The sequence below is a fragment of the Coregonus clupeaformis genome, unplaced genomic scaffold, assembly GCF_020615455.1.
Source record: "Coregonus clupeaformis isolate EN_2021a unplaced genomic scaffold, ASM2061545v1 scaf0066, whole genome shotgun sequence".
In the NCBI taxonomy this organism is placed as follows: domain Eukaryota; kingdom Metazoa; phylum Chordata; class Actinopteri; order Salmoniformes; family Salmonidae; genus Coregonus; species Coregonus clupeaformis.
Genome location: NW_025533521.1, coordinates 735,333 through 869,849, shown reverse-complemented (window position 1 = coordinate 869,849; position 134,517 = coordinate 735,333). Strand labels below are relative to the sequence as shown.

Genomic DNA, 134,517 nt, shown 5'->3' with positions numbered 1-134,517 from the left:
GCTGGTCCTGGGGCTCTGTTCATAAGGACAAATAGACCCCACAGAGCTCCAGGACAGCAACACAATTAGACCCAACCAAATCATGAGAAAACAAAAAGATAACTACTTGGCACATTGGAAAGAATTAACAAAAAAACTGAGCAGAATGCTATTTGGCCCTAAACAGAGAGTACACAGTGGCAGAATACCTGACCACTATGATTGACCAAAACGAAGGAAATCTTTGAATATGTACAGACTAAGTGAGCATAGCCTTGCTATTGAGAAAGGCCACCGAAGGCAGACCTGGCTCTCAAGAGAAGACAGGCTATGTGCACACTGCCCACAAAATGAGGTGGAAACTGAGCTGCACTTCCTAACTTCCTGCCAAATGTATGACCATATTAGAGACACATATTTCCATCAGATTACACAGACCCACAAAGAATTAGAAAACAAATCCAATTTTGATAAACTCCCATATCTATTGGGTGAAATATCACAGTGTGCAATCACAGCTGCAAGATGTGTGACCAGTTGCCACAAGAAAAGGGCAACCAGTGAAGAACAAACACCATTGTAAATACAACCTATATTTATGTTTATTTATTTTCCCTTTTGTACTTTAACTATTTGCACATCATTACAACACTGTATATATACATAATATGACACTTGAAATGTCGTTATTCTTTTGGAAATTTTGTGAGTGTAATGTTTAATGTACATTTTTTATTGTTTATTTCACTTTTGTTTATGATCTATTTCACTTGCTTTGGCAATGTAAACATATGTTTCCCATGCCAATAAAGCCCCTTAAATTGAAATTGAATTGAGAGAGAGAGACAGAGAGAGAGACAGAGAGAGAGAGGACCTGGAGTGTAGATGAGAGAGAAAAATTTGAAATGTAGCTGTACAGAGAGAGAGAGAGCAGAGAGAGAGAGAGAGAGAGAGAGAGAGAGAGAGAGAGAGAGAGAGAGAGAGAGAGAAGCAAAGAGAGAGAGAGAGAAGCAGAGAGAGAGAGAGATAGAGAGAAGCAGAGAGAGAGAGAGAAGCAGAGAGAGAGAGAGAGAGAGAGCAGAGAGAGAGAGAGAGAGAAGCAGAGAGAGAGAGAGAGAGAGAAGCAGAGAGAGAGAGAGAGCGAGAAGCAGAGAGAGAGAAAGAGAGAGCGAAAGATCAAGCCTTAATTTCTTGTACAGCACATAGCAGCAGGAGCCATGGCACAGTACCAAAGGAAACGAACGGCAAGAGTCAAAATGAGAGAGCGTTTCTTTCCGACGTGTTTTGGTCTGTAATGACTGAAGTGAAGAGCACATGTTCAAGTTGTAGTTATGAGTTATGAGTGGGTTGTTTTCAATTAGAGCCACGGTTTCACTCCCATGTTTAAATATGCAATGCTTGGCTGTGAAACCATTTCCTTTGATAGACTGTGCTGCGAAATGAGAGGAAACCAGTCTAGAAAAAAGGCACAGGAGGCATGGGGGAGCGTGCAGACACACTGAAATAAATCTGGAGTGATTGCAAGTGACATGCCTGCAGCTCCGACATCCAAACTCTATCAATTAAACATCAAATCCTGATCCTACACAATAGTTTCCCCTGCCAAACCCATTCTTCATTGCTTTAATCCTCAATGCTGAAACCCAGCCCAGTTCACAAGCTAGCGTGGGGAAATAAAAACATCTAACCATTTTAAACTAGCCCTATGGAGCAGGGGTGTTGGGTGGAAGACAGCATGCGTGTGTGAGTGGGGGGAGTGGGGCGCAGGCAGTGTGTGTCTGTGTGTGAGGCATGGTGTGTGTGTGTGTGTGTGTGTGTGTGTGTGTGTGTGTGTGTGTGTGTGTGTATATGTGTGAGCGAGGGAGACAGTGTGTGTGAGAGGCATGGGGGATAGGGTGTGTGTACTGTGGCCAAACCGCCTCCTCCTCCTCTCCCCTCCATGGCAGGGTCTTGGCTGCATTCACAGTGCAGGCATGTCACTGTCTTTAATGAACTCCGACATCACACAAATCACTGGAGTGGTTTCTCGGCAACTGGAGGGGATTTTGGACCCTGGTGGAGCCAAAACCGTCTTCCAGAGGGAAATTGATTTAGTGGAAGTCTTCACGAAAAAACAACCAAGTCAATAATCACCACAAGAGCTAAAGGAGGACATTGATTCAGTCTTCTGTTTTCCTGCCAGTAGATGGATATCAGAGAAGTCAACCCTGACATATGGCCAGAGAATTGCCTGCCCAGTCTGCCACATGCACATAAAATAGGAAAGACATGCTGTTTTCACATTGTGGTGAAATCCCAAAATCTATTTCCCACTCACTCTTAATCTTCCCTCTTCCCTCTCTCACCATCTTTTTTTTTTCAACCACTCCCATAAACGGTTATTCATTTATTTCTGCCTCCCCCGTGTGGCAGTTGACATTTATAGGCAGGAATGCAGTCAATGCAGCGAAACCCAAATCAACGTTTGACAGTTTAGTTTTAATTTGAGGCTAAATTTGAAAGTGGTGAAAACTAATAACTCCCAGCTCCAAAGTTATGAGTATGATGTCATATCGCATGTTTATCTTGTGAGAAACCACATAAAATGTTATTTATATTCCAGAGGTAATGGTCATGAGGTCTGTCAATTGTAAAATACTTAAATTGACTATTTTATATCATTACAAAGTCATTTAGCACACATCTAAAATATTTTGGTAGAAAAACGAACGAACGGCGGTAAGGTTCGAGCGGTTCTGCATGCATCTCCAATTTTAGGCTGCAGGTGTCGGAGCTTAATTTGAGAGTATTCTACAGCAGGAAAATAATCCTGCAGCGAAAGTATTATTATGTGGATAATAATTAATGTACATTTCTGTAGGGGTTTCAAAATTTTTCGTAAGTGAAAGTAAAGTCTGACATTTCTAAGTGGATATTACAAACTTCAGAAGCCTTTTTAAACCCCACATACACTACAAGTTTTACATTTCCTGCATTGCAGGATGGTTCCCCTGCAACAGGGCGATCAAATTAAGATCATACACATGTACCCACCTTGAGCGAAAGAGTGAATGGTAGGCATCAAAGGCTATGTTCACACAGGCAGCCAATTCTGATATTTCTTTAAACTAATTGGTCGTTTGACCAAGCACATCAGGGCCCGTATCTCTAAAGAATTTTTGTGCAAAAAGTGGCTCCTAGCGGCCAAATTCTAAGAAAATTCTCAGAGGCATGACGTTTTCTTAGAATTTCCCCTAAAAGTGACACGAAAATCCCAGTTAATATAAAAGCTATTCCTCAAGAGTCCTAGCGCTTAAAAGGGCTCCTAAGGCGAGATCTGCTAAGAGCAGGGAAGAGGACTTTTAGTGGCTTAGGAGTTACCCCTAAGCAGCTGCACAAATGGCCAACAGAGGAGGCAGGAGAGATGTCCTGCAAACACTGGATGACAGGGAATTATTGAGACGCTACAGATTGGATCGTGCAGGAATCATGTTTGTGGTGGATCTCCTTAGAGATGCAATTACTTCACCAACTCGACGCCACAACGCTATTACACCGGAGAAGAAAGTAATCACAACCCTGAGGTATTTGGCAACAGGGAAAATGCAACAATGCAGCAGTGATGACTTGGGTCTGTCCCAATCCTCCGTCAGCAGAGTCATCACCCAAACACTGACAGCTTTGTCACAACCTAATATTGTGACACAATTTGTTTCATTCCCGCTGGATGCCCGCACTTTACACACACATAAAAGGGCATTTATGGACATTGCAGGATTCCCTGGCGTTGTGGGTGTAATTGATGGAACACATGTGAGAATAATTGCGCCATCAGAGGACGAGGCTGTCTTTGTTAACAGGAAGAATTTCCACAGCATCAATGTGCAAATAGTGTTCAATGCGGCCTGGAAGATTTTGGACATTGTGGCTAAATGGCCAGGCTCCACACATGATGCGAGAATGCTCTCCGAGAGTGGCATCAGACAGCTTTTTGAGAGACGCTATGTGCCAGCTAATTGCCACTTATTAGGGGACAGTGGCTACCCATGCAAACCATGGCTCCTTACACCTTACCTCCAGCCACGCCAAGGGCCCCAACTAAACTATAACAGGTAAGCCAAACAATACAAAAATCATGGAAATGAAATGCAAGCAATATGTTAGAGCATCCAAGTAGTGCAATATTTCCATCAAATAATTAAAGGTCTGTATTCTATTGTAGGGCCCACAAGACAACAAGAGCGGTGGTGGAGCATGGCATAGGCCAGCTTAAGAGGCGCTTTCATGTTCTCCACGGAGAGGTGCGGCTGAGGCCTGAAAAAGTCAGCAAACTCATCATAGCCTGTGCAATATTACACAATATTTGCAAGGTTAGACAGATTGCAGAACCTCTGGAGGATGGCGATGAGGATGAGGATGGAGACAACGATGAGGATGGTGGTGAAGAAGATATTCACATTCCACAGGGGAACCTAGCCCAGAGTGGACTGCCTTACAGGGCAAACTTCACAAATTTACATTTCAGGCAAGCTGTAGCCCCATGTCATTTGAGAACTTGTGATGGTATTAAGAACTACCACAGTTTTACTGCACATCACCTGCAACTGTTAAATGCAAGACACAGAACACAATCTCTAAATGGTTTATTTTTTAGGTGTTCAATTTTAAGGCGGTAGTACTCCTCCTGAAGGGAAAGGACTTTTTTTTGTTGTTGAAACACATCAATTGTGAGTTGGAATCTTCTCTCCTGCAGGGATGCTGACGGAGCAGGTGCTGCGGATGGGAATGGTGTTTGATCCGCCGGGCTATCCTGAGTAGCAGCTGCAGATGGTTCAGGCGGCAAACTTGATGGGCCCGGTTCTTGTGATGGCTCCATGCTACAGAAATACATAGGCCTAGTTTAATTATTGTTTTGATTAAATTAATTTAATACAATGAGCATGGATAACACATGAAATGGCTTCTGCAATGAATAAACACTGTTGATATGAATAACCCTGTGTCCTACCTTTGCTGCATTTCAAGGGCCTGCATCATTGACGTGTCAATGCCTGTTGGCAGCCCGGTGACACTGACCTCAGAGTGTCCCAGGACTTGAAAGACAGTGTCGGCCACCTGGGACAGCCGCTTTGCAGGTGGTCCACCCCCTAGAAAGAAACAGTCAATGAACACAGTACTTAGGCATGTAAATTAACTTTGCCAGCAGGAGCAAATTGCCAGATTATGTGGTAGGCCATAGTATTTTGCTCACCTGTGAGTGAGGATTCCCGCTTGTGTGCTGCAATCTCATCTTTTGCCTTGGACTGCAGCACATACCACCTTTTCTCACAATCGTCGCCTGTCCGCACCACCAGTGGAAAAGAGGCATTGATTGTTTGGGATATTGTGTCCCAGGCGCGCCTCTTGCCTTGGCTAGTGACAGTTGGGCCAAATTTTCCTCGTAACATACCTTTATGTTCGTTCACCAACTGGGCCAGCAACAAACCTTGCTCCTCAGTCCAGTTCGGCTTGCGATTCCTTTTTTTCTCCATTTTCTGTGTTTGTAGGATATTTGTTAACAAGCCTTCATAAATAGACCAGCCAGCAATCACAGACATTGTTAAAAGCTGAGCTGTGTTACCCTCGTTAAGTTCACACTGAGTTGTAACGTTGCAATTTCTACTTCATTAAGGACAGCCCCTTGAGATAGGCCATCTTGTTTTTAATGGGGTCCATATGGAAGTGAAAGTACAAAATATGCCAGCTAGGATATTAATATGAGCAAATGAGACACAAATCATTATTTGAACAGGGTGTAATGAGCTTAAGTTTTCACATATTTTAGATTCTAATGTTAGGCTATAACCCCTACAGCTTACTATTCATTTTCCAGATATTTTCTTGAATGTGAAATATTATTTACAATTATAGTCTGCATAAGATTAGAGTGTATAATTATGTTTATTGATTTGAGGGTACATCCTTTGCTCATTATCACCAAAAGTTCATTTTCATCAAACTTGTAGGATCAACCAATCACGGCTTTTGAAATGATGACTCATACCTAGCAACGGGGTCAACCACACCTCCTCACTAAGATAGGATTTTTCATCCATTCCTGGCTCAGAGTTCACTGAAAATGTTCTGGAATCACTTCTAAGCTAAAACTCCTGGCAAGGAATTTTTAGGTTAAGTTAGGAGCTCTCTGAGAGGATTCTCAGAATCTTTAAGGATACGGGCCCAGATCTTTTAACATCAGATTTATTTTCAGAGCTGATCGATACAAATCTTGCTATCAACGTCCATGTTGTTGGTGTTTAATGTGTCTATTGCTATGACATAGTTTTAAAATACCGGTACAGTAATTTGCTTGTTAATAACATAACTAGCTAGCTTACCTGTGTTTTCAGGCACAGGTAGTAACGTTGTCAACAATTCCTAAATACGCTAACTATCTAAACTCCCACGTTGAGCTTAATTGTTGCTTTACCTAAACGTTGGATAAGTAATACGCTATAACATAATTTACAAAACACAATATGTTTGACAAATTGGAGAAACAGAAATGTTGTGTGTAGCCTACGTTCACCTTTTAATCTTGCTCCCTCTGCTGGTTACATTGGAGCATCAACCGTTAAAATGTACCTGGTGCATGCACACGCACACTTCAAGCTTAAAGGCTAATTAATGACATGTGTTACCAAAATTAATGATGACATTTGGAAGAAACCAAACCAAATATTCTTCTTGAGGACTTTGCTTTGACATACATGTGCAAATACTAAAGGAATAACATAATAAAATGTATTTAGTTACAAAGTTATTATATATTTTATATAATAGTATTTCCTTACAGTGTCCAAAAGATTGTAATGCATCTGTAAACACATTTTGCAACAATCGTATGGCAAGACAAACACATCATAAAACAATTTCAATTACACAAAATAAAAAATGTATTGCCGTAACTCTAATCCACCACCATCTGTTGATTAATTTCATAGCCTATATCTATGATGACAATTATCGTAAACATTCTTACCAAAAATGATGGCAAAACTGATAACACAATAAGCAGGTTTTAGACAGCTGGCTCAGGGACAGTGCCGAATACCTGGTGGTTATTTAGGAGGGCATGGAAAGATCATAATGAGAGGATGTTGGTGGAAGAGAGAGGGAGGAGTTGGACATAAATCAAGTTGGCTAAACCCGTCGCACAAGAGAAAACCCCTGCTTGACAATGCTTCATTCTCATTCCTAGAGTGCGTGACTGAGGGTCAATGATACCTGAGCTCTGTGTACAGTCATCATATACATAATAAAATATGAGTTAACGTCATACAGGTAATACCAGTTACTTTGTCACCCTTTAAAAAAGTGGTATTCAAAAATGTCTGGGGACCCCATTCCCCCCCCCCCCAATCATTTCTCGCGACCCCACCCCACCCCAAATCTATTGACACAACCTTAAAATCTGTAAATTAAAATGTTTACATCAACAAATAACCTTAAATTAATTGCATTTTAATCTCTTATCAAAATGAAAATAAATCAATAAATACCTTTACTCAATACATTTTTTTTTTTCAAATGATCTTTCTCAAAAAACCTTTGTATATTGTCCCATAAAATAATCTGTACTCTTTGTATATATTATTATACATTTTATTTTGGCGACCCAACTGCAGTTCCCCCGCGAGCCCAATAGGGGTCCAGACCCAGACTTTGAATACCACTGCTTTAAAAACATGTTCCAACATAAATCCATATAATGCCTACTATCATTACACTTCAACCCTACTTTGAGTTGCACACTTCAGTATAGGCAATTAAATCCCTCATTGTATGTAAACTTTAACTGTCAGAAATCTTGTCAACATAGTCTGACTGAAATGTCTACATTACATTTCAGGTGTGACTTGGGTAAGACTATGGTTTCACAGGTTTGTTGAAATCCTGTATATAATACAGTACATTATATATACTGTATATAATACAATACAATTCACAGTATATAACAACATCATATCTTTATGATAATAAAGATATTTGAAAAACTGTTCCCAAAAACAATACAAGTAAATATAGGTTGGAAAAAACAACAATAACTTAATGAAGCTAAACCAAATGATACAGATGAATATGCCTTGTCTCATAATGGCCAGGTATGTAATGGCTATTGCAACCCTTCTCAGTTTTATCCATTTACAAATATTAAAAATAATTTATTTTACAAATATTGAATTCAAAGACATCCAATTTGGCCACCAGTGCCCCCTCAACAAACTTCACATTGATCCCTCTGATGCCCTAAAATCACCACAAATCAGGCTCCACCCACACAATCTTCTTCTGCTCCTCCCAGATGATGGAGCGCAGGGTGGTGAGCAGGGCGGTGCTGTCTCCCCACGAGCCAGGGCTGATGCTGCGGTAGAGGCAGGGCAGCTTGTCCAGCAGGGGCTCCTCGCTGCGAGAACACTCAAGCAGCTGCTCCTCGGACCAGCCCTGACGCTGCACCTTAGACCTGGGAGAGAGGGGGAGGAGGCAGGAGGAGAGATGGAGGGGGGGAAAAACAGGAGTGATGAGTAGAGAGAGAGAGAGAGAGAGAAAATCCAGAGGTAGAAAAAGACAAATAGGGTAAAAGGAGAGATGGAGGGAGAGAGAAGAGAAATTAACACAAAGATACATCATGTAGAAGGGGCAATGGAACAATATTGCTACCATTCATATTTCTTATCAAAAGTCACACAATGGCCTACTTGAGTTTGCGTGCGCTGCACTTGGACTGGGCGATGAAGATGATGATGGGGAAGATCTCTGCCCTGTGGAGGCGGCGTACACAGTCCAGGCCTAGAGGCAGCACACAGTGGGTACCCTGAGAGCAGAGGAGATGAGGAAGAGGAGAGGAGTTTCGGTACGGTCAATACTGCAGCTGCACAAATAACAGGGCCACTGAAAAAAAGGGAGGTATTATAGTTTGTGGAAAATGGTTCAAGTAAGTCATAAACCATTAAAAATATATATATCTAATATCAGTATGTCAAATACAGTGTTGTGGCATTTTGACTATCCCACCTGCTTTATGACCCTCTCAACACTCTGCAGGGTGTAACACCGCTGACCCCCTTGTTCACACTCCTCCAGCACCTCAGACCTCTGCAGCCTGGCAGCGTGCTCGCTGGAACTCAATAACTCTGGGGATAGGGGAGGGAGGGAGGGAGAGAGGGGAAGAGATAGTTAAAGGAGATGGTGAGACAGCAGGTATGAGGAAAACAAACATTTCATCTTTATTATCGTCACCTTCAGCTACTGTGCTAATAATAGATAATCTCATTGGAATTCCCCTCTGGGTTTGGGGGCGGGGGGATATGCAGTTATTGGATGAAATAAAAAATAAAAAGAGAGAAGGCGAGAGAGAGAAAGAACGTCAGAAAAAAAAAGAAAAAAATAGAAAGAATCCTTCCTAACCTGGCTCACACAACTGAAAGCCCTGCCACTCGGCCAGCTTCTTATCCAGGACACGGCCGAGGATTGTGGGTAGCAGGAGGACTGGACGGCAGACGGGTGGGTAGTGGGGCGTGACCAGGGTGTAGGGCATGAGGGTCACACAGCCTCTGGGCGCAGAGGCATCCCCTAGAGGAGAGGACAATATTAGGACACACCAGGTTCAGGTCAATAACTAAGGCGACATTATTACTACGCATTATAGGTGTTAGAGCTGTGACGATACCAGTTTCGCAATATTTTTTCCTTCGCAAAAATGAAAACAAGATACTTGCCGTGATACCTGTATCATCCCAGCCCTAATAGGTATGGTAATATCATAGCGCTGGAGTTAATCAAACCTGCCATAGCAATGTTTATGCACTGTTTAGCAAACTTGGTTTGATGCAGAATTTCAATGGCCGCCATGTTGTTTGGCTCCAACATGGAGGATAGTCTGTTATTTACATTTAAATTTTAGTCATTTAGCAGACGCTCTTATCCAGAGCGACTTACAGGAGCAATTAGGCTTAAGTGCCTTGCTCAAGGGCACATCGACAGATTTTTTACCTAATCCAGGCTCTGTCGCAGCCGGCCGCGACCGGGAGACTCATGGGCAGCGCACAATTGGCCTAGCGTTGTCCAGGGTAGGGGAGGGAATGGCCGGCAGGGATGTAGCTCAGTTGATAGAGCATGGCGTTTGCAACGCCAGGGTTGTGGGTTCAATTCCCATGGGGGACCAGTATGAAAAAAAAAAATATATATATATATATGTATTCACTAACTGTAAGTCGCTCTGGATAAGAGCGTCTGCTAAATGACTAAAATGTAAAATGTAAATGTAGTCGGCTCGGGGATTAGAACCAGCAACCTTTCGGTTACTGGCACAACGCTCTTAACCACTAAGCTACCTGCGATATGACGTCTATGGTTCTGGCTCTGTTATGTTTTGTATATTCTTGTGTACAAAAATGACTTCCTATCCAGCCTTGACTGTATCTGATATATACCTGGCCCAGTGCTCTTGTCCTTGCTGTCTTCTACACAGACCCACAGAGGATTCCTTCCCTGTCTCCCAGTACTGACAATCCTCACCGTCTTCTGCTTCTCCTGGGCCTGAGGACCCAGCAAACAATGTGGTAACACGAACGTTTGACAGCGGTTCTGAGGGATATTCACATGACATGACTACAACATTTTCTTCATGAATGTTCGGTTAACACATTCTAGAAACGTCAAAAACAAACATTTTTGGAACACACACATTCGCGGGAAAGGAGTGTCACTTGACCGTAACTCAGAACCCTAAAGCGAGTTGGATTTTGGTTAGAGTAGTTCTGCAAACTATGAAACTAGTGAATGATTTTACCTTTCTAAGTGTCATGGGTTGGAAGCTCATGTCCTCAATAGCTCTGATCAGCAGGCGTTGGGCCCTGCAATGACAATGAACATATCTTCACTAATATCATTTATACAGTATGTAATTTATGTATTGGCCAATTAAATCCTACAGTAATTCTTAACAGTATGTCCTTGTATCAAACATAGATTACATGTACCACATGTTAGTTCTCCAGAGGGGGATAGATATAGCCTAGTCCCAGATCTGTCTGTGCTATAGTGGTCATAGGAGTTGGTAAGATAGCACAAACAGATCTGGAATCAGGCTAGGAGAGAAAGAGTCCATGTCAACAATCCAAGCCCCCATGGTGGGTACTGGGCCCAGTACCTGTAGTAGTTAGGCATGTTGCCAGTCTTGAGGTCCAGCAGTTGGCAAGGATGGACGTGGCTGGCCCTCCAGGAGCAGTCGATGCCCGCTGGGCGGGTGCTTGTGACGTGGAGGATGTCGTTACAGGAAACGGTCAGAGCGTCCTGCGAGCCCCCGGGTAACGACATGTTGACACGCACGTAGAAGGAGTCACCCGACATGGTCTCGCCACTCTGCAGCTGGAGCAGGAGCTTCTCATAGGCTGAGAGAGAGAAAAGGGGAGGGACCATAGAGGATTATGATTATGACTGTGACAGATCTGGGTCACGGCACCAATGTACAGGTGTTATATATATACACAACCAACCAATATGAATAAAGAAACATTAAAATAGCATATTTATGAAATGTCAAGTGGAAGCATAACTTTGTGTTCATTCTTAGTGATACACATTACACAGAGAATGGTACTTACGCAATGCTATCGTAGCATGCCAATAGCTTTCCAGTGAGACCAGTGAAAAAAAAGAGAACACTCTTTTTTGTTGTTCTGAATATTAGCCAGGTGCTGAAATGGACTACTTTGAAGTGTCCCCCAGTATGTCACTCTGTTTTTCACCCCTATGTTGCTATGTTACCTCAAAACAAACAGTCATCCTAAATACCTATAAATAAATACCTATAAAACATGACAGATGTTGGTATTACTGACTGAGTCTGTAAGACCACCATAGTCCCCGTGCCCAAGAACTCTAAGATAACCTGCCTAAATGACTACCGACCCGTAGCACTGACGTCTGTAGCCATGAAGTGCTTTGAAAGACTGGTCATGGCTCACATCAACAGCATAATCCCAGAAACGCTAGACCCACTCCAATTTGCATACCGCCCCAACAGATCCACAGATGATGCAATCTCTATCGCACTCCACACTGCCCTTTCCCACCTGGACAAGAGGAACACCTACGTGAGAATGCTATTCATTGACTACAGCTCAGCATTCAACACCATAGTGCCCTCTAAGCTCATCACTAAGCTAAGGATCCTGGGACTAAAAACCTCCCTCTGCAACTGGATCCTGGACTTCCTGACGGGCCGCCCCCAGGTAGTAAGGGTAGGTAACAACACATCTGCCACACTGATCCTCAACACGGGGGCCCCTCAGGGGTGCGTGCTCAGTCCCCTCCTGTACTCTCTGTTCACCCATGACTGCATGGCCAGGCACGACTCCAACACCATCATTAAGTTTGCCGACGACACAACAGTGGTAGGCCTGATCACCGACAACGATGAGACAGCCTATAGGGAGGAGGTCAGAGATCTGGCCGTGTGGTGCCAGGACAACAACCTCTCCCTCAACGTGACCAAGACAAAGGAGATGATTGTGGACTACAGGAAAAAAAAGAGGACTGAGCACGCCCCCATTCTCATCAACGGGGCTGTAGTGGAACAGGTTGAGAGCTTCAAGTTCCTTGGTGTCCACATCACCAACGAACTATCATGGTCCAAACACACCAAGACAGTCGTGAAGAGGGCACGACAAAGCCTATTCCCCCTCAGGAGACTAAAAAGATTTGGCATGGGTCCTCAGATCCTCAAAAATTCTACAGCTGCACCATCGAGAGCATCCTGACTGGTTGCATCACCGCCTGGTATGGCAACTGCTTGGCCTCTGACCGCAAGGCACTACAGAGGGTAGTGCGTACGGCCCAGTACATCACTGGGGCAAAGCTTCCTGCCATCCAGGACCTCTATACCAGGCGGTGTCAGAGGAAGGCCCTCAAAATTGTCAAAGACTCCAGCCACCCTAGTCATAGACTGTTCTCTCTGCTACCGCACGGCAAGCGGTACCGGAGTGCCAAGTCTAGGTCCAAAGACTTCTCAACAGCTTCTACCCCCAAGCCATAAGACTCCTGAACAGCTAATCATGGCTACCCGGACTATTTGCACTGCCCCCCCCACCCCATCCTTTTTACGCTGCTGCTACTCTGTTAAGTATTTATGCATAGTCACTTTAACTCTACCCACATGTACATATTACCTCAACTACCTCAACTAGCCGGTGCCCCCGCACATTGACTCTGCAACGGTACCCCCCTGTATATATAGCCTCCCTACTGTCACTTTATTTTACTTCTGCTCTTTTTTTCTCAACACTTTTTTTGTTGTTGTTTTATTCTTACTTTTTTTGTTTAAAATAAATGCACTGTTGGATAAGGGCTGTAAGTAAGCATTTCACTGTAATGTCTGCACCTGTTGTATTTGGCGCATGTGACCAATAAAATTTGATTTGATTTGATTTGAAAGATAATCATTGATCTTCAACCTAATCATGAGTATGAGGAACTCCTGCACTTGTTTTTGTGACGAAATCCACAGAGTGCTAATCAGCTAAGAACACATATTTTTATCTTTCTAGTGCCGATCCGAGCGATTTGACACACTCCATCAAAGTCACGTTAACATTTTGAAGAACATCCTTGCTTTTACAATTGTGTCACATCAGAAGGATAATGTCAAGCAAGGGAGAAAGAAAGGATGCATTTTACAAGTATTTGCACTGGGCAGGGTATTTGAATGTGATGACGTATAAAGTATTTTAACCAGACTGTATTTAAACTTAATGATGACATATTCATATATTTTAACAGGGCCAGGGTCTCACCATCTTGATTGGGCCTCAGGGAGAGGTGGCAGAAGCCTCGGACCTGCCCCAGAGCCCACATGGCTTCCTCCAGGGTGGAGTCCTCCAGAACCATCCTTAGAGCCTGCTGAGCCTGCTCATACTTCACCTGGAACCCAGTAGCACAAACACCCATTGGAATTATAGTGCCTTCACAGAAACTGTGACACAAAATGGCTGCCATGAATCGATCTGTCAGGTGCTGCTGGATAGGAGACTGGAGTTGTGGACACACACACACACACACACACACACACACACACACCTCCAATATTTGTGCCCCCGAACTGATGCCCACGTTGTTGGCGGCGGAGCCTTCAGTGACCTTGTGGACGAACACGCCTGTCTTGTTACCACCCACCACCTGCAGCTGGCTCAGCAGCGCCTCCCCCTGGAAGGAGATGGTCAGGACTCGGCCCGTGATGCGCATGGCCCGGGGCCGGGAGCGCAGCAGGAACGGAGGGGCTGATGCCCTGAAGAGGCTGGGGTTGAGATAGAGAGGAGATGAGAGTATTTCATTGTTAGATGACTACGGAAAGTTCGTAAACAATCGAGCATCTGACCAAATTGCACGTGATTTTAGTTTCAGGTTAACAAAGATTATTGTTAAATGCATACGATGTATGTAAGGTACTTTGAGTTTGTTAATGGCGTCTTATAGGAGTAAATCATTTTCATGTGTTGTCATCATAATACCCTCTCCTTGCAATATGCAGGCTAAATGGCTTTGTTCCTCTGTACTTATACTTGCAATTCAAGGTAGTGAATGTGTGCACATCCCATAGATTTCAGTACATCAAGGTAAATTGACGTTCCTCACCCATCACTGTTGTTGCCTTGGCAGGAAGGCATGGGTGACATAACAGATTGCTCAACCTCATTTTCTGTAAATCGAATAAAACAAAAAAGAGAGACTGTTCAAGAATGTGTCCACAGACAGAAAGCGCCACAGTTAATGTGTTACCTAGACTACCAGGCTCCAAACTTCACCCAAGGCTAATTTCATCTCTAAGTAGCCAACCAAAACATTTCCATTTGTTTTCAGGAAGTCTCATCTGGGTGTTTCCCCACAAAGATATAAGCGTGTGCTTACGTGTTTATCCATGTATGCGAGCACGCAAGTGCACACACAAACACACTTGTAAGTACACACGCATGCACGCACACACATACACACAGGAATTTACTGTAAGCTGGTGAGTCCCAGTAAGGTGAGAGGTTGTTAAAGGTGGGAGTTCATTCAGTTACGTACCACTGGGGATGAACACAAAGTCATTGTCCAGTAAGGAGTCACATTCAGCCGTCTCCGAGCTAGGGACAAGAAGACGGAATAACACTTGTTTACAAAACGTCTTCTTCTTTCCTCCTTATTTTTGCTCTCACTCGCTCTCTCTCTCTAACCTCTCCTTCCCTCTCTCATGGTATCATGTATGCTGTGGCAGATAAACTGGTTGGGGGAGTTGGACTGCAGAAATCCAGAGTTGCTCTCATGGCAGCTAGACTGACTTTTGTCTTCGCTGTAAACACAAAACTACGACAACAAACATGAACATGGGCAGCTGTTCATCTGTGAAAACAACCTATAATTAGTTCCAAAAATATCACCTGAATCCTCGATCAAATATCACCAGAAAGGGTACGTTTCCAATGGCACCCTAATCCCTATATAGTGCACTACTTTTGACCAGGACCCATAGGACTCTGGTCAAAACTACTGTGCTATATAGGGACTAGGGTGCCATTTGGGACACAGCCATAGAGACTCCACATAGTTTATAGGAGGATCAAATCTACCTCTACACAGTTCTAATAATAAAATGGCTCTGTTGTAGAATTATCTAATGTTACTAGAACAGAAAGAAGGGCTGCTGGGAAAAGCCTTGAAATGAAGCTCTTCCCGGCAACACACAGAGTAAACACATTGCCTTCCTGTTAAAAAAGCAGACTTTGGATGGTGACATCACATCACTCAGAATATAGAAGGAAGCATGCCAACTGTGCTACTGTGTAAAATGTCCAACTGGTTCTGAATGAGGAGTCCCCCCCCCCTTACCTGTCTCGATTGTACCATAGGGTCTCTTCTCGTCTCCGCAGTGACTCTGGGCATGGAGGCTCCACATTTTGGGACCGCACACTACTTGGACTGATATCGCCACTCTACACACAGACACACAATTACCAGAAGGAAGGAGAAGAAAAGTTTATGATGCAAATCATTAAAGCCAAATCAGATGATATAAATCCAGCACACACCCACACCTTTATACTGCATCCACTCATGGAATCGGGGCATATTGCATGCATGCGGCGGAGGCGGGCACGTTGTCGGGGGCTGGCGGGGAGGCTGTCACTGCTGGAGCCCTGGCTCTCCCAGCTGAACTTCCTCTCCTGGAGACAGACAGACAGACACACACACGTTAGTCTTAAGTACCTCATTTAGGATCTGCTCTGTATGTAAATCTGTATACAATGTGAATGTGTGTATAGACATGTACACATGTACGTCCATACAAGTGTGTGTGCGAGTGTGCATACAACGTGTATGTGTGTATATGTATACAGTGTGTGTGTGTGTTACCCTTGGTGTGTCGGGGCCCCCTCGGCAGGCACCCCAGGCCCTGAGGGTGAAGACCTTCTCCTGGAGCTCCACCAGTTGGCTGCGCAGCATGTCCTTCTCAGCCAGGCTCCTGGCTATCTGGGCCTGGGCCTCGTCTCTGGACAGGTACGCCTGGAGGGATGGACAGACAGACAGATAGGGCGGCAATAAGACAGATATACATACAATGAGTGTACAAAACATTAAGGACACCTTCCTGATATTGAGTTGCGCATTCACCCTCTGAATGGCACACATACGCATGCGACAAGTGACATCAATAAGGGATTATAGCTGTTACCTGGATTCACTTGGTCAATTTATGTCATGGAAAGAGCAGGTGTCCTTAATGTTTTGTACACTCAGTGTATGTGGAGTGACAAGCAAAGACATACATGCAGCAGGTCAGTATGCAGATAGGTGGATACAGATAGGTGGATACAGACAGACAGACAGACAGACAGACAGACAGACAGGCAGGCAGGCAGACAGACAGATAGGTAGGTAGTCAGACACACAGGCAGGCAGACAGGTATGGCATTCCAATAATTGATTTCAGGATGAGTAATGATGCCATAAGCTATAAGGTAATAGCTCCTTACGTGGTCTCTCTCTGCCTGTAGCTCCCTCAGTTGGTTCTGTATGACAGTAGTCTTCTGCTGGTACATCTCACAGTCCAGAGACAGCTTCTGAACCTGCAGCGCCAGACACTCCTTCTGTTCTACAATCTAAGAGCAAACATACCCACACAGTATTTAGACTTTGGCCACTCTAAAATGTACTGTGTAACACAAAGCAGATTGCCTTTCAGCAGATATTTGCTGTTGAATGAAATGGCCAACTGAAAAGGGTTGTTCACAATCTCATAGACACACACACCTCCTGCCTCTCGCGGGCCAGCTGCTCATTATCCTCTCTGTAGCACCTGAGCTGCTCAGCAAGCTCTATACCGCCATCCCTCGCGTCAGCCAGGTCTTGGGCCAGGATATCCTCACGCGCCTGGAGAGGGAGGGAGGGAGGGGGAGAGAGAGAGAGAGAGAGCGAGAGAGAGAGAGAGAGAGAGAGCGAGAGAGAGAGAGAGAGAGAGAGAGAGAGAGAGAGAGAGAGAGAGAGAGAGAGAGAGAGAGAGAGAGAGAGAGAGAGAGGTGTAGGGATACAGAGAATGGGGGATAGAAAATTAGAGAAACATATAGGGTAAAGAGGGATAGTGAGAGAAACAGAGAGAAAGATGAGGAAGAGACAATAGTCAGAACCACAGTGTGTCTCAGCAATTCTACAGTTTGTTTGTAGAAGTCTGAGCTTGTGTCCTCCTCACTCACTGGGGTGAATTTCTCAGCCTCCAGTAGCTGCCTGCGCAGAGTGCTAATCTCGTCCCGCAGATGCTGCATCTCGCTGGGGGTGGTGCACTTGAGCGAGCGCTGCCTCTCAAAATCCGTCTCTGTCTGGGCTTTGCGCAGCTCAAACTGAAGCTGATATACCTGCCCATCATAGAAAAACAAAAGACTACTGTCACAAATTCTTTGACCGCAGTATTTTTTTAATTTATTTTTTTCATTCTTTTATTTTTTTTATTATTATTATTATTATTTTTTTTTTTTTTTTTTACTTATTATGGACACAGTATGCTTACATTATTAGCTATCTTTGTTATTATTTGTTGTTATTTGTTATTAGTCCCATCCTTCAACTCTATTCAATACCTCCCATCTATCTCTTAACACCATCCATATAGGATTTCTATTTGCCATATATATTTCAACCGTACTGTGATGTTTTACAAAAGTTCTGAACCTTTCTATTCTCATTGCTTCTACAGATTGTGAATTAAAAATAAACATTTTTGCTAAAAGTATTATTATATTATTGATTGATTGACTATGACTTTTCAGATCACCCAGTAATGCTATGACCGCAGTATTTGACCACAGTTGCTTCAACATGTTTCCTATTGTCTCTTGTTGTTTCTTACAGTAAATGAAATGTATCTCTTGAAGATGGAATCCGCAGTAGGGGAAACAGCACCACTGTCCGCCCCACGGCTGTTGTTATTGTTTTTGTTTTGATGACGAAACAGAGCTGGGGAGCGTCGTGCATTGTAAAAATATATATATTTGCAGTACATATGCTGCTGTTCTATCGCGTGTGCAATGATGTCAGAGGGGAAAAAAACAGTGTTCGTTGTTTGCATTAATTTCTTTGTTGTTGTAATATCGCAAACGGACGTGGCAGTTTCACCATTAAGGATTCCAGCTTTAACACGTTTCAACACCAAAATAATGCTGGTATTAGTTCAATCCACTTTACAATACTTTTGGTCAACTCCGTAACAACACTGTCAATACCGTAACAACACTGTCAATACCGTAACTTATCACTTCATGTAATGTAGTGCAGTCATCACCACTCCTGAATATCACACAGCTAACCCTTTTACCCTTACCTGCAGGTTGAGGTCGCTACAGTGGATGTTGGCGGTCGACCTCTCCTCGATGGCGGCCGTGTACCGTACATACAGGTCACACTTCTCGTCCTTCAGCTTCAAGATGTCATGGTGCGCGGCAGCCAACTGCTTCCTCATGCGGCCGTGGTCGGCCTTAAGACGGCGAAACTCCTCCCCCTGCTCCAGAGTCTGACCTAGCTCCGCCTCCAGGGAGGTGCAGCGCGTCCCCAGCCGACTGGCCTCCTGCCGAGCCTCCTGCAGCTCCTTCTGCATCCCTGTCACGGCTCTGACCAGGTACTCCGTCAAGTCTGAGTACTTAATCAGGCCTGGGAGGAAATCAGGTTACGATGGACACACTACACCCTGTTGCTAACCCAGGGCTACTGATTGGACTATGTATAATTTCCCACCAAATATTTTTACCAAATTATTTACTCCAAAGATTATGTGAATCATTTATAGTTAGAATACTGTTTACTGATGAATAGAATGAACACATTGTACTGTTTTCAAGCCGACAGGTCAACTTAAAAAAAGAGCCATCATCCTTCAAACAAGGTAACACGCCCCTCTCCTTAACACATGGCCTATATGTCCCACATGGGAAACAGGTCATGTGTTGTGTGCTACTCACCACTGAAGCCAGAGGGCTGGGCGCTGGGCTTACGGCCTGTGACCTGGGTGTAGAGGGTGGGGTAGTGGATCATCAGGCTCTCCAGCAGGGCCATTGCTCCGTCCCTTCCCTGGATACGCAGCAGGTCCAGCATGTGACCTAAAAAAGACAAAGGGTTAAGTAGGACACAGGCCTTGGTCACAACGTAAACCAAACACATAGACGGACTGTTTTATGGACTGTTATTCATAAAAATGTACTGTTGTATTTCATCATTAATTTAGTAGTTTTATAGGGAAAGACACTATTAAAATATGGACATGTTGAGTTATAAACATTTATGAATTGCAAAACTAATTTTCACCACCAGTTATAAGACATGCTCAAGAGTGTAGATATACACTAAGTACACAAAACATTAGGAACACCTTCCTAATATTGAGTTGCACCCCCTTTTGCCTCAATTCGTTGAGGCATGGACTCTAGAAGGTGTCAAAAGCGTTCCACAGGGATGCTGCCCCATGTTGACTCCAATGCTTCCCACAGTTGTGTCAAGTTGGCTGGATGTCCTTTGGGTGGTGGACCATTCTTGATACACACTGTTGAGCGTGAAAAACCCAGCAGCGGTGCAGTTCTTGACACACTCAAACCAGTGCGCCTGGCACCTACTACCATACCCGTTCAAAGGTACTTTAATATTTTGTCTTACCCATTCACCCTTTGAATGACACACATACACAATCCGTTTAAACATTTTTGGAGTTCTTCCCCTGTAGGATGGCCAGAGTTAGGGTGACTAAATTAATGGAGGCCAGAGAAAAAATGTGGTCAAAAATCTTGAATATTGCATCATGTCAGCTAGGCTGGATTCTGTGCAAGAATAAAGGCTACTTGGCTACCACTTTCCCGTTGAACTCGTCACCGTTCTTCTTGAATCCGTAGGTCATAAATATAGAGGTAAGATGGATATCGACTTTGAGACATGACAGTATTTTCATATTTGAGTTTACGCTTTTCATATTAATTCGAAATTCCTGTCCTTTACCGAAGATTTCTCACAAAAACAAGCGTATCTCTGTGAAATGTTAACGGAGCACTGAGCGTATAACAACCTTTTCATTTTCAAATCCTTTTACATTTAATTCAGCTCGTGTCATGGTAATTTTGATTTTTGCCACCAGCGGAAACAACTTTGAAGACAACGACCACAAAATGTAAAATCCTCAAAAGTTGTTACGAGAAGCTTGCACGGCTATGTCAACAAAGTTGTTACGAGAAGCTTGCACGACTATGTCAACAGAGCTCAGCGCTAATTAACATTTACATTTTAGCAGACGCTCTTATCCAGAGCGACTTACAGTTAGTGATTACATATATATATTTTTTATACTGGCCCCCCGTGGGAATCGAACCCACAACCCTGGCGTTGCAAACGCCATGCTCTATCAACTGAGCTACATCCCTGCCGGCCATTCCCTCCCCTACCCTGGACCAATTGTGCGCCGCCCATGAGTCTCCCGGTCGCGGCCGGCTGCGACAGAGCCTGGATTCGAACCAGGATCTCTAGTGGCACAGTTAGCACTGCGATGCAGTGCCTTAGACCACTGCGCCACTCAGGAGTGTATTAGGTTACGATATCCAACTTTTTAAAAGAATGCTACTGATATGTTAGAACAAGACCCCACTGAATGATTCAGAACATGAATAATCATATTTGTCTTGGTAAAATGTATTTTAAAACATAAGGAAGTTAAATGTAATCACCAAAGCTGGTTAGAGTTGGTAGACATCCTACAGTATCTCTTACTCATCCAAATTCCTCCCAACTCAGTGGCCTTGTGGTTAAAGTGTCCATCATGAGATTGCAAGGTCGGTTCCTGGTCGAGTCATACCAAAGACTAAAAATGGGACCTGATGCCTCTCTGCTTGGGACTCAGCATTAAGGAGGTGGATTGGGGTTCAGGCCCTGTGACATACTAGCGTCCTGCCCGGTGTACTCAAGCTGCCTCACTCTACCGAAACAGGGCATAGGCTCCTACTCGTATGGGCCGTTCTGGCTGGCACAAGGCTTACTACTAACTCCTTTAAAGAAATGTTTTCACAAAACCAAGTGAAAAAATCAACACCAATAGAATCAAATTGATTTGAATAGAATACAACAGAATAGAAAAACGATAGAATAGAAAAAATACAAATAGCATACAACAGAATAAATCTAAAGTAATACAATAGAAAATAATATAATCTAATAGAAATGAATAGAATATATGTCTTACTGGTCCTCATGGAGCGGTTGGTGAGCTTGAGGCAGGAGAGGATCTCGTCTTCATCCATCTCTGTGAGGACCCTGGCCTGGCGCAGGTAGGGGATCAACATACATGGTTTCACACCCAGGGAGATACGATGACGGTTGTCGTTGATCAGCTCCCATACATCCTCCTCACCCATCTCCTTAAGGTCGGACCCCTCCGGAACACACTCCGCTGCCATGGTGAGTGTGGGCGTGTGTGAGGCGACACACTTCGAGTGAGTGTCACAGTCAATGGTGGTCGCAGGCAGATGCAGTCCCTGCAGACAAAGATAAGACACACACACTCAATCACACACACCTAGTATCATCGCTGTCCGATGCTGGGTGAAAAGCAAACTTGCAGAAACACAGGGACTCCAGCTCTGTATGAGAGAGATTTATTTTCCACGCCCAGTTGGTGTAGGCGTCAATGCACGCAAGGGTGTGTGTGTGTGGGAAAACCTGAAAGACAAGAAACATACTCCCCACTGAATCAGTGCCCACGCACACACCGAAGGACTGCTCACGCACACATACAATAACCTGAAGATGTGTACATTTCACAGTTGTAAACATCATATTGTCCCGTACCTCCTGTGCTTCACTGATCTAGGCCTATTGTACCTTTTCTTTGCACCACATGGCACTGATTCAATATCCGCAGCTAGAACACAAAGCTACTTGCCTTCCTCCATGTTCTTTATTACTGAAGCCATATTGCACTGTTTGTTTAATGGGGCCACGTCACATTAACGAAATAATTAATAATTCTGTATCTTAACGACAGTGGTTGTGATTCACAACCACTGTCGTTAGGATACAGAATTAACCTATCTCATTCATTCATTCGTTCATTAATTCATTCATGCCAATTACTATAGCTACAGCCTTAGGCCAATCAGTGTAATTTTGTAAATGCAGGATCTCTATAGCAAGACGAATAATTCACCCAAGTTTCGTCAAATATTATCTTCTTCAGTACGGTCTGAGAAATCGCGTGTGACTAAACGGACGGACGGACGGACACAGATCCATAGTCCCCTCCTCGATTTCATCTTGGGGAAAAACAATAGCTCAAGAGATAGGGGATCTTCGCTGGAAATATACCACCTGTATATACATGCTTCATATTGTGTTGTTACCATATGTGACTCATATTACCACGTGTAGCCTAGTAAACTAATACTATGCCAAAGTTTGGCTATGATAACAAAACCTTAGATACAAAAAGGTAGGCTACACCTTATTTGCCTTTGGTCTCTACACGATAGCATTTATTCAAGTAGGCTACAAAACTGGCAAATGAAGGGAGGAAATACTGAGAAACAAGAATACACAGAGATGTTACTGAATAACCATGAGGAATTTCAGGAATTGAGTACAATTCAAACACTTCTATTTAAAGTAAAATACATATAGACCTACTTTAAAAATCGTAAAATGACTTCTTATAATATTTACAAAACATAACTAAAATTGATTAGTGCCATATACCTTTTCTTGGGAGTCGCAGGTGTAGCCTATATTTAATCACCATGAACGACCCTACGCGTGCGAGCAGCGCTCCTCCCGCCAATGACAGCGCATGGGCGAGGAGGACAACAACTAAACTGACTAATCGTACAAAGTTACTAATCATCCAATCAAAAAAGAAATAGTCTGGGTTAATACTGATGGACTATAGCCTAATAAAAGAACAAACAAAGACATTAAGCTATTTCCTGGTAACATTCCTAGGGCAATTGGGTTATTCCTTGGGAAATTGAATATTAAAAGGCTGTGGGCATTAATATGGAGTTGGTCCCCCATTTGCTGCTATAACAGCCTCCACTCTTCTGGGAAGGCTTTCCACTAGATGTTGGAACATTGCTGCAGGGACTTGCTTCCATTCAGCCACAAGAGCATTAGTGAGGACAGGCACTGATGTTGGGCGATTAGGCCTGGCTCGCGGTAGGCTTTCCAATTCATCCCAAAGGTGTTTGATGGGGTTGAGGTCAGGGCTCTGTGAAGCCAGTGAAGTTCTTCCACACCAATCTCGACAAACCATTTCTGTATGGACCTCGCTTTGTGCACGGAGGCATTGCCATGCTGGAACAGGAAAGGGCCTTCCCTAAACTGTTGCCACAAAGTTGGAATCACAGAATCGTCTAGAATGTCATTGTATGCTGTAGTGTTAAGATTTCCCTTCACTGGAACTAAGGGGCCTAGCCCGAACCATGAAAAACAGCCCCAGACCATTATTCTTCAAACACCAAACTTTACAGTTGGCACTATGCATTTGGGCAGGTAGCATTCTCCTGGCATCCGCCAAACCCAGATTCATCCTTCGGACTGCCAGATGGTAAAGAGTGATTAATCATTCCAGAGAACGCGTTTCCACTGCTCTGGAGTCCAATGGTGGCGAGCTTTACACCACTCCAGCCGATGCTTGGCATTGTGCACAGTGATCTTAGGATTGTGCGCGGCTGCTCGGCCATGGAAACCCATTTCATGAAGCTCCCAACTAACAGTTATTGTGCTGAAGTTGCTTCCAGAGGCAGTTCGGAAGTTGGTAGTGAGTGTTGCAACCGAGGACAGATTTTTACGCGCTACGCACTTCAGCACTCTGCGGTCCCTTCTGTGAGCTTGTGGGGCCTACCATATCACGGCTGAGCCGTTGTTTCTCCTAGACGTTTCCACTTCCGCTTCACACTTTACAATTACAGCAATTACAGTTGACCAGGGCAGCTCTAGCAGGGCAGAAATTTGAAGAACTGATTTGTTGGAAAGGTGGCATCCTATGACGGTGCCACATTGAAAGTCACTGAGCTCTTCAGTAAGGCCATTCTACTGCCAATGTTTGTCTATGGCGATGGTATGGGTGTGTGCTCGATGTTATACAGCAACGGGTGTGGCGTAAATAGCAGAATCCACTAATTTGAAGGGGTGTCCACATACTTTTGTATATATAGTGTATCAATTTTTAGCTCATGAGATGTCACATGGCAAATACATTTGAATAATGTGGAATCCTGGTTGCTATTGAAATATGACATTTGCAATGGTGTCAGAACTTAACTGGAAAATGTATCATTGAGATGACACATCGGTGGTTGCACCTCCAAAACCACATTCATTCCATTGAGTTACTTCCTTACTGCCTATGTAGGCTATTTACTTGGAGCGGCTTTGAATTATAGCCTGTGATATGAAAGGTCTTTATGAAAAGTAGCCTAGACACTGTGTGTGCAATACATGGGTGTAGTAGTCAAAAGACCAATGGAACTCGGTTGTTGTTTTTGTGACAACCAACGAAACCATCAACAACAAGCAGTTTTCTCAAGTTTAAGGTATGAGAAACAATATGAATCCACCCCACTGTGACTGATTTCTCAATCAACACTGACAGATGCCCATATATGAGACTGGCTAGACTGGTATACAGTCATTTGGTGTCACAGTGGAAAAGTGCAGAGCATACCAACTACCGGTACATATAAAAAAAAAAAAAATGTAACTTCGGTATGTGTCCCTTCATTCGTCAACACGGACACCAAGGCTGCGTTTACACAGGCAGCCAAATTCGGATGTTTTTTTTTCTTCCCTAATTGGTCTTTTGACCAATCAGATCAGCTCTGAAAAAGATTGGTTGTGAAAAGATCTGATGGGATTGATCAAAAGACCAATTAGAGGGAAAAAAATCAGAATTGGGCTGCCTTAATGTACACCTCTCCAAGTACTTATGTTGACAATACCTGTTAGACTACATGGCAAGTGCAGCTATAGGCCTTCGAATACAGGTCATACACAAACACATTATAAGCCTTGTTATAATACAATATAAAGGGTTATACATGCTTATAACAAGTTATAAAGAATTATACCTGGATGCTTTAAGTAAAGTGTTACTGAAAGGAATTAAATCAAACCCAAAGTATGGAAAAAATAATACTGTTCCTGTGCTTGTGTAGGTGTAAGTCAGTGATTTGAAAGCAAATTCCTAGTAGGTATCCACTATATGCTTTCACCTATCATGTATCCTTAGATCAGAGCAGATGAGCGAGAGGATGCGAAGAAAGGAAGCCTTTATAGACTATTGAGACGCATCATAGGAGGAAACATAACAGGTTAGTGGGTGGTCCACCAGCTGTTCTATATCGTGGAGCTCCGCCCCATAGGGGAGCTCTGCTCCTATTGGTGTCACGCTCTGGCTCCGGGACTGTGTAGTTTGAGCCAGGGTGTATTCATTTGGTTGTGTTGGGTATAGGGTGTGTTCATTTGGTTGTGTTTGGTTTTGGTTGTAGTGTCTTGTCTCGTCATGTGACTCCCAATCGGAGGTAACGAGTGTCAGCTGTCGGCTCGTTATCTCTGATTGGGAGCCATATTTAAACTGTCAGTGTTCACCTTAGGGTTGTGGGTTTTTGTTCCATGTTTCAGTCTGTGTACTGAGGACTTCACTATCCGTCATTGTTTATTGTTTTCTCGTTCGTGCACTTTAACTTTAATAAAGTCATGTTCGCTACAAACGCTGCGCTTTGGTCCACTCCTTCCGTAGACGGCCGTGACAGAAAAACCCACCAAAAAAGGACCAAGCAGCGTGTCCAGGAGCAAGGAGACTGGACATGGGAGGAAGCGCCGGGTAAGGAGATCGAGAGGCTGGCGATGGCCCAGGTGGGCAAATCGTGGTCCTGGGAGGACATGCTCGGGGGCAAGGGACCTTGGGGGAGGATCAAGGCCCTGGCGAGAGAGGAGCAACGGCGTCAGCAGGGTCATCGTCGGAAGGACGAGAGGCAACCCCAAAAAGTTTTTGGGGGGGCACATGGCTTGGGCGGCTGGGCAGCAGGAGGCTGCCACAGGGAGACGTGGAGAGAAGGCTACCGGATTACGGGAGCCATTGGCGAGTAGAGGGAGGGAAGTAGTTGAGGCACGGCGTGAGAGACTGAGGTGTGTTACCAGTCCGGTCCGGCCCGTTCCTGATCCCCGGTTAAGGCCAGTGGTGTGTGTTCCCAGTATGGACCGGCCTGTTCCTACTCCACGCACCAAGTCCACGGTGTGCGTCGCCAGCCCAGCCCGGCCTGTTCCTGCTCCATGCACAAAGCCTACGGTGTGCGTCGACAGCCCTGCCCGGCCTGTTCCTGCTCCACGTACCAGACCTACGGGGTGCGTCGCCAGCCCAGCCCGGCCTGTTCCTGCTCAACGCACAAAGCCTACGGTGTGCGTCGCCAGCCCAGCCCGGCCTGTTCCTGCTCCACGCACAAAACCTACGGTGTGCGTCGCCAGCCCAGCCCGGCCTGTTCCTGCTCCACGCACAAAACCTACGGTGTGCGTCGCCAGCCCAGCCCGGCCTGTTCCTGCTCAACGCACAAAGCCTACTGTGTGCGTCGCCAGCCCAGCCCGGCCTGTTCCTGCTCCATGCACAAAGCCTACGGTGTGCGTCGACAGCCCTGCCCGGCCTGTTCCTGCTCCACGTACCAGACCTACGGGGTGCGTCGCCAGCCCAGCCCGGCCTGTTCCTGCTCAACGCACAAAGCCTACGGTGTGCGTCGCCAGCCCAGCCCGGCCTGTTCCTGCTCCACGCACAAAACCTACGGTGTGCGTCGCCAGCCCAGCCCGGCCTGTTCCTGCTCCACGCACAAAACCTACGGTGTGCATCGCCAGCCCAGCCCGGCCTGTTCCTGCTCAACGCACAAAGCCTACTGTGTGCGTCGCCAGCCCAGCCCGGCCTGTTCCTGCTCCACGCACTAAACCTACGGTGTGCGTCGCCAGCCCAGCCCGGCCTGTTCCTGCTCCACGCACTAAACCTACGGTGTGCGTCGCCAGCCCAGCCCGGCCTATCCCTGCTCCACGCACCAAGCCTACGGGGTGCGTTGCCAGCCCAGCCCGGCCTGTCCCTGCTCTACGCACAAAGCCTACGGTGTGCGTCGCCAGCCCGACCCGGCCTGTTCCTGCCACTCGCACCAAGCCAAGGGTGCGAGTCGTCAGCCTGGTCCAGCCCGTTCCTGCTACTCGCACCAAGCCAGGGGTACGAGTCGTCGGCCTGGTCCAGCCCGTTCCTGCTACTCGCACTCAAGCCAAGGGTGCGAGTCGTCAGCCTGGTTCAGCTCGTCCCTGCTACTCGCACCAAGCCAAGGGTGCGAGCCGTCAGCCTGATCCAGCCCATTCTTGCTACTCGCACCAAGCCAGGGATGCGAGTCTTCAGCCTGGTGAGGCCTGTTCCGGCTCCACGCACCAGGCAAAGGGTGCGTATCGTCTGCCAGTTCCGGTCCATTCCTACCTCACGCGCCAAGCCAGGGTGCGCGTCGGAGGTCCTGATCCAGCAAGCTGGGTCAGATCGGACCGGGGGCACTACGGGGGGAGTGAAGTGGGGTGGTGGTCAAGCCCGGAGCCGGAGCCGCCTCCGAGGAGCAACACCCACCCAGCCCTCCCCTATTTTGGGGTGTAGGCGCGGTCGGAGTCCGCGCCTTTAGGGGGGGGTACTGTCACGCTCTGGCTCCGGGACTGTGTAGTTTGAGCCAGGGTTTATTCATTTGGTTGTGTTGGGTATAGGGTGTGTTCATTTGGTTGTGTTTGGTTTTGGTTGTAGTGTCTTGTCTCGTCATGTGACTCCCAATCGGAGGTAACGAGTGTCAGCTGTCGGCTCGTTATCTCTGATTGGGAGCCATATTTAAACTGTCAGTGTTCACCTTAGGGTTGTGGGTTTTTGTTCCATGTTTCAGTCTGTGTACTGAGGACTTCACTATCCGTCATTGTTTATTGTTTTCTCGTTCGTGCACTTTAACTTTAATAAAGTCATGTTCGCTACAAACGCTGCGCTTTGGTCCACTCCTTCCGTAGACGGCCGTGACAATTGGTTTACCCTCTGCCCTAAGGCAGCATCAGCCTGAGACAAAATTATGCACACACCTGCAGCCAATAGGAGTACAGGTGTCCCTATAAGAGGGGATGCTTCCCCTCAATCTGCCTCCCTTTATCTTCAGCGACTGGAGGACTAGACTGAAGAGCCAAGAAGAGACGAAGCACGAAGACTCAGGACGAAAACGCCGTTGATATCCAGTCATCAACGTCGTCTAAATGAGCACACCAGGAGATTTCCCACCCCCAAAAGCTCTTTTCAGAGCTCAGTGCAGATGCACTTCCATGGCGGCCGGTGACCACCACGACCTATGTTTCGTGTGTTTGGGGTCCCAGCATGCCAAGGAAGGCGTCTGCAGTCCCCCGAATTACGCCTCCTGCGCCCTCCTTTCTTTGAAGGAGAGGAAGCAGCGTTGGGCGTTTTTCAGGGAGGACATCCCCCTTGAGGACGTGCTGTCAATACTCTGCTTCAGAGGCGTCGTCTGATGGCGCAGACTCGGGGGAAGATAGGGACTTTGAGGTGGGGTCTGGCATTCCGATGGAACAGTCAGACCCCATCCCTCATACTTTCAAGCCCCCCTTTCCTTTGGAAAGCGAGAGGGCTCGGTGGTCGGGGAACGACACCTCTGGTTGTCTCTGACTTCCATGAAGGAGGCAGACAGGACGTCTCTACTGAACGCCCCCCTCTATGACGACGGCCTCTTTGGGGTCGCTGTCAAAGAGGCGACGGAGCGTTTCTCAAAGCTGGAGGAGGACAAGAAGCAGCTGGCCAAGCACCTGCCATTGGCAGGGCAACTGGGCCCGGCACCGTCACAGAGGCCATCTACCTCCGCCCCTCAAAGTAGACCGGGGTCTACAGCGAGGCGGCGTACTCGGCGTCATCCGGCGGCTGCAGGCAGCAAGGGAACGGGCCCCGCCCTTCCAGCAGCCACAGTAGCCCAATTACAGCCGGCGAGGGAGGTGGTGAGGACGCCGACCTGGCCCTCCAAGGGAGGCAAGAGGAGGCGCACATGACAGGACGCGGGGGAGAGAATGGAGGATCCTTCGTCTTCGAACGTATCCACTGTTCCCCCCCACCCTTCGGTTGAAGGGATGGGTGATGTGATTGCTTTTGTTGATGTATGCAATAAAGAGTTGGCTCCACCTGACTTTGTCAAAAAAGAGCCCCTTTTCCATAATACGTCTGAGAGCGTTCAAATCTCACCCTCTCTTCCTTACCACTCTAAGAGCCGTTCAGCCCACCGAGGGTGCGTTGCTGAACAGGCACTCAGAGTAGGTACACATAACACTTCATGTATAAGAAGTGCTCTACATAGCAGGCAGCAGTCTCTGTCAGATTCTGACATGATGACGCAGCCGCTATTTGGGGATGGCACACTATCACAGACTAAGGTCTCTGTTAGTACGAGCCAGACCCATGCTGCGTTCACGGAGGGTCCGATTACCACGGTCACGAAGGTGTCCAGAGTATCGGCGCCCCCAGACATTATGACACAGCAGCTATCTGGGGATGGCGCACTATCGCAGACTAAGGTCTCGGTTAGTGCGATTCAGACCCATGCTACGTTCACGGAGGGCCGGATTACTAAGGTTATGGGAATAACCAACGTATTGGCTCCTCTGACAAAACGAGCTAGTACTCACCACACTGAGTGTGAATCAACCCACCAGGGGTGCAGAGTTGAACACACACATAAGGTGAAGGTTAAGAGGGTATCAAGGCGCCGCCTTGTTTTACCACATAGAGACCTCATACTACAGACTTCTAGGAGTGCTGTAGTGAAGGGCTCTAATAGCGAATTGCAGTCACCTAAGATGACGCAATCGCTTGCCGGGGATGGTGCCCTGTCGCAGGCTGTGGCCTCGGTCAGTGCAATTCAGACCCGCGTTGCGTTCAAGGAGGGCAGGAATACGACGGTTACGAGTTTAACCGACGTTTCTGCTCCTCTTTCTCTCTCAGAACGCATTGATGGTTCCTCTCCCTTTCTCGGGAGGCCCACCTTGGGCTGTTCCACCACTTCAGTGTTGGGGAACAGTGGCGGTAAGGGCCATAGAGGAATACAGGTCCTTCCTACTGGATGCACCACAGCTTCGTGCTCAGCCGCTTTCTCTGCATTGCTGGCAGTGGCGAAGAAGCTGTACCCTCTCACGCTGGCTAGAACAGACGTTGCAGAAGGGTTATGCTCTCCAATTCCATCGGACCCCACCCCCGTTACGGGGAGTGGTGGAGACGGTGATGAAAACGCCCGAAAAAGTGGCCGCTCTGATTTCAGAGATTACGGAACTTTTGGCGAAGGAGGCGGTCACAGTAGTTCCCCAGGAGCAAAGGAACAAGGGGCTATATTCGCCCTATTTCCTGGTGCCCAAAAAGACGGGGGGAGTGAGGCCGATTTTGGATTTACGCATTCTCAACGAGAGCATAACCAAACGGCCCTTCCGAATGCTAACGACAAAACGTCTGCTGGAATGTGTCCAGAGAGGGGACTTTTGTACGAGCATAGACCTAAAGGACGCGTACTTTCATGTGCCGGTTCAGCCGCGTCACAGGAAGTTTCTGCGGTTCACCTTTCAAGGGGTGGCGTACGAATACACGAGGATGCCATTTGGGTACGCCCTGGCACCTTGCACATTTTCCAAGTGTGTGGAGGCGGCATTGGAACTGTTGCGTCGTCAGGGAATACGGCTACTAGCCTACCTGGATGATCTACTGGTTCTCGCCCCGTCAGCAGAGCTGGCGATCACTCACACAACACAGACAGTGATTCATCTCACAAGTCTGGGGTTCGCTGTGAATTGGATAAAGAGCGCGCCCTGGCCCACTCATCAGATTGTGTAACTGGGGATACAGCTAGACACTGTGAAGATGAGGGCTCGAATTTCGGACCCCCGAAGGGTAGCCTTGTTGCTAGCCCTGAGGAAGTGTCGTCCGAATCACACGGTGACGGCGCTGTCGATCATGTCACTTTTGGGTCTCATGTCGTCAGCCCACTCTGTGGTTCCGCTGGGACTCCTGCATATGCGCAGGATGCAGCGATGGTTCGCCCAACTAAGACTAGACCCATTGCATCAACGTCATCGGTTGGTGGTGGTTCCACTCTCGCTCAGTGCAGATCTGAACTATTGGAGAAACCCGCGCGTTCTTACGCACAGAGTCCCGATAGGCAAGGTGTCCTCCTACATCCCAGTGTTCACAGATGCGTCTCTGACGGGATGGGGAGGGACATGTCAGACTCAAGCGATAGGAGGTGTGTGGCCTCTCTCGAGTCGCCACATCAACCTCTTGGAGTTGGAAACGGTTCGACTGGTTCTGACCCACTTCGCGTCTACCCTTCGGGGTCGCGATGTGCTGGTCTGGTCAGACAACCGGACCACAGTAGCTCACATAAATCGCCAGGGAGGAGTCAGGTCTCCTGCTCTCCATCGGGCGGCAGAGGAACTGTGGCTGTGGGCTCACGAGCACCTTCGCTCATTGAGAGCAGCACACATTCCGGGCTACTTGAACGTAGGAGCAGACCTCATGTCAAGAGGGGGTCCTCGAGACGACGAGTGGTGTCTGCATCCGGACATTGTTCTCCAAATCTGGGAACAGTTCGGGAGAGCCGAGGTGGACCTATTCGCGTCACGCGTGAACGCGCAATGTCCTCTATGGTTCTCTCTGAGGGAACAGGACGAACCGCCACTGGGAAGAGACGCTTTCGCGCACCAACCGTGGCCGAGAGTTCTCCTGTATGCATTCCCTCCGCTGTCCTGCATTCTCCCACTGTTAGCCAGGGTGAGGTCAGGAGGGCTGTCAGTGATACTGATAGCCCCCGATCGCCCAGGGGCTCCTTGGTTTGCGGTGATGAGTCAGATGTTGATTGCGCCACCTTGGCCAATTCCACATCGACGGGACGCGTTGTCTCAGGCGGGGGGCACGATAGGGCGATTGCCCATAATCGGCCAACCACTGAAGGCCTGGCTGCTGAGAGGGACAGGCTAGAGCGCCGTGGGTTATCTGATGCAGTGATCAGGACCATACAGGGTTCACGTGCCAGTTCCACTTCTAAGATGTATGCCAGTAGATGGAACGTGTTTTCACGATGGTGTGTCACACAAGGTGTAGACCCCATGAGCTGTCAGGTGGAGAGTATTCTCTCTTTTCTACAGCTTATGTTTGATAAGCAGCGATCGCCCGCCACCATTAGGGTGTTTGCAGCAGCGATTTCAGCTTGTCATGAGGGGTTTGGCAGAGACAATGTCTTTAGCCACCCTCTAGTGAAACGCTTCCTATTAGGAACGCGGCGACTTAGGCCAACACCTAGAGTCACGCTTCCTCAGTGGGATTTGGCTTTGGTACTCGAAGCGCTATGTAAGTCGCCGTTCGAGCCATTGAATCAAATACCCCTCAAGATGCTGTCTATGAAGACAGCACTGTTGCTCGCTTTGACTACAGCTAAGCGAGTCAGTGATTTGTGTGCTCTGTCGACGAGACCTGACTGCCTGGCCATCAATGGTGACCTGAGCAGAGCAGTGTTACGTCCTAACCCGGCATTTGTGCCGAAGGTTATTAAGAGTTCATATAGATCACAGACCGTGGAGCTGTGGGCGTTTTCTCCTCCTCCTCATAGAGAGAGGAGTGAGGAAAAGCTCCATCGCCTGTGCCCAGTACACGCTTTGGCGTGTTACGTCGAGCGCACAGCAGCGATTAGGTCATCGCCTCAGCTGTTTGTGTGTCACGGTGCGGCTGCACTAGGTAGACCACTTTCAAAACAGCGATTGTCTCATTGGCTTTGTGAAGGCATTGAGACAGCTTACGAGGCAGCGGGGCGACAATTGCCTCAGGGTATCAGAGCTCACTCCACTCGTGGAGTAGCAGCTTCTACTGCCCTTTTCAGAGGAACAGGGGTAGAGGATATTTGTAGAGCAGCGTCATGGTCGACGCCGTCTCCATTCATCCGTTTCTATCTCTTAGATATGTCTTCTAACTCTTTGGCTCGATCTGTACTCAGCGTAGCTGAAGGGAGATCTTGAGCAAGAAAGAGAGGAGAAGCAGGACTGTGGACACAGGTTTCCATCAGGTCCGCTTTGGTTGGGAAGACGTGTTTTTGATAGATATGTTTTCTAACTCTTTGGCTCGGTCTGTACTCAGCATAGCTGAAGGGAGATCTTGAGCTAGGAAGAGAGGAAAAAGCAGGACTATGGACAAGGTTTCCATCAGGTCCGCTTTGGATAGGAAAGCATATTTTGTGGCATGACTCCTGACTGACAGGTTCAGTACAGTAGAGGCATGTGTTGATTTTACAGAATGAGAGGTCATCTATCTGCTTGTTCAGTTTTAGTATGACCCATGTTTTGTTCCTGCCCACTAATCTCTGGGATTCCATTGAGTGAGTGAGGTGGTCTACCGCGTACACAATGTAGAGTGACACTTGGTGTCATTCCATTAGTGGTCGGTAGTGTTTTCACAGGATATTGAGGCACATCTATCTGCTAGTACAGATTAGTATGGCTTCTATTCTGGTGATCTGCCCACTAGTCATTGGCATTGCCATTGGACTAGGTGGGGCGGGTCTTTAACCGATGACGCGGTATATTGTGACGCCCGTATGGGTTTTTAGTTGCAGTACTGCGGGACTTGGTTGCAGCCATTGCTAGGCCTGACCTTTTCGTTTCGATGGGAAGTGTTGGGCTCGGCAGGGAGTACATTTTGGAGCGCTACGCTCCGCCTTAAACCAATAGGAGCAGGGGAAGCATCCCCTCTTATAGGGACACCTGTACTCCTATTGGCTGCAGGTGTGTGCATAATTTTGTCTCAGGCTGATGCTGCCTTAGGGCAGAGGGTAAACCAATAGGAGCAGAGCTCCCCTATGGGGCTCCGCTCCACTCATAGAACTGGAGTTACACTCCGGTAACTAATCGATCTTGATCTGTACCAACTGACGGGCTGTGGCCTCACTGATGTGTAACCTGGCCTTCTCAACCTTCCAATTCAATTCAATGTGTGTATTATAATAGCACCTAAACGGTCATGTAACAGGCAAACAAAGCCACTGGCAAAGCTACCTGAGAGCTCGAGGCCAAGACTCGAAACAACAGCTAAAGCTTCCTATAACAAAGGTTTCTATGACAGTAAGTACACAAACTACTCTTTGATCCGTCAGGGGGAATGTAATTGGTGACTGGCTTGGTTCCAGATAATTTTTCGTGCAACATTAAGAGTTGGCTATACAGCACAAACAGATCTGGGAACAGGCTAGACTGAAGAGGTCTCATGTTGGGGCTTCCCTCTCGAGCCAGCCGTCATTCCAGGGACTGATTTAGGACCAGTTCGGGGCTTCCCTTCCCTTGCTGGAGCCCCAAGCCGTGACAAAAGGCACTTCAGGAACGCATAAGATTAGTTGTTAGATTAATTTTTATTTTAAGAATAATGACTAAAGGATTTCACCCCAAATACAGTATAAATGTGTGAACTGTGTTAGAATTATAATGTATTGTCAACCTACTAACAGAGGGGGGCGGGACTAAACATTCCAGGGTGAAGGGGACTGAGAAAATGGGTTCTATATCGTGGAGCTCCGCCCCATAGGGGAGCTCTGCTCCTAGTGGTTTACCCTCTGCCCTAAGGCAGCAACAGCCTGAGACAAAATTATGCACACACCTGCAGCCAATAGGAGCACAGGTGTCCCTATAAGAGGGGATGCCTCCCCTCAATCAGCCTCCCTTTATCTTCAGCGACTGGACGACTAGACTGATGAAGCCAAGAAGAGACGATAGAAGACTCAGGAAGAAATCGCTGTCGATGAGCCAGCCATCGACGTCTTCTAAAATGAGCACCCCGGGAGATTTTCCACCCCCAAAAGCCCTTTTCAGGGCTCAGTGTCGATGCACCTCCATGGCGTCTGCGGACCCCCACGACCTCTGTTTCGTGTGTTTGGGGCTGCAGCATGCCAGGGACGGGATCGACAATCCCCCTAATTGCGCCTCCTGCGCCCTCCTTCCTATGAAGGTGAGGAAGCAGCATTGGGCGTTTTTAGGGAGGATATCCCCCTAGAGGATGTGCTGTCTCTTCTCGCCTCTGCTTCAGAGGCGTCGTCGGACAGCGCTGACTCAGGGGATGACAAGGAGAGAGACGCAGAGATGGATGTTCCAATGGAACAATCCGACCCTCTGACGCAGACCTTCAAGACCCCTTTCCCTTTGGGGAGTGAGAGGTCTTATGGCTCCTTGTGCGAGGACGACACGGGCTCTCTTCCCCCCCCCCCCCGTGGAGGTTGATATGATGGAGGGCGGCCCTTACTCTCGACCGAGAAAGGCAGCTGAGCCACTGGCTCCTGCTATGCCTTCTCTTGGGAAGTATGTCGAGGGCTTGTGGGAAGCTCCCCTGGCGGCGCGTTCGCCGGCCAGGGTGTACTCCCCATTCACGAGAGTGGCTGGACATGAGTGGGCTGCCAAGGGAATCCCTAGGCTCGAGAGCGCCATGGCGGCGTATCTAGTGCCGGGTTCGAGTCTCTGGGCGGCCTCCAAGAAAGCCACCTTGCCAGCACAAAAGGACAGACTCACAGCACAGCTGGCTGTGAAGTCCTTTACGCTGGGAGCCCAAGCTGTGTCAGCAGCTATCAACATTGCTCTCCTCGCGGCCTCCCTATCCCATCTAACAACGGGAAGGTCTGAGTTGACCAGCGAGGAGGTTGAAGAGGCGTCCAGGATTTCTGGCGCTATTCTTCACCTGACACAGGCGTCGGCGATATGCGCAGGCCGGTCCATGGCCACTTCGGTGGTCATGGAACGTCACCTCTGGCTGTCTATGATGGCCATGAAGGAGACGGACAGAGCCTCGCTGCTGAACGCTCCCCTCTCTAGCGAGGGCCTCTTTGGGGTCGCCGTTAAAGATGCGACGGAGCGATTCGCTAAGCTTGACGAGGAGAGGAAGCACCTAGCTAAACACCTGCCGTTGGCAAGGAAGTCTAGCCAGGCACCAGCTAACCCACCACCCTCTAACGCCCCCAGTAGATCTACAGGGAGGCGACAGGCCAGGCGACAGACGCCGACCACTGACAGCAGGTGAGCGGGCTCGGCCCCCCCAGCGACGGCAGTGGTTGCGACGATTCCGCCGGCGAGGGAGGTCGTCATGAAACCGTCCTGGCAACACCAGAAGGTCAGCCAGAAAAGACGGCGCCAATGACGGGACGAGGGGGAGAGGACGGATGACGGCTCGGCGCTGGACGCGACAGAGCCCACTGTTCCCCCCCACCCTATTGTTCAGGGCATGGAGGGAAATGATTGTTGTGTGAATAAAGAGTTGGCTCCCACTGACATTGTCACAAAAGAGCCCCTTTTCCATGACACGTTGCAAAACGTTCAGAGTACTTCACGCCCCATGATTTTCTCCCACCATCCTGAGTGTAGTTCAACCCACCGAAGGTGCGTAGTTGAACACACACAGGAGAGAAAGGAGAAAAGGGCAGCAAGGCGTAGCCTTAGCTCACTTAATAAAGATCTTACACTACAGACTCCTAGGAGCTCTGTAGTAAAGGTCTCACATAGCAGGCAGCTGTCTCAGTCTAAGTATGACATGAAGACGCAGCCGCTAGCTGGGAATGACGCCTTGCTTCAGGCTAATGCCTCAGCCAGCGCAGTTCAGACCCGTGCGACGTTCACGGAGGGCCGAAATACTAGAGTTACAGGTGTAACCAATGTATTGGCGCCTCCGGTTAATTCAGAACGTAACAATACCCACTACTCTGAGTACAGCTCACCACACCTAGAGTGTGCAGTTGAGCAATCTCATGAGACTAGTGAAAAAGAGGTATTGTGGCGCCACCTTGTGGTACCAGTTAGAGACCACACTTTCCAGACTCTGATGAGTACTGTAGTGGACGGCTCTCATGGCAAGCAGCAGTCTCGGTCAGACAATGGCATGATGACGCAATTGCTATCCGGGGAAGGCGCTCTGTCTCAGGTTAATACCTCAGTCAGTGCAGCTCAAGCCCGTGCTACGTTCACGGAGGGCCGGAATACTAGAGTTACAGACATAACTAACGTATCAAGGCCTCCGATTCTCTCAGAACGTGCTGATGTTTCCTCTCCCTTTCGAGGGGGGCCCGCCTTGGGCTATTCCACCAACCCAGTGCTGGGGAATAGCGGCGGCAAGGGCCATAGAGGAATACAGGTCCTTCCTACTGAATGCACCACAGCTTCGCGCGCGCCCGCTTTCTCTGCATTGCTGGCAGTGGCAGCGAAGCTGTACCCTCTCACGCTGGCTAGAACAGACGTTGCAGAAGGGTTATGCCCTCCAATTCCATCGAACCCCACCCCCGTTCAGGGTAGTGGTGGAGACGGTGATGAAAACGCCAGACAAAGTGGCCGCTCTGATGTCAGAGATTACGGAACTTTTGGCGAAGGAGGCGGTCACAGTAGTTCCCCGGGAGCAAAGGAACAAGGGGCTATATTTGCCTTATTTCCTAGTGCCCAAAAAGACGGGGGGAGTGAGGCCGATTTTGGATTTACGCATTCTCAACGAGAGCATAACCAAATGGCCCTTCCGAATGCTGACGACAAAACGTCTACTGGAATGTGTCCAGAAAGGAGACTTTTGTACAAGCATAGACCTAAAGGACGCGTACTTCCATGTGCCGATACAATCGCGTCACAGGAAGTTTCTGCGGTTCGCCTTTCAAGGGGTGGCGTACGAGTTCACGAGGATGCCATTCGGGTACGCCCTGGCACCTCGAACGTTTTCCAAATGTGTGGAGGCGCCATTGGAACCGTTGCGTCGTCAGGGGATACAGCTATTAGCCTACCTAGATGACCTGCTGGTTCTCGCCCCGTCAGCAGAGCTGGCGTTCACTCACACGACACAGACAGTGATTCATCTCACACGTCTGGGGTTCGCTGTGAATTGGAAAAAGAGCGCGCCCTGGCCCAGTCATCAGATTGTCTACCTGGGGTTACAGCTAGACACTGTAATGATGAGGGCTCGAATTTCGGACCCTCGAAGGGTAGCATTTTTGCTAGCCCTGAGGAAGTGTCGTCCGAATCACACGGTGACGGCGCTGTCGATCATGTCGCTTTTGGGTCTCATGTCGTCAGCCCACTCTGTGGTTCCGCTGGGACTTCTGCACATGCGCAGAATACAGCGATGGTTCGCCCAACTAAGACTAGACCCAGTGCGTCAACGTCATTGGTTGGTGGTGGTTCCTCTCTCGCTAAGAGCAGACCTGGACTATTGGAGGAATCCGAGCGTTCTCACGCACGGAGTCCCGATGGGCAAGGTGTCATCCTACATTCCAGTGTTTACAGATGCCTCTCTGACTGGATGGGGAGGGACATGTCAGACTCAAGCGATAGGAGGTGTGTGGCCTCAATCGAGTCGTCACATAAACCTCTTGGAGTTGGAAACGGTTCGACTGGTTCTGACCCACTTCGCGTCTACCCTTCGGGGTCGCGATGTGCTGGTCTGGTCAGACAACCGGACCACAGTAGCTCACATAAATCGGCAGGGAGGAGTCAGGTCTCCTGTTCTCCACCGGGCGGCAGAGGAATTGTGGCTGTGGGCTCACAAGCACCTTCGCTCGTTGAGAGCAGCACACATTCCGGGCTACTTGAACGTAGGGCAGACCTCATGTCAAGAGGGGGTCCTCGAGACGACGAGTGGTGTCTGCATCCGGACATTGTTCTCCAAATTTGGGAACAGTTCGGGAGAGCCGAGGTGGATCTATTCGCGTCACGCGTGAACGCGCAATGTCCCCTATGGTTCTCCCTGAGGGAACAGGACGAACCACCACTGGGAAGAGACGCATTCGCGCACTACCCGTGGCCGAAAGTTCTTCTGTATGCATTCCCTCCGCTGTCTTGCATTCTCCCACTGCTAGCCAGGGTGAGATCAGGAGGGCTGTCGATAATATTGATAGCCCCCGATCGACCAGGGGCTCCGTGGTTTGCGGAGATGAGTCAGATGTTGATTGCGCCACCTTGGCCAATTCCACATCGACGGGACGCGTTGACCCAGGCGGGAGGCTCGATAGGGCAGTTGCCCATAATCGGCCAACCACTGAAGGCTTGGTTCCTGAATGGGACAGGTTGAGGCGCCGTGGGTTATCTGATGCAGTGATCAGAACCATACAGGGTGCACGAGCCGGTTCCACTTCTAGGATGTATACCAGCAGATGGAACGTTTTTTCACGATGGTGTGACACACAAGGTGTGGACCCCATGAACTGTCAGGTTGAGAGTGTGCTCTCTTTTCTGCAGTTTATGTTTGATAAGCAGAAATCGCCCGCCACCATTAGAGTGTTTGCAGCGGCGATTTCAGCTGGTCATGAGGGTTTTGGCGGAACGAACGTGTTCAGCCACCCTCTAGTGAAACGTTTCTTATTGGGAACGCGGCGGCTTAGGCCAATGCCTAGAGCCACGCTGCCCCAGTGGGATTTGGCTTTGGTACTCGAAGCGCTATGTAAGTCGCCGTTCGAGCCATTGAATCAAATACCCCTCAAGATGCTGTCTATGAAGACGGCACTGTTGCTCGCTTTGACTACCGCTAAGCGTGTCAGTGATTTGTGTGCTCTGTCGACGAGACCCGACTGCCTTGCCATTAATGGCGATCTGAGCAGAGCGGTGTTACGTCCTAACCCGGCGTTTGTGCCGAAGGTTGTTAGCAGTGCATATAGATCACAGACCGTGGAGTTGTGGGCTTTTTCTCCCCCTCCTCATAAGGAGAGGAGTGAGGAAAAGCTTCATTGTCTGTGCCCAGTGCGCGCTTTGGCGTGTTACGTTGAGCGCACAGCAGCGATTAGGTCATCGCCTCAGCTGTTTGTGTGTCACGGTGCGGCTGCATTAGGTAGACCACTTTCAAAACAGCGATTGTCTCATTGGCTTTGTGAAGGCATTGAGACAGCTTACGAGGCAGCGGGGCGACAATTGCCTCAGGGTATCAGAGCTCACTCCACTCGTGGAGTAGCAGCTTCTACTGCCCTTTTCAGAGGAACAGGGGAAGAGGATATTTGTAGAGCAGTGTCATGGTCTACACCGTCTCCATGTATCAGTTTCTATCTCTTAGATATGTCTTCTAACTCTTTGGCTCGATCTGTACTCAGCGTGGCTGAAGGGAGATCTTGAGCAAGAAAGAGAGGAAAGCAGGACTGTGGACACAGGTTTCCATCAGGTCCGCTTTGGTTAAGAAGACGTGTTTTTGATAGATATGTTTTCTAACTCTTTGGCTCGGTCTGTACTCAGCATAGCTGAAGGGAGACCTTGAGCCAGGAAGAGAGGAAAAAGCAGGACTATGGACACAGGTTTCCATCAGGTCCGCTTTGGTTAGGAAGACATGTTTTTTGATAGATAGGCTTTCTATCTTTTTGGTTCGATTTGTACTCAGCATAGCTGAAGGGGAATCTTGAGCTAGAAAGAGAGGAAAAAGCAGGACGATGGACACAGGTTTCCATCAGGTCCGCTTTGGATAGGAAAGCATATCTTGTGGCATGACTCCTGACTGACAGGTTCAGTACAGTAGAGGCATGTATTGATTTGACAGAATGTGAGGTCATCTATCTGCTTGTTCAGTTTAGTATGACCCATGTTTTGTTCCTGCCCACTAATCTCTGGGATTCCATTGAGTGAGTGAGGCGGTCTACCGTGTACACAATGTAAGAGTGACACTTGGTGTCATTCCATTAAGTGGTCGGTAGTGTTGTCACAGGATATTGAGGCACATCTATCTGCTAGTACAGATTAGTATGGCTTCTATTCTGGTGATCTGCCCACTAGTCATTGGCATTGCCATTGAACTAGGTGGGGCGGGTCTTTAACCGATGACGCGGTATATTGTGACGCCCGTAGGGGTTTTTAGTTGCAGTACTGCGGGAATTGGTTGCAGCCATTGCTAGGCCTGACCTTTTCATTTTTTAATGGGACGTGTTAGGCTCGGGCAGGGAGTACATTTTGGAGCGCTACGCTCCGCCTTAAACCACTAGGAGCAGAGCTCCCCTATGGGGCGGAGCTCCACGATTTAGATTAGTTACCGGAGTGTAACTCCAGTTCTATGAGTGGAGCGGAGCCCCATAGGACTTAAGGCCCTGCCGACCCTCTCTAGTCTCGCTGAAGATAAATATCTCGGGAGGCTGATTGAGGGGAGGCATCCCCTCTTATAGGGACACCTGTGCTCCTATTGGCTGCAGGTGTGTGCATAATTTTGTCTCAGGCTGTTGCTGCCTTAGGGCAGAGGGTAAACCACTAGGAGCAGAGCTCCCCTATGGGGCTCCGCTCCACTCATAGAACTGGAGTTACACTCCGGTAACTAATCGTTACAGGGGGCCTCCTAGAGGTGGGCGGAGCAGGGTGCCTTGGTGTGGAAGGAGTATAAAACAGTATGTATGTGTTTTGGGCGCCAGAGCTCTCCATGAATAAAGATACAGATAATCCTTGTGGGTTGTGGACCTTGAATCATTGATGATTAAAACCAGAGCCTTACAACCTCTGGTAATGATTCAAGCTTAGGTTGAATTAGAGATAGAAATTCTCGTAACATTAGTGTGATAATCTGGTTATATAAATTGATTAGATGTCCAGAGGTGAATAGAGAATCAACTCCAAAGGGTCCTGGTGTTGATTCACAAAGAAAACCTTGGAGAGAGGGGACCATTTGGGACCACTTGCTATGATGTCAGCGACTGCTTATTGGGTGGGGGAACCAGCCAATTGTTACTGACTATTATCTGGTATTTGACTTTGATGGACAGAACCTTTAATTTATGTTAAATGAAGCTTAAGGGCATTGCATGATGTTGTTTCTCTGTTTATTATTATGACATATGATCATTCACAGGCTGGCTTTAGTAATTCCATACTTAAGATTTAGCTAGTTTGTGGATATTAACTAAAGAAAGAATTGCAAATGTTGCTTTTATTGTTCATATATGTGTAGATGTGTATCTTCAGTTTATCCAAGGACAATATTATTTTCACAGGCTGGCAGGATGTATCTGTTAGGCCTACTGCTGCTAGGTAGCTCTCTCTCTGCTCTCTCCCTCCCCTCTGTCTGTCCTTGATTGCAGGAGTGAAGTCTGGTGTGCGGGAGTCAGGGTTCCAGCTGCAGCTCATTCACCATAATCACCTCAGCCTTTAAGACCCGGTCAAACTTACCACTCATCGTCAGATCATAGTCAAGACAACCATGTTAGTCTCGCTGCCGACTCAACCTGTTTATTTTTTGCTCTTTGTGTTTTTGGTCTGTTCTATTTACTTTTTCTCCTGTGCCACAGATATTAGGAACCTGACTCCTGCCTCCGCTTCACTCCTGCCACCACCATCCTGCTCTCCACTACCGGACCTCTCTTTTGGACACACCACGGACACTAGGCCATTACGGTACCACACCTGCCCTGACCTGGATCTGTTACCCTCCCTGTAACCTGGACTTGCTCTTCCCCTATTATTGGAAACCTGGACTATTGAACATTGTAAATAAACCTGTTAAACCTTCTCTGGCTTGGTGTACTTGTCTGCATTTGGGTTCTATCCAGTTAAATCATAACAGTATGATCTGACCAACATGAACCCAGCAGACAGTAGCTCGGATACCACCCCAGAGTGCACTCAAATTTGGACTGCCATAGCCAATCAGGGCATTTTACTTGGCCAACATGATACCCTGTTTAAGACGATTGCTGAGGACAGTCAGGTGCTGCTTAATCAGGTTCAATTACTCACCAATCAAGTGTCTGCCCTTACTACCCCTTCAGGCCTTCCCTACGGAGGGAAACATTCAATTCCATATTATCGACTGCCCACAGACCCCCCTGGTCCTTGGTATCCCCTGGCTCATAAGACACAATCCACACATTGATTGGGTGACAGGTAGAATTGTTTCATGGAGCACATTTTGTCATGTGAATTGTTTGTGTTCTGCTCAGACTCCTGCCAGTACTGTGCCTCAACCTCCACTGGAGTCCATTGATCTTTCTGCTGTTCCTGACGTGTATCATGACCTGGCATCCGTTTTCTGCAAACACAGAGCTACTTCTCTTCCTCCTCACCGGCCTTACGACTGCGCCATTGACCTCCAGCCAGGAGCCCCGCTCCCCCAGCAGTCGCCTGTACAATCTCTCCCGGCCGGAGACGGAGGCTATGGAGAACTACATTCGGGACTCCTTGGCGGCAGGTATTATGCGTCCTTCCTCGTCACCTGTAGGAGCGGGATTCTATTTTTGTTGCTAAGAAGGATAAGACCCTCAGACCCTGTATTGATTACCGTGGACTTAACAACATCACCATTAAGAACAAGTATTCTCTGCCTTTGATTAATTCTGCTTTTCCCCTCCTTCATGGTGCTACCATCTTTACGAAACTGGATCTACGAAATGCGTATCACCTGGTGCGCATTCGTAAAGGTGATGAATGGAAGACTGCCTTCAACACACCCTTGGGACATTTTGAGTATCTGGTTATGCCTTTTGGGTTGTCCAATGCCCCTGCTGTTTTTCAGGCACTAGTCAATGATGTCCTTCGGGACATGTTGAATCGGTTTGTTTTTGTCTATCTGGATGATATCTTGATTTTCTCAGAGTCCTCCCAGGAACATGAACTGCATGTGCGCCAGGTGTTGCAAAGGTTGTTGGAGAACAAACTGTTTGTGAAGATGGAGAAATGTGAATTTCATGTGTCTGAGACCTCTTTTTTGGGTTACATCATAGCTCAGGGGAGTTGCGGATGGACCCAGCTAAGATCTCTGCTGTCACGGACTGGCCAGCCCCCTCTACCCGCAAACAACTTCAACGATTCCTGGGGTTTGCGAACTTCTATAGGAGGTTCATCAAGGACTACAGCCGCATTGCGGCGCCACTCACCGCTCTCACCTCCATCTCACGACCGTTCGCTTGGAATGAAGGGGCCGAATCAGCGTTCGAAGAACTGAAACATCGCTTCGCCTCGGCTCCCATTCTGATGCAGCCGGACCCCGACCGCCAGTTTGTCGTGGAGGTGGATGCATCCGACACTGGGGTAGGTGCGGTGTTGTCACAACGTTCTCCTGAAGATAACAAACTGCATCCCTGTGCTTTTCTCTCAAGGAAACTTTCTCAGGCAGAGAGGAATTATGATGTTGGCAATCGTGAACTGCTCGCCGTTAAGCTGGCTCTCGAGGAGTGGCGACATTGGTTGGAGGGGGCGGAACAACCCTTCATCGTTTGGACGGATCATAAGAATCTGGCTTACCTCCAGTCAGCGAAGCAGCTCAACCCCCGTCAAGCCAGGTGGGCACTATTTTTTGGGAGATTCAATTTTTCTCTGTCTTACCGTCCTGGGTCACGCAACGTCAAGCCTGACGCTCTGTCTCGTGTTCATTCGGCTGTTGAGACTGGTAGTAACCCTGAACCCATTTTGCCTCCTACCTGCAGTATTGCGGTCATCACATGTGACATCGAGGGGATTGTTAGACAGGCTCAACATCATCAAGCTGACCCTGGGAGGGGCCCTCCTAACCGGATGTTTGTCCCTGAGTCTGCTCGCTCCCAGGTACTTCAGTGGGCTCCCTCGTCTCCCCTTACCTGTCACCCTGGAGTTTCGCGGACCCTTGACTTTGTGCGACGGAAGTTCTGGTGGGCCACGATGGAGGCGGACACTCGAGCCTTCATTGCTGCTTGTACGGTATGTGCACGAAGTAAGAACTCCACCCAGGCCAGCGCTGGTCATCTACGACCTCTACCTATACCCAGCCGGCCCTGGTCACATATCGCTATGGATTTTGTCACTGGACTTCCCCCTCGTCTGGAAAGACTGTCATTCTTACGGTGATTGATCGTTTTTTCTAAGTTCGCTCATTTTTTGGCCCTACCTAAACTGCCCACTGCCAGAGAGACGGCTGATATTTTGGTTGAACATGTGTTCCGCTCTCATGGTCTACCCACGGATATTGTCTCTGACAGGGGTCCCCAGTTTGTCTCCCAGGTGTGGAAAGCTTTCTGTAAAGCTTTGGGCATTACATCCAGCCTATCCTCTGGATATCACCCCCAGACCAACGGGCAAGCCGAGAGAGCGAACCAGGAGATGGAGACCGCTCTTCGCTGTGTCACAGGGTCTAACCCTGGGTCATGGAGCTCCATGCTCTCCTGGGTGGAATATGCTCATAACACCTTGACTAACGCTTCCTCTGGTTTGTCTCCTTTTCTGTGTGCTCTGGGTTATCAACCTCCCCTGTTCCCTTCTCAAGAGAGGGAACTGGCGGTACCCTCGGTGCAGTCCCACATGCGCCGCTGCTTCAAGGTCTGGAGGAAGGCCAGGGTAGCTCTGTCCCGAGCTTCGGCGTATATGCAGAGGCAAGCCAACCGTCACCGGTCCCAGGCTCCCGGTTACTCTCCTGGTCAAGAGGTATGGCTGAAGTCACGGGACCTTCCATTGAAGGTGGAGTCTAAGAAGATGGCGCCTCGTTTTATAGGACCGTTCAAGATACTGTCTATTGTTAACCCCTGCGCGGTTAAGCTACAGCTTCCTGCCTCCCTACGGGTTCATTCCACCTTTCATGTTTCCCAGATTAAGCCTGTGTCGGTTAGCCCTCTGTGCCCGCCCCTCTCGTCCCCCTCCTCCGCCCAGGATCGTGGGTGGGGGTCCGGTCTACACTGTCCGGCGACTTCTGGATGTTCGCCGCCGGGGTCGTGGTTTCCAGTACCTGGTGGATTGGGAGGGTTATGGTCCTGAGGAACGTTCCTGGGTGCCCAGGAGCTTCATTGTGGATCCTGCTCTGGTCCGAGAGTTTCATAGGTTACATCCCGATAAACCCCGTCGGCCGCCAGGTGGCGTCCGTAGAGGGGGGGTACTGTTAGGCCTACTGCTGCTAGGTAGCTCTCTCTCTGCTCTCTCCCTCCCCTCTGTCTGTCCTTGATTGCAGGAGTGAAGTCTGGTGTGCGGGAGTCAGGGTTCCAGCTGCAGCTCATTCACCATAATCACCTCAGCCTTTAAGACCCGGTCAAACTTACCACTCATCGTCAGATCATAGTCAAGACAACCATGTTAGTCTCGCTGCCGACTCAACCTGTTTATTTTTTGCTCTTTGTGTTTTTGGTCTGTTCTATTTACATTTTCTCCTGTGCCACAGATATTAGGAACCTGACTCCTGCCTCCGCTTCACTCCTGCCACCACCATCCTGCTCTCCACTACCGGACCTCTCTTTTGGACACACCACGGACACTAGGCCATTACGGTACCACACCTGCCCTGACCTGGATCTGTTACCCTCCCTGTAACCTGGACTTGCTCTTCCCCTATTATTGGAAACCTGGACTATTGAACATTGTAAATAAACCTGTTAAACCTTCTCTGGCTTGGTGTACTTGTCTGCATTTGGGTTCTATCCAGTTAAATCATAACAGTATCTGTGTATATATTAAATCAACTGAAACAAAATAAACTGAAATATTCTGAAAACCTAAATTGCCCAAACATGGCCAGGTGGAGAGCTTCCACCCCAAGTCCAGCTCCCTAATCCTAACAGCCAGAGTAACATAGAACACCATCGAGCAGTAATACCCGACAACTATGATGGATCTCTTATCTCCCATCTACTCCGTGGGTAATCCTACGATGGTGGTTTTCAGTCATGTAATAGTCAGAGGGTCTCCTGACCAATTGGTGTCTGCAGGCGCGCGGCCAGGGCTAGGGAGATGCGTCGTAGCGCCCCCTGGTGCTGGGGGAACTCCTGCTGGACGCGGTGCAGGATGGTGGCCACAGTGTGCAGACGCTCCTCCTGCCGCTGCAACGCAGGCTCCAAGGCTTCGCCGGTGGACAGGGCGCTGTAGCGCCCCTCACGCACCGCTTGGAGCTGCTTGGCCCGGCCCTGGAGGGAGACCAGACGGGCCAGGTTCTAGAGGGAGGGAGAGAGAGGAGAGATGAAGGAGACGGGAGAGCGGGGGAGGGAGGAGAGAGAGAGAGAGAAAGGGAGGATAGAGAGAGAGAAAGAACCAGACCGAGGAAGGAAAAGAAGGATGGATAAGGGATTTAAAAAGACAAGACATGAGATGAAAAGAGATATTCAAATAGCTATGCACAGTGAAAACCACTTCTCAACTATGGATACCAATAAATTGGGCAGGAATAATGTTGAGTGAATGGGTCTACATCACATACCCTCTCCTTGGTGTCCTGCAGACAGTGGAAGTCTGAGGTGAGGACAGTTCTGGCGCTGTGGAGCTCTCCCAGCTGCAGCTGTTTGTCCCTCAGACTGCCGCTCAGACTGGCCTGGCCCTGCTGCAGCTCCCTGAGTACCCCATCACACTCCTCCGCTTGCTGTTAGGGTGGGGAGACACACACAACATAGACACACATATTAAGCATATACGTACTGTACATACGCGCACCCACCAACACACCAACCGACCCACCCACTTCTCACCGACTCACCCACCCACCGACCCACCCACTTCCATACAGCCACACCCCCCCACCTTCTGTGTGTCCAGTATGTTCCGGCGCAGGCCCTGCAGGATGCCGTGGAAGTCGGTGTGTGTGGGCTGCTTGCGGTTGGTGCGTGCCTGAGCCTCACTGCGCATCACGATAGTCTCCCTACGAGCCACCACTCCCTCCATCTCCCTCAGTAGGCGCTCCTGCTGCTTCATCAGCTGACTGTAGCGCACCTGTAGGGACACACTCACATTGATACTTGATTCTTGCCTCCAGTACAGGACATTGATTCATTACCCAGTAAAAGCATTGGAGGGGGTGAAACAGGTGTATGAGTGTGTGAGGTGTCCTGCCTATTCCATCTATTCCACATTTAGTGCGCGAAGGAATCGAATCAAACTTTATTTGTATAGGCAGCAACACAATGTTGTAGTGTGCTATATGGGGACATAGTGTATCAGTCTGCAGTAGGAGGGACTAAGTAGTGCACTATGTGAAAAATGGTGTGATGTGAGATTTGCTCTTGGTTTCTCCAGTGTGTGAGATGTTACCTCCATGCGGTGGATCTCAGCCCTCATGGTGCGGACGTCTCCCTGGCCCACCTCAGAGTCCACAGCCGACCTGGTCTCTCTCACTAGCTGGCTCTTCTTCTCCCACAGCATGATCTGACGCCTGAAACCCACACACACGCATGCACACACACAAATAAACATGGGTGAAATAAACAAACACACACACACATAACACAAACATGTGAGGCACACACAAACGTACACTCGAATGAGGTACAAGATACAGACAGACAGATAGACAGAGGCTCATGTTTCTAAACCGACTACTTGCTACTGTTTGACTCACTCTGACTCCACCAGACTGTTGAACAGCCTGTCCTTCTCCTCCTGGATCCTCTCTAGCTTCATCTGCATCTCAATGGAGTCTCTCTCTGCCTCCTACACACACAACATTACAGAAATACACTGTTATACATGAAGTACAATGGTGTGGAGGCATTTCTATATCTATATCATATTTAAGTCTATATACAGTATGTCTAGCATTCTGCCCTTCAATTTGGTCAAAAGTCTTTGATCTGTTGTAATGGCCAGGTATTATCTGATTAATGTGGTATTTAGTTTCCAGACACAAGAACAAGCCTGTTGATCAGAATATATTATGGAGTATCAGAAATTACTGTCTGTCTAGACAGGAAAATACTTTTGTAGTTTAAATAATTACTTGTTAGTATACTAGGCAGTGGTTTAGGACTGAAACAGACATATTAGTATTTGTATGTGTACGTATTTGACTGAGGGACTGATTAACACCAGAAACACCCCCCACCATGAACACCCTCTACCATGAACACCCCCCCACCCCCTCCCCAGTCTCACCTTGAGTCTGTGCAGGAAGTCAGTCTCCATGAGGACGTTGCCCTGCTCCAGGGCCTGGCGGAGATGCCTGTTCTCACTCAGCAGGGAGTTGAGCTTCAACATGTCCGCCATCAGCTCCTTCATGTGTCTCTCCAGCTCGGCCTGCTCACGCTGCTCCTGTTGTATCTCAGCTGGACGGGAGGCAGCGGAGAGGTGGGGAGACCAAGGGTTAGGGTGTGTGTGTTGGGGACGGGAGAGTCTGTGTTAGGGTAGGGTCACAAAGACCCACTATAGATTTACTCTCTATGACCAAGACTGCACATCTTCCACCCCTGAACCATATGTCTGCCTGAACCTAACAAAAATCCAAAGGTCACTTTATGCACAACTCAGATCCGGCACCCTCCCTCTAGACACTAGTAGATTTAACAGAGTGCCTGAAGAGGAGAGAATTTGCCTTCTGTGTGATCTTGGGGAAATCGCAAACGAAATCCATTTTGTGTTTTATTGTGCTGTGTATGACGATCTGAGACATTTATTTTTATTTTTAAAATGACTTAGAAAGTATTCTGGTTACAGGACGAGCAGAGGCTTGCATTTCTGTTTCAGACAGGGTGTGTTTGAGATTGCTCAGTTCGTTCACAATGCCTGGAGGAGAAGGAGAAATGTACTGTTTGTGTAGTGTGGCTAGATGGTAGCTGTCCTTGCCATGATTATTTTATGCGCATAATTTGTAAAATGTTATTTTATTCTGTAGTGTCTTGTAAGCCCATGTGGGCTGGGCACCGGTAGGTGTATGACACTTAAATAAATCATATCTATCTCTATATCCACTGAGTGTGTGTTGTAGTCATGGTGCGGATGGAGAGTTGTGTCTGTAGTGTGAGCAGCGCGGTGCTCTGGGCCGTTTCTCCTGGGTCAGTGTGTGTTTACATACTCTCGGTGCGGACTTTCCTCTGCTGTAGGATGGTGAATTGGGTCTGCAGTGTGAGCAGGGCGGCGCTCCGGGCCTGTTTCTCTTGGGTCAGTCTCACTAGTTCCCCCTGCTGCCGCAGCCAGAGCTGCTGTTGCTCCTTGATCTCTCCTCCCACCCCCTCCAGCTGTTTGGTCAGAGTACTGGCCCGGATCTCCAACGGGCCCAGGTCCTCGTGCTGTTGACGTAAGTAGGGATGTGATCAAGACAACATAGAAAATCAGGAACCTTTTGAAACGTTTCAAATCGATACTAGCTCCAGTCTTATTGTAGAGGATGGTGCTCTCATAGACATAGAATATCATTCTAGTTCTGTAGGTGGTATCTATTTTAGATTCAGTACCTTTAGTCCTCTATTCTTAGACAGAACTTACACTGGTCAGTGCTCGGTTGTAAGTTAACTCTCACCCCAGTGCTGGCGATGAGCTGCTCGATCTTCTTGTTGTAAACGTTGATGGTGGCCTGCTTGCGCTCGATGACGGTGACATGCTTGGTGATCCTGGCCTCGCTGGCGCTGAGCAGTTGGTTGCGGCGGCTCATCTCCGTCTCCAGCGAGGCGAGGGTGCGAGCCAGACCCTCCAGACGCAGGGTGACGTTCCTTCTCTCCAGCGTCACCGCTGCCATTTCGTTCTCTAGGCAGGACAGCTGGGCCTCCTGGTATGGTGAAGAGAGAGGGAGAGACACTCACACACAGAGGAGATACATTGCACTAACAAAGTTTCATATGTAGCATTGTGGTTGGTGTGGTTATCAATTTACCCTTTTCTTTTTTTTGTCTACACAGGTTATTGAAAAACTAGCTCAAGTTATACCAATGTTCATCTTAAATAACAACCAGATTAAACTCCTTCTGTGCTGTAATTCTACAAAGTCTCCCATTCCTAACACATCTCCACAATAAAATTGTTTTTGTAATGGTATGAATTACTTGAAAACTCCCGAAATAAACTTGATGGAAAAAAAGTTAAGTGAGCCCCAAATACGGCGATCAACGCTCACCTTCTCCCTCTTGTGGGCGGCCATCTTGTCGGTGAGGCGTCGGGAGTACTTGGTGGCCTTGTCGTGGGTGAGATGCTCCTGCATCTTGGACATGATGCGGTCCTCCAGCTCGATGCGCCGCACCCACTCCTTCTCCGTCTGCTTCCTCAGGGAGGACACCTCCATCTGGCGCACCCCACACTCCTGGAGAGGGGGAGGAGAGAGGGGAGGGGGGAGATGGGAGGGAGCGGGACAGGACAGGGATTAGAAGTGTTTCATCGTACTATCATCCACTTACATGAGTCATGACAACAACAATACAACATTCCAGTCACTTCATATTGAGCGGATAATGCATTCAGAGGAGCCTGCATAGGGAAAGAACAGAAGATACACCAAGAACAAACTTGAGAAAAAAATAAAAGAAACAAACCACAATGGAAGCAAGTCTTTTGACTTCATTGTTTTAATCATCAATGATTCATTTCAATGTAGGTATTGTTTATTCCACTTGGCTAAAGCAACCTATTCAAATGTGTAAAATAAAACCAATTCATTAATTAACTCACTGTGTTGACGCGTTGCAGTGTCTGCTCGGTCTCCTGCAGTATCCTCATGTAGATGCTGTACTGGGCCTTCAGCGCCTCCTGCTGGCTGTGGCTCTGGGAGATCAGCTTCTTGGAGGTGGCGCTGTCCAGCTGGGTCCTGTTCAGTAGTACTGTCAGCAGCTCATTACGCTCCTCCTCCCGTGTGATGGACTTCTTGAAGCCCTCGATCTCGGTGTCTAAAGAGCGGACCTGGTGGGTGGCCGTGCTGGACGGAGGGAGAGAGGGAGGGAGGAGGGAGGGAGGGAGGGAGGGAGGGAGGGAGGGAGGGAGGGGAGGGGAGATTGATAGACGTGTACATGGTGGCATCCCACAGGTGTACAGCATGTCAAGTCTCAAGGAGAAAGTTTGACCAGAGCAGACCAGCAGCACTGATGCACAGCAAATACAAATTGTATTGTAAATAGACATTGGACACTGGCCAATGGACATCTAGCCAAAAGTAGTGCATTATAGATGGAATATGGTTGCCATTTCAAGTCTATCCAGTGTGTATTCTCTGCCACCGTAGAGCGTCTAGCATGGCAGTGTAGGCCTCGTCTCGTCATGCCCACCAGGCTGCTGTTCTACACTGTGTGGTGAGGTGTGTGTGTGTCACAGGCGGCTGGTGGCATCTTAATTGGGGAGGACGGGCTCATAGTAATGGCTGGAACGGTATAAATGGAATGGTAACCAACACATCAAACACATGGTTCCCATGTGTTTGATACCATTCCATTCACTCCATTCCAGCCATTAATATGAGCTGTCCTCCCCTCAGCAGCCTCCTGTGGTGTGTCGACTCTACACAGTGCTAGGAGTTGAAGTGTCCTCACCGTAGAGCGTCCAGCATGGCGGTGTAGGCGTCGTCTCGTCTCCTCATGCCCACCAGGCTGCTGTTCCACTGCTGCAGCAGTTGCTTCCTCTCCATCACCAAAGAGTCCATCTCCATCTGGGCCTGCATCGAGAGACACACAGGCAAAATTCACACCATTCACCACCATTCCCCATTCCTTCTGTGTGTACAGCTTTTGACTCAGCCTAAGCAGTAACACATTTAGGATTAAAAAATTAGTTGAATCAGGTGTGCTCCTGCTTGGCTGGAGCAAAAGCCTGCACCCACCCTGGAGTGGACAGTAGTGTACCTCAGAGAGGGCCTCCTTGGCTGCCTGGGTCTCCTCAGACTGGGCGATGGTCTGGACTTCATACAGAGCTATCTGCTCCGTCAGCCGTTCCATGTGTTTGGTCAACCGCTCCACATACAAGTCCTGAGATAAGGGGGGGAGGTAGAGATAGATAGGGGGGTAGGAGGGGTAGAGAGAGAGAGGGGTGGAGAGAGAGAGAGAGAGAGGGGGTTAGAGAGAGAGAGAGAGAGAGAGAGAGAGGGGGTAGGGGGGGTAGAGCGAGAGGGATGGTAGAGAGAAAGAGAGAGAGGGAGGTAGGGAGAGAGAGGGGTGGTAGCGAGAGAGAGAGAGGGGGGTAGGAGGGGTAGAGAGAGAGAGGGGTGGAAGAGAGAAAGAGAGGGGGGGTAGGGGGGGTAGAGCGAGAGGGATGGTAGAGAGAAAGAGAGAGAGGGGGTTAGAAAGAGAGAGAGGGTCATATTAGCAATCACCTGTAATACACTGCCGGAGAAGACACAGCCAAAGAAATAAGAATAATTCGAAATTCTATTTCTAGACCCTTAGCAACTGGTCCAGGTCCAGTTTTGCGATTTGGCTCAGAACGGTTAACATTAGATATAACATGCCATTCGGCTGATTTTGAATCAGTTGTAAAAGAAGGAAGGCGTGTGTCCTGACCTGTTTGTGTTTCTGCTCCTCTGCCTGGGTCTTCTCGGAGTGGGCCTTGCGCGAGGCGTTTTTCATGGCTGTGATGTCAGAGCGCAGGTCGGCGTTAACCTCCTGGATGTAGAACAGACGCAGTGCCAGGTTCTCTACCTCACTCTGCAGCTGGGACACTGAGGGAGGAGGTGATAGAAGTAGTTAGGGACAGGAGTTTTTCCTGACTATGTCACCTGACCAGGAAAACCTTTAGGTCAGGGGTGTCAAACGTCCGGCCCGCGGGCCGGATCAGGCCTGCAAACGGGTTTAATCCGGCCCGCGAGATGATTTTGTAAAGTATAAAAATGAGCTGCAATTTCAATAACATAAACTGCTGTTCCAATTGTGTCCACTGGATGGCGCAATAGCAATTGTGTTAAGCAAGCAAACTGTTTATACCGGGGCAGAGCAAATAGGTCAAGCAAGTCAAGTGCAGCCAGTCCGGATGAGCTACTTTGTTTTGCCCGCGATATTTATTACGGCTTCTACTTTTAACATTATGTGCTTTGGCACCTTCATTGCCCCAATATGTCTCTGTCAAAAAAGAGAAAAGTGGACGCAGAGTGCAGAGTGTTCCAAGAAAAATTGTCATCCTTCTATTTATTCACGGAATTGAATGAAAAAGCTGTATGTTTGGTGTGTTCACAGCATGTTGCAGTGCTGAAAGAATATAACCTTCGACGCCACTATGTGAGTCTTCATGCCGACAAATATGGCAACTTTCAAGGACAGCGGAGAAGAGGTGAATGAACTGTTGGTGGGTCTGAAGAAACAGCAGTCTGTGTTTACTCACAGCCGAGACATCAGTGACGCTGCAGTGAAAGCTAGCTACCTCATTGCTAATGAAATCGCAGTGGCTTCAAAACCATTTAGTGAGGGTGATTTGTAAAAACATGCATGATGAAGGCAGCAGAGATTGTGTGCCCTGAAAAGCACCAGGCTTTTGCAAATATCAGCCTGACAAGAAACACAGTTGCAGACAGGATTTCCGATCTTTCAGTGGATTTGGACAGCCAGTTGAAGCAAAAAGTAAAATCATTTATTGCGTTTTCGGTTGCAATTGATGAAAGCACGGACATTACAGATGTTGCACAACTGGCCATTTTCATCCGCGGAGTTGATGACACATTGACCGAGGAGTTCGTGGAGTTGGTGCCGATGACAGATACAACGACAGCAGCTGATATTTTCACTGCACTCGTCGGCGCGCTGGACAGGGTCGGAGTGGACTGGTCCCGCGCTGTCAGCCTGGCTACAGATGGTGCGCCCTCAATGATCGGGAAAAAAGCAGGCGTTGTGACACAGTTCAGAGAGAAAGTGCAATCTGCAAATGGAGGACGTGATTTTTGGACTTTTCACTGTATTTTGCACCAGGAGGCTTTGTGTTGCAAGTCATTAAAGATGGATAACGTCATGAAGGTGGTCATCCAAACTGTTAATTTCATCCGATGCAGAAGCCTGAATCACCGTCAGTTTGACAGCCTTCTCAGAGAGAAAGACCACATCTATGGCCTTGCCATACCACACTGAGGTAAGATGGTTAAGCCGAGGTGCTGTGCTGAGGCGTTTCTTTGATTTACGAGAAGAAATTGAACAGTTCATGGAAGAAAAGGGCAAACCAGTGTTAGAATTTCATTCCGCAGAATGGATGCAGGACCTTGCATTTATGGTGGATGTTACAGAGCACCTGAATAACTTGAACAAACAGCTGCAAGGGTGCAACAAAGTTGCCACGCAGTATTATGACAGCATACGTTCTTTCAAGTTGAAGCTGTCATTGTGGGAGACGCAACTCGCCGGTGGTGATGCAGCTCACTTCCCCTGTCTGAAAAATGTGTGCGCGACCCAACATGTGGCAGACATGAAGCGGTTCAAATATAAAATAACGGGACTGTTAAGGGAGTTTGAGCAACGCTTTCAGATTTTTGGTGAACTGGAGAAAGACTTCAACGTTTTTTGTTCGCCATTCACCGTGAATCCCTCTGATCTGCCCGTGAGCATCCAACTTGAAATAATATACTTGCAGTGTGACTCGGATTTGAAGGGCAAATTTGCCGCAGCTGGCTTGGACACATTTTATCAGAATCTCTTGCCAGGTTACCCCAACTTGACAGCCCTCGCTGCAAAACTGTTGTGCATGTTTGGAACCACATATCTTTGTGAGCAAGTTCTCTGTAATGAGCATAAATAAAACAAAGCTGCGCTCAAGGCTCACGCACAAGCACTTGAATCACATCCTGAAGTTGGCTGCCACTCAGGATGTGACGCCTGATATTGATGCGCTGGTGAAAGCTAAAAGATGCCAGGTATCAGGAGTCAAATAAACTATGCAACCCCACTTAAAGTGCTGCATGAGACACCCTGATATAGTTCTGTGATCTGTGATATACTTCTGTGAATCACTGAGGCATTGTGTGTTTGTGTGTTGTTTGTCCTCAGAATTTCAAATAACTTGAGGTGTTTTATGATTAATAGTGATGTTGTGCTTTTGGACACACTGTCCTCAGGCTCCAGCTTTATGTTTATATGTTTTTATGTTGATGTGCTATTGTTTTTAATTTATTTTATTTTATTTGTATATTTAACCTATTCTTGACTCTGTGGTTCTTGCACTTGTTTGGGGAACAGGATTTCATTATTTTTATCTACATTTCTGCCTGAGAAATGACACCCTGATATAGTTCTGTGATCTGTGAAACAGTTCTGTTAATCACTGAGGCATTGTGTGTTTGTGTGTTCTTTTTCTTTAGAATTTTCAAATAAACTTGACGTGTTTTATGATTAATAGTGATGTTGTGCTTGTACTATTTTGGACACACTGTCCTCAGGCTCCAGCTTTATGTTTTATGTTGATAGTATTAAAACAAAGAAAACAATCTGAAGTTGTTGTTTTTAAGTTATATATACCATGATTTTACCGGTCCGGCCCACTTGGGAATAGATTTTCCTCCATGTGGCCCCTGAGCTAAAATGAGTTTGACACCCCTGCTTTAGGTGATAGTTATGGGCTATTATAACTAGGCTAGGGCCCTGATTTTTTCCTTGATTAGGTTAAGAAAAACTCCTGGCCCAAGCCATAGTACAGATATAGGATCTTAATTTGACCTATATTGTCACAGCAAAAGAATCCTGCAGCAACAGGATTTTAACGTTTAGTCCATAACGTTGCTTGATCGGTGGTTAAGCTATTAGCTGGCCAAAAGTAGGCTACTTGAAAAGTGCAATACTGTTGGTGTTAGTGTAGGTTTTCAGTGAATTTATGTAAATCACAAAGCTCATCTGCATTTCCTGTGGTGCACGAAAATTCTCAGCAACAAAAGAGTGATCAAATTAAGATCCTACATCTGTAACACAGGGACAACAGCCTATATTCACAGAAACTTGTGCTTATGACTGTTGATGATTCAATGTGTCTATGTTTCTTGAACAGTTGGATAGTATCTATACAATCCTAGTATATCTGTCCCTATCAAGTCAGTGAGTGCTATCACCACAGAATTTAAAAGAAGGCATACTAACTGTATATCTCTATGGGTCTCACCGTGTGACCTCTGCTTGCCGGCCTGGCTGGCTGTGGTGCGGTACTGGCTTCGGACCCCCTCCAGCTGATCCTGGGCCTGTCTGCGCTGGGCGGCCGCCTGTGTGTTGGTCTCGTGACGGTCCTCCAGACAGGCCTGGAGTCTGGCCAGCTCCTGCTGTATGCCGTACAGCTCCACGCCCAGCTCCTCTCGGTGGTCGCTCTCAGACCTCTCTATAGCCATCTAGGGAGATGGGTGGAGGAGTGGAGGGAAAGAAAGCATAAGTTGGGGTCAGAATTGCATAGGACAAATGCCTTAGAAATGCACTGCAAGGCCTGTGGATGTTTTTTAATGTTATAACAATAGTGATTAATCCTTGTAAATCAATTGTTGTTGCTTATAGATAATTTCTAGTTGCAGATTATCTTATTGTGTGTTTTGAAATGAAAGCACAGGGTCATGTTTCGAGATTGAGCCAAAACAAGTCAATGGCGCCCTCTCCTGGGAAAAGAGTGCCTTCAAAAAGGGGACCCATAAAAGGTATGAGTCATCCTGCATGTATACTGTAACGTGGATGTCCATGTTGATTTGATTGTAAACCATTGTAAAGGATGAAGAGTCTTTGCTTCAGAAGAAGAGACCTACTGCACCTTCTCTCTCAGCTCCAAGTTGAGTCTCTCCAGTTGCTTATGGAGGTGGCTCTTCAGTGCAGTCTGGAACCTTTTCATCAGTGGCTGCAGGCAGATTGGAAAAACCATACTAAGGCGTTCATCTGATAAGCATAACAGGGTTTAAACCTTAAGGTATTTAAAACAATGTTAGCAGTGATGTTAAGCAGGAAAACTGCTTACGTGTTCAGGGTCCAGTACAATTAGCTCATCTCCATCGTCGTCTTCCTCCGCCCTGCGTAACTCGTCCCCATCGCTGTCAGAGAGGGGGACTGAGAGGTGCAATGAGGGGTGAGGAGGCAAGGGCATCGTTCCGTTATCTGGAACCCAAAAAACAATGTTTCATGATCAATCCTCAACAGATACCGTGCTTGACAAGTCAGAGCTCAACTCAATTTCAAAGGTGATAGAAAACAGTTACATTTTCCCACCATTGTTCTACCCCTCCCTCTTATTGAAACCCTGCTGACCTGAGTTGCTGGCTGCGCCTGTACCATTGTCTCCTGACTGGGACACTGGGTCATCAGCCCCCGCCTCAGCCTGCTCTCTGTCTGACTGCTCTGCTGATCCACCCTGCATGGAGGATAGACAGGAGGACACTCAGGAAGTCACTTTTTGATCCTTAGAGATATATAATATAATACTTATAATAAAGTGTTATATTTAATTCTGTGCATTGACCATTGCCTAAATCATGTCTAAATCGTATTTTGGAAATAACGTCATGATTTTCTATGTTTAAAAATAAAATGCCGATGATACAATATCATGAGACTCGCAAATCCTAACTTGAGAAACGTGTGAAAAGACGTATCCTGTACTGTAGATTAGTGTCTTTCCCAAACCTCTTGCACAGGTAGCACAGTAACCCCAGAGTCCTCTGCTGCCTCGTCAGCATCACCCGGCTGTTCATCGCACTTCTCCTCCTCCTGTGGCGGGGTTCCCCTCCTCTCCTCTTCCCCTCCTCCCTCACTTTCTCCACCCTCCATTGGACGCGGTGGGGACCAAGATGGTTGACTCTGTCAGCACTAAAAGAAGGTTGCCTTTGTGACACCCAAGTCACAACAACATTGGATTGCATTGTAGTCATGTAGACAGGTAGCCTAGTGGTTAAGCACTTTGGTGCCAGTAACTGAAAGGTTGCTTGTTTGAATCCCCCAGCTGACTAGGTGAAAAATCAGTTGATGTGCCCTTGAGCAAGGCACTTAACCCTATTTGCTCTGGATAAGAGTGTCTGCTAAATGACGTCAATGTCACCTGCTCTTTTCCTTACCTGCTTCTTGAGTTATTAAGGAGTTGTCTCTTCAGAACTGAAAGAAAGGTCAGAGAATGAAAACATTGTATTGAAGCAATATTGCAAATGTAAAAAACGTTATGAAGTTGAAGACATAATCATTCAGTAGGCCCTCATACATTTGCTTCAAAATGAAATAAGATAGGTACCTATGATGGCATGCTGCTATCCACTTGTCTTGAAATTAGCGTGCTTATTCGTTAATATGCTATTATCGCTAGCTAGAAAAGTTAGCTGTCAAATGTAAAATTAGCTAACAGTTTAAAATACCAATGTTTTAAATGTTCTCGAATGCATAAGTTACTAAACCTTACGGTTGCTTTATCACCTCTTCAGCAACATCAAATAATCCTGTAGCTAGTAGTACGAAATTTAATTTGCAAACTAAAAACAGCTACTCACCTCCGTTTGTCAGCCAGTCAGGCGTTGCTAGGAAACGATAAACTTCCGTGAAGGATAAGGGGGTAGAGCCTAGTCATTGGATAGAGCCGCCCCTCATGTATATTCATGTTTATTGAAATGTATAGACTATTCAAGCTTTGCAGTACATGGATTTTCAGAGATGAATGAATTTGAACATTTTAAATATTGATGCATGGCATGTGAGTGTGGCAGTTAAAATAACTTCAGTATAAGACAAAAAATAGGTTCATTAAAAAAATCTTTATTTCAATCAAGAGCGAATAATTACAAAGCAATCTGATCTTTTTAAATAATTTGTACCACAATACCATTGCAATTCATAGTCGTACAAAATCGATAACATAAAAGAACAAGGCCTGCTAAATCAACATTTGTAAAAATAAAAAGGCATTACTAACTGTAGGCCCCGTGTAGCTCAGTTGGTAGAGCATGGCGTTTGCAACGCCAGGGTTGTGGGTTCGTTTCCCACGGGGGCCAGTATAAAAAACAAAAAAACTGTATGCACTAACTGTAAGTCGCTCTGGAAAAGAGCGTCTGCTAAATGACTAAAATGTAACATTTTAGAGAACTTCCTTTAGGGAAACCTTGGCTCTCCCAACTAAGAGACTTCCAGCCAAGCAGTTGACATGGATGAGGCTCAACAAATTTGGCCTTAAAAATCTAAACAATCCATCCATTTCCAGAATCATCAAACTCTTATTATATAAATCTGATGTGATATTGATGTCCTCATTCTATCATTGTACTTCAGAAAAGCAGACAAAGCTTTACAAAACATTCTAATTCCAACCTGGGACTAGGCCTACATTCAGGTCTATAATTATTGGCACCCTTGATAAAAATGAGAAAAAATACTGTATAAAATATATAATACAATACTGAGCTATATTGTATACTCCAAAAAAATGGGGAAATTCTATTATTTTATACTAATACAATTGCTCAGAGAATGAGATTTTGTTTAACAAGTATTTTTAAAATAATAATAATTTAAAAAAGATAAGGGTCAAAATTATTGGCACACCTGTTTGCAATACTCTTAGCACGCTCCCTTTAACCTTAACAAGGATCTGGAAAGATTCTGTATGGATGAATGGTCCAAGATTCCTCTCACTGTGTCCTCCAATCTTTTCTTTTCTTTAAAGGCTCAGTGTCGTTATCCTCACAAGGGTACGGTGCTGGAGTACTGAAAACAGGGGTGGCAATAACTTTGACACCCATCTTTTTGAGAATTGTTTTATGACTTTTTAAACTAAAATCAATTTCTCTGAGCAATTGTGTGAATATACAATAATAGGATTTAACAAAAAAATATTTTTATTTTAGTCTTTTTTTCTCATCTTTATTAAGGGTTCCTATAATAATATTACCAACTGAATAATCGTTAAAACTAAACTAATTAGAAGTAGTAGGAAAGTGAAAACAAGATATTCCTTCATCAATGACATTCTACAATAGTGCTTTAGTGTCCTGACAAATAAAAGGAACGAATGGCAACACAAATAGGAATTCATGTAAATAAATCCAATGCTAATACTGTGCATTTAAAACTTAACTGCAAAATTAAGAAAACATAACAGTACAGTATAGAAGGTGATTCAGACTTAAATAGTGATGATTTTTGAGACTACAATTATGTTTGAGTTAACAGTTTATTTTCCAAGTATTAATGATGGTTTTGGCAAAGGGCACACTACATATATCATCATTTAGTTTAACTCTATCAAGTGTCCTTTAGCACGTCTGGCAAGGGGGCTCATTTCCAAGCATTGGCAACTGTTGATGGCCATTTGAAAATACATGCAACAAAAAAAAAGATATACCACTTCCTACATAATTTGAAAGAATAAATGAAAACCTGTGTGGTGCAGAGTACCACAGGAATAGTCTCAACATGTGCCATGGGTATTGTACATGCTAGAGAGAGCATAACACAATAGGACTGCAAATATGCAATACATGCCTGTAGATACTATTGCATTAATAGTGTTTACAAAGAAAAAATAAATCAAAACTTCAGTTTTAGTTGTGCAATACTTGGCATACCCCAATCAACATAATCCATGTGATTGGTTAGGAATAGTTTCCATACAACAAACAATAAAACAGTCCAACAATATGTCAATATAGCCATACATACATTCAACAAAAGTTAGGCCCCTTATATACACCTTTTCAGACATACATTTATATATCATATATCTTTACAAGATTATACATATACTATTATTTCTCATTGCTCACCTCCATGTCCTTAGTTAGCAAGGAACTTGCATAGGCATTAGTGAATTAAAGACACGTGTTGCCTACGTAATGACGCATTGTTTTCCAGAGAACGATGAGGGGAGGGGCTTCATATAGCTGCTTCCATATAGATATGGACAGTGATACTTTGCATATAAAGAGGTGTTGTGTACAGTTAAGAGGGGAATATGTAGAACTTTCCCCATTACCACTGATACAGGGTCAGACATTTTCTCATCCCCAAAATGGTTAGGATTTGGGGTGGGGTAATCTGATTCTAGACCTGTGGTAAAGGGGAACTTCTACCTCGAGCAGTAAGAGCTGTGGGGTCACAGCACAAGTGTATATACTGTTAGTGTTCACCTGATCACAGATAGTGAGCATTAGGGCACAAAGCATAGGATGCATTTGATGCCTCATGATATGGCAAATAATACATGTGACATTGTCAAAAGTATGCACTCTTGCTTTTAGTGTCAGGCTTCACACACACATGCACACTCTTGCAGACACACCTGTACAATAACAAAAGTATAATCTAGCGGTGTCATGTCTCATTCAACCATTTCTTTTCACTTTAATCTCTTCTCTTGATTTGGGTCCCCAAACAAAAGTTGTTTCCCATCTAGGACGTAAGGTGAACGGTGAATGCGATATAATGATGTGTTCATAGGACACTGTGTAACCTTATAACCGCTCCACTTATACCACTAGCCTCTAACCTGCCCCTGTCAAAGGTTGTATCACTGTTACATTTGTGCCATTCTGAGAAAAATCTAATGTTCTAAGTCTGTTCATCCTACACAGATTACAAAACAGAGCAGCAAGTGAGAGATTTTATTTTTAGTGTTTCTCCTTTCTGGTTGGTTGACTGACCTCTGTCTCATTCCATCAGTGAGCTTGTTAAAGGTCAAAGTTCATCTGATGACTGATGAAGTCATCCTGTTCTGCCAGTGACAAAAAATACCCTTGGGTATGGAGCTATTGGAATGTCAATGTGGCAACAGAAGTATTTTTGTATGTCCTTATACACCAATAGGCCTTATACTACTACAAGGCCCCCTGGCTCCAATTCTAATTTCACACATTTCAGGCAAATACTGTAAGCAATCCTTCATATGCCGTTAGTGGCGCCCCCCTCTGCTTCGGAGGGCTCCGTTTCCCTCTGGGTCGTATCGGCTGTGGAGGTGGAGGGCGTTCCAAAAGAGCGGGGATCCATGGCAGAGTGCATGATGGTCAGCCACAGGTCGTCCATGTTTGGCATGACAAAGATTTTCTACGTCGGAGAGAAGATGGGAGAGATTCAGAGGTGTTACATTTGGATGTAGTATGCTGACATACAGTTTGGACAAAGTACGGTATTACGCACACACAGGCATGCACACACAAATACCTGAAACTCCTGGTCCAGTTTCTTCTCGATCCAGTCGGTGACGTGGGCCAGTGTGACCTCTCTCTCTCCCAGTTTGGGCCGAGCCTTCAGCTCCAGGTGGGGTGGGCTCCTGAAGCCATACCTGCAGCACACCAATTCACAACAGAGTGAACAAACACACTAGGTGAAACACCAGAGTGTAGTTTTAAACTATAACAGATCATGCAGCACTGAGCCATTTGTTATTGTACAGTGTGGGCAAGTTAATGGTAAAGGTTACTCAGAATAATAAGGCACACAAAATGTCAGTTTTCCAGGGATGTGATCAGTCACAAGCAGAGGGCACAAGTGCATTGCAGAACACCAAAAACTAATGCACAACAGTATGCCAACAAGTGTTTGATCAGCACCCCTATAATATTATATTAAAGTGTATTTATGTATTGGGATGGTAGGAATGTGTTGGGGTGTAGCATATCCTGTTGGTGGGCGGAGTTATGAGGTATAACTATATGAAGCTGTTTAGAACATACCATATCCTGTCAGTGGGTGGGGGTGGGATGTTGACGGCCAGCGTGCCTCTGAGCTCCTGTACCTCCACGGTGAGCAGCAGGGGCGTGTTGGACACCTCCTCCATCTTCTTCTTGATGAACTCCGTCTCGGTGGCCTTCTGGAAGTACTTGGACTTGGCGATCTTGTCCACGAAGCGCATGATCTTACTGGGCTGGCGGCCCCCCGTGTATCTAATGGAGAGGAGAGATTTAGGGGTTGAATCCTAAGTACTTTTCGTTGCGCAAATCTACCTTCATTTACGTAAAAGTCTGAATTACGTGAAGGTCTGCATTAAGTTAAAGTCTGGATTACGTGAAAGTAGTACAGAAAGGTACTTTAAAAGGTAAACAAGGTAAATAATCAGGGTAAAAGTAAATAGACACTGTAATTAGTCTCACCCCTCTGCTCCAGGGACTTCATTGGTGACCTCTGAAGTATCCTCTTCGTCTGAGGACCCCGCACTGGATGACTCCTCATCACTGTCAGCTAGGCAGTATGTCCGTGGTCTGTACCTGGCACACACACAGACGATTCAGTATGGATTCGTCCCCATTGTTTTCAGAGGGATCGGTGACTCTCAGAACTACAATGCCTTTGTTCATATGAGGAAACAAGTGTTTTTCAGTGTTATCTAGACCCTTTGAAGTCTCACCGAGTTCCCACACAATTCATTGGCAGGCACGCACCCACCCACCCACACGATTGAGCAGTGTTTTCCACAAGTATATAGAGTAGTCAGCCAAATAGAAAAAAATTGCCAGGCAGGCCCCCCCGATTTTCTAAGTAAGAGAACATTAAACCTTTGAGATTAAAGTCTTATTTACAGTTTTACTGCAAGATATCAATTGCCACAATTATGTTTGTTCTTCAAATTGTGTATTTTATTAAAACAGAAAAATGAAGTAAATAGCCCACATTATCTAGAAAAATTAATTAAATGTTTTGTTTTTAGAGGTTTCTGTTCTTCCCATTTTTTTCAGGTTTTCACTTTCAAATTCACAATTTAATAGAAAAACAACAAATGTGAATGTTCTAAGTCCACAAGAATGCTTAAACCACATCAGGAGACCACTTGATTTTTGGGTGTAGTTACCTTTTAATTCAAAGTGCACAGCAAACAAGAGGCTGTTGGTTTAGCAGTGTTTTTGTCGTGTGATGCTAGACTTTGCAAAACAAATATCCACTGGATTTATAAAAATAATGATATAATTTTGCCAGGTAAGCATAGGGTACTTTATAGTTAACATTTAACTGAGAAGGTTGTTGGGAAAGCTTTTCCATCTACTAGAAGACTGTTCATTAGCATAATCGCTAATGGCTTCCACAAAGTGGTAGACCCGCACACATACAGACGGGCATTTTCGTTGCATCTTCAGAAAGTTGCATTGATGCATTCTGGTCATGTCTTATGATAAACTTGGCCAAATTAATTCTATTTCAATACATTTCGTTTTTTTTTTATATTGTTGAAGTCCGTTTTAATGCCTGCATTTCGTGAGGGCCCTAATTATCATATTTGGACCAGAATGAGGTTCTCCACTACCCATTGTTCCTGCAATTTTAATTCACCATCTTCATCGAATGTTTTCTTAATTTATCTGCATGTAAGCGCCAAAAAGCCTATGAAAATTAGGGAGCCAAATGAACGACTCTCTCACTCATTCGGTAGGCTACACTGACTGACGAGAGTCACTCACTTTAGCGTCACTGTCTGGCAAGCCCCGAAATCATACGAAAGGAAACCCTTTGGTTTACTTGTCCCGATGCGATACCATGGACATATAACCACGTTGCATGATTTAAGAATGGCAAAGGGATATAGAGATCGACTTTATTCAGTCAGTTCGAAACCTTTGATAAACTAGTAAACACTTGCTGTTCAGTTATCAATCAATGCACAGTAAATAGCCTACAATGCGCCACGACTCCGCGTGGCTGGCTATGTGAAACACGCAAAATAAAATCCATGAATGTGTCAGCAATTAAAATAGGCTAAATCGTGGATTTCGACTCATTGTTAACACTTACATTACATAGGACATGCAAATTCACGAGCATCACTCTCTCTACCTGCTCCTTATAAAGAAATTCGACTGCAACCAGAGATCTGTATATAATGACGAGATGCTCATGTCTCCGCCCTAACAATGGGAGTCGTTGTCCCAAACAAGGGAAGACAGGCGACAAGCCTATGTCCAAAATAAGCCCATAGAAACGCATTGGGCCTATTTTGGAAAGAGTTTGGTGAGAGTGAAACCTCTCGCTTCGCCTCTTCCTCTCTGTTGCGTTTCCCTGTCATCGCTCGCTTTGTGACTGACAGGCGCCTATCCTATCAATAGATGTTTAGAAGATGCATATCATTCATTCTAGCGGGAGAGGGCTCCACGGAATAGCGAATTGAAACTTTTAAATGAAAAGTAACCTTGTTAATATGAAGTGGAAAATACAGCCAGCTGAAAATGAGTCTGTAACTGGCTGATTAGCCGACAGCATCAGCCAGGCGCAAATGGAAAACACTGATTGAGTATGGATTGATGCATCCTCTTGAGAGCCCCTTTGTTTAAGAGTTCACATGAAGAAACACACACACAATCTGAACACTGACAAAATGAACCCATTCACAATGTCAGTTAGATGGGATGGAAGCTATATGTAATGAAATGACCAAAAAAACTGATTGAAATGGAATGAAAATGGGAACGAGAGAAGGCCCCAGAGAAACTCAGCACTCACCAGGTGAAGAACATATCCATGTAAGGGTACGTCCAGGAACAGAAGGAAGGAAAGAAAGAGAAAAGGTAGCGTGCAGAGAAGACAAGTTAAAAGCTAACTGTAGCTAACCCTGATCCTGTGGAAAGCTAATTCTCTCATTATCATGTGTTCAGAGGAGGAAAACATTGTTAACCTTTGTAACAGCGTAAACCTTTAACAGTTGTTTCAGGAAAACCTAAATGTCAGTGCAAATTTGTCAACAAAGCAGCGTTTCATAAGGTTAATATCCCACTGGATAGTGAAGAGAAAGTCTCATACACTGAGTAGGCTACACAAATGTTTACTGTGGGGAACTCCACCCTGTGCAACAACCCTTGAGAGCAATTATGTTCATTAAATGTTTCAAAGTTAAAATACTGTTAACCCTACACCGTAACACTATAATGAACATTTACAATAAGAGTAGGTCACACACCAGTCAGTGTTGTGTTTAGTGAGGACCGTTCCTTCCCCTTACCCATCCTTGCTGATGTCTCTGATGCGCGGGCCGTCTCCGTCCTTCCCCAGTCTGATCAGGTTCATCTTGGTCTCCAGGGTCATCAGGAAGGAGCCGCTGTACGAAATCTCCAAGTCAAACCACAGACCTGGGGGAGAGAGCGCGACAGACAAACGTAGGTTAGTGTGAGTGTGTGTGTATGGCAGGGGATGACAAGTTTGTGTGCGTGCGTGTCCGTGTGTGTAGTTGAAATTACACATTTCAGTGTGTGTTTGGAAGAATCACAACGGAGTGGAGGAACACACATCATTTTGACAAACCAAACTACTTGACCCAGCTTTGAACAGTAACCTACCACCAATGACTGTAGCATGAAGACAAATACCAGTGCTGAATAGCAGCGCTTCAGGTAAAGTAAAGTAATTGGAAACTACAGTAAGTGATTAACTTTCCAGATCTGCAGAGCCTAAAAGTTGAGTGGATCTGGCTAAAGGTTCTCAGTCTGTGGCGAATGCTCCAGGTCACTAGCCTTCAGTCTGCCATTCACTTCCCCTCCCTCCCTCGCCCAGTCTTCCTCGCTCCCCTGCCGCTTCCCCTCCCCCTAGCATCTCGGACCCCCACGTTCATCCCCCTCTCAAATCTCCCTCCCTCTCTTTCCCTCCATCTATCTCTTATTGCCTGACAGTTGAAGAGAACCGAATTGAGGGATACAGAAAGAGAGAAAGAGGGAGAGATCACAGGACCCTTTGAACAGAGGGGAAACAGTTGGACACCGTGCGATACCCCTCATAGGGCTTGTTTGATGTCAGCGGGACGCTGCTCGCTGCATAAACATGGTTCTCTTCCGAAAGCCCCAGCCCTGCTAATCTGGGTTAGAGAAATCCCCTATCAAGGCCCCGGCCCAAAGCCCCCCTCGCATGGGGCAGGCCTGTGTTCTCCGACAGGGGGCCCATTACACAGCAGCACAGTACGTGAATACACACTAGCACGTACAGGGTAACACACACACACACACACACACACACACACACACACACACACACACACACACACACACACACACACACACACACACACACACACACACACACACACACACACACACACACACACACACATCATGGAACTGTACTTTGGGAGAGTGCTACTTTACACCACTAGGGGGCACTCCTGGGTTGATAGATGATGCAGGGTTGTGTGAGAGCGAGATAGAGCGAGAGTGAGACAGAGAGCTCAGCTGGTCCTCTGTAGCTCAGCTGGTAGAGCACGGCGCTTGTAACGCTAAGGTAGTGGGTTCGATCCCCGGGACCACCCATACACAAAAAATGTATGCACGCATGACTGTAAGTCGCTTTGGATAAAAGCGTCTGCTAAATGGCATATTATTATTATTATTATTACAGTCAATCAATAGACGACACACAGACACATACAGTGCATTCGGAAATTATTCAGACCTGTTCACTTTTTCCACATTTTATTATTACAGCCTTACTCTAAAATTGATTAAATTAATTTAGTTCCTCATCAATCTACACTCAATAACCCATAAAGACAAAGTGAAAACAGAAATACCTTATTTACATAAGAATTCAGACCCTTTGCTATGAGACTCGAAATTGAGCTCAGGTGCATCCTCTTTCCATTGATCATCCTTGAGATGTTTCTACAACTTGATTGGAGTCCACCTGTGGTAAATTCAATTGATTGGACATGATTTGGAAAGGCACACACCTGTCTATATAAGGTCCCACAGTTGACAGCGCATGTCAGATCAAAAACCAAGCCATGAGGTCGAAGGAATTGTCCGTAGAGCTCCGAGACAGGATTGTGTCGAGGCACAGATCTGGGGGAAGGGTACCAAAAAATGTCAGCAGCATTGAAGGTCCCCAAGAACACAGTGGCCTCAATCATTCTTAAATGGAAGAAGTTTGGAACCACCAAGACCCTTCCTAGAGCTGGCCGCCCGGCCAAACTGAGCAATCGGGGGAGAAGGGCCTTGGTCAGGGAGGTGACCAAGAACCCGATGGTCACTCTGACAGAGCTCCAGAGTGCTTCTGTGGAGATGGGAGAACCTTCCAGAAGGACAACCATCTCTGCAGCACTCCATCAATCAGGCCTTTATGGTAGAGTGGCCAGACGGAAGCCACTCCTTAGTAAAAGGCACATGACAGCCCGCTTGGAGTTTGCCAAAAGGCACCTAAAGGACTCTCAGACCATGAGAAACAAGATTCTCTGGTCTGATGAAACCAAGATTGAACTCTTTGGCCTGAATGCCAAGCCTCAAGTCTGGAGGAAACCAGGCACCGCTCATCACCTGGTCAATACCATCCCTACGGTGATGCATGGTGGTGACAGCATCATGCTGTGGGGATGTTTTTCAGTGGTAGGGACTGGGAGACTAGTCAGGATCGAGGGAAAGATGAACGGAGCAAAGTAGAGAGATCCTTGATGAAAACCTGCTCCAGAGCGCTCAGGACCTCAGACTGGGGCGAAGGTTCAACTTCCAACAGGTCAACGACCCTAAGCACACAGCCAAGACAATGCAGGAGTAGCTTCAGGACAAGTCTCTGAAAGTCCTTGAGTGGCCCAGCCAGAGCCCGGACTTGAACCCGATCTAACATCTCTGGAGAGACTTGAAAATAGCTGTGCAGCGACGCTCCCTATCAAACCTGACAGAGCTTGAGAGGATCTGCATAGAAGAATGGGAGAAATACCCAAGAACACTTGAGGCTGTAATCGTTGCCAAAGGTGCGTCAACAAAGTACTGAGTAAAGGGTCTGAATATTTATGTAAAATGTAATATTTCCATTTATATACACTACCAGTCAAACGTTTTTTTTCTATTTTTTTACATTGTAGAATAATAATGAAGACATCAAAACTATGAAATAATACATATGGAATCATGTTTGTTTTTTACACAAATCAAAATATATTTTATATTTCAGATTCTTCAAATAGACACCCTTTGCCTTGATGACAGCTTTGCACACTCTTGGCATTCTCTCAACCACCTCCATGAGGTAGTCACCTGGAATGCATTTAAATTAACAGGTGTGCCTTGTTAAAAGTAAATTTGTGGAATTTCTTAATGTGTTTGAGCCAATCAGTTGTGTTGTGACAAGGTAGGGGGGGTATACAGAAGATCGCCCTATTTGGTAAAAGACCAAGTCCATATTATGGCAAGAACAGCTCAAATAAGCAAAGAGAAACGGCAGTCCATTACTTTAAGACATGAAGGTCAGTCAATACGGGAAATTTCAAGAACTTTTAATGTTTCTTCAAGTGCAGTCGCAAAATCCATCAAGCGCTATGATGAAACTGGCTCTCATGAGGATCGCCACAGGAATGGAAAACCCAGAGTTACCTCTGCTGTAGAGGATAAGTTCATTAGAGTTACCAGCCTCAGAAATTGCAGCCCAAATAAATGCTTCAGAGTTCAAGTCACAGACACATCTCAACATCAACTGTTCAGAGGGGACTGTGTGAAATCAGGCCTTCATGGTCAAATTGCTGCAAAGAAACCACTACTAAAGGACACCAATAATAAGAAGAGACCTGCTTGGGCCAAGAAACACGAGCAATGGACATTAGACCGGTGGAAATGTGTCCTTTGTTCTGGAGACCAAATTGGAGATTTTTGGTTCCAACCGCGTGTCTTTGTGAGACGCGGTGTGGGTGAACGGATGATCTCCGCATGTGTATTTCCCACCGTAAAGCATGGAGGAGGAGGTGTTATGGTGTGAGGGTGCTTTGCTGGTGACACTGTCTGTGATTTATTTAGAATTCAAGGCACACTTAACCAGCATGGCTACCACAGCATTCTGCAGTGATACGCCATCCCATCTGGTTTGGGCTTAGTGGGACTATCATTTGTTTTTCAAAAGGACAATGACCCAACACCTCCAGGCTGTGTAAGGGCTATTTTACCAAGAAGGAGAGTGGTGGAGTGCTGCATCAGATGATTTGGCCTCCACAATCCCCCGACCTCAACCCAATTGAGATGGTTTGGGATGAGTCGGATGGCAGAGTGAAGGAAAAGCAGCCAACAAGTGCTCAGCATATGTGGGAACTCCTTCAAGACTGTTGGAAAAGCATTCCAGGTGAAGCTGGTTGAGAGAATGCCAAGAGTGTGCAAAGCTGTCATCAAGGCAAAGGGTGGCTATTTGAAGAATCTCAAATATATTTTGATTTGTTTAACCCTTTTTTGGTTACTACATGATTCCATATGTGTTATTTCATAGTGTTGGTCTTCACTATTATTCTACAATGTAGAAAATAGTAAAAATAAAGAAAAACCCTTGAATGAGTCGGTGTCCAAACTTTTGACTGGTAATGTGTGTGTGTGTGTGTGTGTGTGTGTGTGTGTGTGTGTGTGTGTGTGTGTGTGTGTGTGTGTGTGTGTGTGTGTGTGTGTGTGTGTGTGTGTGTGTGTGTGTGTGTGTGTATATATATATATATATATATATATATATATATATATATATATATATATATATATATATATATACACACATACATACATACATTTCTAAAAACCTGTTTTTGCTTTGTCATTATGGGGTATTGTGTGTTGATTGATGAGGGGGGGAAAAAACAATGTAATCAATTTTAGAATAAGGCTGTAACGTAACAAAATGTAGAAAAAGTAAAGGGGTCTGAAAACTTTACGAATGCACTGTACATAGTACACACACGCACACTGGACAAATAGAGACTCCTATCCCCCTCCAAACAGTGAAGCTCTGTACGAGTCTGTAATTGAATAACATACATCCTCTATATAACAGGGTCTTCTTTATCATGGCGTGTCTTAGAACACTGTGTACAGAAAGACAGCTGTATGTCTCCTGTATGGCACTACACTGCTTTGAAATGGCAGATGTTAGGCCCCCCCCCCCGACCTACTCAGTCCACAACCCTATGGTGTGAGAGAGAGAACCCGGGGACTTGTGGCCCTTGCCTAACCCTGTATGGACCTGGAGGGCCCTGGTGATAATAAGGCTGTGTCCGGCAGCGTTAGGGGTTTAGGGAGGGCAGGGCTGTTGGTCTGATAGCGTGGGGAGAGGAGCCCCAAATCGCTAGCTGCGAGAGTAGTATAGAAGGGCCAACCCCGGCTTAATTGGGGTGAGCTGGCCTGGTGAGGAGTCAGACGAGCAGAGCACTCCCATGCATACAGGCTAGGAGGAAGGAAGGATATGAACGTGAAAGCACGCAGGAAAGTACACACTCTGGCACAAAAGCATACAAGCGAGTGCACGTATGCGCACACACACACCCAAGCATAGACACACAAGCACACAGACAGACAGATGTTGGTCCTTAGGTCCACCCTCTGTTCCACTGCCAGTGAGTTGTATTGATCGTGGTTGCCTAGCAGCTCCAGTAAGGGCAGAAGGCAGAGACCTTGAGCTGCCTGGAGGACAGGCAGGCTGCACACCGCAGACTGGGCCTCTCTAACTCTTTTGGATTATACCCACGTTTCTTTAGAATGTAAGCTAGAGGAATCTTTTCCTTTAGAAACATTATAGTTGCATACTCTTGTTCCAATGCAAATTATTCAAACGTTGGTGAATTCTACCAAATATTTGTCTGTTAACATGCACATTGCCAGTTCGGCGGGGGGGGACTGCAGTGGGGTTGCCTAACATTTGGTTGCGAGATAGTGGGACTCTGTAACCTAGTTGGATCGAACCACCATATTATTGACAACATCTTACAAAACATTACATTGCATAACATCAGGCAATAAAACTGTCTTTTCCCAGAACGCTGATTACTCCTTCAACCCATAACAACAACAAATTGTTTGTGGAAGCCTGGGTCATGTTCATTCTTATTGGAAAAGTGTAAGTAGCCCCTCCCCATTTCACTCAATGCTTTACTGTTTGGTGACTAATGAACATAACCCAGTCCTCCTGAGTGTAGTGGAAGTGCATTCCTCCAACTCTGATCCAACAGAATATATTCCCCTCTTAGCCTGTGGTGCAATCCATTTCCTCTCTCATTAAGTCTCATCTAAGCGGATGTGATAAAAATGACAAAACACTGGTGGCAGTGACTCAGAGGAACAGCAGGGAGACACAGAGAGAAAGAAACAGACAGTGTTTGGCAAAAACAGGAAGAAATAGCATGAGAGGAACAGAGAAACTGGTAGAATGAAAGAAAGATGGCTACTGTAGAAAGACAGAGAAGGAGAGAGAGAGATGGGTAGAGAGAGAGAGAAGCGACAATCCGAATGCCAGACGTAGAAACACACATTCTTTCACTAGTGTTTCTCTCTTCCTGTCTGTAACTCAGGCCCATGGGGGAAGCAGATTCATGGCTGGGCCCTAGCCAATTAGAGGCCATAGGAGGGCCATGCCCCAATGGGGTGGGGCAGTCAGTTGGCCAGTCATCTTTGGCCATTACTAGAACGTAAAGTATCTACATATCATACGACGCCATCTCTCCTAATATTTACACAGTAATAAGATGCAAAAAAAATCTATACTGTGCGGCATAACTTCCTTAAGGGTGTATGTACCCATAAATTACATGTGATGTGTATGCACCCAATAATGATTACCTACAGTGCAAATACAGAAGGTAAGGTGCTGGATGGTTAGATGTTACGAGAGATACTCTGCTTCGGCTAGAAAGCAACCAACAGACAGTCACTCTACCAAAGTTGAGGCATTTATTACTAGTAATATTAATAGTATGTATTGTCCAAACCTATGCTCAACTGTACTATACAAACTGCAGTGTGTTTGTACTGAGAAGCTGGTTGTGTAACTAACAGCCAAGACTATGGCCCCTATGTACCTCAACCTTTATTTACTCAGTTTAACAGATAACCATGGGACCCACTCAACTGCTCAGGACTTGATTACATTGCACTTAGCAAGGCATTTGCCCACAAACCACATTCCATCACACTAGCATAATATTATAAACAAGAGTTTAACTAACATAGTATGTTATTCATCGATAATGTTGTCAATTAGTGATATTGAGTGAGTAAACGCCTATCAGGATTGGGTAGACTCCTGTGGAACATAATGATCTAATTCTTCTTATTAGATACAGTGAGGGGAAAAAACGATTTGATCCCCTGCTGATTTTGTACATTTGCCCACTGACAAAGAAATGATCAGTCTATAATTTTAATGGTAGGTTTATTTGAACAGTGAGAGACAGAACAACAAAAAAATCCAGAAAAACGCATGTCAAAAATGTTATAAATTGATTTGCATTTTAATGAGGGAAATAAGTATTTGACCCCTCTGCAAAACATGACTTAGTACTTGGTGGCAAAACCCTTGTTGGCAATCACAGAGGTCAGACGTTTCTTGTAGTTGGCCACCAGGTTTGCACACATCTCAGGAGGGATTTTGTCTCACTCCTCTTTGCAGATCTTCTCCAAGTCATTAAGGTTTCGAGGCTGACGTTTGGCAACTCGATGGGATTGGCAACTCGATGGGATTAAGGTCTGGAGACTGGCTAGGCCACTCCAGGACCTTAATGTGCTTCTTCTTGAGCCACTCCTTTGTTGCCTTGGCCGTGTGTTTTGGGTCATTGTCATGCTGGAATACCCATCCACTACCCATTTTCAATGCCCTGGCTGAGGGAAGGAGGTTTTCACCCAAGATTTGACGGTACATGGCCCCGTCCATCGTCCCTTTGATGCGGTGAAGTTGTCCTGTCCCCTTAGCAGAAAAACACCCCCAAAGCATAATGTTTCCACCTCCATGTTTGACAGTGGGGATGGTGTTCTTGGGGTCATAGGCAGCATTCCTCCTCCTCCAAACACGGCGAGTTGCGTTGATGCCAAAGAGCTCGATTTTGGTCTCATCTTACCACAACACTTTCACCCAGTTCTCTTCTGAATCATTCAGATGTTCATTGGCAAACTTCAGACGGGCCTGTATATGTGCTTTCTTGAGCAGGGGGACCTTGCTGCGCTGCAGGATTTCAGTCCTTCACGTCGTAGTGTGTTACCAATTGTTTTCTTGGTGACTATGGTCCCAGCTGCCTTGAGATCATTGACAAGATCCTCCCGTGTAGTTCTGGGCTGATTCCTCACCGTTCTCATGATCATTGCAACTCCACAAGGTGAGATCTTGCATGGAGCCCCAGGCCGAGGGAGATTGACAGTTCTTTTGTGTTTCTTCCATTTGCGAATAATCGCACCAACTGTTGTCACCTTCTCACCAAGCTGCTTGGCGATGGTCTTGTAGCCCATTCCAGCCTTGTGTAGGTCTACAATCTTGTCCCTGACATCCTTGGAGAGCTCTTTGGTCTTGGCCATGGTGGAGAGTTTGGAATCTGATTGATTGATTGCTTCTGTGGACAAGTGTCTTTTATACAGGTAACGAGCTGAGATTAGGAACACTCCCTTTAAGAGTGTTCTCCTAATCTCAGCTCGTTACCTGTATAAAAGACACCTGGGAGCCAGAAATCTTTCTGACTGAGAGGGGGTCAAATACTTATTTCCCTCATTAAAATGCAAATCAATTTATAATATTTTTGACATGCGTTTTTCTGGATTTTTTTGTTGTTGTTCTGTCTCTCACTGTTCAAATAAACCTACCATTAAAATGATAGACTGATCATTTCTTTGTCAGTGGGCAAACGTACAAAATCAGCAGGGGATCTAATACTTTTCCCCCTCACTGTATATTAATTGATAATGTTGTCAATTAGTGATATTGAGTTGAGCTATTGCCCCTACTGGGATTGCACATGCTCTCTCTGTTGATTAACGTAATGGTAGAATTCTTATTCTTAGATAATGCTTCCATTCTATATTGTAAGACTAAGCCATCACCGACACGGACCAGTCTGGCATCTCGTTCAATTCATCATCTATTCCCATTACTTATCGATCATATGATGGTCTAGTTTATGTGTGAGTGTGTGTGTGTGCAGCCCTTTCCAAATGTTTATCCTCCTTTCGCCATCATATCTTTTTCTAATGCTAAATGAATGACCAGCCTAAAACATGTTGTTGTGATCGTTGCTGTTGTTAACATGACTGGCTAAGTGGCTATGTAAAAGACACTCATCTTTTGTTGTTGTTGCTGCCGTCGTTAGCGTTGAAGCCATCACCATTGTCACTGTTGTTATTGTTTGCATTGTTATCTCTGCTGTCAATGTGGTCTCTTGTTGTTGTTAGTGCTGTTAGCTAGCATTACATTGTTTCTGTCAATGGTGTTATTGTAAGCACTTAGCATTGTTAGCATTGCTATATCTGCTGTCACAGTGGTCTCTTGGTTGTTGTTAGCCAGCATTACATTGTGTCTGTCAGTGGTGTTGTTGTCCCCTGGTCCAGGGGTTATGACAGAGCCGGTGAACTCAACACAGAGCCCTAGTATTACAATCTTATTAGTCAGCGAAAGGGGCTGGATAAGGGAGGGGTGTGGAGTAGTCACAAGACACACAGAAAAGTGTGAAAAGACAGAAAATGTACGCGTGTTAAACAGTAGCGTGTCGTGAGCGAATAATCGGAGGATGTAAATCAACAGTGCGCCATACATGTGTGTGTGTGTGTGTGGGTCGCACCTGCGAGCATCTGCGTGTGTGAGAGAGAGACTGTGTGTATCCTGGACCTGTAGCACTTTAACTCGTATCATATGGCTATCAGCCCACACCGCAGATAAAAAAACTTGACTTCCTGTACTGATAAGAAGACTCCAACCAATGTTGACATATTAGACACAGACATACAAACACCCATGCTCACAATACTGCCCTTATGCTTATAGAGAACCATGCTAGATTGAATCTACAGTACATACCTTCTCGTAAAGGGCCTTCCTGAATGAAAGAGTGATTCTAATAAACAGATTGCACAGCACGGCTCTAAATGATACCTCTGCCTCTGTCACCACGCAGCGGAGGGGATAAATTGCAACGATGGGGCGGTGTAAAGTTGAATTCAACCCTGCTAATAGCACATCGCACAGTGGGAGCCTGGCTGAGTGTGTGTGTGTGTGTGTGTGTGGCACAGTATGTGTGTTTGAGTGTGTGTATAAATACACTGCTCAAAAAAATAAAGGGAACACTTAAACAACACAATGTAACTCAATCACACTTCTGTGAAATCAAACTGTCCACTTAGGAAGCAACACTGATTGACAATAAATGTAACATGCTGTTGTGCAAATGGAATAGACAACAGGTGGAAATTATAGGCAATTAGCAAGACACCCCCAATAAAGAAGTGGTTCTGCAGGTGGTGACCACAGACCACTTCTCAGTTCCTATGCTTCCTGGCTGATGTTTTGGTCACTTTTGAATGCTGGCGGTGCTTTCACTCTAGTGGTAGCATGAGACGGAGTCTACAACCCACACAAGTGGCTCAGGTAGTGCAGCTCATCCAGGATGGCACATCAATGCGAGCTGTGGCAAGAAGGTTTGATGTGTCTGTCAGCGTAGTGTCCAGAGCATGGAGGCGCTACCAGGAGACAGGCCAGTACATCAGGAGACGTGGAGGAGGCCGTAGGAGGGCAACAACCCAGCAGCAGGACCGCTACCTCCGCCTTTGTGCAAGGAGGAGCAGGAGGAGCACTGCCAGAGCCCTGCAAAATGACCTCCAGCAGGCCACAAATGTGCATGTGTCTGCTCAAACGATCAGAAACAGACTCCATGAGGGTCGTATGAGGGCCCGACGTCCACAGGTGGGGGTTGTGCTTACAGCCCAACACCGTGCAGGGCGTTTGGCATTTGCCAGAGAACACCAAGATTGGCAAATTCGCCACTGGCGCCCTGTGCTCTTCACAGATGAAAGCAGGTTCACACTGAGCACATGTGACAGACGTGACAGAGTCTGGAGACGCCGTGGAGAACGTTCTGCTGCCTGCAACATCCTCCAGCATGACCAGTTTGGCGGTGGGTCAGTCATGGTGTGGGGTGGCATTTCTTTGGGGGGCCGCACAGCCCTCCATGTGCTCGCCAGAGGTAGCCTGACTGCCATTAGGTACCGAGATTAGATCCTCAGACCCCTTGTGAGACCATATGCTGGTGCGGTTGGCCCTGGGTTCCTCCTAATGCAAGACAATGCTAGACCTCATGTGGCTGGAGTGTGTCAGCAGTTCCTGCAAGAGGAAGGCATTGATGCTATGGACTGGCCCGCCTGTTCCCAGACCTGAATCCAATTGAGCACATCTGGGACATCATGTCTCGCTCCATCCACCAACGCCACGTTGCACCACAGACTGTCCAGGAGTTGGCGGATGCTTTAGTCCAGGTCTGGGAGGAGATCCCTCAGGAGACCATCCGCCACCTCATCAGGAGCATGCCCAGGCGTTGTAGGGAGGTCATACAGGCACGTGGAGGCCACACACACTACTGAGCCTCATTTTGACTTGTTTTAAGGACATTACATCAAAGTTGGATCAGCCTGTAGTGTGGTTTTCCACTAATTTTGAGGGTGACTCCAAATCCAGACCTCCATGGGTTGATAAATTTGATTTCCATTGATAATTTTTGTGTGATTTTGTTGTCAGCACATTCAACTATGTAAAGAAAAAAGTATTTAATAAGATTATTTCATTCATTCAGATCTAGGATGTGTTGTTTAAGTGTTCCCTTTATTTTTTTGAGCAGTGTACAATGCATTGCAGTTTTCTTCACTGGTCAGGATTTGGTTGATGGACAGTACAGTAGCACATGTCCAGGGTTCTTACCTTGGTGGTCCACTGAGGGTTTGGAGGCGCCAAGGATTCTGGGAGTGGCCACACCCATGTCCAGCTCTGTCAGGGTCAGCTCGTTCATGAAGTAGGGGAGCTGGAGGAGAAAGAAACGGTCAAGTAGATGTCTTTACGCAGACATTATGAGCAAACACACACACTCATTATACAAGTATAAATACACACATACAAAAGGTCTGCAGCTGCAGGGGTACATTAAGTGCAAGTTAAAGGTTGATGGTAACAGACCACTCACTCACTCCTTCTACATCTCCCACATTCTACCAGTCATTCTCATCTGCCACAAAGGCCCCTATCGACTCCCCCACGCCGGCTAGCTGAGAAAACAAGACTAACAGCCAACATCACCACATGACATTGGGAATAGGACCAGACGAAGGGCTATCGTGGGGCTAGTAACAACCCCAAAGATGACACAATGGGGATAATCGAAGGACCGGGATCAAAACAGGGACGGAGGGATGGAGAGAGAGAGGGATGAGGTTCTCTCTCTGAACCCAGTGTGGAGTCTCTGAGTCCTGTGGCGGGGTTGCACAGCGGCAGTGGCTGACATTTAGAGTGTGTGTGTGTGTGTGTGGCTGCAGAGTAGTAAGGATCCACTGTGAGGCATAAGACCCCTGGTATCTTTTTCTTAATTTTTTTCTGTATTAGGCATGCATGGCTCCTCTCTCTCTACCCATTTACATTTACATTTTAGTCATTTAGCAGACGCTCTTATCCAGAGCGACTTACAGTTAGTGAGTGCATACATTATTTTTTTTACTTTTCATACTGGCCCCCCGTGGGAATCGAACCCACAACCCTGGCGTTGCAAACGCCATGCTCTACCAACTGAGCTACATCCCTGCCGGCCATTCCCTCCCCTACCCTGGACGACGCTGTGCCAATTGTCTCCCGGTCGCGGCCGGCTACGACAGAGCCTGGATTCGAACCAGGATCTCTAGTGGCACAGCTAGCACTGCGATGCAGTGCCTTAGACCACTGCGCCACTTAGACCACTACCCCTCTTCCCTCCTTCCAAGCCAAATAAACCTTGCACCATCTTCTTCATCCCTCAATTTTTTGTCCTTCGATCTGTTGAACCTCTGGAGCTCAGTGGTAACAGAATACAGTATAGCTACAACAGTGTAAGAATGCTATTTTAAACACATGAGCCCTTTGTCACAGCAAGGTCATATGTGAGAGGTGAGAGGTCAAAGGCCACCCACCCGGATCTTGCTGAGTTTCATCTGGATCTTCTTGGAGACCACATCGGCCCAGTAGGGCTCGCTCAGGAAGTCCCATGCCACCCGGCCAATCACAGTGTTCACCCAGGCAACAGGCTCCTCCTCCCCCTGCACCACGACAGGGCCAATGCTGCTGCTGCTCGGCAACTGGTAGGGAGGCGGGGACACAAGAAGTGGAGAGGAAAAGGAAGCGAGATAAATACTAACTTACGCATAACTGTGTACTGTAATTGAAATTATTTACAGAAATTATGTAGAATGTACAAAAATTATAGATTCATTTAACAATAGAGTATAGTACAGTAAAGAAAAAAAAAAGGGGGAAAAAGCCTAAAAGAGATAAAGAAATAAGGGAGGGGGTTGAAGGTGTACCTTCTTGCCCGACCCAGGGCTACTCTGTGGACTCTGGACTACGGGACTAGTGGCAGCGATGGGGGTGGCAGTAGCAGTGGCAGTGCCAGTCTCGGGGGGCACCAGGGTGGCCATGTAGACACTGTAGTCCAGTAGGGACTTGGTCTTGGCTGCTATGCCTGCTGTTGAGTCCCTGGTCCTGGGCTGAGACGCTAGCACCTCGTCCAGACTGCTCCGGCTGCTGCTGCGGCTGTGGTGGGAGCTCAAGGCTGACAGGAGGGTCAAAGGTCAACTAAATATTAGAAAGATGCAGCTGGATCAATATATTGCATGTGCATTATGAAATACAAATGTGGTCTTGCACTTTCCTCAGTCACTTTCACATTGTCACACTATATCTGTGCAACCATGCCAGACGATAACTTCCTGTAAATAACACGTTTGGAAGAATGTGTGTGTAAGTGTTTGCGTTTGTCCGTGAGTGTGTGTGTGTGTGTGGCAACTAGATCCATCCACTCACCAGTCTTACTCCCCTGCAGACTGGTGGCTCTCTTCATCCCTGTCCTGGGAGGCTTGGAGGCCAGCAGGATCCTCCGGTGCCACTCCTCCTTCTCCCTCCCCGTCCGACCAAACAGGTACAGGGTCAGCTCTGGACCACTGGACCTTTTGGCCTCCTCCGTCCCCACGGTCGCCTCTCCTGTGGTTGTGGCTTTCTCGTCTGTGGTTTCGCTGCGGTCGCCCTCTGCCTTGGACATGAAGTCATCCTGCTTGGCTAGCTCGATGCAGACAGGGTACTTCTTGTTCCACACACGCTTCCTGGCCAGACTCTGGGGCACCAGATAGATCTAGAGAGGGAATAGAAGGATTGAGTTGGGTGTGTCTGTGTGGCCTAATGGGAACTTCAATTGAAATTGAACCCAAACCTGACACCAAGACCAAGGCCAAGTATACACATCAAGTATGTTATATATAGCAGATGGTGACACATACACCCACAACCCCTCCCTACCCCCGCCCATAGCTGATCTTGGGTCAATCTGCATTTTCCTCTTTAATGGTTAGGATTGGGGAGGGGAAGCGGATCCTAGATCTGTACCTAGGGGAAACGCACCCACCTTGCTGTCAGTGAGGTCGTATATCTTCTGGCTGATGTAGGTGATGTCGGGCTTGGATTCGTTATGCGTGGCCCGCCGGGTGATGTTGCGGTTGGGTTTGGACAGGCGCAGGATGGAGCCCTCCAGTCTCACATAAACAGAGTGGGTCAGAGTGGCGTGGTATGTCTCCGGGTCATAGTTCACTATCTCGTTCATCCAGCCCTGCAGGGGGAGATAGAGAAATCAGTCAGGTTAATCAATCAATGGACAAACCAATGGAACAATCAACCAATGACATATTAAACCAATCTATCAATCAATCAATTAACATTTGAGGTATCTACTTTGTATCGCGCAATGCAATTGTATTTGTACAGTAGCCTATATACAGTGCATTCGGAAAGTATTCAGACCACTTGACTTTTTCCAAATTTTGTTACGTTACAGCCTTATTCTAAAATTGATTAAATAGTTTTTCCCCCTCATTGATCTACACACAATACCCCATAATGACAAAGCAAAAACTGGTTTTTAGACATTTTAGTAAATAAAAATAAATAAAAATTAAATACAACATTTACATAAGTATTCAGTATCCCTTTACTCAGTACTTTGTTGAAGCACCTTTGGCAGCGATTACAGCCTTGAGTCTTCTTGGGTATGACGCTACAAGCTTGGCACACCTATATTTGGAGAATTTCTCCCATTCTTCTCTGCAGATCCTCTCAAGCTCTGTCAGGTTGGATGGGGTGCACCGCTGTACAGCTATTTTCAGGTCTCTCCAGAGATGTTCGATCGGGTTCGGGCCATCAAGGACATTCAGAGACTTGTCCTGAAGCCACTCCTGCTTCGTCTTAGCTGTGCTTCGGGTCGTGGTCCTGAGCGCTCTGGATCAAGGATCTCTCTCTACTTTGCTCCGCTCATCTTTCCCTCGAACCTGACTAGTCTCCCAGTCCCTGCTGCTGAAAAACATCCCCACATCATGATGCTGCCACCACCATGCTTCACCGTAGGGATGGTGACTGGTTTCCTCCAGACGTGACGCTTGGCATTCGAGGCCAAAGAGTTCAATATTGGTTTCATCAGACCAGAGAATCTTGTTTCTCATGGTCTGAGAGTCCTTTAGGTGCCTCTTGGAAAACTCCAAGCGGGCTGTCATGCCTTTTACTGAGGAATGGCTTCCGTCTGGCCACTCTACCATAAAGGCCAGATTGGTGGAGTGCTGCAGAGATGGTAGTCCTTCTGGAAGGTTCTCCCATCTCCACAGAGGAACTCTGGAACTCTTTCAGTGACCATCGGGTTCTTGGTCACGTCCCTGACCAAGGCCCTTCTCCCCCGATTGCTCAGTTTGCCCGGGCGGCCAGGTCTTGATGGTTCTACACTTCTTCCATATAAGAATGATGGAAGCCACTGTGTTCTTGGGGACCTTCAATGCTACAGCAATTTTTTGGTATCCTTCCCCACATCTGTGCCTCAACACAATCCTGTCTCGGAGCGCTAAGGACAATTCCTTCGACCTCATGGCTTGGTTTTTGCTCTGACATGCACTGTCAACTGTGGGACCTTATATTAGACAGGTGTGTGCCTTTCCAAATCATGTCCAATCAATTGATTTTACCACAGGTGGACTCCAATCAAGTTGTATAAACATCTCAAGGATGATCAATGGAAACAGAATGCACCTCAGCTCAATTTCGAGTCTCATAGCAAAGGGTCTGAATACTTACGTAAATAAGGCATCTGTTTTTTATTTGTAATAAATTTACTAACATTTCTAAAAACCTGTTTTCGTTTTGTCATTATGGGGTATTGTGTGTAGACTGATGAGATTTTTTAAATATATCATATATCGTATCATATATACACACACACACACACACACACATACATACATACATACATTTTAGAATATGGCTGTAACGTAACAAAATGTGGAAAAAGTCAAGGGGTCTGAATACTTTCCGAATGCACTGTATGAACCTCTTGTCCTGCTGAACCCTTCCGGAAAGACTTTACAATGATTTTATGCAGCTGACAAAGCAAATTAATGCTAAATGCATGAACATCTGATTCCGTCTATGTATAGAAACTAAATCACAATCATTGTGTCAAAATTGAGATCACAACTCCTGTGTGTGTAAAAATGGTCTAGAACGGATAGGATGGATCAGAAGGATTTGGTAATGCTCACAGCAGGCTGTTGAGAAGTACGGTGCATGTCTTGCCAATAGACCTGAGCCAATCATTTCATTGTTTCTTTGGCTTAGCAGAAAGCCTTTGAAGTTCCTCTGCCTACATTTGTGTGTGTGTGTGTGTGTGTTGCTTTCAGCTCCTTCCCTGGGTTTGTTTGCGTTGTCATTTCAATTTATGAACAGGCACTATGTATTAAAATGAAAACCCAGACTCTTCATGAGCTAGGGCGCCCAATGTGTGTAGTTAGACCAAAATGATTTAGTGGGTGGGTCAAAAAGTCCATTTATTTTTGGAAAAATAGGTTCCAAAACATATTGTGTGTTGAGGTCAATTTTAAAACTTTATGGTAGAAAATGAACTGTGTTGATTTATCTAGCTGTGTTTTCCTCATAAATCACTCCTGCTGGCTTAGACTGCACCCTGTGTGTGTGTGTGGGTGTGTATGTGTATGTGTTCTAATGTCACTTCTACCAAGAGCTTAATTAAACTACTAGGCCTAATCAAATCTAAGGGGTGGAAATCAAGTTGGTCTAAATCCCTGACCATGCCCTATGCCACAGACGGGACCAGTAACTTCTAAAATGCTTAACCTTCAAAAGAACGGTGATGCCATCACAGAGATTCAAACACACAACAATCCATGACTTGACCTCAACCCTGATGGTCTGCACTGTGGGTTAGGTATAGTGAAGATAGCCAATAGGAGCAACCAGTTTCAATCATCACTTTTACAACCAGTGCATATTGTTCATGTTATTTAATTCCAACATGTGTTGAGAAATATTGCACCGCTGGTTTGGCCTTGAACCACTAATAAAATCCTCATCCAAACGGCAGTAGATTGAAGAGGATAGTAAAATCTCGACAGCAGTCATCTAGTAACTTGCTGCCTCTACCCCTCGTCTACCCCTCGAGTCTGAAGTAGTGCACTATGTAAGGAATAGGGTGCCATTTAGGACACATCCCTCTGGTCTCATCTCGTCCCTTCCTCCTCACAGAGATCAAGATGGCCCCTAGAGCTTTGCCATCACAGACACACAAGTCTCCCGCTGGAAACTTGATATAGGCCTAGATGTGCTGGGTCTATTGCTCCCACAGCTAGATATGAAGAGAGGGAGATGGGAGAGAGATAGAATGACAGAGAAAATAAAGACAGAAAAAAGAGAGGAGACAGAGAGGGCATGTGAGAGAATGAGAGAGAAAGAGAGCGAGAGACAGAAAGAGAGAGAGAAGACATTGTTGTCACCAACTTCTCATACTAGTCCTGAACAAAGCCTATCTCCTTTGTGTCCATAACACCACCATTCACTGTCCCTTTGACTGAGAAGGCCAAGCCCGGGACAGTAAAGCCTGCCAGTTAATGTGTTTGTGTGCTGCCTGCCGGTGATGTTTTCATCAGTTTTCCAATTTGTGGGGGTCAAACAAGACAGTGAACCCTCTCCATTATATTATGTGACTGACCGACTGGCTTTCGCAGCCGGTCAGTCCAGAGGTGACATCATTTGGAAGAGGGCCACGGGACATGGGGTGATCACTCTACCACAGAGTCTACTACTGCCTGGCAAGCTATGGAGGGCATTAGCAGTGAAGAGAGAGTAGGCTAACAGGCTTTGAGTATGATATACAGCCACAGCGACTATTGTCTGTCTGATCCATTTGAGTGCTAATGCTGCTAAATGAGCCAGCTGGCTAGTGCTAATACAACTTCCCTCAGGTAATTTATTGTCCATTAGCGCTAAAAATGGAGGATGAGGTATATTTGCCTCGGAGCCTCACTCTTTTGCTCCCTCTGACATCAAAGCGGTGAGAGAGTCGAAGCGTGGACGATCTAATTTGATGCTCAAATAGGCGTATTTCTTCTCTGAATGGCACTTTATGTGTGCTGTTACAACAGTCGTCTGCATTTGTCTAGATGAGATACTAGTTAAGAGACTAGAGGAGAATAATAGAAGAGGCTGTGACAGGATGCTAGCAGATACCCATAGACTTCCAGTCATTGCGCTAACGTTAGTTAGCATTGGCTTCCGAAACTACCTCTAACTTCCTTCATACAGGACACAGATACATAGAAATGGTATCCACTAGTTACATTTACATTTACATTTTAGTCATTTAGCAGACGCTCTTATCCAGAGCGACTTACAGTTAGTGAATACATATTATTATTATTATTATTATTATTATTATTATTTATTTTTTATACTGGCCCCCTGTGGGAATCGAACCCACAACCCTGGCGTTGCAAACGCCATGCTCTATCAACTGAGCTACATCCCTGCCGGCCATTCCCTCCCCTACCCTGGACGACGCTGGGCCAATTGTGCGCCGCCCATGAGTCTCCCGGTCGCGGCCGGCTGCGACAGAGCCTCGATTCGAACCAGGATCTCTAGTGGCACAGTTAGCACTGCGATGCGGCGCCTTAGACCACTGCGCCACTCAGGAGGTTGTTCATATGACTCTGGGGAAGTAGATACATGGCCTCATTGCTAAAATCCCGAAGTATGCCTTTAAGCCAGTCACGGATCATGATGGGTGCGCCAACGTTGTACAGGTAACAGCAAAAACAAAGGAACCTTGAGTAAATAATGGATACAAATATATTGAATGCAGGTGCTTCCACACAGGTGTGGTTCCTGAGTTAATTACGAAATTAATATCCCATCATGCTTAGTGTCACATATAAAGATGCCCTTTTGCCCATTATTTTGTCTACAATGTCTAGAAGAGATCTCAACCCAACTGAACACTTATGGGAGATTCTGGAGCGGTGCCTGAGACAGCATTTTCCACCACCATCAACAAAACACCACCAAATGATGGAATTTCTCGTATAAGAATGGTGTCGCATCCCTCCAATAGAGTTCCAGACAAATGCACCGTGGTGCATTTAAGCTGTTCTGTCGGCTCATGTTGGCCCAACGCCCTATTCAGACACTTTGCTGGGGTTTCCTTTATTTTGGCAGTTACATGTAGGTAATCAGTCAGTATAAAAAGAGACCTGGTCTAGTGCTCTTACAATTAATTCTCTACAAGGGTTGCACAAATCCCAAAGTTCCAAGGTTTTTAAGAAGTCCCAGTTGGAGGATTCCTGGAATTAGGAGGGACTAAACTAGGATTTCTGAAAAACTTGAGAACATTGGAAGTTTCATGTGAAAGTATTTTAAGGTGCTTTTATGTAAACAGTATCACATTGACAAACGCAGACCAGGCTACAAGACAGTCATCAGGCTTCTTCTTAAATTTACAATGAACACTAATGGGATCAAGGCTAGTGAATTACAGGTCAACCCTGAGAAATCAATCTTTCTAATGGTCGGTCTAAAGCAGCTTTGCTCTGATATAACAGTATTGGGAAAGTTCAACGTGATACCTTACCACAGCAGGTCTCTCATTGTTAACGAATAGAAATCCGGCCATTAGCTAGGTAATAATAACATGGTCTTATGAATCTTTCATTTTGGGTCTGTGTTCAGCACCACTGCCTATTTGTGTGACCATGGATTTCTGCATTTATTCAGTTAATTGGTTTTACAGTGATTTCAAACCTCTCCTCGCAGCCTGTCCAATGAATTTGCTCTATTCCAGAGCTAGCACTACTGGTTAAACTTCTCAACTAATCATTAAGCCCTTGATTAGTGAATCAGGTGTGTGGTAGTTCTAGGGTACAACTAAATTGTGAAACATCTGGGGGTCCCTGAGGAGGGGTTAGAGGCCTAATAGGTTTGTAAGTCGCTCTGGATAAGAGCGTCTGCTAAATGACGTAAATGTAAAAAGACCATGGAGTTCCTCACCTTGAAGATGCTTGGCTCTTTGATGCCCAGCTGGGCCATGTTCCACAGCTTCCCCTGGTGTCTGGGATGTCTGGTGCGATTGCCAGAAGGCTTGGGTCCGGCCAACCACACCACAGCGATAGCTAGCATGAACCCTAGTCCCACTCCCAGCAGCATACCCCCAAAGTAGGTGGGCAGTGGCAACACAAAGTACCCGTAGACCAGCGCTGTAATGATGATCAGGGTGTAATGTGGAATGCTGGGTGGTGGATCTTCTCCCTCTGACTTGTCGTCACTGCATAGTTCCGGACTGCCACTAGGGGGCAGTCTGACTTGGCTGCATGTATTGTCCGTTCTGTCTCCATAATCCCCCTCGGTATCCTCAAAGTCCTCACTAGACAGGATGCAGAAGTCCTCGTCCTCCAGCTTGGCCAGGGCTGACATGGAGCACTTGTCCAGGCTGAGAGAGGTGGAAGTGGAGGAAGACATCTTAGGACTTCTGGTGTGACTGGTGTCAGCGGTGGGATTTGGCAAGCCAATGGAGCTGGCTCCGTTTGTGGTTCCTTCGGACTCCCAGTCGCCCCCGGTTTCCTCCTCCTTGATGCTGTAGTTGTTGTTGTTGCTCTCCGGTTGGCCGTTGTTGAGGGATGCCAGGCAGGTGAGCTCCGAAGCACTGGACGAGAGCGCTTTGGACCGAAAGGCACTGCTTCCAATGCCACCGCTCTTGTCCTCCATGATTTTATTGAACAGTTGGAGAGGCTCGTAGATGGCCTCGGAGAAACGGCGCTTGGTGTCCTCGATGCTCGCCTCCACGGACGCCTTGAAGAAGTTGCGGCTGTCTGGGGAGGTGAGCGTCGAGGAGGGGGCGGTCTTGGAGTCACCACCGGCGACGACGCCCACCGGGGCACGGGATTGGGTGAACTGCTTGAAGAGGTGCAGGTTGAGGCGGGAGTCCGAGAGGCGGTAGGGCGAGGAGGAGGAGGAAGGAGGGGATTCCTGGGAGGTGTCAGAGGAGAGTGACTTGACCAGGGTTTTCATCAGGTGGCGGTGGCGCACGGAAATGGGGGCAGCGGGGGAGATGGAGACAATCTCAGAAGGCTCGACGATGTCAGAGGATAGAGACTTGACCAGGCTGAAGAAGGGTTTGTCGCTAGATTTGGAGGGAGAGGAGTTGGAGGCGGAGGCAGCGGAAGGAGAGGAGCTCTTCGGTTCATAGGGTAATGTGGAGGCGATGGAGCTTTGAGGACCAGTTGAGGACGACATAGGCAGAACTGCAGCCTGAGCCTCAGCTCCTTCAAGGATCAGATCCTCGCTGGCCTCCAGGGCCGTCACAATGCCTGGGTCCTCCTTGGGTCCAGCAGGGGGAGGAGGAGAGGACACAACTGCACCATAGAGCTCCTCTTCCTCCTCCTCCTCCTCCTCCTTGCCCAAGGGCGAGAAGTGGATGGTGATGGACTCCCGGGACAGCGAGCCCTGGACGTGGAGCTTGGGCACGGCTGGCGGCCGTGAGGCTGAGGGAGGAGGAGCTTTGACTTTGTCTGCATGGCTACTCTGGCGGCTGGCCATCACAGTGCTCCCGCTGGGTCACAGCCTAGGGAGAGAGGGAGAGAGACAGGGAGAGGGCAAAGGTTACACACGTCTCCATACTGTATCATTACCAAACAAACTCTCAACTACAAACAGAGTATACGGTGTTAAATGGGTATTAATATTATCGACCACACGTAGGCAGTGGCGGCTCCTGAAAAAATTCTCAGGGGGGGGCAATTTTTCTGATGATTTAGGTGACCTACACACATTTTAAAAAAGATATGTCCAGCAACAACATGAAGACAGGGGCAGCATATAAGTCAATACCAGAAGCATTTATTGACTGATCTCAAAAGTGTTGGCTTACCAGGGTTGGTGGAGCCCTCAGTTTCATCTTTGCCTCGCAAAGCTAACTCAAACACTCCGCAAAACTTCACACACTGGATTAGCCGGCTGAGGATGTGGCGGTTCTTGCTAATGTCGTAGTAAATATATTTGTTATAGTGAATATGGAATATGATATGTTGAGTAAAATGTTGTGCTAAGATCTATTTAGGTCAGGAGCTGGTTATAAGTTATGTTCCTATCCAATAACAATGGACAAAAGGGTCCTATCTTGTCAGCCTTGTCAGCAGGTGGCCAAGGACAACACCCACGCCATAGGCCTCTCAGTTCTTCCAACTCACGAGTTCTTGCTCTGAGGACACACACACACACACACACACACACACACACACATCATCACTGTTAAACACACACACACACATCATCACTGTTAAACACACACACACACACACACACACACACAAAATCCCCTCTCTTAGGCTGAACATTTGAAGACAGAGAACCCGACTCAGAGCCAATGCAACAGTGACAGTAGCCTGGAGGGGACCTCGCCCAACTCATCAGGACCAATCAGAAGATCAGAACTACTAGATTCAACCTACTTCATTTATTGCATAAAATGTCTGCACACAATGTTTCGGGCTCTCTTCAGATAATAATAATAATAATAATAATAATAATAATTGCCATTTAGCAGACGCTTTTATCCAAAGCGACTTACAGTCATGCGTGCATACATTTTTGTGTATGGGTGGTCCCGGGGATCGAACCCACTACCTTGGCGTTACAAGCGCCATGCTCTACCAGCTGAGCTACAGAAAGTGGATACTCATGGATGCGCATCGCAATTGTAAAATGTCAACACAATTGGAGACACCACGTCATTTTTGGAGACATGTTATTGACAGTAAACTATTGTAGATGCGACTGCTAACTAAATAAAACATTTTAGCTGGCTAGCTAATCATCTTAGCTAAATGTGGGGCAAACAATTCAGTTATTTACCGTTAATTTGAGGGATTGGGGTGAAAGAAATCGAGTTACATAGTGATACTTTACGATATACTGTATTGACAATATCGCAATATTTTAGCGCTAGTTGGCTGTACCTGCACCAAAACACCATTATTGTTCCTTCATAGCTTGTTCTCAATCTTTTCACATTGGGAGCCAATTTGTTTTCAGCACTTTTATTTCCATGACTGATCAAAACTCATTCTCATGGCTTTCTGATCCCTCTGCAACAGACATATGGTGCGCAATAAAATCACAGTATCGAATCGCAATACGTATAGAATCATGAGACTCGCAATGCTGATGCATATATCTTATCGTGAGGTTCCTGGCAATTCCCAGCCCAAGTTCATTTGCCACAACAAATCTCTTCGCTAGCAAACGCGATGTCTTCTCCAAAACGGCAATGTGTCTCCAGCAATGTTTACTTTTTTTGACGTTCTATGGCATCTCCACTTTCCAAGCATATATGACCACATGTAATATTTTGGTAAGTGATGAAAATAGTGAACTATGTAGGGCCAGGATGTAAAATATATGTAGCTGCAGCAATTTCTCTTATCTGATATGGTAAGTAATGGGGCTTAATTTATAGCTCCCTAAGAGTTTGACTGAACGGGTCCGTGCACGCGATTCCAGATATCTTTACCTCTGAATAAACTGCCTTTATTATACCATATCCACCCTGTCCAAAGTCTCTACTTGGTCTCAGTTCTCCAGTAAACTTGTGATTATCAACACTAACCTCATCGTTGTGGCGGCGGACAGCTAGCCTGTATCCCTCATCAAGTTGAGTGGCAATGTTATTTTTCCGTTCGTACCAATTTTTGGAAAATCCTCGGGTGTAGGACTTTCCGCCTTTAGTAGAAACCTGTTGAATTATTAAATTTGGTCTGGGAGGTCCTAATTGTTTCGTTGCCAATTTATCTTCATTTGTTCGCCGACAAAAAGGAACTTCTTTCAAAGACACAATCCGCTCTTTTCTCAGTTACGTTCATGGTTACGTTACGTTACGTATGACGAAGCGCGTAAGTGCAAGCCCTCAGACACCCATAGAGATTGTATTGAAGGCTCTGAAATTTGAAAAAAATAGATTTTACATTAGAGGCTATGAGAGACTTCTGGGCGATTTTCAACCTGACTGAAATCGCCCCAAAAGGGGGGAGCCATTTGAAGCACGACTTTAGCCTGATTCGACATTTAGTGGCAGTGTGGCACTGTGGCAGATCAGACGTATAGATTACAACACTGATAACTACTGTTGCCGTGATATAATTGATTAGAAAAAAAATCCCTTCCTTTTCCCGTTTGGCAGTGCGTCGCCCATATCGCCCTATTGAACAGGCCGCCCCTGCACGTAGGCCTATGCAAATACACACACATGAACCTACACAAACAGGAGGGCAATGTTAGACATGTAGGCTATATAGTACATGATGTCCCCATAACGTGTCATTATCAGACAATCTCAACTCAGCCAGAACAAAGAATGGGTTCAACAATGGGCATTAGACTGTTAAATCGAGGTTTGGAGGAGGAACCTACTATAATAGCAGGGCTAGAAGGCGTATTACTTAGCAATTAACAAATGTTAATCAAGCCATGTTACAGTAGCCGATTCCTATGAGATGGCCCCTATAATATCTTTCATGAAAGCAGGGCCAAATCAATGAGGGGAAATGTAATTAAGCCCTTAAAGACTTAAAGCCCTTTCCTTTGATAGGGGATGGAGTCCAACACAGCTCTTACAGGAAACACAGTCTCCTGACAAGCATTGCCACCACACTGAGCGATCAGCTGGCTGGCAGGGCTGATACTATTTCCTAGTCTTTGGGTCGCTAATATTGAAATCATGGCTACTATAGCAATGATCCCGGATACCCTAGACCCACTCCAATTCGCATACCGCCCCAACCATCCACAGATGATCAATCTCAATCGCACTCCACACTGCCCTTTCCCACCTGAACAAAAGGAACACCTATGTGAGAATGCTGTTCATTGACTACAGCTCAGCGTTCAACACCATAGTGCCCACAAAGCTCATCACTAAGCTAAGGACCCTGAGACTAAACACCTCCCTCTGCAACTGGATCCTGGACTTCCTGACGGGCCGCCCCCAGGTGGTAAGGGTAGGCAACAACACGTCTGCCACGCTGATCCTCAACACTTGGGCCCCTCAGGGGTGCGTACTTAGTCCCCTCCTGTACTACCTGTTCACCCACGACTGCGTGGCCAAACACGACTCCAACACCATCATTAAGTTTGCTGACGACACAACAGTGGTAGGCCTGATCACCGACAACGATGAGACAGCCTTATGGGAGACGGTCAGAGACCTGGCAGTGTGGTGCCAGGACAACAACCTCTCCCTCAATGTGAACAAGACAAAGGAGCTGATCGTGGACTACAGGAAAAGGCGGGCCGAACAGGCCCCCCATTAACATCGACGGGGCTGTAGTGTAGCGTGTCGAGAGTTTCAAGGTCCTTGGTGTCCACAACACCAACTAACTATCATGGTCCAAACACACCAAGACAGTCGTGAAGAGGGCACGACAACACCTTTTCCCCTCCAGGAGACTGAAAATAATTGGCACGGGTCCCCAGATCCTCAAAAAGTTCTACAGCTGCACCATCGAGAGCATCCTGACCGGTTGCATCACCGGCTGGTATGGCAACTGCTCAGCATCTGACCGTAAGGTGCTACAGAGGGTAGTGCGTACGGCCCAGTACATCACTGGGGCCAAGCTTTCTGCCATCCAGGACCTATATACAAGGCGGTGTCAGAGGAAAGCCCAAATAATTGTCAAAGACTCCAGCCACCCAAGTCATAGACTGTTCTCTCTGCTACCGCACGGCAAGCGGTAACGGAGCGCCAAGTCTAGGACCAAAAGGCTCCTTAACAGCTTCTACCCCCAAGCCATAAGACTGCTGAACAATTAATCAAATGGCCATCCGGATTATTTACATTGACACCCCCGCTGCTACCCGCTGTCTATTATCTATGTATAGTCACTTTACATTTTTACATTTGACATTTTAGTCATTTAGCAGACGCTCTTATCCAGAGCGACTTACAGTTAGTACCCCTACCTACATGTACATTTTACCTCTACCCCCGCACATTGACTCGGTACCAGTACCCACTAGCCTCGTTATTATTAATAGCCTCGTTATTGTTATTTTATTTTGTTACTTTATTATTTTTTACTTTAGTTTATTTGGTAAATATTTTCTTAACTCTTTCTTGAACTGCATTGTTGGTTAAGGGCTTGTAAGCAAGCATTTCACCTGTTGTATTTGGCGCATGTGACAAATAAAGTTTGATTTGATTAATCACAAGGCAATCCCTATAAATAGCACTGAATCGATTGTAAGAGTCTACAGACAGTCTACGATATCACAAGAATGCAAGAAGGTAAAGCAGCAAGGAAGGTTAGAAGGTAGCCTAATAAACGAAGACAGGGAATGGTAGATTCATCAAAATCAATGCAGGCTTTCCTGGAAGTTACCAAGTTTTACATTTACATTTTAGTCATTTAGCAGACGCTCTTATCCAGAGCGACTTACAGGAGCAATTAGGGTTAAGTGCCTTGCTCAAGGGCACAGACAGATTTTTCACCTAGTCTGCTCGGGGATTAGAACCAGCGACCTTTCGGTTCCTGGCACAACGCTCTTAACCACTAAACTACCTGCCGCCCATGCAGTTCACATGACTGCATGGTTATATGGATGAATAGATGACTGCATGGTTATCTGAATATGAATCACTCTTTTCCCATTCCCAGAGGGAGAGGCTTGAGTGGGTAGAGGCTGTGTCTCTTTGTGCTTGTTCTGCGTCAGCCTTCTCAGCAGGTCGGTCACCCCACACCCACACCTAGTGATTATAACCCCGCTGTGACACCACCAGGTGAGACATTCTCACACACACACACACACACACACACTTGATTTAAGAACACACATCATATGCAGGGATACAAATGTGTGTGTGTGAGACACACTCTCCCTCCTTTTCTGTGTCTTTCTCTCACCTGCACTCACACACCCCTCAGAGCTATACATAAAATGGCAGACTAATTCTTTGAAGATTAATCCTTTATAAAGGAGAAAGTGGAGCTTGTTTGAAGCTTGTTGACGTGGGGACGGAAATAGTAACTAAGTGGGATGGATTGTACTCTCTGTGATTGCCACAGAATGGGAACAAACACTTTCACAACAAGCTATGAGGGACCAAAATATCCATATAATTAGATATTCCTAATTCCCTAGTTGTAATTCTAGGAATGGATTGAAACCCGTGGGACAGAGTGACATTTGGGACTGGTGTCTAGTTGGTTCATCATATGACCCTTGGTCTGGACGGCGATAGAGAGCAAACAGAGTGAGATCATCATCCAGCCCACATATGACAACGCACAATACAGGCTTGTCTTATGACTGCTTGTGTCATTGACCATAAACAAGAGACTTCGTCTAGGAAATAATGGCAAGCGAGAAAAACAATGGATGGGGAAGCCATACTGGGAATTCAACTGTGTAGAATGGACCAAACACAGGCTACCTTTCGCCTATAGGTAGGATAGTCATACTGGAATGACAACCATCCCTTTGGCATACAAACATATAATGAATTCACTGAATTCACCAAACAAACATACTGTACCTTTTACCTACAGTATATAGGTGAGCTATTCTTCCTGTAATGACAACCATACCTTTGGCATATAAACATAACTGTTGTTTATGCTATCCTTTAACGAATATAGTCCTTCCTTATTCCAAGCTTCCTAGGCTTTTTATCATTTAACTGTATACTTTTATGTGGTTCAATGATCATTTAACCATTATTATAGCAATAGACCCTGGGCAATGGTCTCCGAGTGATGTAACAAGGCGAATGGTGATGTGATGTTTCCACTAGGCTAAGACGCCACAACTGCGTGCGTCACATGACCATGGTATCCCACTCACAGTCACAGGAGAAGTCACGGTGGGATGGAGATGGCTTTGGAAGCAGCTAGGTTAACAAGGTACCGTTTAGGCACTTGCGCTTGTTATTTGCCCTAGTTGTCAGGTGATATCTCGTTTCTCTAGAGAGACTGGAAGTGACCAACTGAATGGCTCTAGGTAGAAGTTACCTGTAAACACAGATCTAAGATCAGTCTACACTCCTCTATTCATAGCCTTAACCACTTAGGAGGGAGGAAGCCAAACTGACCTCATGTCAGCATATACTGTAGGCCTCGGGGCAAACGGTCCTACTCCAATGAAGTCAGTGAGTGGATGAGCAGGGGAAGCTCAATCACATGTCGCAAATAATGATGTAGTAAGTCCTCACTTATGGGAAGAAGGGTATTAGACCTAAAATATGCCTATATCTCAGAGCCTAGGACAAAAACACAGTTTAACTTATTCTGTATGAGAGATAGTCTAGAACTGCCACCAACCCAACCCCCTCAATACTGAACCATTTAAGACTGACGCGGTTGAAACATGACCTTTACAACATGACAGTGAAAACCATTACCACTTCAAACCCGTTTGACGGTTATTACATTACGACTGTAGTCGACTTCAAAAGGGGTTGTCTGACAGTAGCCTTGGCTACATAATGGATCTGTTCTCGTGTAACGCTTGATTAGGCTAACGCTTGATTAACACTATTAACATTGGAAAGGCTTGCCATTAGGATCAATGCAAATTTGGATTTACATTTAAAAACCAGTGCTTCAGAAAGAGAGAAGAGCAAGTGCCATATTTAGATACCTCCAGACATCGAGCTTTGGTTTTGGAGACCGCAAGTCTTCTGCAGGTGAAATGGACACCTAACTTGGCCCTCCAGCGTGCAAGCACAGTCTAACTGATGCATGCATGCCATGCATTACGGCTGCACAATTAATCAAATGTGTATCTAAATTGCAATATTGACATGTCGCAAGAGGCTGCAATGTTTTTGAAATGCCATTCATGTCACATTCAAAATGTAATAAGGGTCCCCAGGGAAACTGACCAAAACTTTGGTTCCTACCCTGTCACAAAAACTTTTACTATACCCGTTTTTCTCATTAGTTGTCATGCCAAACACCAACCATAGAATCGGAATACTAATTTCATTTTTATGATTACAACAGTTCACCAAAGAGTTGACCTAAATCGCAACTAAAATCACAAATCGCAATATTTGGTTTACAACAAACATCGCAATTTGATTATTTTCCCATATCGTGCAGCCCTACTGTGCACATACGCGCACAAGTTAACTATACACATACAAGCACAGACACAGGCAAACATGCACTCACTACTGTAAGTCGCTCTGGATAAGAGCGTCTGCTAAATTACTAAAATGTAAAATGTAGATGTTACACTTGGATTTCCTATAGAAAAAGCTGGTCAAAATCAAACCCCTTTCTAAAACTATTTGTAATCTAAACCCTCAAAATGTGCTATTTAGGCCTAACAATCACTGACTTTGTTAGCGTGATCAATAATAACCAATACATTCAATTGCTAATAATAAGAAACATGCCAATAAGACTTTCTTTGCCATGGGGACAATGTCTAATCCCTGAAGTGACGTCAGTCCCCAGCCGATTCACCGCAGACACAGCAGGGCGGACTCAGACTGGACTTGACCACTGTCACATCAGGGGTGAGCCAGCCAAGCCAGGTCATTAACCACCCCAGTCCCTGCCTGACCTCAGGGTCAGCAGCAGGCAGCAGCACAATGAGGCCATTCTACAGCCATGTGCTGTAAACCACAGTAATAGCTCTCATTTTAAACCGGATGGTTCGAGCCCTGAATGATAATTGGCTAAAAGACGTGGTATATCAGACCGTACACCACGGGTATGACAAAAAAGTACTTTTTACTGTTCTAATTACGTTGATAACCAGTTTATAATAGCAATACGGCACCTATGGGGTTTGTGGTATATGGAAATAACACGGCTAATGGCTGTATCCAGGTACTGCGCGTTGTGTCGTGCCTAAGAACAGCCCTTAGCCGTGGTATATTGGCCATACACCACACCTCCTCTGCTTTATTGCTTAATAATAAAACACATGGGATGCATCCCAATGGCACCCTTTATAGTGGCCATAGGGTTCTGGTCAAAAGTAGTGCACTATATAGGGAATAGGGTGCCATTTGGGACATAGAAATCAGACTAAAGCAGGATTAAATACCTGCCCTTAATCTCTCTCCACCACTAGCTCTTATTCTCTTGAAATCACAGGGTGTCTCAGGGGGAGTGGGATATGCAAAAAAATGTGTTTCCAATTCACACCACACACTTGTGAAACAGGACAAATATAAGCACCCCCTATTTGACTTGTCCTCAGTCTCTTCCTCAATTGTCCCCATTTCTCTCTCACTCAACCTCATGAACACAGAACAGCACTACTTTGTTCCCTATTACTGACATAAATCATCATGACTTGACAACATAAAACAACAAGGGGTTGTGTGTTGGTGTGTGTGTGAACTGAAGTAGTCCCTCTTCCTATAGTTGTGTGGTTACATGTGACAACAAGTGTGTGTACTGTACACGTGTTAATGTGAATGTGTGTCTATAAGCCTGCACTGGTTGTCCCTCCTCCCCTATAGTCCTGTGCTAATGTGCCAGTGGAGGCCTGTATGAATGAAATGGAGTCATCAGATGCTAGGCAGTGGAGAGGCTAATTACTGCAGTGACGGGACATCATTAGATACTGGGCTCTGAGCTCAGACAGCTGTTCACGCAGGTTCACTCCCACGAGATGACACACAGTGCATTAGTGTTTGTACGGTACACTGAAACTTCGGTACTTTTTCCATACTATAACATGAAAAACGGTTTGGTAGAATTGTGTTACTTTTGGTTCTTCTATCAAATGTGTCTCACGTTTGGAAATCAACTAAATGCATTGAACTTATTCGTATTAATTTGCCCAAGTTTATCATCAGACATGAACAGAATGCATCAGTGATTCGTATTCCCTGCAACGCTCTGAAGAGGATACGGCCCATCTGGTGTGTGCGGTGAGCGTATATCTACCACTTTGTGTAGCCATTAACAATGCTAATGATAACCGTCTTCGGGTAAATGGAAAGGCTTTCCAAAAAAACCTTCTCAATTAAAAGTTAACTACAAAGTAGCCTATGCCTACCTGGCAGAATCATTCATTTTTGCATCAATCCAGTAGCCATTTGTTTTATAACTCCCTCACGTGCACTACAGAAACACCGCTAACCAAACAGAAGTGCTGAGTGTATGCACACTTGAATTAAAGGGTAACTACACTTAAAAATCTGGAGGTACTTTTCTATAATTTTTCCCAGACCTCACAAGTGGTCCCCTGATGTGGTTTAAGTATTGTTCTGAACATAGAACATCCAATTCTGTTGTTTTTCTATTAAGAAAGTGTGATTTCGAGAGCGAAAACCAGAGAAATAAAATGTTTTTTTGCCGTTGGATCATTTTGGTTATCGAGTATTGTTTTGGCAACGAGTATCGTGCCTGGTATTGAAGTCAAAATTCTGGTATCATGACAGCACTACTGTGGGAATGACAGGAGACTCATCATATTTGTTATATAGGCCTAAAGAGATATCTGGATAGGTGATTTCAATGAGTGGGAAGGGCTTAGGTGTTCACAGTCGGACTCCAATCAGATAACACACACACTAGGAATGACAGACCCTAATATAGAGTTATCAGAATGCTACATAGTGACATCTGTGGGTGATGTCAATGAGTAATGATGATGTATGGTTGAGTAATGATAACATCATCATCATCATCATCAATGTGATTGACGTCATGGGAGAGCATGACCATAGTGGGGTGATGCGGAGTCATGCAAGTTGAGTTCTCAGACTCGAAGGAGACTTTCTTGAAATTCTATCCAAATATCCTGAGGAGGATGGTGTTCATTGTAATAAGTTTGGGCCCGTATAGGTCTTATAAATGTAATGCAAACAAGTGACAAAAACTATACCACCTACTATAATTCTCTGAAGAGGCTATGAGCTCAGCTAATTGCTAGTAGGGGAGCACACATTACCAAGAAGGGACCACATGCACGGACACACGCACAAACAAGGAAAATATAAATAGGCCTAGGTAAAAGCAATTCCTTTCAAGATAACGGTAAAAGGTGAGAGCACTAAAAAACATTTTCTAGCAATGTAAACTTGCCCCTGTTAAGAAAAACAATAGGGGGTGAAAACAAGAGGATTTAGTCCGACTTCACAGAAGAGGCTTGGCAATGACCTGCCTGGTGCACTGACCTCTCCTGCTGCAGCTCATTTCCTCCTTGGTAAGCGTTCCTGGATCAGTGACCTCTGACCTCTATCCAGTCTCCCTCAGACCTCAACACAACAAAGCTATCCCTTCTCTTCAACCCATCAGAATTATACAATGTAATATAATGTCAAGAGTATCAATATTATTCATCCTTTCGCCAGCATAGGTGATAACCTGTACAATAGCAACTTTTGTATACTTTCTTACCATAATGCACAACAGGAAAGGCTGTGTCGAAGGAGCAAGAACAACGGATAATCCTACATTCCTTAATGGAGGATTGCGCAACCAGCAGTTTAAACACCAAGCCACTTGAAAAAAAAATCAGATATCCAGTTGTCATGCCGACTAACAACTTCCTACAACTCCCACTACCAACAAACCTTTCCTGGAATGAATGACTTTGTTGTTAAGGTGATGCGTTGTTGTTTTCTACCACAACAACACAAGGAATCAACAGAGGAAAATATACTTTCTATGCTTTAACCCGGACATTAGGAAAGCCATCACGCTCGCCGATATCTCATTTGCTAGCCCTAATCCAATTAGCATGTTAGCATCTGCTTAGCTTTCACATCGATTTAGCGGCTAGCTCGCCCAGCACCAAGATAAATGGGCCCTGCTGAGTTTGAGATCTTCGCTGGTCATGCTAGCTGGACTGCTAATTACAATCAGAAAGAAATAGTCTTGTCTTAATGTCTAGGCCTATCAATGTGTGGGAGCTGGTGCAAAGAATTATCCATGCAATATTCAGGTTCTAGTAGAAAATAGGATGCAATTTCAGGTCAGTAAGGATACCAAATATTAGATATATTCTTTCAACAGCCCTGCTCTCAGTTCACACTTGAAACTGAACCACATCAAACCAGTCTAAACTGGTATCTAGTGGAAAAGGTTCCTTTGGGTTGATGGCATAGGAGGGACTGCCCAGGAAATACCACCAGTATGTCACATTTAGGCTCACACTGCATGTTCATAGTAGTATTAGCCTGCGTTAAAAATCAGCCCAGGGCTGTTGATAATGCTCCTTGGGTGAAGATAGAACATTTGCTTGGCAATGGACCAGGAGTTAGTCTCATTCTTTCTGAGCCATTCTACCATGATTCATTAATAGCATGTCGCCTAGGGTCTGACAGCCATAATGTTGTTTCCATGGTAGCTTGTTTTATCAGTTTTACCCTCAGGAGAGGGATATTTTTGCAAGTCATCTTGTGTCTGCAATATGACAAATAACAGGCTGCTAGAGGGGATGGTACAATAGCCTCACGTAACCAGCCCCCTGTGAGGGCTTCTCAAATGTCAAACGCTGCTTTTCCAAATGGCAATCCAGAATAAACATGATAATTCTGGCAGCTAGCATTGAGGGGACATCAGGAAAGTGGTGAGAGAATAAGTATGTGTGAAGGAGGGGAGGAAAGAGTGAGTCAAGATGAAGTCAGAATGTGCAGCGCCGTCATTGTTTTGCAGAGGCTTGACAGGTGCTTGGTGGTTATCTTCAAGATCCTAGTGCTCAAGGATATGCTGAGAAATGTGTTAAGATGAGCCAGCAAATTAAAATCTATATGCAACTCAGAGGAAGACACTATTGGCCAAAGCAAAGCGTTTCTTGAGTGTTCTTTGAATCAAACCTACCTTCCATTACCAGTCCCGAGGGGACCGACGGATACTGTAGCTCACCAACCAGACTTGCTTGAGACACACATAAAACACTAAAGCCTACATATCTTAACTTTCCCTCAACCTTCCCAACCTTCCATGGCCTGTTGGGGAGATTGTGTAATCCCAGCCCATGTTTCCTAGGCAGGGATTAGCAATAATCCCCCCACACAAAGCGGGGGAGAGCCTACCTTCTCCCCAGCTTTGCTAATACTGCAACTACCTGCTGAGTCGCTTACTGAAACCCCCAAAGCAATGACAACCCACACAACCCAACACAAAGCCAAAGCCTCTGGTTATCGGTGAATGGTGAAAGCATTTTCCTCTCCCCATGTGTTGTGAACAGTTCCTGTTGCTGCCGCCTTTGAAAAGGCAATTCACCAGGGTATTTAAGATAACACTACCTAAAAGGTGTTGAAACGAGGGAATGGGAAGTAAAAACGTTTGTAGCTCCCTCTCCCCGTGAATCGCTCTCAGCGATGCTTTTGTGCTCTTACATGATGTAATACACTGCAAATTCGCATTAAACTGTGAGACGGGCCCCTACAACCGGGGGGGGATTGAATGTAGAATAAAGAAATGTGGCGTAATAATCTTTCCAATTATATTGAAATGGTAGGTGCGAGTCTGCCGGTTATGAAAATGGCTTTGTGCTAATGCCATTGACACAGAACACAGGCAGGGGATAAGAAAGAGGGGATTACGGGAGAGAGGGACGGCGGCTGAATAGGTGTAAGCAGCGCAGTATGCTAGAGCTTAGCTAACACTGACTGAGCTGATGGCAAGGTGTGTGTGTTATTGAAGTATAAAAAGGTGAGAACCTGGGAGAGAGAGGGAGGACGGGATTGGAGGTAGGGAAACGGAGAGAGAAAGAGAGCGCACAGTGAAGGAAGGTGTTGAAAGGAGAGAGAGAGAAAGAAGAGGGGGAATAGACAGGTGAGGTAAAGGAAAGGAGTGTGCTTCACCGGACCTGACCACTGTCTGGAGTCTGGACAATCTTAGTCTAGCAAGCTTCTCTCACCCAACAGACTTGGAGCTGATGTGGTCAAACTGGCGGGGCAGGCATAGAGAGTAATGCCAGGCAGTGAAATTAGATCATGGCTATCAATTGTTTGTCTTTTGCTCTAGTAAGGGGAGTATAGAAACCTTCTATGCTCTGGGTAGAAGTTGGCAGTAGGGACAGATCTAGGATCAGCTTACGCTCCCCTTCACCCTACTCCTGATAGCACTAAAGAAGTAGCCTAATAGTAACTAATGACATCCATTGCCTTATATGAAGTGTTTGATTGTGAGAGTACAACTTGTGCGTCAGAGTTACCATACACAGACAGCTTCACTTGAAAAGTGATTATCTAATTCCATTTCTATGGATTGCACTTCTCTAAAAGTGAAAGCCTCATTGAGCAATGCTTGAGCACAGCCAGCTATTAAACTAGGACACTAGGACACTTAAAAAACAAACTGATGACAGCATCGGCCAGTAAATCCAGGGGACAGAACACAAGCTGCTCTACCACCCACATGCTAAGGACATTGTTGTTTGACACTTTTATAAAACTCGAGAGCACCTGACAGTTCCCACACACACGCTGAAACACCTGCCATTGGCTGCCTGCTGGAGGCCTGGCTGTGTGTGTGTGTGTCTGTCTCCACAGAGAACACTAGATGAGAGGATCAGAGAGCTGACTGTTCGCATATGTTGTTTTTACCAGTAAGTGTGTACTAGTGTGCATGAATGAACATGTTTGTGTGAGAGTGAAAGAGAGAAATAATGTGTTTTGACACACAAGCCAGTTTAAAATCGGTGTGTGTGTGTTTTCTGATGCACAGGCCAGTGCTAACAGGCTGGGTAAAAATACCCCAGTCAATGAGACAGGGTCACCACAGGGCAGCCTGTCAATACAGTCAGAATGGCCAACATCTTAATTAGCTAGCTTCTCCCAGGTTTTTTTTTCTCACTCTCCATCCCTTTCTTTCTCATACTGAAAATATCATTTTAAGAGTGCATGTGCACAGGCTTAAAACAGTATTTTTTGGATGGGGATGTAGTGGGGGGGTATAGCAGTCTTGTATGAAGTTTATTCAACCCTCACTAACTGCCAATTCAAAGAGACACTTGTAAACAAGGAGCCGACTGTGTTCCTGAGGCATCTTCCAGGGAAAAGCTGTGTCACTGCTGCCAAGGGCAATGCTCTGGGCCAGGGCTTGATTGGAGAGTGTGCTCAGTTACCCAGAATAGTTAGAAGTCTATGTAAAAATAAAGTAAAACGGACCTGATGTTTAGAGAGGTTCTCGCTTGTTCTCTTTAAACAGGAAAGGTCCGGTTGAGGGCCTGATACTTCTCCCCAGGCCCGATACTGTTCCATTCATTCACTATATAAGGACCTACCCACTGGTCTATACAATAGCCCAAAGGCATTAACAGTAAGCTGTAGGCTTAACGGTAGCCTATCCCATGTTTGATCTGCTACTTACATAACAGTAGCCTATTTGTTTCCAAATGGCTACAGTATCACACAGATAAAAAGATTCAATAGATTTCCGATACATTCCAAACAACATTTCTGGTACTGTTGTGGTTCAGTTGTTCTTGGTCTTTTCAGTGAGAAAGGGGCTGGCTGGCGTGGGTACAGTATGTGACGCCATGCCCAGTGCCCACCAAGCCTAGTGCATGATGCCAGGGCTTTGCCAAGTGTGTGTGTGTGCAGATATGAGAGCGTGTGAGGCAAAGAGAGAGTGCTCATGACGTGCCCATCAGTGAGCGAGAGACCGAGACAGGCAGAGACAGAGAGAGAGAGACAGGCAGAGCGAGAAGGGCAGAGATAGAGGGAGAGAGAGAGCTGGAGGGTGGTCCTCCATGTCCCTTCTCTTCTCGCTCGCCAGCGGCCTCTGGTACGGTTCACTAGTCCTTCCTGACGACCCTGACCATATGCGAATATAAACAAGCTGTCCCTCGTGGTTAACAACCCCAAAAACATGCTCTTGGCTTGTCCCTCCACATGTATCTTCAGAAACATCAGTATCGCTGGCATCCCAAGGCTACAGTGTATCTAGTAATGTTGGATATGTATGAACACAAAATGGAGCTGAAGTCTGAGTCTCTCAAGGTAAAGATATGGTTGCAGGTGAATTCATCAGACCATTTCTAGGGCCCTATAAAAATCTGTGTTGTGGAAAACGATGACGGAATCGCAGAATTCAGACATTAAAAGGGAATTCAACAATATACACTGCTCAAAAAAATAAAGGGAACACTAAAATAACACATCCTAGATCTGAATGAATGAAATAATCTTATTAAATACTTTTTTCTTTACATAGTTGAATGTGCTGACAACAAAATCACACAAAAATTATCAATGGAAATCAAATGTATCAACCCATGGAGGTCTGGATTTGGAGTCACCCTCAAAATTAAAGTGGAAAACCACACTACAGGCTGATCCAACCTTGATGTAATGTCCTTAAAACAAGTCAAAATGAGGCTCAATAGTGTGTGTGGCCTCCACGTGCCTGTATGACCTCCCTACAACGCCTGGGCATGCTCCTGATGAGGTGGCGGATGGTCTCCTGAGGGATCTCCTCCCAGACCTGGACTAAAGCATCCGCCAACTCCTGGACAGTCTGTGGTGCAACGTGGCGTTGGTGGATGGAGCGAGACATGATGTCCCAGATGTGCTCAATTGGATTCAGGTCTGGGGAACGGGCGGGCCAGTCCATAGCATCAATGCCTTCCTCTTGCAGGAACTGCTGACACACTCCAGCGGCATGAGGTCTAGCATTGTCTTGCATTAGGAGGAACCCAGGGCCAACCGCACCAGCATATGGTCTCACAAGGGGTTTGAGGATCTCATCTCGGTACCTAATGGCAGTCAGGCTACCTCTGGCGAGCACATGGAGGGTTGTGCGGCCCCCCAAAGAAATGCCACCCCACACCATGACTGACCCACCACCAAACCGGTCATGCTGGAGGATGTTGCAGGCAGCAGAACGTTCTCCACAGCATCTCCAGACTCTGTCACGTCTGTTACGTGCTCAGTGTGAACCTGCTTTCAGCTGTGAAGAGCACAGGGCGCCAGTGGCGAATTTGCCAATCTTGGTGTTCTCTTGCAAATGTCAAATGTCCTACACGGTGTTGGGCTGTAAGCACAACCCCCACCTGTGGACATCGGGCCCTCATACCACCCTCATGGAGTCTGTTTCTGACCGTTTGAGCAGACACATGCACATTTGTGGCCTGCTGGAGGTCATTTTGCAGGGCTCTGGCAGTGCTCCTCCTGCTCCTCCTTGCACAAAGGCGGAGGTAGCAGTCCTGTTGCTGGGTTATTGCCCTCCTACGGCCTCCTCCACGTCTCCTGATGTACTGGCCTGTCTCCTGGTAGCGCCTCCATGCTCTGGACACTACGCTGAAAGACACAGCAAACCTTCTTGCCACAGCTCGCATTGATGTGCCATCCTGGATGAGCTGCACTACCTGAGCCACTTGTGTGGGTTGTAGACTCCGTCTCATGCTACCACTAGAGTGAAAGCACTGCCAGCATTCAAAAGTGACCAAAACATCAGCCAGGAAGCATAGGAACTGAGAAGTGGTCTGTGGTCACCACCTGCAAAACCAGTCCTTTATTGGGGGTGTCTTGCTAATTGCCTATAATTTCCACCTGTTGTCTATTCCATTTGCACAACAGCATGTGACATTTATTGTCAATCAGTGTTGCTTCCTAAGTGGACAGTTTGATTTCACAGAAGTGTGATTGACTTGGAGTTACATTGTGTTGTTTAAGTGTTCCCTTAATTTTTTTGAGCAGTGTATAAAAAATGTATTGAACTTAGTAGGAAATGAACTAAGGCAAGCATTAAATGGCGATAGCAGACACCCGCATAGCAGATGTTTTGGCGGTGTGGGAGGTAGAACTGCATTGAAGCTGTCAAATTGGTGAGTACCCCACATCAGTGAGCACCCACTCGCGTTAGAAGTTCAGAACGAGAAAACAGCCTATATAGAAATAATTACGCTCATATTGAAAAATCGTTAAACGAAATAATGAGGATTTCTATCATCCTAATTGAGGTGTAGAATACATCTCACATTCCTGTGTTCTAACTTGTAAACAAGGCTGCATGGGATTTCACCAATGGCAATATCCTCTAATAACAGGAGCCGCTTGTGGATTTCACAGCTCTAACACAGTTCCACCTCGACACCGCCAAAACAACCGCTATGCGGATGTCGGCTAAAGTGGTTCTGATCGAATAGAGCCCTAGATGTATTGAACTTATCAGAAAATTTCATTACATTTGCCTAAGTTAATCACAAGACACAAACAAAATGCTTCAGTGATTCATATTTTCCTGCAACTTTCTGAAACGTTACAGGAATGCCCATCAGTGTGTGGTGTGTGCGGTGCGTGCGTATGTCTAGTCTACACTGTGTAGCCGTTAGCGATAATGTTAATGATAACCTGTTTTTTAACTGTACTGTTTTGTCTTTCACATGTTTTCTTCATTTTTCCCAGACCTCAAAAGTGGTCTCCTGATGTGATTTAAGCATTGTTGTGGACTTAAAAGATTTTTAAAAAAATGTTTTCTATTAAAAATAAATTGGTTTTGAGAGCGAAAAACAAAAAAACTGGAACCTGGAAAAACAAAATTGAGAAAACAGAATCAGGCAAAAAATCAAATCAGATTTCTATAGCAAGCCAAAGGTATTGTTTCAAGATGTAAGTAATAAAGATATAACCAATAGAAACTAGACAGAATAATGACAATCAGGGTCCCATTCTAAGTCACTTTCAGAATTCCATGGCCCCAGTGGAGGGGAATGGATTTAACATGCACACTGAATCAATGTGAGCTATATCGGTTCATTGACCCCTCATGCCATCCATGTTAAATAATGCACTCCTCACTTAACCGCCACTCAACTTCCTAAACAGGCCCTCATTGTCTTTGAATGAGCTACACGGCCATGACAATGACTGCCCGCCACACAGGGATCTTGTTCCACTGCTTTGGTTACATGTCCGACGCAGCTAGTCAACCTTGGCTGTTGGCACAGTCAGTAATTACGGCTACAGGTAGGCTACAATGTTAATTTCATCTCCCTATGACTGCGCCAACACCCAGAGCCATTTGGGTCTGCCACTGACTACCAAGTTGAACCAAGGGTTCAAGAGTTCACGCAGTTGTTAACAAAAAAAGGTCACTCAAGCTATAATTACAGACATAACAATTGCAGTTCTCCTTTGAGGGGGCATGGTCTACATTGGCTAGGCTAATTATTGTGATATGGGAGCTTAGTTACAACTTAGAAACATGGAGCAGTTTTAATTCCTGTACCAGGGTCAGAACTATGCACTGAAAAAAGGGGTAGTGTACAACAGTTTATGGGTACAACATATTTTCCTGACACTGTTGACGAAGGCAATAATTTAGGGTGGACATGTTTCAAATTCAACAATATAAAAACACAAGATGGAACAATATGAACTCTATCAAACATTTGTGTAAAACTGACTGGATTTACTAGTTTTGGCACAGTAAAACAATGTATTTTACAACTCTTGGATGAATCACTCCCTGAGTGTTATTAAAACACATTTTGATGCGTCTGTTATTCAGATGCTAACTGAAACTCATTCCAAAACAACTTCATTCTGATGAGGTGCAGGTGGAAAACTCAGATCTGTGTCTAATTGGCTGTGGATGCAGACACCAGATGTTACACCAGGTGCTATGTAAGAAAGCCTACTCAAGTTTATCATATTCAACTAGTCTACTTCAAGCAAACCTAGGAGTTTTCTAGCTTTCTAGCTGTGTTAAGAAGCCTCGTTATGTTTAGCTGAGTTGAATGAGTGGCTCCGGCAGCAGTCTGCCTGTCTAAGCTTTGTGGGCATCCATCTCAAATCAAACCAAGGTTTATTGGTCGCGTACACAGTTTAGCAGATGTTATAGTGGGTGCAGCGAAATGCTTATGTTATTAGCTCCAAGAAAGGCAGTAAAATGTCCAACAAGTACACAAATAATAATAAATATTAAAAACATTTGAATTACTGTAACCGTAATTCAAATGCAAATCTATACATACATATGTATATACACCAGATGAATTTACACAAGATATACTAAGAATGATATGTACAGTAGATATATTAGAGTGAGCTATGTCAAGAATCAAGTATATAAATAAATATGTGGTGAGTATAATCAGTGTAACTAAAATGCAATGTACAGTAGTAGAAACATTAGAATGAGGAGAATACAGTATTTAAATACACAGTACAAAAGCCCATTGCAAAATGGATAGAATTGCAGGAAATTAACTTCTGGACCAGAGTCCGGAATGTAAATATATATGAGTGAATGGTGTGTATACACAGTATCAGGGCTCTACAGTGCGACCATTTTACTCGCATTTGCATCTAAATATTTAGCGTAGAGCCCCCTAGTATGGACAGTACGTGAATAGAAAAGGTGTGTACAGCAGTAGTTATATAGGATGAGCAATGACTAGTATATACATATGAAGTGGGTAAAACAGTATGTAACATTATTAAAGTGACTAGTGTTCAATGACTATGTACATAGGGCAGCTGTCTCTAAGATGCAGGGTAAAGTACCGGGTGGTAGCCGGCTAGTGACAGAGTCTAAGGTTCAGGGCAGGGTACTGGGCGGAGGCCAGCTAGTGTTGACTGTTAAACAGTCTGATGGCCTGGAGATGGAAGCTGTTTTTCAGTCTCTCGGTCCCAGCTTTGATGCACCTGTACTGTCTCTGCCTTCTACATGGTAGCGGAGTGAACAGGCTGTGGCTCGGGTGGCTGAGGTCCTTGATGATCTTCTTGGCGTTTCTGTCCAGCCGTCTACTGCTGCAGTGTCCACCAACACTGGCTCTATTCCCTCCAACTTTGCTCCCCCTTGGCTAACGGACACGCTCAATCATCCAGACACACAAGCGCACACACACACACACAGTCCTACACAGTCGCATACAAGTGAAAGCGGACACACACCTAAGAGAGTGGAAGCCTAACTGGGATCTGCAGATGTTGGTTTTTTTCTCCTTGGCAGACAACGCATGCCAGATCTCTGCCTGGCTGCCTTATCTGTCTGGAGTAATTGGGTTTTCCTGCCACTTCGACACAGTTCCACAACAGCCAACTTCCAAGGCAACCGTACGCAACAGCACACAACAGTGCTGAAGAAGAACTGTTACCTAGCTAGACAGACTGTAGAAAAATGAGGAACAAACCAACATACAAGAACAATCAATAGTCTGTGGTACTGCACTGCTAATAACGCAGTATGTAGCAGAAACCAAATGGGGCTAGACATTGCTAAACTGACTTAACGATTAACTCTGGTACTTTGATCGATAGAGAAAGTGACTAATGCTCGGAACCAGAACTCAAGCCCTGGCGCAACTAATCACAGCTTGCCTCGCCATCTCCATTTTTAAAAGTGATAGACATTGGCTTGAATTCGGAAGTATCATTTATACTCTGTCTATATTTATTTCCCTCCCACCCTCCTATCAGCTCTGTTTCTCATGGTAAACAAGTGATTGTATCCTGGAGGTAAGGGATGATGGATGGGCCTGTTGCTGGGTACGGAGACGATGCCTGACCCACCTCTGTTATCGCTCATAGCTGACAGGTTGACGTTTCTGTAATGGTCATTACTTCTGAGGGACATCCGAGGGCATTGACCCTGTCTGCACAAACAACTGTGTCTTCAGATACCTGGGGAAAAGACAAGAGCGCTCTCAGGAGGACAAGGAATCACTGAGCTATGAAGACAAAATGAATAGCTGCCATATTGGCATGGGTCTGTTAACAGAATGGACAGTGTGATCCGCTGTGCTCAGAAGTCTTGGCCAGGTGTCTTCAGTTGCTGTCCAGTAGACCAATCGACTGGTCGAATTTTTAAAACGTGTATTTTTCCATATATAGACATCCTATGTGTTTTAAGCGCACTGTTTAATTAAATAATGAAGACACACAGATGACTAGAGGGAGTCCAACCGCAATTGATTTGATCTGACCGTTTGGAACAATGTAAACAACACTAAATCAATTAAGCGTACCAGAGACTGTTGTAACGAGCCTTTATTACAGCAAAGACTAAAAAAAGTTGCATGCATTCGTGAATGCAATTGCCGACATGGAACGGTTTATTTATTGTTTACGCTAATTATTCAAGAGTTGCTCTGTTATTTTATTGTAAAACTAAAATGCATGATTGTATTTCAAATCATGAATGACGCGTATGCTGTGTGATGACACGAACGAATGAATGATTGATACAGTAGACTATATAGCCTATGTAAGTTACGGTATTAAGAGTAAACAGGATGAGCTCTTAGGCCCACAGCTCGATGATGGTTATACATAAGGCTGCTATTCTAAACCTACTAATGATAATGACATTAATGATCATTATAATAATAACAACAATAAGAAGATTAAGAAAAAGGAGGGTTATTAAGTTATTGTTATGATAAATATTATTTTTCTGACAATTTGGAAGGGTGTAAACAACACTAAAAAAATTATATGTAATACCAGAGAGGCTGTTCTAACGGGAAAAAAAGTGTAAAGCCTTAATTAAAGCATAGCAAAATTGTTTATCTGATATGTGGTTGCATGAGGCTTGGTGCTCACAGAATTAGTAGGCTATTAAACAAACACTCAAACAGGCAACACAAGCAGGATCTGTCTTATTTCTGTAGCTAGATATACACTACATGACCAAAAGTATGTGGACACCTGCTCGTCGAACATCTCATTACAAAATCATGGGCATTAATATGGAGTTGGTCCTGTCTTTACTGCTATAACAGCCTCCACTCTTCTGGGAAGGCTTTCCACTAGATGTTGGAACATTTCTGCAGGGACTTGCTTCCATTCAGCCACAAGAGCATTAGTGAGGTCGGGCACTGATGTTGAATGATTAGGCCTGGCTCGCAGTCGGCGTTCCAATTCATCCCAAAGGTGTTCGATGGGGTTGAGGTCAGGGCTCTGTGCAGGGCAGTCAAGTTCTTCCACACCGATCAACAAAGCATTTCTGTATGGACCTTGCTTTCTGCACAGGGGCATTGTCATGCGGGAACAGGAAAGGGCCTTCCCCAACCTGTTGCCACAAAGTTGGAAGCACAGAATCGTCTATAATGTCATTGTATGCTGTAGTGTTAAGATTTCCCTTCACTGGAAATAAGGGGTCTTGCCCAAACCATGAAAAACAGCCCCAGACCATCATTCCTCCTCCAAACTTTACAGTTGGCACTATGCAGTCGGGCAGATAGCGTTCTCCTGGCATCCGCCAAACCCAGATGATTCGTCCTTCGGACTGCCAGATGGGGAAGCGTGATTCATCACTCCAGAGAACGCGTTTCCACTGCTCCAGTTCAATGGCGGTGAGCTTTACACCACTCCAGCCGACGCTTGGCATGGCGTATGGTGATCTTAGGCTTGTGTGCGGCTGCTCGGCGATGGAGCAATGGAGACGAACATTTCTTGTGTTGACGTTGCTTCCAGAGGCAGTTTGGAACTCGTTAGTGAGGGTTGCAACTGAGGACAAACAATTTCTACGCGCTACACGCTCCAGCACTCGGTGGTCCTGTTCTGTGAGCTTGTGTGGCCTACCACTTCACGGCTGAGCCGTTGTTGCTCCTAGACGTTTCCACTTCACAATAACATCACTTAAGGTTGACCGTGGCAGCTCTAGCAGGGCAGAAATTTGACGAACTGACTTGTTGGAAAGGTGGCATCCTATGACGGTGCCACGTTGAAAGTCACTGAGCTCTTCAGTAAGACCATTCTACTGCCAATGTTTGTCTATGGAGATTGCATGGCTGTGTACTCGATTTTACACACCTGTCAGCAATGGGTGTGGCTGAAATAGCTGAATCCACTAATTCGAAGGGGAGTCTACATACTTTTGTATAAACAGTGCATTCGAAATGTATTCAGACACCTTCACGTTTTCCAAATTTTGTTAAGTTACAGCCTTATTCTAAAATTGATTAAATATTTTGTTTTTTCTCAATCTACACACAATACCCCATAATGACAAAGCGAAAACAGATTTTTAGAAATGTTGGCAAATTTGTAAAAAAAAATAAACAGAGATACCTTATTTACATAAGAATTCAGACCCTTTGCTATGAAACTCAAAATTGAGCTCAGGTGCATCCTGTTTCCATTGATCATCCTTGAGATGTTTCAACAACTTGATTGGAGTCCACCTGTATATAATTGAATTGACTAGACATGATTTGGAAAGGCACACACCTGTCTATATAAGGTCCCACAGTTGACAGTGCATGTCATAGCAAAAACCAAGCCATGAGGTCGAAGGAATTGTCCGTAGAGCTCCGAGACAGGATTGTGTCGAGGCACAGATCTGTGGAAGGGTACCAAAAATATATTTGCAGCATTGAAGGTCCCCAAGAACACAGCAGCCTCCATCATTCTTAAAGGGAAGAAAGTTTGGAACCACCAAGACTATTCCTAGAGCTGGCCTTGGTCAGGTAGGTGACCAAGAACCCGATGGTCACTCTGACAGAGCTCCAGAGTTCCTCTGTGGAGATGGGAGAACCTTCCAGTAGGACAACCATCTCTGCAGCACTCCACCAATCAGGCCTTTATGGTAGAGTGGCCAGACGGAAGCCACTCCTCAGTAAAAGGCACATGAGAGCCTGCTTGGAGTTTGCCAAAAGGCACCTAAAGGACTCTCAGACCATGAGAAACAAGATTCTCAGGCCTGATGAAACCAAGATTGAACTCTTTGGCCTGAATGCCAAGCGTCACGTCTGGATCAAACCTGGCACCATCCCTACTGTGAAGCATGGTGGTGCCAGCATCATGCGGTGGGGATGTTTTTCAGCGGCAGGGACTGGGAGACTAGTCAGGATCGAGGGAAAGATGAATGGAGCAAAGTACAGAAAGATCCTTGATGAAAACCTACTCCAGAGTGCTCAGGACCTCAGACTGGGGGGGAAGTTTCACCTTCCAACAGGACAACGACCCTAAGCACACAGACAAGACAAAGCAGGAGTGGCTTCGGGACAAGTCTCTGAATGTCCTTGAGTGGCCCAGTCAGAGGCCGGACTTGAACTCGATCGATCGTCTCTGGAGAGACCTGAAAATAGCTGTGCAGCGACGCTCCCCATCCAACCTGACAGAGCTTGAGAGGATCTGCAGAGAAGAATGGGAGAAAGTCCCCAAATACAGGTGAGCTAAGCTTGTAGCGTCATACCCAAGAAGACGAGGCTGTAATCGCTGCCAAAGGTGCTTCAACAAAGTACTGAGTAAAGGGTCTGAATACTTATGTAAATGTAATTTCTATTTTTTATTTGTAATAAATGTGCAAACATTTCTAAAAACCTGTTTTTGCTTTGTCATTATGGGCTATTGTGTGTAGATTGATGAGGGGGAAAAAACGATTTAATAAATTTTTGAATAAGGCTGTAACGTAACAAAATGTGGAAAAAGTTAAGGGGTCTGAATACTTTCCGAATGTACTGTATAGTGTATCTGGATGATTTATAAAGCCAGGCACATTTAACAGTTAGGCTGTTGATTATTGACCTAATTAAGTTGGGGTATCCTCTCTCCTCACTTTTCTTAGATAATTAAGGCAAGGGCTGTTTTCTCGTCTCCTAACTCCACTGCTGCCTCCGCCGCATTGTTCTCAACACCAATATGCTGGGTAACTTTGCTATTATACACATAGCAACATGGTCTAGAAAAAGTAGCCAATTCAACAGCGCACTGATGTTTCAGAATCGCGGACAGCGACCGCTATCCAACGTAGGAGAAAGCGCATTTGTTATAAAATAATATTATTTTTATTAGTGTTGCACCATTGTTCTTATGTAATATAACCATATACAATTTCAGTAGTGCATGTCTTAGAGTGATGAACTGTGCCATCCCCACTGCCTCCACAATGGATTAGTCCACCCAAACAGGCACGATTCATACAGTCCTGCACACCATTCATTATTTTTAGTTTTTGCTACTGCTCGACTAAAGAAATCTCGGTCGACCAACAGCCTATCGACCAGTCGACTAAATGGGGTCAGCCCTACTGTACAGACAGAGTCATCCACAGTGACACCCCAGTGAGACATTATAGACCCACCACATCCACCATCCTGCTGTGTGATTAAAGGCCCTGTCCATCCATCGGTACACACTGATCTCAGTACAGGGGCTCCTCCAGAAGCTCGACCCTCGGTGCCCCGGGTGAGAACAGTGGACCTAATTGAGCAACTATTCATCGCCTCTCGATAACTGAATAGGACTATAAATCCCTGTTGTTCACCAGAAGCTGCCTGAGTTTGACAGAGACAATGATCAACATTTCTGTAAATGTGCCAGACCGTGTCTGTCATTTTCATCTGGGTAAGCCCACTGTCTCCCGGGAAGAATGTCGGTCTTGCCAAGAGGAGAATAATGGTGATAGAAACGGCCGATGACTAGCATCAAGCATATTTCAAAACAGATTACTCAAGCACTGGCACTTCTGCCTCCATTTCTCACACCAGTCTCTGCATAGAACACATTCCATAGAACACATTCCATATGCACAAATCACAACAATGAGTCATTGTGAAACATCGCTAAGTATTTTTCCCCATAAGAGACAACCTGAGAAGTGGGATTGATTTACATAACTCGTTTTTTTTGGGGGTTGCACTGCAGATGAAGGTTCAGTTAGCCTAAGTGCCTAATGCTACAACTGTTGTCTGTCTGATCTGATAAGAGAGTGCATTTTATGAGGCTACTAGGGCAATGGGAAACAAGGCCAAAAGAAATGCCTGTTTATTGAACCATTGCGTCCTCCTGCCTTAATCCCAGTCAAACCTGTTTAGATCAAAACCAACAACAATGCCATTCCATGGAGTTAAACTTCACCAGCTTTGACCTGGATTTGCATAGACATGCTCAGTGCTGAGTCAACAGGGTGTAATCCGTAGGCCCAGCATAAAGCTGTGATAAGCAGCACATTTTCCCAGTCTCATGACACTCTCACACACAATAACACACTGCAGTGTGGTATTACCAGCATTCTACAGGGAGGCCTCTGCACTGTGGAGAGAACAGCCAACACACACCTGTTCTATGACATTGCAAAACAGGATAGATGGAGATCCTTCATCAGTCACAACAAGCATGGAGTGTTCGGCTTGAAAAAAGACATAACATTTCAGCCTGTACTCAAATCTGTTACTGCTAACTTATGTAGCGGGTCACTATCCGGCCTAAAATGAACGTGAGACCAAAGACTTCGACCAGATGACCACGTGTCAATGTGGTCAAAGTGAACAGTCGCCACGACTACCAGAGGGAACTCAAACAGATTTGTTTCATGGCAGCTTTTGCCTGACAGGAACAGAAGGCTTGTTTGATTTCCCTCTCTCCTGTATATCAGACATCCATTTCACTATGCCTCCGGTTTTGCTGTAGATAGACAGGTGTGACTGCTCTTTCTGATGCACCTGCTACACACATTAGGCTAAGCTTAGTGAGCCTTAAACAGATGCTTAGGCACTCTCTCCTTTCTCTCACTCTCTTTCTCGCATTCACACGTTTCTACGTTTAACCTGACACATACATTTAGAAGATTTCACACTACTCAAGGCCATGTCTCTTGTGTGGATGATGTTTTTTTTTTTTTAAACACACAGCTGAGAACAACTATTCTATTAATAGCCTTAGTGTTAGGCTAGGTGATGTGTCGCGAGAGTGAAGTAAAGGATGTACAGCCGGAATTGGTAGAATTTGATTTCAGAATTTGCCTAACGGTAGCTTGCCTAGCACATACAATATTGTATTGAGTACACATGAGGAGGCCCCTTGAAATGACTCATGCTAGAGGGCAGTGTAAAAAGGGTGCAACCCAACCGTGGATCATTAACCAATGACACTGTACCCAAACCGTTACCATGGTGAAATACAATTTTGAGAGGTAGCACAAAATATCAGGACATTGCATAATGATCAATAGCACAAACAGATAAGCCCTTACACATAGGCCTATGGGAAACTCCATGGAATAAATACACCTTGTATATGCAAAATAGGGAGGCCTAGCCTAGACCTACAACAACTGCAACAGGCTGCTAAACCAAACATTCTTTCTTGGGATACATTTGTTTAAGGAAAATGGTTTGTTTAGGACTTGTTTATCACCTTGAAGGCATAGGCTCCAGAGACCGGGTGGGTGTCTGGCTCCAAGGCTACGACTGCTCCAGAAACATTATCACAGTGCTGAATGGCAGCCACAGACAGCCATTTACTTTTCACTTGGACAATTAGTCAAATCCATGTCAAGGTACCTGACAAATACCACAGGTCTGCTCAAAAAGACTAACAGCAGAGTGTAGGTTGCCCTCCTCTCAGCAGCAGTGAAATCAGTGATGACGTTTATGTCCTTGTATTTGTTTGGGCTGAAAAGAAACATACTGATCTGTGGAGGCTGCTGATGGAAGGACGGCTCATAATAATGGCTGGAAAGGAGAGAATGGAATGGCATCAAACACATATTTGATACCATTCCACTCCTTCTGCTCCAGCCATTACCACAAGCCCTGTGTGTCTTATTATGGTTCGCCTAGAACCTGTCCTTGACTGCTGCTGGAACCAAAGGCTGTGTATTACAGAAATCAGTGTGCACTGTCTCTCTTTCTCCTTAGCTTTTATTTTCCTCTCTCTCTCTCTCAAAGGTCAGTTGTGTCACAGAGAATGGATCAATAATCAGTTCAAATTTACTGGCAAAATGCTTACCTCGTATCCTCAGTGCCATTCAATCCAGCATCGTCTCAGCGTCTGCATTCGGCTATGTAGAGTCGACTCACATGTCCATAGTGTTCAATGATCTGCTAAAGAGAACAAATCAACAATGATCATATTGATATACAGTACCAGTCAAAAGTTTGGACACACTCATTCAGGGTTTTTTCTTTATTTTTACTATTTTCTACATTGTAGAACAATAGTGAAGACATCAAAACTATGAAATAACACATATGGAAAATGTATGCACTCACTAACTGTAAGTCACTCTGGATAAGAGTGTCTGCTAAATGACTATAATGTAAAAATATGGAATCATGTATTAACCAAAAAAGTGTTAAACAAATCAAAATATATTTTATATTTGAGATTCTTCAAATAGCCACCCTTTGCCTTGACAGCTTTCCACACTCTAGGCACTCTCTCAAACAGCTTCACCTGGAATGCTTTTCCAACAGTCTTGAAGGAGTTCCCACATATGCTGAGCACTTGTTGGCTGCTTTTCCTTCACTCTGCCATCCGACTCATCCCAAACCATCTCAATTGGGTTGAGGTCGGGGGATTGTGGAGGCCAGGTCATCTGATACAGCACTCCACCACTCTCCTTCTTGGTAAAATAGCCCTTACACAGCCTGGAGGTGTGTTGGGTCATTATCCTGTTAAAAAACTAATGATAGTCCCACTAAGCCCAAACCAGATGGGATGGCATATTGCTGCAGATGCTGTGGTAGCCATGCTGGTTAAGTGTGCCTTGAATTCTAAATAAATCACAGACAGTGGTTACCAGCAAAGCACCCCCACACCATAACACCTCCTCCTCCATGCTTTACGGTGGGAACTACACATGCGGAGATCATCCATTCACCCACACCGCGTCTCACAAAGACACGGCGGTTGGAACCAAAAATCTCAAATTTGGACTCCAGACAAATTTCCACCGGTCTAATGTCCATTGTTCGTGTTTCTTGGCCCAAGCAAGTCTCTTCTTCTTATTGGTGTCGTTTAGTAGTGGTTTCTTTGCAGCAATTCGACCATGAAGGCCTGATTCACGCAGTCTCCTTTGAACATTTGATGTTGAGATGTGTCTATGACTCATGAGAGCCAGTTTCATCATAGAGCTTGATGGTTTTTGCGACTGCACTTGAAGAAACGTTCAAAGTTCTTGAAATGTTCCGTATTGACTGACCTTCATGTCTTAAAGTAAAGTAATGATGGACTGTCGTTTCTCTTTGCTTATTTGAGCTGTTCTTGCCATAATATGGACCTGGTCTTTTACCAAATAGGGCTATATTCTGTATACCCCCCTACCTTGTCACAACACACTGATTGGCTCAAATGCATTAAGAAGGAAAGAAATTCCACAAATAAACTTTTAACGAGGCACACCTGTTAATTGAAATGGATCCAGGTGACTACCTCATGAAGCTGGTTGAGAGAATGCCAAGAGTGTGCAAAGCTGTCATCAAGGCAAAGGATGGCTATTTGAAGAATCTCACACATATTATGATTTGTTTAACACTTTTTTGGTTACTACATGATTCCATATGTGTTATTTCATAGTTTTGATGTCTTCACTATTATTCTACAATGTAAAAAATAGTAAAAATAAAGAAAAACCCTTGAATGAGTAGGTGTGTCCAAACTTTTGACTGGTAGTGTGTGTACATCACACGTGCGCAATCGCACAACACACACACTAACTTAAATGTCACGTTGGACTTGCCACACACAAATCCTTTAGTCAAATGTTGTGTAACTATGTGGTTTGCATCATGTTGTCATCACTCAAACATTTGCTCAGGTGAGAAATGTTTCCAACGATGTATTCCAATTAGCCAACAGTCTTCATTTGAGATAACTGTTGGCCACAACAGTATAACTAACTACTGTACGTATGCAATGACTAACGTTACCTACCTGGCTTCTTAGTTGCTTCAAAGAACAGGTTAAAACATATGAAAGTAACGTTCTGATTCTGTTATGTTTAGAACTATAAGGAAACACGGGCAATGTTTTATCAATTAGTAAGCTTATGTTGCATAATAATCCATTCATACACTGCTAGCTTTGACAGCTAACAGTAACGTTAGCTCGCTAGCGTTTAGCTTTGGGTGAAACAAAGCCCTAGCAAACTCCCTAGTTTAGTTTGGGATGCAACTAAACCTAATGACTAGCTAATTTAGCTAGTTACTAGTAGCTAGCTAGCTGTCTCAAAACAACTCTCGCTTTTACATTTCAACATTCACTCTTGTGAAACCCCTGATTGAAATTGTTTGTTTAACAAAATAACAACGAAGTTGTTTGTGAAAAACAATATTTGTAAACCGCTGGCTACGTGACATTTCTCGACAACAAAGCAAAGGTGTCAAAACTGAAACTCCAATAAAGAGGTGTGTTTTGCATAAACAAGCGCGACCTTACCGTGTCCCGAGTTCATAATCTCTCGAGCAAGCAGGATTACAAAATCCACTGAATGAAGATGGACAGTAACAAAACGTTGTATTGTTATCACTTCCACGTACTACGTCGTTGTCTGAGCCTCATTTCTTGCCCAGCCTGTTGACAGCTGAACGCTGGAAGCACAGAGTTCCTGAGTGAAAAAACCCCATGAACGTCTCCCAAGGCTAGAGTAATCAAAGTCGATAAGTAGGATCATCAACCCGAGCGCTCGCGCGTTCGGGGATTGATTATACAGAAATTATGGGATTGTTTTTATTTTTTATTTTAGGCCTATAAAATGGACTTGAAATAGATGTCACAAATAAAAAGGTTACGAAAAATGTTCAATGAAAATGACATAGGCCTTTGTAGGTTATAACTGGAGCACAGTTAGAGCACACAGATACACTTTGTAACTTCGGTCTTTGTCTTTCCACTGTGGATTGTCTCATAATTCTACAAAAAATAAGTAAAATTGTTCTTGACTATCTAGCCATCAAACACAGTAACATGCACACTAAATGCACAGCATTCACTTGAAATGATGCATCAGTGATTCTCTTGATTTCAAAGAGTAGATTATTATTTGTGTCATTGAATCCATTGGAAAAATATACATAACTTGTGTGGGAATTGCTTGTTCTTATATAATATAATGGGATTCTATCTTCGATTTATTATTATTTTAAACCTGCTGATGGCCCTGACATTGATGCGGTATTGAATACCATCAAGGTAATTTAAATCACAGTTAGATTTTTTTCACCACCTCCTGAAAGCTGTGCCCATTGTATGACTTTCACACAGTTTGAGATTGTCCTTGGTTGAGAAAAGTGCAATTAGTTTGAAGTAGACTTCACTGATTTGCATAAAGGCTTGCATGGCAATGAAAGCATCGCCATCTAGTGTTAATGACTTATAACTGTTGCTACTCTCCCAATACATTTGGGACATCTTTGTAACCACTACAGAAAATAATCTCTGGAATCTAGCTACATTACATTTAATGCACATTTTTACTCTTTACAAATGACATTTAGACTATGTTTAGATTCGTCACAGACTCTATTCAAAGTCTTACAGAATGCTAGGCTATACCAAAAATAAACAAAGAGCATTGAGAAACAACTCTGCACCACACCTTACTTGTTCAAGATGTCTTTAATCAATTAAATCACTTCCTTCTTAACTCTGTATCTTTCATATCTCAAAGACAGAACCACAAGCAAGGTAAGCTACAAACTCAAAGTATTCTAAATTAAATCACTAAGCCCCTTGCATGCAGACAAGATGAAAGATAATTCTGCTCAGATGGAAACATGGCAGTTGGCACAGTATCTCAAATCTGCAGTGTGATGACGTTTGTCTGCCTACCAACTTCACCAATGGTGTTATGGTAATGAGTTGTGACACAGAATAAATGTAACTTTAGTCTATTGTTTTCATTTATTCCCTTAATAAGTCCTCACTGCCTCTCAAGTCCATCAAGCCCCACTCACTATTAAATGAGATATTACTTTACACTTCAACTGTCTTCTTATGTATATGTGTATGTCTCAGGATCAGCCAAATCAATTTGTATTATACCAGTTTCAATACATGAAAATGATGTGATTATTTCAACTTCATTTTACAAATCTAAGAATATAAAAATAGTTTGCCAAGTTACCAATTACTTCACAATGCAAGAGCTAAAGTAAAGCTACACTGAGTATACAAATATACACTGAGTATACAAAACATTAGGAACACCATCCTAATATTGAGTTATTATTTTTTGCTTTTTTTGCAAAATCATTTTTTTAATGTAGGAAATGTAGTAGGTAGTTAGGTTGTTCCACGAAATGAGTGCCTTTTGATATTTTAAGTAGAAATTGTGCACCAATATTGATTTTTAAACCCACTTCTATTCAGTGAAGTTCCCTTTAATATAGACCACATGGAGAATTCAATCATTCAGATTTTTTATTTGAATAAAGATTTGCTAAAGTGCCTTTTGAAATGTCCCTCCATGCACCCTCTGTGACTTCCAATAATATTTTAACTCACTTAACCCCAACATATATCAAAGTATTCACTATCATTGTAAAGCCCTAGTAATTTTGTTGCTTTGACAGTCATTGCTGAAGATTATTATTTATTTCATGTGATTAGTGATTTGTTTTAAGGAATCTGTGCCTCATTTTAAGGTCAACCCTGATACATGAACTGAACTCTCATTTTAATATGGTTAAACTATTCCTTTTGAAATATTTTTTTACTAAAGAAACATTGAACATCTAATAGTCAAATAATAGTGTTAAAGCAGGGTTGGGTAGTAACATGTAATCTGATTTTTTATTTATTTCTGTAATCGGTTACGCTACCAGCAGAAACATTGTAATCAGATTACAGATACTTATTTGTTGGATTACTTTTAAATTCAGAAAGGATGTTGGCAGAAAAAAAATACTTTGACACTTTCTTTTTTCTCAATGACATTCAATTCAGCATTGAAAAAAGGTGCAAGTTTAATGCTGCTTTCGTAACCAAGTGGGAGGTAGGAATTTACCAGTTGTGAAGTCGTAAATACCAGTTGGATGCATTCATGTCCTTTGATCTCATTGAGAAACGCTGATTGACTAATGGCCAACAAGCTGCGTAAACTAATACACTAAAAGTACAGCTATCATGCTTGTAAACAAATCACAGTGTTCAAAACTATATTAATAGATTGCTATTTTATAAATAATGTTTTGTTGCATTTAACTGCAGAAAATGCTGCTATCAAGGTCATTTCATTAGTAAGTGACGTCAGAAGTCAGCAGGTGAAAGAAGTGGGAGCTCAGGATGATAGACTAGTAATGACCAGTTGGAGGGTCGTTAAAGTGGATTTTTCCAAGTCGTATGTGGTAAATTCGCACTTCCCACTTGGTTACGAATGCAGCATAAATTTGTTCCACCTGAGCGAGTCCGATCACAAGTCAGAGACCACAATGATGACACACAAAATGCATTTGATGGATCATTTTTGTCTTCTTCTAATGCATCTTAAGGGGAAAGTAATCCAAAAGTAACTGAAAGTAATCAGATTATGTTACTGAGTTAAGGTAATCCAAAAGTTAAGTTACTGATTACAATTTTGGACAGGTAACTAGTAACTGTAAAGGATTACATTTAGAAAGTAACCTCTGTAAAAGCAGGTGGGCTGGTTCTACTCTTTTTGGCCATTTTCTGGTGTTTTGTGGTGGAAAACTGATTGGGTCGAGCCTAACATGTCAACCCGGTTACCCATAGATAGGCTAGAAATGTTTTAACACTTTCATTTTTTTGGGTGACGCTTGCGTTCAATTGTCCCTACATGTTGCACACAACAAGCTTCTATTCCCTCTGTCACAAATAATTTTTTACTTTAGTTTATTTAGTAAATATTTTCATAACTCTATTTTCTTAAAACTGCATTGTTGATTAAGGGCTTGTAAGTTAGCATTTCACGGTAAGGTCTACACCTGTTGTGTTCGGCGCATGTCACATAAAAATGGATTTGATTTGATTTATGGCTGATTTAAGATGAAATCGCTAACACTGTTACAGTCAACCCTGTTACTTTATTTGGCACTTAATAGGCATTTACTATAATATTTTTTCTTATTTAAAACCTCTTGAGATAACCCAAAAAATAAGTTTTCCTTTATTTTTACATGTGCTCTTTATGACAGAATGTTAAAATTAGTTGAAATCAAACAGGTTTTTTTTCACCGAGTTAAACAATCTCAAAAAGGTACTGAATTGGTGGTACCACCCAGTTGCAGTAATAACTACACCACTACATGGCAAACAAGTAATTGACTACTAAAAACACTACAAAGATTTGAATTTAGTTAAACTACCACCAAGCTACTGCAAAATGTAGTTAAATTACATGTACTGGAACTACTCCCCAACACTGTGCACATGATACTGTACATGAAAATATCTATGACATTAGTTTTTCATTTTTCAAGGCCCTGATTAGAATCAATATAAAATTGACATCAACAGAACTTAACATTTCATGGACTTCGACAAAAGCATAACTGTGTCCCCTTTTCCTATAGTAAACTATGACTATGGTAATATCCATAATGTACATGTTATGTGTTCTGAAGGTCAACTATCCAGGCGTGTATTCTTCAGGCATGACTCCTATCCCGCAGCAGTTTGATAGAGAAGGCCAGGTCCACTGTGTAGGCTAGCAGAGTAATGCTGGCCATCACCGTTTCCATGATCACCACGGTGGGCCCAGTTTTCCCATCTGTGAGGTCTAGGCCGCGGTTCCGTAGCTGCAGGACTCTGGTAAAACACAGTATGGTGGCGACCACATAGAGAAGCACCCCTGTCAGACTGAAGCCGGCCAGCAGGCGGTCAAAGGGCAGGGGGCATCGCCCAGCACAGTCCCCTAGAACCACCATCACTGTACCCAGGGACATTAGGAGACAGAGGGCATACACCGCCCCAGACACCCATAGCTGCCAACCTACAGCTACCAAAGCTCCACGGACCTGCTCCACTATCAGGACGATCATCTCACATCCTCCCCAGAGCTGGAGCACCTTGAGCAGGCCGGGCATGCTGGCCATGTAGCCCTTCTGGTCCTGGGTCTGGGTGCGGATGAGGAAGGCCTCGGTTGCATAGGCCAGGAAGGTGAGACACGACACCAAGGAGGCGGCGATAGGACGGGGCCAGACACCTTCATGACCCATGACCGCCCAGGGGAAGGTGACCGAGGCGCTGAGGGTCATGAGGGCGGCGAGAGCCGCCACAGTCATGGTCAGGTTCTTCCAGGAGATGGGGAACAGGCTGTGGAACTGGATGATGTTGATCACTTGGATTAGGAGGGTGAGGATAAAGAAGAGGCACCAGGTGAACATGCAGAGGATCCTGAAGGAGGGCAGGTGGGTGTCAGAGGTCAGCTCCGAGGGAACCAGTGAGGCTACCAGGCTGAAGGTAAGGCAACCGGAGAGGAGAGCCCACATACGCACCAGCGATAGAGGGCTGGTCAGATCACTGGCCTCCAGTACAATTACAGGCATGGTGGTGGTTCCCAAACAAAGTCCAAAATGAGAAAGTCCAAAAAGGCTGTAGACAGAGGTTTATAATGTTGTAACGGGCTTTGCTGTAGAGCAACAAAGAGGTGTCTTGCTTCCTCTAATACATCTCCAAACCTCAGTTTGGACAAGCTCAAATTCAAGTTAATTTAGGTTAAAACTGAAATTTGCTTCCACCTTCTGCAAGGATGTCAACAACCTTAACCAGGACAATGTACTGCACCAAGATAGAGTCAACTCACAAAAATATTTCCCAACAACTGAGAAAAAAAATCGAAGAACGCTGTCTTGTAGAGCTCTTTCAATCAGATGACAACCCTTGTACATTTCTCATTTCTGCTAACTCCAAATCCAGGAAAGAACCCTCCGGAACTAGAACATGAAAGGCCCCAAAAATCACATAAACAGACAGTCCAGCGCATGAGCCAGCGGTCATCTTCACTCTGTCCTGTACCACCTATACCTTTCACAATGCAAACCCGATTAAAACTAGACCTCTTCTATCCCTTGCTTCCTTTACCCCAGCCTGGTCTCATAGACTAGACGTAACATAGTAAACATATAGCCGGGACACTCAAATTAGTATGATATATTACGTTTGGTATGGTTACATAAGGCAAAAAACGAAAGTAGGGTGGTTGGTCGAGGAGGATGGGTGGGCGTATAACGCGAACGTCTAGCAATTCAAAGGTTCAAATCTCAACATGGACAACTTTAACATTTTAGCTAATTAGCAACTTTTCAACTGCTTACCACTTTTTAGCTACTTTACAACTACTTATCATGTTAGGTGGGGGCGGCAGGTAGCTTAGTGGTTAAGAGCTGTGTGCCAGTAATCGAAAGGTCGCTGGTTCTAATCCCCGAGCCGACTAGGTGAGAAATCTGTCGATGTGCTCTTGAGCAAGGCACTTAACCCTAATTGCTCCTGTAAGTCGCTCTGGATAAGAGCGTCTGCTAAATGACTAAAATGTAAAATGTTAGCTAACTCTTCCCCTAAGCTTAACCCTTCCCCTAACCCTTTAACCTAATCCCTAACCCCTAGCCAAGCTAACGTTAGCCAGCTAGCTAACGTTAGCCAACTAGCCACCTAGCTAGAATTCGTAACATATCATTAATTTAGCGAATACGTAACATATTGTACCTTTTTGCAAAATTGGTAACTTATAATATGAATTGAAATTCGTAACATATCATACGAAATGGGTGAAGGACATCCACAAATAAATACATACCATACGAAACGTAACATATCATACTAAATGGAGTGTCTCGGATTTACATAGAGAATAATAAGAAATGCTCTGAGACCAAGTTGTATACCCCCATTCTTCTCCGCCACCCCGCTATCTCCGCCCACCTCTTCACTTCACTGGCTCCACTTCCTGTTATGGTTGCAGCAGTGCACTCTCAGTCTCATAGTGTAGGTGGCTGCAGGTGACCGCAATAACATCGTCGTTAACGTCACTATCTTTCTCCCTGATACAGTTCTCATGTCATGTTGTTCCCTTTTCTAGAATTATGGCGAACAATTTGTTTCTGGTTACTGTAAATAATGTATTACTAAAACACACATATGCATGCATGCATGCATGCAAACACACACACACACACACACACACACACACACACATACACACACACTCCCTTTGACCCCGTTTATGGAGGCATAAATATGGTCAGTGTGAACTGAATGTTGTTTACATGGTGTTTGATTCTATCTATTATATATCAGGTCTGGATTTACAGCTGGGTAAGCCTAATGCAAGCCAAGGCCCATTGACAATTGGAGGATGTCGTAGATCATTTGATTGAAGTGCTTTTCAGAGGAGCTATATGTGGAACATTTGATTCTACACAGTCCTCGGGAAAGTGGTACCTGAGGTAGAGAAGAATATCTCAGCTCCTCTTTCATTTGACAACACTTGTATGTGTGCTTGAGGTGTGCAGATAAATGAGTATACAGCATGTGTGTGTGTGTGTGTGTACAAAGTATATATCATCTGTTTTTCAGCATATGCATGTGTTTATTTGGGTGTTTGTGAGTAAGTGGGTCTGAGTATGCTTGTAAGTTTATGTGTGTGTGTTTGTTAGTGTGTGTGTGTACATTTGTTTATTTGTCTGTGTGTGTATGCGTCCGTGTATGCTGTTCATGATGTATGCGTGTGTATTAGATATGTTCAGTTTTTAAGAAGACTAGCTATTTGAATACATAAATGATAGAATAACACTATTTTACCAAAATAGAGTCAGAACACATCATCAATTACATCAAGAAATGTATTATGATCATCAGACAAATTACTGTCATCACTGAACAACGATGTGACATCATTTACTTTAAGATTTCTGACTGAGTGGCGCAGTGGTCTAAGGCACTGCATCGCAGTGCTAACTGTGCCACTAGCGATCCTGGTTCGAATCCAGGCTCTGTCGCAGCCGGCCGCGACCGGGAGACTCATGGGCGGCGCACAATTGGCCCAGGGTAGGGGAGGGAATGGCCGGCAGGGATGTAGCTCAGTTGATAGAGCATGGCGTTTGCAACGCCAGGGTTGTGGGTTCGTTTCCCACGGGGGGCCAGTATAAAAATAAAAAAATGTATTCACTAACTGTAAGTCGCTCTGGATAAGAGCGTCTGCTAAATGACTAAAATGTAAATGTATAGTTTTTTTTTGCTTGGGTGCCATTACTGCTGTGTAGACTAGCCAAAACCATACTTAGAGGGAGATGGCAAAGACATGTGTTCTGATTGGGCCATCTGTATTTGTTCAGGCTTGTGATTGGATTGCAGATATAACCTTATAGTGCTAAGTTCAAATAACTTTATGCAGATACATCTTTCATGCTTTTCTTTTTTTTTTCACAAATGTACTTTCTCAAAAATATAACTTCACAGACATATGAAGAACCATCTAAAGATCTATTATATGTGACTAAATCATTTTTGACAAAAATGTCAAATAGAACCTTATAGTCCCAAGGTCTCGATTTGTAGTTCAACAAGTCATTGCATGTATAGATTTGATTTTACTTTACTTGAGACTTGACTTGGTCCTCTGTAGCTCATCTGGTAGAGCACGGTGCTTGTAACGCCAAGGTAGTAGGTTCAATCCCCGGGACCACCCATACACAAAAATGTATGCACGCATGACTGTAAGTCGCTTTGGATAAAAGCGTCTGCTAAATGGCATATTATTATTATTGTTATTACTTGGAAAAACTTGTGACTCGACTCAACTTGATTTTCTCTTAGAATGCACAACTTGGACTTGACTCGAGACTCGACCCGTTCTACTTGGGACTCGACTCGACTCGAGACTCGGACCTTGTGACTTGAGACTTGCTTGTGACTCGAATAATAGTGACTTGGTTCCACCTTTGCTGTATTCTGTTTATGATGTGTGTGTGTGTGTGTCCGTTTGTTTACGTGTGTGTGTGTGTCTTTGTACATGAACACAAAGAGTCTTGTGATGATCCCACACAGTCACTTCAGGTGTGAACCTGCTTTCTGTGTTATATTTAAACGCGGGATACATCAATTCAAGTTCAAAAACGGCCTACTGACAAGAGAAGACACTCTCCACAAAGACACACAATAGCAGATAAACAACAGAAACACCTACCAATGCAAGGTAGCTCGCTGTATGGAAGTATTGTATGAGGCTTTAGCACTTCAAGGTTGGGGATGAATTTATTACATTCTAATTAGATGTACTGGAATTTAATTTCAAAGTAGAAATTGTCCATTGATTTCAATGAGTTCTATTTATAATTGATATGATAATTCATTTCTTGAACTGACTGCGTTGTGATGGAACTTCCCTCATTCTATGTAGGATGGAGTCGAATATCTCAGGACGAATCATTCTCAGTTTGGGTTTTAAGAAACTTTAGTCAAATCACCCTTCTATTAATTGAGTGGCTGTTTGGATAGATTTTTATAAAGCTGCCATTCAAGGCAAATTTGTAAAACAAAAAAAGGTGCATTTGTTGTATGACTGGTCTTGAATATCTACAATGTTAAAAGTGGTCTATTTTACCTGCTATCTGTGTATAAGGAGGTGATTTGGGTAACAGTGCCACTATGTGGTAGATATATGAATTACACTGACTCTCTAGCGCAGCAAGACCCCGTACTAACGCAGGCCTGGAAGGGACCCCCAATGTATCACTATGAGGTGAACTCTCACACTGCTTGTACAAATTTACTCATTATAGACAATCATAGTTTCTGTGTACAACTTGATATTGTTATTCAGTCTATTTGAATCAATATGTCATACACATCACATTAATAACATCACATAACTGTTTAAAAATTCTGATAACAAATCTGATTGGAATTTTATTTTTATTTTTTTTATTTCACCTTTATTTAACCAGGTAAGCCAGTTGAGAACAGGTTCTCATTTACAACTGCGACCTGGCCAAGATAAAGCATAGTAGTGCAATAAAACAACAACACAGAGTTACATATGGGGTAAAAAACATAAAGTCAGAAATACAACAGAAAATATATATACAGTGTGTGCAAATGTAGCAAGTTATGGAGGTAAGGCAATAAATAGGCTATAGTGCAGAATAATTACAATAGTATTAACACTGGAATGCTAGATATGCAAGAGATTATGTGCAAATAGAGATACTGGGGTGCAAATGAGCAAAATAAATAACAATATAGGGATGAGGTAGTTGGGTGGGCTAATTTCAGATGGGCTGTGTACAGGTGCAGTGATCGGTAAGGTGCAGTGATCGGTTGGTAACCAATAAACACAAACAATGACTATAGACGCTAGACACCAGTGAGAAACTGGGTTTACGAAGTGTAAAGATTAACACTGGCTTTCTGCAACCGAATGTAAGACACAAATAGAGGACTGAGAGTAGATCATATCCTTTCTGTGGCTTTCACAGGAGTCATGTAGAATTGTTTATCATGCTGTGCAAGTTTCTGCACTGCAGTTTTCAGTGGTATGTATCCTTGACCGCTATGCATTATAAGGAGTCATAGACACTGACTGATCTATATCATTAACTCTCTACTATTGTTAGGGCATTATTGAGTATGTACACTACCGTTCAAAAGTTTGGGGTCACTTAGAAATGTCCTTGTTTTCCATGAAAACTTACATTAAATTACTTTGAATAGGAAATATAGCAAAATGCATAGGAAATGTAGTCTTTGACAACATTAGAAATAATTATTTTTAATTGAAATAATAATTGTGTCCTTCAAACTTTGCTTTGGTCAAATAATCCTCAATTTGCAGCAATTACAGCCTTGCAGACCTTTGGCATTCTAGTTGTCAATTTGTTGAGGTAATCTGAAGAGATTTTACCCCATGCTTCCTGAAGTACCTTCCACAAGTTGGATTGGCTTGATGGGCACTTCTTACGTACCATACGGTCAAGCTGCTCCCACAACAGCTCAATAGGGTTGAGATCCGGTGACTGTGCTGGCCACTCCATTATAGACAGAATACCAGCTGACTGCTTCTTCCCTAAATAGTTCTTGCATAGTTTGGAGCTGTGCTTTGGGTCATTGTCCTGTTGTAGGAGGAAATTGGCAACATGGAGTGATAGCCTTCCTTCTTCAAGATCCCCTTTACCCTGTACAAATCTCCCACTTTACCACCACCAAAGCACCCCTAGACCATCACATTGCCTCCACCATGCTTGACAGATGGCATCAAGCACTCCTCCAGCATCTTTTCATTTGGTCTGCGTCTCAAAAATGTTCTTCTTTGTGATCCGAACACCACAAACTTTGATTAGTCTGTCCATAACACTTTTTTCCAATCTTCCTCTGTCCAGCGTCTGTGTTCTTTTGCCCATCTTAATCTTTTCTTTTTATTGGCCAGTCTGAGATATGGGTTTTTCTTTGCAACTCTGCCTAGAAGGTCAGCATCCCGGAGTCGCCTCTTCACTGTTGATGTTGAGACTGGTGTTTTGCGGGTACTATTTAATGAAGCTGCCAGTTGAGGATCTGTGAGGTGTCTGTTTCTCAAACTAGACACTCTTATGTATTTGTCCTCTTGCTCAGTTGTGCACCGGGGCCTCCCACTCCTTTTTATTTTCTGGTTAGAGCCAGCCAGTTTGCGCTGTTCTGTGATGGGAGTAGTACACAGCGTTGTACGAGATCTTCAGTTTCTTGGCAATTTCTCGCATGTAATAGCCTTCATTTCTCAGAACAAGAATAGACTGACGAGTTTCAGAAGAAAGTTCTTTGTTTCTGGCCATTTTGAGCCTGTAATCGAACCCACAATTGCTGATGCTCCAGATACTCAACTAGTCTCAAGAAGGCCAGTTTTATTGCTTCTTTAATCAGCACAACAGTTTTCAGCTGTGCTAACATAATTGCAAAAGGGTTTTCTAATGATTAATTAGCCTTTTAAAATGATAAACTTGGATTAGCAAACACAACGTGCCATTGGAACACAGGACTGATGGTTGCTGATAATGGGCCTCTGTACGCCTATGTAGATATTCCATTAAAAATCTGCCGTTTCCAGCTACAATAGCCATTTGCAATATTAACAATGTCTACACTGTATTTCTGATCAATTTGATGTTATTTTAATGGACAAAAAATTTGCTTTTCCCCAAACCTTTGAACGGTTGGGTATATCTATGGCCATAGATGATATAACACAGCAACGACCAAGGGCACCACTGACTACCCACAAGGACACCACTGACTACCCACAAGGGCACCACTGACTACCCTCAAGGGCACCACTGACTACCCACAAGGACACCACTGACTACCCACAAGGGCACCACTGACTACCCACAAGGGCACCACTGACTACCCACAAGGGCACCACTGACTACCCACAAGGACACCACTGACTACCCACAAGGACACCACTGACTACCCACAAGGACACCACTGACTACCCACAAGGACACAGCCACCTCACAGAAATAGGAGGAGTTGTCCCCCACTAGCCTAACTAACACAGAAAAAAAGAGATGAGCAACTTTTCACTTTGGAAAGAGAGGGGGAAAGAGAGAAGAAGGGAGGAAAGAAGGGAGGGAGGGGGAAAGAAAGGGAAAGAAAAGCAGAGGAGAGTGAATAATTGATGTGGCCCCGGTCCCGGTGCTGGTTCCAGCGGCTCCTTCTATCGCACAAAGACATTTAGCAATGATTCAGATCAAAGCGCCACAGACTCCCGCTGCTAAGCTGAAAGGTGAAGCCCGCCGATTGCCTTCTCCCTAACACTAATAATATCGTCTTTATGCAGTTAATAAACTGCAGACTTCAGTCAAACTATATCATTACGGCCGACTTAGGAAGCTAATCATTTAAAAGCAGAGAATCGCCTCTGTTCTCCACTTTAAACCAAACAACATTGTATTGCATGCTGGGGCTGGGAGCAGGCGCGTGTGTGTGTGTTTTTGGAAGGGGACATCAAAGCTTTGTCACAGTGTATAGTGAGCGCGTGAGGCAATCTTGCACACACACTGTGTCTACTTCGGTCGATACGGACATAAAGAACATTATTGAAGTTGCCGGGCTTTATAAGACCACATGGTAGCATCAGGTTTGGTCAGAACCTCCCACACTCGCACGCAAGCACACACGACACACACGACATACACATGCACACACACGCGTACATACACACAGGTGTGCACGTACACACACACGCATGCACATATGACACACATATACACACGTGAACCCAAACACACGGGTACACACACACGTGCACATGTACACACACGAATGCAGGCAGGCACGCACACACGCATACACACACACCACAGGAGGTTGGTGGCACCTTAATTGGGGAGGACGGGCTCGTGGTAATAGCTGGAGTGGAATGGGTGGAATGGTATCAAATACATCAAACATATGGTTTGATGCTATTCCATTTACTCCTTTCCGGCCATTATTATGAGCAGTCCTCCCCTCAGCAGCCTCCTGTGACTCACACACAAACCCGCCGTCTTTAGTTTTGTTAGGAACCTTTCATTTAATCAAATCAAAGGCTTCAGTAGGTGTGTGTTTGTTGTGTGTGAATGTATGTGTGTGTTTGCATGTGTTCATTGTAAAGTAAGCAGTAAAGTCCTTGCTCTGTCTGATGTCACCTTGCTTCCCGTAGCGTATCTTAATGAAAAGCTCCACTGTTTTCCATTTGCATTTCATAATCATACTCTTTCTCACTGAAAAGACAGGAACACAAACAGGGCTTTAGACAAAGGGATGACTGGGAGTACAATAGAATAGGGGATGTCATTGTAACTGAACATCCATGTAGTGCTCATCCCAAAACAGCCACTAGCTTCTATCCTTTACCCCTACTGTCATGCGCTTGGATAAGGAATATGGATAAGGAATATGGTAAACGCTCCATCGTGACCTACAAATGCTGAGGGGCAGGGGAGGGGTTGATTTGGGATTGGGCATTCTTCCGCATACAGTCCTCCAGTCTATAGAGGGCACCCTCTAAGTGAAGAGAGCAACTAACATTGTCTTCTTAATCAGAAATTGTTAATTGAATCAAGTAATTCAACTCTTAGCTGCTGGTGCTATGTAATGATTCCAGTGATACATACAACTATTCTCTCTCTCATTAGATAGAATATGTTTAGCCAGTTGGAATACAAAAATAGTTATATTCACACAATAACACAATGAAACACAATAACCACAAACAATAATAGGTGTGCTTCATGTAACCACCTCAGTGTGATATAATGACACTTGATCTGCTTGAGACATTACATAAATGTGCTTAAAATAACCCTTTATGACTTTAAAGGTGATATCCCCTTTCTTGCTTTAGATCGAAAGGGGATATTTGAGCAATCGTCAGTTAGGCTGCAGGCTCCTATATTTGTGTTGCCGGAATACTGTTTCTATGTAATACTGTTTCTAAGTCTCTGGTTCTGTATCAGTGATGTGGAGTCATGTTGTGGTTATGGAATGGTTGAATGACACAGTTCTCAGGGTAGCCCAAGGCAAAAAACAGGTAGGGCCAAAAGAGTATGTTTACAGGATTGACTGACACCAGAACAGATCTGTGTCTCCCCTGCACTTTAAAACAGGATGGATCAACTCTACAGAACAACTGGACTGAGATCAGTATTTTAAAGAATACAGATTAGTGAAGGTGTATGGTGAAGGTCCACAGTAGAGTTCTGTTACAGTGTTACAGGGATCAGATGACACACCAGATCAGCACCTTGCTCTGGGATGGGGCAAGTGCACACACACACACACACACACAGGTAGGGGTCAGCAGCTGTTAAGTTGTCTGACCAGATGGAAGGAGCTCCAGGGGTCAACACACACAGGACACTGCAGCTGTATCAGATGGCCCAAACATCACTAGAGTTACCCACTCAATCCTGGGTTATGTGGCTTCGCTCACCTCACTTCTGGTCAGTCCCCTATAAGAGACCAGACTACCTTGGTTGAGATATTCAATTCAACTGAAATGGTATTGGTACTCCATGTATATAGCTTCATTCTTGTGTGTTTTATTTCTTGTATTTTATATTCTTATTTAACTCTGCATCATTGGGAAAGAGCTTGTAAGTTTCGCTCTAAGATCTAAACCTGCTGTATTCGGCGCATGTGACAAATACAGTTTGATTTGATTTTAATTCAATTCGGCACCACTAAGTATCAAAGCTTCTAAAGTAATGGTACTTGCACAAGCTGATGCCATTGAGTATTTAGCAATAGCTGATGTTGACTGCATTGATTTTAGAGAAGTAATAGACAGACAGACATAATTTGAGAACATCAAAAATATAGTCCAGAAGATAGGAAGCTGTGGATCAACAATAACTATGAAGAAGGGAGGGAGGGGAAGGAAGGAAGGGAGGAGGGGAAGGAAGGAAGGGAGGAGGGGAAGGAAGGGAGGAGGGGAGGGAGGGAGGGAGGAGGGGAGGGAAGGGAGGGAGGAGGGGAGGGAGGGAGGGAGGGAGGGAGGGAGGGAGGGAGGGAGGGAAGGAAGGAAGGAAGGAAGGAAGGAAGGAAGGAAGGAAGGAAGGAAGGAAGGAAGGAAGGAAGGAAGGAAGGAAGGGAGGGAGGGAGGGAGGGAGGGAGGGAGACACAACACCACACCACACCACACCACAC

The 134,517-nt window shown here is 45.3% G+C and overlaps 4 protein-coding genes across 6 annotated transcripts; all 4 read right to left on the bottom strand.

The window, feature by feature from the left end:
• Positions 1 to 7,588: 7,588 nt before the first annotated feature.
• LOC123483298 (caspase recruitment domain-containing protein 14-like) lies at positions 7,589 to 22,129 on the bottom strand. Its single transcript, XM_045212980.1, has 20 exons — positions 21,737 to 22,129; positions 19,482 to 19,619; positions 18,848 to 19,173; positions 17,727 to 17,885; positions 17,287 to 17,406; positions 17,010 to 17,135; positions 16,390 to 16,539; positions 16,071 to 16,199; positions 15,865 to 15,968; positions 15,064 to 15,122; positions 14,632 to 14,695; positions 14,077 to 14,293; positions 13,794 to 13,920; positions 11,150 to 11,390; positions 10,790 to 10,853; positions 10,431 to 10,536; positions 9,406 to 9,570; positions 9,013 to 9,131; positions 8,697 to 8,812; positions 7,589 to 8,461 (listed from the first exon to the last, which is right to left on the bottom strand). Exons 1-20 carry the CDS (start codon positions 21,948 to 21,950, stop codon positions 8,254 to 8,256), a joined length of 2,952 nt encoding a protein of 983 aa, XP_045068915.1. The 5' UTR covers positions 21,951 to 22,129; the 3' UTR covers positions 7,589 to 8,253.
• Positions 22,130 to 46,864: 24,735 nt separating this feature from the next.
• Positions 46,865 to 59,574, bottom strand: ccdc40 (coiled-coil domain containing 40). The gene is made up of 20 exons (XM_045212979.1): positions 59,552 to 59,574; positions 59,129 to 59,165; positions 58,701 to 58,883; positions 58,326 to 58,428; positions 58,039 to 58,175; positions 57,838 to 57,921; positions 57,211 to 57,430; positions 53,649 to 53,806; positions 52,995 to 53,117; positions 52,686 to 52,807; positions 51,835 to 52,078; positions 51,287 to 51,469; positions 50,696 to 50,941; positions 50,252 to 50,465; positions 49,336 to 49,505; positions 48,803 to 48,894; positions 48,496 to 48,616; positions 47,989 to 48,177; positions 47,672 to 47,830; positions 46,865 to 47,408 (listed from the first exon to the last, which is right to left on the bottom strand). The coding sequence occupies exons 3-20, from the start codon at positions 58,842 to 58,844 to the stop codon at positions 47,154 to 47,156; spliced, it is 2,964 nt and encodes a 987-aa protein (XP_045068914.1). The 5' UTR covers positions 58,845 to 58,883; positions 59,129 to 59,165; positions 59,552 to 59,574; the 3' UTR covers positions 46,865 to 47,153.
• A 1,631-nt stretch (positions 59,575 to 61,205) lies between these two features.
• On the bottom strand, positions 61,206 to 119,507 carry LOC121533153 (testis-expressed protein 2-like). 3 transcript variants are annotated; one of them, XM_045212964.1, is made up of 13 exons: positions 119,338 to 119,507; positions 116,908 to 117,002; positions 87,303 to 88,872; positions 81,340 to 81,540; positions 80,745 to 81,069; positions 80,246 to 80,493; positions 79,856 to 80,020; positions 78,624 to 78,723; positions 66,970 to 67,096; positions 64,139 to 64,252; positions 63,722 to 63,931; positions 63,210 to 63,330; positions 61,206 to 63,092 (listed from the first exon to the last, which is right to left on the bottom strand). In XM_045212964.1, the coding sequence occupies exons 3-13, from the start codon at positions 88,845 to 88,847 to the stop codon at positions 62,931 to 62,933; spliced, it is 3,318 nt and encodes a 1,105-aa protein (XP_045068899.1). In that variant the 5' UTR covers positions 88,848 to 88,872; positions 116,908 to 117,002; positions 119,338 to 119,507; the 3' UTR covers positions 61,206 to 62,930. The 3 variants fall into 3 exon arrangements, with proteins under 3 accessions (XP_045068899.1, XP_045068901.1, XP_045068900.1); XM_045212966.1 differs by having other exon boundaries at positions 64,139 to 64,246; XM_045212965.1 differs by having other exon boundaries at positions 116,908 to 116,999.
• A 3,999-nt stretch (positions 119,508 to 123,506) lies between these two features.
• LOC123483293 (myeloid-associated differentiation marker-like) lies at positions 123,507 to 124,406 on the bottom strand. The gene has a single exon (XM_045212968.1). The coding sequence runs from the start codon at positions 124,404 to 124,406 to the stop codon at positions 123,507 to 123,509; it is 900 nt and encodes a 299-aa protein (XP_045068903.1).
• Between the last annotated feature and the right edge of the window lie 10,111 nt (positions 124,407 to 134,517).

Bases quoted from the DNA above. Each gene is read 5' to 3' on its own strand.
- LOC123483298 (XM_045212980.1), bottom strand. From the start codon at position 21,950: ATGGCAGCGGAGTGTGTTCCGGAGGGGTCCGACCTTAAGGAGATGGGT. The intron at 17,886-18,847 runs GTAAGGGTAAAA...TATGATGGGCAG, and splicing joins GTAGCGACCTCAACCTGCAG to GTATATCAGCTTCAGTTTGA. The intron at 10,854-11,149 runs GTACTGGGCCCA...TTGTCATTGCAG, and splicing joins AACATGCCTAACTACTACAG to GGCCCAACGCCTGCTGATCA.
- ccdc40 (XM_045212979.1), bottom strand. From the start codon at position 58,844: ATGGAGGGTGGAGAAAGTGAGGGAGGAGGGGAAGAGGAGAGGAGGGGA. The intron at 57,922-58,038 runs GTAAGCAGTTTT...ATCTGCCTGCAG, and splicing joins TTGTACTGGACCCTGAACAC to CCACTGATGAAAAGGTTCCA. The intron at 51,470-51,834 runs GTGAGTTAATTA...CCCCCTCTCCAG, and splicing joins CACTGCAACGCGTCAACACA to GAGTGTGGGGTGCGCCAGAT.
- LOC123483293 (XM_045212968.1), bottom strand. From the start codon at position 124,406: ATGCCTGTAATTGTACTGGAGGCCAGTGATCTGACCAGCCCTCTATCG.
- LOC121533153 (XM_045212964.1), bottom strand. From the start codon at position 88,847: ATGGCCAGCCGCCAGAGTAGCCATGCAGACAAAGTCAAAGCTCCTCCT. The intron at 67,097-78,623 runs GTAAGAACCCTG...TCTCTCCCCCAG, and splicing joins ACCCTCAGTGGACCACCAAG to GTCTGTGGTTTGACTTGGAG. The intron at 63,331-63,721 runs GTATGTTCTAAA...GGTGTGCTGCAG, and splicing joins CCACCCACTGACAGGATATG to GTATGGCTTCAGGAGCCCAC.